At 43.6% G+C, this 144179-nt stretch overlaps 2 protein-coding genes and 2 long non-coding RNA genes across 8 annotated transcripts; 3 read left to right on the top strand and 1 right to left on the bottom strand.

Moving 5' to 3' along the window:
• Positions 1 to 3607: 3607 nt before the first annotated feature.
• On the bottom strand, positions 3608 to 66775 carry MASP1 (MBL associated serine protease 1). Of its 3 annotated transcripts, XM_024560952.4 has the most exons (16): positions 66519 to 66772; positions 59381 to 59612; positions 40821 to 40998; positions 39895 to 40026; positions 37327 to 37523; positions 35804 to 35951; positions 34416 to 34534; positions 33350 to 33428; positions 26137 to 26274; positions 25214 to 25288; positions 15252 to 15389; positions 11848 to 11961; positions 10784 to 10969; positions 8898 to 8965; positions 7599 to 7698; positions 3608 to 7149 (listed from the first exon to the last, which is right to left on the bottom strand). In XM_024560952.4, exons 1-16 carry the CDS (start codon positions 66521 to 66523, stop codon positions 6959 to 6961), a joined length of 2100 nt encoding a protein of 699 aa, XP_024416720.3. In that variant the 5' UTR covers positions 66524 to 66772; the 3' UTR covers positions 3608 to 6958. The 3 variants fall into 3 exon arrangements, with proteins under 3 accessions (XP_024416720.3, XP_024416714.2, XP_024416745.2); XM_024560946.4 differs by lacking the exons at positions 3608 to 7149; positions 7599 to 7698; positions 8898 to 8965; ... (1 more) ...; positions 11848 to 11961; positions 15252 to 15389 and adding an exon at positions 18730 to 21202 and having other exon boundaries at positions 66519 to 66775; XM_024560977.4 differs by lacking the exons at positions 3608 to 7149; positions 7599 to 7698; positions 8898 to 8965; ... (3 more) ...; positions 25214 to 25288; positions 26137 to 26274 and adding an exon at positions 30599 to 30904.
• LOC123480227 (uncharacterized) lies at positions 66196 to 82650 on the top strand. Of its 3 annotated transcripts, none has more exons than XR_006656139.2 (3): positions 66196 to 66423; positions 67058 to 67207; positions 81922 to 82650. It is a non-coding gene; the product is annotated as an uncharacterized lncRNA (long non-coding RNA). The 3 variants fall into 3 exon arrangements; XR_006656138.2 differs by lacking the exon at positions 81922 to 82650 and adding an exon at positions 68423 to 75535; XR_011650861.1 differs by lacking the exons at positions 66196 to 66423; positions 81922 to 82650 and adding exons at positions 66812 to 66949; positions 68423 to 75535.
• A 2271-nt stretch (positions 82651 to 84921) lies between these two features.
• Positions 84922 to 93729, top strand: LOC128780209 (uncharacterized). The gene is made up of 3 exons (XR_008426132.2): positions 84922 to 85407; positions 92067 to 92191; positions 93450 to 93729. It is a non-coding gene; the product is annotated as an uncharacterized lncRNA (long non-coding RNA).
• Positions 93730 to 123800: 30071 nt separating this feature from the next.
• On the top strand, positions 123801 to 128950 carry RTP4 (receptor transporter protein 4). The gene is given in 3 exon segments (XM_024565700.3): positions 123801 to 124065; positions 127610 to 128227; positions 128229 to 128950. Coding segments are annotated over 3 exon segments (1362 nt in total). The 5' UTR covers positions 123801 to 123805; the 3' UTR covers positions 128713 to 128950.
• Positions 128951 to 144179: the final 15229 nt, after the last annotated feature.

The raw sequence follows: 144179 nt of genomic DNA on the forward strand, positions 1-144179 counted from the left end.
CATGCAAACTTAGACCAAAGGGAGATGTTGTCGGTGTTGTTTAAAGGAAAGATTCTGTTGTCTTGGATCCCGGTGACAAGCCTGGGACACATGTGAGTGTTTAATAAGCCAGCCAGTCCCAGTAGAAGGGAAAGATGGAGTCATGTCATAGGATAAACAGCTCAAAGGGAGATGAGAGGCCTCACTTCCAAAGTACATCAACGTCCTCTGAAACTTGGGCCTGGACTGTATCTACACATACCCCTCAGGTCCCCTGAGCTTGCCCTGGTTGGTGCTGACCTGTTGGTATGGATTGGGGATCACAACCTGTTACTTTGCAGAGGCCTCCACTGGAACTGGCAGATGTTGCTGGGGGAGATATGTTTCCACACACACTGATCTGTTCACCATTCCACATGCTCGCCCTGGGCACTGTCCAGTCTTGGCATACCTTCTTGTCATAACACTGTCTTGTCTTCACACCCCATTCCTCACAGGGAACTCCCTTGGCATCTTCGTGAGCTGCCTAAGCGTTGAAAGGGTCCTGGCTTCTTTTCCTGTGATCAGAAGCTCATTGCTGGGAATTGAGCCTGTGTTTTTCATCCAAATGATAGTTTCCTTATCTTCTTGGGAAAAAAAAAGGCTAACACATACCAGATGCAGGGGATGGTTGTAAAGGCCTTGTTTGTGTCCTTCCCTCGAGTTCAGGGAACGCTGTTCCGTCCTTTCTGGAGACGAGCACTGACACCAGCGGCCACAGAAAGAGCAGGGGCCTCGAAGCCATTACTGTTTTGGGGTTTTGGTCCCCGCCCTGTTTCCTCTCTGCTTCTCTACTAGTTCACCCTGGAGTGTTAACAGAGACTGGGAATCTGTTAACACTGGCTTTTTTTTTTTTTAGGGCACAGCCCCAGGTTCTCAGAGGCTCAGGAAGCAGATTCCTGTCCTCCTTCTCCACGGGCTTGCCCTAATTCAGGGCTGGCGGGGTCCCTTGCCTGATGTTCATAAGTCATCTTAAGTTTTCCTGTCTTTTGCCCCTTCTCCCTCAGCTGACTCTGCACTAATGCTTCATTTGATCATCTCATCTCTCTCTCCCTGGTCCCAAAACTTCAAATGTCTCCCCATTCCCCAAACCAAGCTGAGCATCCCAGAAGACTCTTCAGATCTTCCTTGTGGTGTACTTTCTTTCTCCCAATTTGTCTGGCTCTCCAGGGACACCAAGTCATTCATTTTCCCGTAAGCCCACCGCCTTTTCATCTCCCTGCTGTCACAAATGCTATCCCCCGTGCCTGGAATGCCTTCCTCGTCTTCAGTTTACCACTGCAAAGTAAAAGAGACTGTTCTTTCCAGGAAAACACCGGTGCAGCAGAAATTTCTGAGTGGGGGTATTGCTGGGAATCACAGGAAAGTTCTGGATCCTGGCCTGGAGCAGCGGGGCTCCCCCATTATCTCTGTTTCTCACCAACCATGTGACCTAACTCCAACACCCAAGCGTGGGTAATTGAGGCTGCCAACATTCTTTAGGGGCCACACAGCAGCAGGATAGCCTAGAAACATGGTTCTCAAAGCGTATGCACCTTAGAATTATCTGCAGAACTTTAAGCCCCCCGGCCCCAATGCTCAGGCCTTACTCCTGACTGATTGTATTTGAATCCCTGGGGGCAGGATTCAGACATCAGTATTTTTGTAAGCTTCCCAGGTGACTCCCGTGTGCAGCCCACTTTGGGAAGCCTGGGTGTGGAAGCAGTGCTGTGAGGGCCTGGGCTCCAGAGTCTATCAGAACTGGTTTCTGATCCCAGCCCCCTCGTCTCCCAACTGAGAGATCTTGGACCATACTTTTTAAATAGAAGCATTTAATTTTAGAATGGTTTTAGGTTAACAGAAAAATTATAAAGATGGTACATAAAGTTCCCATATGACCTTCACCAGTGTCTTGTATCATTCACATCTTACATTAATATGGTTCATTTATTATTCTTAACTAATATCCACACTGTTGCCACATGATGATCTCCCTCTTGTTTCTGTGTCTCGTGTCTTGTCTCCTTATGGGGTCACCAGTCATATTGGATTAAGAACCTCCCTTACTCCAGTATGACCTTCTCTTAACTAATTATATCTGCAATGACCCTATTTCTGAATAAGGACACATTTGGGTGCACTGAGCGTTAGGACTTCCATATATCTTTTTTTGGGATGCAGTCCAACCTATTGTAGGCTCCTCTGGGCTATGACAGTTTTTCCAACTTTTCTTATTGTTGATGACCTTACATCTGAGGAATATTGGTCAAGTATTTTTAGAATATCCCTCGAATGGGATTTTTCTGATAATGTTTCTCACGATTAGACTGGGGTTATGAGATCTGGGGAGGAAGGAACAGCCCAAAGGTTCAGTGCCACTTTCATCACAGCATATCAAGGCCACATTCTATCAACGTGACTTATCACTGTTCATATTAACTGTGATCTCCTGGCTGAAGTAGTGTTTTGTCAGGTTTCTACACCGTGAAGTCCCTCCCCCATTTGCATACTGCATTCTTTGGAAGGAAGTCGCTCTGTGCAGCCCTCACTTAAGGGATAGAGAATTATTTCATCTCCTTTAGAGCAAAGTATTTATATCAATTATTTGGCATTCTCCATGGGAGACTTATCTATTCTTCCCCACTTATTTATTTATCATATTAGTAATTCATTCATATAAGTATGTGATCACAGATATTTACTTTATACTTTGGGTTATAATCCAATACTATTAATTTGTTTTCTTGTTCATATTATTCCAGCTTTGGCCACCGGAGCTCTTCCAGTAGCTCCTGTGTCCTTTTGGCATACTTTCAACATGGTGTGACTTCCTGACTTTCTAAAACAAGATGCTTTAGGCTCATCTTGTACCAGAAGTTTACCCATAATAGGGCAGGGTGTACTTCCTGCCCTGGTCCCAGAATCAGCTATTTCATCAAGGAGTTTCTTTTATTGGAAAATAGTATTAGAACCCCAAATTTGAATACCATGTGTGCTTGTTGCTATGGGGTGTTATCTTTTTAGGCTGTGCCACATTTTTAACCTCACTGTGCTTCAGTTTGCTCACCTGTGAAATGGGTATACTAGGATATACTAAAGTACTTTCACCACAGGTCATCATGACAATTAAATTAGAGAATCATGTAAGAGCTTAATGTAGTTTTACCCATATAGTAAGTGCTCAAAAACGTTAGTGACTGTTTCCCATAGAATTTTTTATATGTGAGCTAACTTAGTTGCCAAAGTTCTTTTCCATTTGCTAATTTTCTGATACAATAACCCTCAGCAGGGGTAGGGCAAAGATTTTTCTTCCAGTTAGAGATGGAGAAATTAAGTGAATAAGGGATTCAGCTTATGCTGCATTGGAACCTAAGTGTCTTGGTTTCAAGGCCCATTCTAGATCAGACTGGCCGTCCTCTCTGCCACCTAAGTGGGATAGCTTTTCCGTCCCTGATTCTTGCCTAGCTTTTCTTGAAGGACTTCTTGGTGGTGCTGATTCTTAGATCCATGTCACCAGGAAATATTAATTCATAGCAGAAAAAAAGGACTCCAATCCATAACACGTCACTCATAGACATGGTGCCATATTTTCTGAACCAAACAATTGAACATATAACCCCCCCAAATTTTTCTGTTATATATGGATGGCAATCAAGAAATACAATTTGGATGCTGAAAAATTGGCATCCTGATATTTTGATAATTTACAGGAACAGTAGGACAATGTATTTAATCAGAACTGACACGCAAAACTTAAGACATGTTATTGTACTGATAATATGATCTTCTCATCATAGTCTCTCTCTTCACAGTACAGTGGTCCTAATCAGATACAGCAAAATGTTGATGAATGAAAACATAAGTCACCAGAGTCATCAGTGCATGCAAAACAAGCCAAACAGGATGCTTTGACTCAATGCACATGTTTATTGGAACAAATGCGTAGACACTCACAACAACAACAGCTTCTGTTGCTAATGAAATTGGCATGATCATTGTTGACAACAATAACCTTCGTGGTATGAAATCACAGCTTTAGATACAAAAGCTATATTCTAGGGAGGTGGATTTGGTTGCAGAGAAGAGACTTTTGTAAGAGGCAGCACCTGTTGAAGTTGGAATGGGCTGCATTTGGAGGTAGTGGGTTTCCCATCTCCAGAAATGTTCAAGAATGAGGTTGTGAAATTAGGCAAGATGGTCCTAACAGACACACCAACCCTCTGCTTCTATGACTCTGTGAGAGATTTGGGTTTCTTGGATCTTAGCAGCAGCGTAGGGGCTGATATATCTTTATACGGCACATTCAGATGTTTCCTCGGGATAAGAACAAAGTTGCAATTGGGAGAATAGATGGGATAAACTGTGTCCAGCCCAAAGTTAGTACAGACAGATATCCTCTGCTTTTACAAAAAAGTACATTACATTAGTACCTGTTCCACTAACCAAAAGAAATCTGAAGAGGATTTTCAGTTTTAAGAAAAAAAGATGAAAAGCAAAATTAGGGTTCAGAGTTTGTTTCTCAGTAAGCTCTTATAGAAACATCACACACCCTGAGTGGCAATAGTGGCCTGGCCAAGCTCCTTCCCCGGGAGCCAGGCCCAGCATCGCAGTATCAAGGTGCCATAGCTTTGAACCCTTTTTGTGAGCATCTGTGCTTTATCTTGATTTATTTTGTGCATCAGTTAGCAAGATGTGTCCTAAGGTAATTGTTCCTTCACTGTATGCTATTTTGGCTTATGAGAGGCTTGATAGGAAGACTCTCCTTTTGATTAGTGGGGGTGGGGGGACCCGTATTTGTATACGAATCCTGAGGCTGTCTCACTGTTGTCTGACTTTAAGGAGAAAGTCCCCTTAAATGTTGGTTCTGATTCCAGAATCAGAACATGAGTTTACTAGATGTGTCATTTTTGTGAGAGAAGATAGTGTAATCTGAGGAAAGCCTCAGGGACATTTGTTTGCTCTGTTCTCCTTCCAGCTGGAAGGCCTCCTTGTCTTACCTGTGGAATGCCCACCCTCTTCAAAGTTTAGCTCCAGCACCACATTGTCTGGGATGCTTTCCTGATGTTCCCTCCTCCAGTGCCTCTGCGCTGGTCCAGCACATCACAGTGATGGGGCAGGGCGGGGGTTCATTCTGTTCAAGGTGGGCACTTGTGTACATGTCAGTTCTCCCCACTTGGAGCGTCTGGAAGGTAGGAACCATGTTTCCCTCATCTCAGCAGTCTCTGGAGCAGTTAGCACAGCTGGTACATGAGGACTCCCGGGCAGTGCTGAGGATCAGGAAGGTATGGTGTTGTGGAATGCTCTAGGACAATTCCAAAGCTTTGCATCATCACACTTCTTCTTTGGTGCATGAAAAGGATCCCGAGCTTGCTTGACAAATGTCTGATGGAGTTGGGTCCCACTGTCATCTTCCCTTTCCAGAGTAAATTGCAGGGCACCGAGAGGTAGAATGAAGGCACAGAGAGGTAGCCCATAGAACCAGAAGCAGGCTGTGGCCTGCTATCCCTGAGCATTCAGCCTTAGGCTTAGTGTCCATAAGCCTCATTCAGTCTCATTCTTTGTGCTTTCTTTCAGCAAGAGACCCTGAATGATTCCAGCAGCTCCAGTGCAAGTCAAGAACTGAAGTCTCCTCTGAAGTCCAATTTTCGTAGAACCAGATAGGGACTTGGGGATTCTGATCCCTGGATGGGCTTAAATCTCAGAGTTCTGGAGGGGGTGAGTTCTCTGGGAACTTCCTGAGACAGGAGCTGGCTCTCTGAGGGAATTCTGCATGGGAAACAGTTATCGCTGTGTGAGGCTAGGGTGTTCAGGGTAAGGAACAGGGGTGAGGAATTGGAAGAATGGCTGTGTGGGGTCAGCTGTGCACACAGGGAGGGAGGATTCGGGGGCCTGAGTCTAGCCTATCAGGGCTGACCTTGTCCAGCTCAGATTCTCAGAAAGGGAAGGGGGTTGGGGCCTAGGGCTGATGCTCTGCGTAGGAATAAGGGAAGATTCCTTGACTAGCACTTTGCCTGGGCTATGTCTTTGGGAACCAGGGTGTGGTGAATGAGGGTGGAAGTTGCTGCAGCAGCAGTATTTTCTCTGCATCAAAACTCTATTAAACCCTAAGGTAGTTTTTGCCTTTTGCTTATTTGGCTTTAACTCATCTCATCAAGAAAAAATGGCTTCTTCGGATCTTAGATAGTCAGAGCTGGAGGGTCCTTTGGGATGAGGGGGAATCCTGCTTAGAGTCACACAGAGAGCTGGGGGCAGCACTAGTTCTAGAACCTGGCGTCTGGTTTCCCAGCCAACTATTCCCAGTCTCCCTCCCTGCCCTGGTTCTTGCAAGGCTCTCTCACAATTTGGTGTCTAGCTCATGCATTGCTGTGGGACATACTATAGGACTTTTCTGTTTTTCTTTTATTATGGGGGGCAGGCATTGGGGTTGGGAAAGGTGTGTGGTAGCACAGAAGCACAGAGCACAGAAAGAGGTGGTCAAAGTTGAGGGGAAGGGTACACACTGATCATCCTTAAGACCCAGCCAGGATTTGTAAGAGAACTTTGCCTGCCTGGAAGACACACTGACGGCCAAGTCACATATATTGGGCACTTAGTTTATGCCTTCACTGTGCTAAGTGCTGTGTGTATATTAAGTAATTCAATCCTCATCAAACTTTTTTGAGGTAGGTAGGGTGCATACCATTTGTCCATGTCCAGAATATGGACAAAGAAACTGGGGTTCAAAGGGGTAAAGTCACCTGCCTGGTGTTACAAGCCTATTGAGTGACAGAGGCTGGATTCAGCCCTGTGTTCTGATCATTTAGCTACTCTGCTGCTTTAAAAAAGGAGAAAACGGGACTGAGATGGCCCCGTTATTGGCCAGTAATGGGCTGAATGAGGTGGGTGAAGGGCGAGGGTGTCTTGCATCAGATAATTATCCTCTGCTGCTGACTGACCATGGACAGGTGGTGAAAAACTGAATTCAACTCCTCATACTGGTGACTCTCTGGATCCAGTTCTTGTTGCTATAGACATAGGAATATACTCCGTAGCGGTCCTTCTTTCCACAGTCATCGCCCCAGGACACCGTGCCCACCAAGTACCAATGGCCTCTCTCTCTATCCAGGGTCACCATGGGACCTCCAGAGTCACCCGCACAGGAGTCTTTCCCCCCTAGATGAAAAAACGAAAAAGATACGCAGGTTGAAATGACCTGTCCCCTTCCCTAATCCCAAATCCAAAGGAGTCTCCTTCTCCCCTCCGCTGACTTGTAGTTCAGAGAATTGGGCACGAGGGGGCGCAAGAAGATCATTTGACTCAAACCTGGGCTCAGAAGTTCTAGGTCAGGCCTCCTCAGAGCCCAGTGATTTTAGGAAGGGCAGGTTAAGAACTCTCCTGTTTCATAGGTGAAAAGTTGAACTTGGAGAAGGGAATAATGGAAATTTTTTTAGCACTCTTCTCTCTGACGCAGCATCTCCAGCAGAATCTTTCCTTTCATGACCTTCCTTCCTCTCTCTCACTGTTCAGCCTAGCAGACTCCAAGGTCTCCAGCCCTTCCATGGCTGGGCTCTGCACCCTTCCTGGCTGGTGGTGCCCTATTATATGCCAACCTCTTGACTCACCTTCCTTATCCCCAGCACAGATCATGTCCCTGGTCACGTTCCTCTTCACTGGGGCATAGGCTTTCTGGCAAGTTTGGTGATCAACAATTGGGATTTCAATCTGAAACACAAATCCATTGTTGGTCCCCACTCCAGGACAAGGAGTTCCTGTTGTCCTGATGCCCCTGTAGCTGGCTTCTCCCCATCCCCATCCTGGACGAGCCTGGGACTCCCTGAGACGTGGTCTCAGAAACTGCCCTGTGGTACAGGTGAAGAAACACTGAATGGAGAATCAGGAGATGCATGATCAGGTACAGTCTCAGTCATGAACTTGCTGTGTGACCTTGGGCAAGTCATTGGACCTCTTTGAATTCCAGTTTTGTCATGTGTAAACTGGTGATAATAATACTTGTCTGGCTATTCTGGAGCGTTCTACATCTCTCCATCATCACATTTATCACATCGAAAACTACCTTGTGTACCTCACACCTGACTATCAGCCCCAAGAGGCCAGGGACCAGGGCTGCCCTTTTGTCCCCCAGTGTACCTGGTAGCTAGCACAATGTCTAGTACCCAGGAGGCACCATGAACACCTGGGAGTTAATGAATGAAGGATGGATGGTTATTGCAAATTTGAAAATTTTAAAGTACATTAAAATAACATATGTTGAAGGATTTAGAAACTAGCTGTGGCAGTCATAGGACCCGGTCACATCAGAGCCAGGCAGCTCTTGCAGAATGTCTAGTGTTGCCCCCGACTTGGCAACTTGAGATGCTCTTCTATGGTGTAGAGAGGCAAATGACTTGTTTAAGATCATCCAGGCAGTCAGTAGCAGCCAGGATTTGGAACCATGGCTCCTTATTTCTAGTTCAGTGTTCTTTTATGTAATGATATGAATGTGAAGTTCTAAATGTAACAGTCAAGTGGATACTGCAAGAACTGCAGCTCTCAAGAGCCTCTTCTTTGGCCCATTCTTGTTTAATCTGCTATACGAGTCTTTATCATATACAGATGGACCATCCTTTTGGATCTTCAAGTCTGCTGTTTTCTGCAAGAATTTCCATGAGCTAAGCCTTTAATAAGCTATGGAAACAGCCAACAATGTTTAGAGACTGGAGACCCATGCTATGCAGAACAAACAGATCAAGCTTGTTGGGATTCACAGTCCCAGTGAACTTTTTGAGATGAGTGTGAGCCCATGGTGCCTTCCCCAGCCACCCTCTGCTCAAGCCTCCAAGTCCCTGAGTGGCAACATGGAGCAGGAAGGTCCCATGCAGGGCAGAGGTATCACACTCTGTAAGACATAAGTTGAACATCACCTCCATCAGGGTCTCTGGGAACCTTTGCAAGAACTGCTTTCCCCAGCCACTGACGATGACCATGGCCCCTGGAGGAGAGAAGACACAGTGGGAGCAGAGAGGCTGTCTGTGGGGTTTTCAGAAGGTTGCACCTTGCAGCCCCATCATCCTCTGTCTGAGGAGGAAGGGCTGCATTTGCAGCCTCAGAGAAAGGCAGCTTGGTGAGGAGGAAGACTGCTGGGTTGGAGGTTACCTGCAACAGTGGTCTAGGAATTTGTTTCTATGAATCATTAGCTGGTTTGTTTAGTTGTCTATTCTCCCAACTGCCAGCTGGCATGGACCCTGGGCTCCACGAAGCCAGTCATCTCCTCTGTCTTGTTCACTGCTGTATCCCTATGCCTGCAACAGTGCTGGCACATAGTAGGTGCTCAATCAATAATTGTGAAAAAATAAAAAGTCTGGCTTAGTCCACAATATACTGTGCTACCTTTAGCAAGCCCTTACTCCTCCCTCCCGTTCTGAGCCTCAGTTTCCCTATCCATAAAAAGAAGAGGCCGGGCTTAGGATCCTCTTACTTCCCCACCTGCCAGCTCTGATAGTCTAGAAGTCTATAAAGTTGGCAAATCTCAGAGTGTTGTGGAAATGGGTTGAGCACTGAGAGAGAACTTATTTCTTTATTTGAAGAAAAAGAAAAAGCCTGGATCCTGAAAACAGCAGTGGACTTTAAGTTGAAAAACCTGAATTCTAGCTCCTCAATCTGCTCTTACAAGCTGTATCTTGGGTAAGTCACTTCACCTTGCTGACCCTGTTTTCTCACCTGGAAAATGGGACTACAGAACCACCTCACAAGGCTTTATAAGTGGTAAATAAGTTAATGAATGTAAAGCAACTGCACAGGGTAGGCATCTGATGAGTCAGAGCCACGCCTGTGTCTTTGCTGTTGGCTTGTTCCACATAAATACTTCTCAAATTCTACTCAGCAATTTTTTATAACTTCCTTGAACTAAAAGAGTTTGGCTGTGCTATGGCACCACTGAACTTCTAGTAGAATAAAAGGTAAGCCAACTGTCCTGGGTTGGACTCTCTCTCTATATTGGATATATTTGAATATAGTATTTCATTTGAATATCTCAACCACCCCCTGAGGTATTATCCTCAGTGTAGAGGTAAGGGACCTGAGGTTCGGCAGCTTCCTCAAGGTCAGCCAACTAGGAAATGGTGGCATGAGGATTTGAGTCTATGCTGGTGATTAAGATGGTGTTCCTCAGCTCCAAACTTAGTCATCTATACTAGACTGCTTTGTGATGCAAGGAATGAGACTCTAAAACGGCACTTCTGCCTTGACACAGGGGATTCTGCAAAAAGGGAGCATTTCCAGGAAGGGCGCTTGCCATTACTGTTGGCATAACCCCACCAATGGTCCCTTACCCAAGCAGTGGTGGCTGGTTCCAGCTCTTTTCCCTGCCACTATCAGCACAGGGGTCTGAGTTTTCGCTCCACAGGCTCCCTGTCCAAGCTTCTAGGTTCTATAACTCCATCCTCTTCCACTTGTTCCCCCAGCCCCAGGAGTGGTGGTTTCTTCCTGCAAGTACTATCCCCAGTACGCAGCATCCCCCTTTACCCTATGTCCTCCAACACCCTATGTTAGAGTCTCTCTGTTACAATAATTAGTCTGGTTTCTGTTCTTCCATCTGGATTCTGACTGATATAGTACTTACAGCACTGAACAAGCCTGCCTGTTTACTACGTGCTACCTTGGAACCAGTTCTGACTTAGCTGTTTTAGGGGAGGCAACTGGGGAATCACGCAGATGCTGTCAGCTGGCTTTGTTCGCACCTGAGCCTCACCGACGCTGACACCAGAAAAGAAGTCTCTATGGAGGCAAGATCAGGGGTGGGGAGAGGTACCTTCCTCTGGGGGCCTGTCCGGCAGACAGATGGGCATCACGAAGTCATTCAGCACCGGGCCCTTTGACAGCTCCACCAGAGCCACGTCATTCTCAAATGTGTTGGGGTCATACAGGGGATGGAGGAAGATGTGTTTGACCACAAGATGCTGTTCGGTCTCATCTGACCGGGACCTCCAATGCTTACCTAGGCAAGAATAAGGCACATGAGGCATAGAGATAATGGAGGCACAGAAAATAAAGTCTCATCTTCTCCCTGTCAGCTCCCTGTCCCATCCAGCCTGTGTTTCCAGCCTTAACTCTTTTAATACTTTCCTTCACACCTTTCCCAGCCATCCTGCCCTACCTGTTCTTCCCCACATATCCTCATGGGCTTCCATCTCTGTCTTGCTTCGTGAGCTGATCTCATTGCCTTAAAATACTCATTCCAGTGCTCATTGCCACATGTTCAAATCATATAATCACCCTTCAGTGCCTGCATCCTGTGTTGCCACCTCCATGAAGCCTTTTCAATTCTTGAGTTGGATTCTTCAGTTAGAAGTCTTTTCCCTCTGGACTCCCATGGTACTTTATCTGTTTCTCTCCCACAGAACTTACTGCTTTTTTTTTCTTATACCAGAGGTCTTCCTGCTCATATTTTATTCCTTTATTAGGCTCTAAGCTCCTTGTGGGCAGGAATTAGATCTTAAGAATAATTGTGTCCTTAGATTAGCATAGTGTCAGTAGGGAACTAAGTTGAATCAGCTGCTGATCTTGGGGACGGGAAGCTTGGATTGTATGTGTATGGTCCACTTGAAACCATGGATTCATAGAAGCCTGAAGCATCTTTGGAAACTAGACTGGGCCTTCTATTTTCCCACTATAAAACTGAGGCCTAGGCTTCACAAACTTGCTCATGGTCCCCACACCTGGAAATCATTGCCTTGAGCTTGGACTCAGGTCCCTGGACCCCAGTCTCAGCTGGTTCTTCATCCCAGGTGTCTTGCCCTGATGAATGAGTTAGTGGACATACCTGCTTTCCCAGAACCACAACTGACTTCAGGAATCAGTTTGCCCCTCACTCACCAACGATGACTTTGAAGTCAGAAGGGGTGAGCTTATAAAAGCTGTGGAAGACTGGGTCCTCTGGATCCAGTGAATGGTGGAGGCAGTGAGCCGCAGTCAAAATCCAGTTGGAGCCTGAGAAGAGAATTGCACACACCGCCCTGCACTGCCCCAACCTGTCCAGCTGAGGGCCTTCAGACTACTCTAGGGTACCCTTCTCCACTGCATTTCAAAGCCCCTAGTCAGACACTCATATCCTAAACAAAGGGGAGGAGTTAAATCTGTGATTTTATCTGCCTAATACAACCAAAGCCAAGGCTGAACATCTTGAGTTGGGTTTTAGGACTCCCTTAAACCCAAAGGGTTGATGAGCTCCTGACAGCCCAAGATGGGCCCACACAGAACCATGTGCTCACGGCCCACCTCTCCTGCCTTGTGGTTCCTGGACCAGCATCAACAGCCTCATCTGGAAACTTCTTAGAAATGTAGACTCTCGGCCTCCCACCTCAGATCTATTGAATCAGAATCTGCATTCAGTAGGAAAATCTGGGAATTTTAACCAGATCCTCAAGTAATTCCTATGCTCACTAAAGTTTGAAAAGCACTGCGTTAGCATGGTGCTTCTCAACTGTGGATGCATATTAGAATCTCCTGGGGAACTAAAAAGACAAAAACCAAACCAAACCAAAAGTAGTGCCTGGACCTGGAACCAGACCAGCTAAATCGTGGGAATATGTCCCAGGCACAGGTATGTTTTTAAAAGTTCCCCAGGTGACCCTAATGCCATCACTGCTCTGATCCTAACCTCTCATTTTGTAGAAATGGACCCTGAGGCCTGGAGCAAAGCAGGGATGTCTAGGGTCACCCAGGAGGTTAGTGACAGGCCAGGGCCAGACCCTGGGTCTCCTGACCATCAGCCTAGAGCATGGCTCCTATCTTGGCTGTCTCTTCCCCTCAGTGGACAGGTTTCTGCCCTTTGTTTAACATAGGGTCAGGTTTTGGTTCATCCTTCAGGTGAAGCAGATGATAAACCCATAAATAAATAAACCTAGAAGCATAACCAGGATGAACCAAAGAGAAAAAAGGCACCAGGGCTTGGGGGTGGGGGCATCAGGTTAGAGTTCAGAGTCTCAGGCAGAGGCATTTTCTGGCAGCAGGTCCCCGGCCCTACTTGGCTCTCTTGGGACCCATTCTGTGCTCTGGCTACTGGGTTCTGAGGAGAGCTCCATGTAGGCCACCCTCTTTCACTGGGGCATTTTTGATCTCTGTCCATAGCCAGGGACTGTTGGCCAAATTTTCCAGGTGGATAAAGTGGGACAAGGTAGCCAGGTAGGAGAGCCTGTTTCAGAGCAGGGCTCTGGGCCATTTAGACAAGCCCAGGGGTGTGTCATGGTGAGTCCAGAGCTGTGACATTACCTCACAGCTCTGCAAATACTCTTAGAGTCCCTGGGCCAGGCTCCCTCTCCCCAGCTTTCAGTGAGGGCACCGAAAGGGTGGTGCTTTCCCTCCTTCCTCCATCCCTTGACCCCTTTCCTGACTCTCTGCCTCCTCTGTCCTCTCCCACCCCACACTCCCTCTACAACACTGGGTACCAGGAGGAGGAGAGAGATTCTAGATAGGAGAGCTGGGCAGGGTGGAGCATGAGAGAACTTGCACCTCGGCCGAGGATAGAAAAGCAGACTTCTAACATCTTCAAAACAAAATAGGAATTAACATGCAGTAGATACAAATTAGCATTCAACATTATTGAACTTAAAAATTCAAGGCTTAAGAAAACTAACTTAATTCTTAAAACCGTTGGCACATAATCCATCTCTTTCACTCCCATTCTAACGACATCGGCAATGGCTGAAGAAGCAGTCTTGACCCCCACTCGCCCCTCTGCTCCCCCTCAGCATCTCTCTGCTTCTCTTCTGACCTCTTCCTCACATCTGGTTCTTCCAAGCTTTTCTGTCTTTCCTGATGTTTCTGTCACTTGGATATCTTGTGCCCTACCTGTCTCTCTTCCTTTCATCACATTTGTTTACTTTTATCTTGTCCTTTACCTCTCTCAAGTTCCCTCTCTCTTATTTTCCAGGCCTCTCTCCTGTTCTCCATGTCTCTCTGTCCTCTCTATCTCTGTCTCTCTGTCCCTCTCTCCCCTTCAATTCCTTGGTCCTCTCCCCTGCCCAGTCCCTACAGGGCTGCCCCTGTCACCTGTATCACTCTCTGTGCCCCTTTGGGAGGCTCCATAGAGTGGGAACACTCAGCTTGGTGTGTGGGACTGCAAAGATCACCCCCTCCTCGGGGAGCACTCACTCCTGGTTGCAGTTCCACATCTCCCAGCATGGCCGGTGCCTCCCCTTAGGGATGGACCCCTGATGGGAGCTGTCCTCACCTGACCGAACGCTGGAGGAGGTGGGTCAGTGAGGGGCGAGGCCTGCAGCCCAGGGAGCTGTCCAGGCACACATGGACCCATCCAGACCTTTGTCCTCTGTGATGGGATCAAACCAGCAACTGGCTGTGGGCTCCGGAGTGCTATTAATTTTTCTATGATGTCAGAGATGGAATTGACCTTAGATCAAAAATTGCAGCAGGAAGCCGCTGCCAACCATTCCTTTCCTGCCCTTACTCCTACTCCCACACCTTTAATCCATTACAAAATTCTGATGCTTTTGCCCTGGACAGGTGGCTCAACCAATTGATGTTTTTCTCTCCACTCTCTGTCTCTCTCTTTGTCGCTGTCTCTCTCTCTCCAAAATCAAGAAACATAACCTACATGAGGACTTAAAAAATCCTGATGATTCCACTTCCCAGTGCTTTTCAGTCTGCCTCATTTCCATCCCTCGTCCCCTTATTCTGAAGCTAATGACTTCCCTCCCCACTATCGCAATAGCCACCTCACTGAACATCTGGGCTCCTAAGTCACCCTCCTTTTTAATCCACATTGGAGAGAACTTTCCCCGGAGAGTCCCTGGAGGGAACTTTCCAAAGAACATGCTTATAAACCTGCCTTAGTGTTCAGGATAAAATTTAAATTCCTAAGGAGGGCATTCAAGGCCTTTTGTACATCTCCCTTCCCTAACTTTTCCAGGGTGGATTTCCCGGTTCTCCCTGATCCCGCAGCCCTGGTACACCCTTCCTTTGAGCCATGTGTTGTTATCCATGTTTGAGGGGCTGACTCTATGACCCTTCCAAGTGCCAGAGACTGGCCAAGACTCAGTAGGTGTTTGTTGACTAAAGGAGGCAGCTAGAATAGGAACACATGTCTCCTGGATCCAGCTAAGGGCTCTTTCTACAACACTGTACTTCTGGGCCCTGCTACTAGTATAGACAGTGTTTCTTTATGAAGAAATGTTGATCTGTCTACAGGAAGAGGGTTGAGTACTTTTGCTTCCACCCTAGCGCCCAACCTGGGTCCCCCACCCCTTCCACCTTCTCCTTACCTATAAGGGAGCCTCCACAGAACGGCTGCCCACTTGGGTGCGTCAGCATGGCAATCCACGGGGTGGTGCCTTTCTCAGCTGGGCGTCCATTGATGATCCTGGCTATCAGCTTCCTGGAGAACTTGGGGAGCCCACACACTGCAGCCAAGGGAGGGAGGGACATGTCACACTCTTGGCTCCACCTTGCCCTTTGTCAGAGCTACCAGCTCATTTCTCTCTGTTAGGAACATTTGTTACTTTTTGATCTCCCAGTATCCATTGCCCCATTCAGAGGCAGCATGCCAATTTTCCTCTGGGATCCACCCTTCCTCCATTCCCAGTCTATATATCCTGAGTTGGAATGACTTTACCTTTGGTTTTAGGGGTAGGGGTGTGACCCAGACCTGACTAATTAATGCTTCTCATCCTCTGGACACAGCAATTGCTCAGAGATAGGAATGTAACTCTGGCCAGGCCAATGAAAGCCTGACTTGGGAGTTTTGCTAAACATAGAGAGAGAGAGAAGGCCTTTCTCTGTTAGGATTGCTAAGCTACTGGCTATAAGCCCAGACCTTCACAGAGAGTCTGCTGAGAATAATGTTGCTAACAGTAAAAAGTGGATCTAGAAGGTGAGGAGTGAAGTAAGGGAGAGATTGTGTCCTGATAGTTGAGATCCTTGACCTAACCATACCTGAAACCTTTTGGCGTAGACTCTTCAGTTTTGCGAGCCTCTAATTCTCTCTTTCCCAGCAGATACTCGGTGGGAAGCGATCCAACCATTCCCCTTTCCATCTGTTCCCTCTGTAAACCTTCTTCTCTTCAGAACTAATTCCTGGCTTTGGATCTCTTCACTTCCAAACTCTTGGGGATCTGGCTTTGGGAATTCTTATTCGTTTCCTGTATTTTTAATCTCTCCTTCTACTCTGCCTCCAAAACATGGTCAGGCCTTCTCATCCTAAAATCAAACTTCTACCCTCTCTGCTTCTTATTCATTTCAAAGTCTCTCCTCCGCCCTTCCCTAGTCAAGCCTCTGGAAAGAAGAGTTGACAGTCTCCACATCCTTCCCTCTCCCTTGAATCTGGAAGAAGTACTATGCTTTGCACAGACCTGGAAGTAGAGTGGCCATTTGAATATTTAATAGACCCACAACCATAAGTGGAGATGGAATGGCTCTGGGCCCATAAACAGAACTTCAACAGTGATATCTACCTGTATAGGAAGATACTGTTTGAAATCTTATCTCATGTATTCTTCATCACTAGGAAGTCTCCTTGCTCTGTGACTCCTTATTATTGAAGCTGCTTATTATTGGAGCAACCTTGTTTTAGGTGAGGCTGGATACAGCTTTGACTTTTGAAAGAGTACAGCACAAACCAAAGTCTGGAAATATAGACTGTCATTTGAAGAGTCAAGGGTTGCAGTAAAAAATTTGTAGGTTTCAAGGAATCACAACAATAAGAACTGAGCATATAATTTTTACTATAAGCTGTAGAGAAGGGAGAATGTAAAGGCAGTGTCCTGCCTTAGGAAGGAGATAAAAACCTAGGAGAAGCCTGGAGAGAGAGAAAGAGAGCGGGGAGGAGGCAGGAAGAGATAGACAGAGAGGGGAGGGGTGGGCAGAGAGGAAGAAAAATAAGAAGCAGAAGAAGAAGGAGAAGAAGAAAGGGGAAGGGGGAGGAGAATGAAGGAGGGCCAGAGAGGGAGAGTTGGGGATTTTAAACATCAGAGTAGGGACTGTTCCCTGGCTATTCTTTCAGAGTTGACAGTAGAGACTGGGTCCCTTTCCCTGGGGAATGTCCAGCCTAAGGTGTTCCTCTGAACCATCCTGTGGCATTTGCTCTGTTAAGTACTTTAAGTACTTTTCATTTCTAATGACGCTTTTCCTCCTTGGCTTCTGAAGCACTTCCCTTCCTGTGTTTCTGATCCTTCCTTTTTTTTTTTTTTTTTTTTGTCTTTCTTCTTTCTTTTGTCTCTATGCTTCCCATGCTGGTATTTCCATTGTTCAGTCCTCACACCCTCTCCCTTTTCCCTACAAACTTCCAGTAGATAATACCATTGCTTCCCATGCTATCACACCACTTATACCCTGACGATTTCCGATCAGTGTCTCTAATCTGCTCGCTCCTGTTAAATAGCTTTTCTTTACTTCTCCAGCTGGATTGCTCATAAATTTTTCAAGCACAGCAAAACCAAGCCCTTGTCTCTACCCTTCACCAGCCTTCTCCTCTTTGTTATTCAGATATCTGTTATTGTCTGCACTGGCTTCTCTCCCTTGCCTCCCTTTTCTGCACTCCCATATTCAGTAACTAAGCCAGTTTTAAAAATCACAAGGAGAAGTGGAGAGTAGAGTGCCTCTTCTCCTCCATGTAACCTCGTGACTCCTCAGTGTCTCAATACGTCACAACACACAGTCCAAATATCTAGAGGAAAGTAAAAATCTAAAATGTAATAGAACACAGAACATGATAATCCTTGAGGCCAGCTACATATAAACTGTAAAACATAATTTAGAATTGTTTTAGTTCCCAATGTGTAAACAGCATGACATTGTCATGATAATACAAACTCTAAACAAGGGCACGGCGTGAGTGCATCCCGTGGAGAGCCCTCACCAACAGGCTAGCTCCTGCTGCCCCAACACCTTCCACCCGCACTGTTTCTATGCCTAGACACCAAACCCTGCTGAATACACCACTGAAATGTTTTTAAACTCCCCACCCCCACACCTGGGCCATCATAGACCTAGGTTTGGTGGATTTTCACCATCTCCCTCCAGAATGATTGTGGTAGCTTTCCAGTCTCTCTATCTAGCCCACAAGCCACTTTTCACTCTGTGCTGCCCACCCTCAGCCCTGCTAATTTTAGAATTTCCTGGGGGAGACTCAGGAATCTGCATTTCTGAACTGTATCTCAGGTGATTCTCATATACCCAAGTTAGAGAATCACTAGTTACAGGACAGAGTGCAAACACACTGTGGCTTTCAAGACTATTTCTGCTCTCCCTTGATCCCCACTGCTCCCCCTCTACTCACACACACTTTCCTGCTTCATCTTTGCCCACTCTGCCCCGTCATTTCTGTCTCCCAGTGCAGCCTTTGCAGACCCTCTGCAAAGCTCCCCAGATCCCCTTCAGCTGTATGGACTTCCTGTTCTTTTTAAGTTTCCATAATACTGCGATCTCCACTCCTCTCAAGACACGCACCTCCTTCTGCCTGTGTGAGACCTGGAAGCACAGAACCTTGCCTTGCATGTTAGTTTGAGCTCTTTGAAGTCAAGGACTTAACTAGCAGGCATTGCAATGAAGGAACATACAGGCTCGAGGACACATGTCAGTAACCAACCCCATTCCTCATCACTTTTTCTTGGGTGCTATCTAGGTGACAAAAATTGTGCTTTCTCTGTAATGCAAGAGGTTTTAGCTTTATGAGAGGCAAGTTTCTTTTTATAGAGTCAAAACAAACAAATACCAACAATAACCAAACCCCCAAACGAAGGCTGTTGATTATCCACAGAGGTTTTATTTCCACTTTAGACCCCTGACAGGAGAAAAGGAGTGCAGAGGCACCTTACAGAGTAGTGAGCTTGTGATATAAAATATACAATATATAGCATCTTCTACATGCAATGCTCATAGACAAAGGAGTATGGTTTCATGAACCCACTAGAAAAGTGGACACTCCCCGGCTGTTCTCTTGGAATCCCTCTCGGAGGCTTCTCTGGCTGCCTTTCTCTGGTGGAAAATCCCAGGAAGACCATCATCCCTGCGAGGGCCAAGGAGAGGCTGTTGGTGATTGGCAGCACTGAATGATGGAGCTAGGAGCCTGAAGGAGATCTAATACCTTCTTTTTACAGATGGGGAAACTGAAGCCCCAAAAAGGAAAGTGATTTGTCAAAGGTTCTATAGCTGGTTGGGGGCAGAGCTGGGGCTAGAGCCCAGGACTCTCCGCTCTCTGTCTCTTCTCACTGCCTTTCACAGGCAAGTCTCTGCTGCCCTTTGTAAGGGTCCTGGAAGCTGGAGGAGTGCATGCCTCTGAATGCCTACACTGGGTGGATTCTCCGAAGAGCTCAGACTCCAGGTATGCTGGGCAGCCTGGTGGGACGAGGTCACTCCTAATGTCCTTAGCCCAACCTTCTTCCATTTTCCTGCCCAGAAGCCCAGCGGGGCACAGCAGGGCACATCAGGGGCCTTCTCTTTTTCCAAGCAGTCCAGATGAATCTCCATGCCTGGGGCGGGGCTCAGGTGGACTTTTCAGAGGATACATTTCAAGGCTGGAAGGTTGCTTCATGCTTGTCTGGAGCAGCAGGTATGGATGGATACCCCTTTGCTGTCAGCTGGTATTTTAGAGTGACATATGGTCCCAAATGACATGTTCTGAGTTGACAAAAGGAATTTAACAGGGTGGGGGAGCCTCCAACTGCTATTCTCTGCCCCAAGCCACCCAAACTTTCTCTTTGTCCTTTGAATCCCTTTAACAGGGAACATACAGGGTAGGGCTTGGACTACAGGAAGCTTTTGGGAGAGAAACCTCAGGGATAAGAGTACTGCAGGGGTTACCCTGGGAGAGAGGGACCTTGGGGTATGATCTCCATCTCCCCAGACCTGAATGGTTTTCTCCTAGAGGAGGAACCAGCCTTGTCTGTGCCCAAATGACAAAGCTGGGAAAAATATATGGATTCAGAGTTCACCTTCAACGTAAGGAAACATTTTCTAACAATCAGGCCCAGTTATGTCAACAGTGGGTTTGATAAGTGCATAGGAGTGAATAAGGCCACTGGGTTAAAGCAGTCCTGAGAGGAAGGAGTGCTAGGACTGCCCAGACATCCAGCTCCCTCACATTGCTGAGAACAGTGAGGCCTGGAGAGGGGAAGGGACTTGCCCAGGGCCATGGACCCAGGTCTCCTGTGTAGAGACTTTTCCCCACACCAGTCTGCTGCCTCTCAGGGTCCTGGGGCTGTCTCAGGGCGATGGGAACAGCAGGTTCCATTCCATTTGGTCTGGTGAGTAACACGGAGTGTGCCATCAGAAAAGTGTGGTCAGCCTCACTCGGGCTGGGGCAGGGCGGGCAGGACCCGAGGAGGTCAGTCAGATCACCGCTCTACCTGGAGCTCCCCCAGCCCTTTTGGGGAGCCCATCTGCTCCCACACCCAGTCCACGTAGTTGGAGACCTTTGTGTAGACCCCATAGACCTGCTTGCTGCCACATTCTTCAGGGCCTCCCCAGGACACCAGGCCTTGGGCCACCCAGGTCTGGCTCAAGTCATCAAGGATTACAAAGGCCCCGCCGCTATCTCCAAGGCATGTGTCCTTGCCGCCCTCATAGTAGCCAGCACAGAACATGTTCTCAGTGACGCTGTAGTTGCCCAAGCGGGACTCATAGCTGGTTTTGCACTCAGCGTGTGGCACCACAGGTAACTTGACATACTGTAGGACATCTGACAAGGTCCGTGTGCCACTGCTAATGATCTCATCCACTGTCACATTAGGATTGGAAATACCCCAGCCTGCCACTAGGCCTAGCATGTGGGGCGCTGGGCCTGCGGGTTCGGGCCTTGGCAGGCAGATGGGCATGACGTGGGGTCCCAGTGGCACGGGTTCCTGCAGCTGCACCAGAGCTATGTCATGGTTGTAGTTCTGGATGTTGAAGTCTGGGTGGAGCACCACTCGGGCAGCTGAGCTGTTCACAGCACCTGATTTGTCCCGCATGTCATGCAGGCCCAGGTAGACAGTGATGTGCTCCTTGGAGACTGGGGTCACTGTGTTGTCTCTGCGCTGGGAGCGCAGCACATGGGCCGCTGTGAGGATCCAGGACTCAGAGAGCAGGGCCCCACTCCCAAACCACTTGTCATTTGGTACCCTTGAGGTGTCCTCCACTACTATCAGAGCCTGCCACGGGAAGAGGCCAGGCTCGGCATTCCGGCCCCCGATGATCCGCTTGACCAGGTTTGGTAGGGAGCGGGAGGGCTGCCCACACACTGTAGGGAGAAGGAGGGAGTGGGGACAAGAGACAGAGACTGTTAGGTCAGCCATGTGAGAAGAGCCACTAAGAGAAATTCACATCTCACCCGCTGTAGATTATGCCACCACAGGACCCCACTCTATCTACATCATGGGGCCACACTAGCCTGGGAAAGCTCTGTGCAGGGTCAGGTTTGACCTGTCTTTCTAGTCTGGCCAGCCTGTAGTCTGGAGCTTCTGTAGCCAGGGCCATCCATGGGCCAGACCATTTCATGCATGGACTGTTACCACCTTGAACCATTTCAAGCCAGATCACTTCTGGCCTAGACTTTGAGCCAGGCCTGTTTCTAGACATGGTCACCTCTCTCCTTTTCTCTCGAGAATGGCATCTCATATTCAGAAGTAGTCCATACTGGGGGAACTCAGAAAACTTCTGAAAACTAGGTCATGGGATTTGAGAGATAAAAGGAAACTAAAAGACTGTCTAGCAGGTCACAGCAAACACTGGACTTGGAGCCAAGACACTGGAGGCCTTGACCTGGCTTTTTTCTCCTGTGTCTTGTGTGACTTTGGGTAAGTGAATTGCCCTCTCTAGATTTTAATTTTTGATCTGCTAAATGAGGTAGTTGATCAAGATGATTGCCAAGGATCTTTCAAATTCCTTTCATTTTTAGTTCATTTGCCCTGGCCACCCTCATTTTATAGGTGAGTAAAACTCTACAGAGATTAAGTGATTAGCCCAGGGGCACGTGGCTATTTAGGTAAGTAGCAAGGGCCTAACTAGATTCTAAGATTGATGTACTGGCCTATATCCTACAGTGCCTCATTACATGTAAAGATCACATGGCAGGCCCCTCTAACCTTTTCTTCTCTAGCACAAAAGACTCATGCTGTGAATGGATGCCCAGGGCATCTAAGGATAGGGAAAGGTGGCATAATCTACAAGCAATGATGCATGGGCCATTTTCTGAGCCACACATCATTGCACCCAGGAACCCTGTAGTACCTTCAGGGAAGAAGAAAGGTCTGATCAAACTTCGTTCCACTGAGTTGTACCCCGAGCATGCACATGCACCACCAGTCTCCTGCAGCCAAACACCTTTGGCTCATGAACAGAGGGTCTTCAACATCAGACCCTGCTGGCTAAGAATGAGTTCACATGGGCCCTTCCCAGCCTGGTTCTTAGGCCTGTGAGGTAAACCTGGTGTAAACATTGGCCTCCTCTTAGTTCAAATGGTCAGGCTACACTTCTTGGCCCTGGAAACTATCAACAATCCTTTAAAGACCAAAAAGCATTTGAGTGTTCTTGGCAACTTTGGTAGGTCAGGCTTTCACAAACCTAATGCTTTTCAGATGTTCTTCTTCCTGATGCCAAATGTGTCTTATATGAGGCACCCTGTGTTCATCCCAGGCCAGATGTGAGCTGGCCTTTGCTAATTCTCTGCGGTCTGGCCTTTCACAGTTGAAGACCAGACTCCCAAATACAAGCAGCAGCCTACAAGTTGACACCTCAAGGCAGGTCTGTGATTAGCTCGCAGAATGACTCATCTAGTGCCAAAAGGCCCTCATCTGGTGAAAGACATGCCTGTGGCTTAGTCCGTGAGCATAACAAAGCCAGTGCTGAATGGTGCCTTTTTCCAACCAAGGTGCCAATGGCATAACCCAGGTCACAGAATGTCAGAGTTGGGGAAACATGGAGAACAGAGAATTTACAGATGGAGAAATCAAGGTTCAGAGAAAGTAAGTGACATACTCAAAGTCATTAGTGCCTGAGCCAGAAGTACAGCCCATTTCTTGTGACTCTAGCTTCATTTTCTCTACAAAAGACTGATTTTCTTCTTGATATGCTCTTGTACTTTTGAAAGGTTGAATAATGAAACAAGCTTTTGAGAGAGCTCATTGACATGGGGCTATTCTTTTAGGCTGACACCATTCTACATCCCGTCTTTCCTGAGAGAAAAGAATCTTCTTGACATACTATAGCTTCTGTGCTGAAGTCAGACTTGGGCTCTAGGAGACTGGAGGTGCTGAGGGAGGACTTTTAAAACAAAGATTTGATATTCTAAAATTTTGGGTTCATGAGGATGGCTTAAAATATAATCAGAATCAAGAATGGCTCGGCATTGCTTGTGCTCACATCAAAAGTCTTGGGTTCACCTTCTAGCTCTGCTCCTGACTTTCTTTGGGGATCCTTGCATAAATCATACCTCAATTACTCTTAGTTTTCTCATCTGTAAAATAAGGGACAAATACTATTTGCTTAATAGTTTTCTTGGAAAGGTAGATATTATGATGACCAATGAAACGGTTTTCTCCATTCCGGCTTCCCTCTGGGTTCAATGTCAGTGTTTTAGGAGGAGAGAATTTATAAATCTCTGGCCTGGTCCAATGATACACCATGGTTCTGACCAACACCAAGTGTTAAAATAGTTTTATGACTCATTATATATAAGATGTTTTGTATAAATATAGAGGATATAATGACCACTAAAAGTTATAGAATGTCATGGATCACATGGTTCAGCTCCCTCACTTCTGGGGTACGGAATCCTAGCCCCAGAGAGGTGATATTACTTACCAAAGATCACAGTTAGGAAATAACAGCACCAGGGCTAGGACCCAGGCCCCTGACTCCCAGCTCAGTGCCTCTTCCCCTTCCAGAGGTCACAGCATGGCTGCCCAGGATGGAATCTATCTGCAGAGCTGTTTTATTTGGCCCATATATTACTTTAGCAAAATAGAGATTTGTCCCTCCAGTTTGTCACAGTTCCATCATTCCGCATTTTCTCAGGCTTGACCAATGGTGAAGCCTTGGGTGTCTTTCTGACTAAGCCTCAGTGAGATGATGGGGATCAATAGATGGTGGGTAGCTTGACCTTCCCCTGTTTTACCATCTCAAGAATTCTTTCTTGAGCATAAGTCCTCTTAAATGAAGTCTTCCTAACCAGTCCTCACCCCTCCACTTCCAGACAAGCACATGCCATGACTTCCTTCTTCTCTGGGATCTCATAGCTCCTGTGATGGCCAAAATGGATTCCCAAGTGCCAACACTTTCTTCATTTCTTAAGGATAATGGTAGATGACTCCATAGCCTTTCCATTTTAATGTCTAATCTAACATCTAGAAGCCTACTGAGTGTTATTGAGGGTTACTAAAATGTAGCAAATAACGACATTATCTCATTCCACCTAACACTCAAATTCAGTAAAATACCAGGGCTACCCAATGCTTAACCATACTGTGAAGCTCCTTATAGGAGCAAACAAGCAGACAGAATCAGTGTTGCTCTTCATGCTGTCTTGAATGGTTTTGTCTTTCAATTACTGCTATTCTTGCTTTTTTTTTTTAAAGCATGTATTTCTGTATTGTGAATATTAACTTCAATTTTTGTGGGTTATTTGTTTAAGCTTACAATGTGCATTTAGGACTAGAATTTTCTAATAAGTCGATTGCAATATATACATATGTGTACCGTGATTGTGATACTTTTAATGCTAACATAACTATCTACAAAATATCCCCTAAATCCATATGCATGGTGATATTCTTTGTTACCAAAAGTCTTTTTTTCATTTTAAAGTGGGTCAGTAGGTAAGTTACAGGGAGGCAGCAGTTAGTACAATTTGAACACAATGATCTTTGAAAGAACTTACTCTGTCAGATAGTTGTTACCTGATGTTATTTGTTTCCTCTAAAGCACAGTGAGTGCTTGAGGATGGGGTGCTACTTTCTTGATTTTTCCAACACACAAAAACTGTGTGGGATAAAAACTTGGTGTGCAGGGAGCAGAACTGCAGAGGGAAGAGACAGAAAGTCTCCTGGCCTGATAGAACAGGTGAATATAGAGGCTGGTTGGTTTGAGAAGGTGTGAGGCTGGGCGTCTCTGACCTTTGACCCTCAGAAGGTAGCTTAAAAAACAATCAAAGCATCATGCCCCTCACTCCCCCACTACACTAACAGCCAGAGCACCTGAGGCCCAAAGGCCTTGAATAGGAGACCTTGAGGCAGGGGACTTGCGGGTGAGGTACCTGGCAGGCAGGTGGGCTGGTTTCTCCCAAGAACTTCATTTATCCAGACTCCTTGGGCAGAACAAGTATATATACCTGGGAGAGTAAAGAAAGATTGAAGTAAAGGGAGAAATGGTTGATTTAAAGCATATGAAAAATGGATCTTTGTTCCTAATTCCTCTATTGTGGATCATTGCAAATCTTCAAAATGTCTTTCTAATGCCATTCCCTCTGAGGCAGTCCTCTCTGCAACCTGAAGGCTCTTTCTGAAGGAGATTCTGACCACGTCTTTCCTCTGCTCAGTATCACCAATAGCTCCCCATTGCTCTCAAAAACAAACACCACACACTTTAGCATGGTGTCCAAAGCTTTGTGCAATCTGACTCCCGCTGGCCTGTCTGGGGGCTGCTCCATCCCCTCCTGGCTCTGCCCAGCCTCTGGCAGGCACTTCTCATCATTAGTCATGCAAGCCTTGGTTCACACAGTGCTCTGTGGTACACATGCCCTTCCCTTCCTTCTCCACTTAACAAACTCTTTAATGAACCACACGCATGTCTACCATCTCATCTGAGTGTTACAGTAGCTCTGTGAGCTATGTCACTGCTCCCTTTTTGAAGTGAGGACTTGGAGGCTTTGAGAAATTGGGAGAATTTTCTTAGTGCTAGTCTGTGGCAGAGGCAGAACTGATCAGTGTTCCCGTCTCCCTGAGGGTTCCTTCTCTGTGGGAGGTTGTGGGTGTGTATGTGTGGATGTAGGGTTGGCATATGGCCTAACTCTTGTGGTGTAGGCCTGAGCCATGGAGAGGCAAGGCATGTCTCCAAGTGTTTTTTCCTTCCCATTCCTCCCAAACTGTGGCCAGCTGACTGGCTGTTTTGGCTCCAACCTAACCCTGAGGCCCAGAGGGTGTGAGGTGGGAGGGGGCTGGTTTAGCATGCAGGGCTCACCTGTGATATTGCGGTACATCTTGTAGTAGGGCTCCTGGCAGGAGTATCTGATTTCAGATTTGTATGTGGTAAGGTTGTTCCTTGTGGAGAAGGTGACCAGCCCATGTTCCAGCTCTGCAGGGGCTCCACAGTCGGCAACTGAGAGAGAAGAGAGTGAGATCCCTCAATTACCCTTTGCTCTTCTTCCTGGGGATCTCTGGTAGGTCTGTTTCATACAGGTGTACCGGTTGTGCCCTGCACACAACTTCAGTAAGCCATGTTATAGTCCATGAGAATGATGCTTCATGGATTGTGGAGGGCACAACCTGTGCAATCACGTGGCCTTGCTTTTGGGGTCTCTACCATCTACCGTGTGGTCAACTCACCTGGCCTGATGTCAATTTCAGGGCAAGGGCAGGTCTGCTGAGATTTAGGCAGCTGCATCTTCTCCCCCCCGCCAGGGCCCTTTCCTTGACTTGCAGGTCTATTGTGCAATCATCTTCGCCTCTCCTGCCTAAGCATAAAGCCTATGGCTCAGCCAAAAAATTCTGGCTGGCAAGAACCAAAGAATACTCATTTCTTCCAGATCCAACCACATGCTGAGTAAAAGCTACTAATGTGCTCATATTGGAGCTTAGCAAAAAAAAAAAAAAAAAAAAAAAAGTCGACAGAAAGAAACCCACCACAGTACCACCCTGCTGGCTCTCTGTAGACACAGAAGTCAGGAGGTAGGGTCAGGGTGGACCAGCTTTTAGTCTTCACCTGATTCTTTTCTCCAGTCACTGGTGTTTGGACATTGGGGTTGGCTGTAGGATGAGACCAAAGATGCCTGCTCCTCAGAGGTGGTCTTAGGGGAGATTGCTCATCCAGCCTTGTCTCGGGGGGGTTTCCAGCACTGATAGAGTCCAGTACAAGTCTGCCAGGAGCCAGGTCAGAGGCTGAGGACCCAACTTGTCAGTTTCTTCATGGGGGTGGTGTTTCTCCATTAGGGGGTGGTGTTCATTTCCAAGGAAATCCTGATCTTGGGTCTAACAACCCCTATCAGAGTCGAAGAATCACAGAGGGATCACAGAACTTCACAGTTGCCAAGAAACATTAACACAGGTAATCTGGAATATCATCTTTACTTTAGAGATGAGCTCAGACAGTAGACTTGACTCGTCTAAGGTCATATAGCATGTATGGTCAGGGAACTAAACCTGACCTTACAGTCAGTGGTTTTTAAATAAACCAAAGTGGCCATTCTTAAGGATCTATTTTCTAGTTGAAACTGCCTATAATCGTATTAGCTGGATAATGATGGACATCAGTTGTAATCTTCTGATAATTTCAGAGGACTGCATTCCAAGGCCCTGGTAGTATTTCCAGAGTTTCCCTCTTCCTGAATTTTACCTGCTCATCTTGGAAAGCAGAGAGGGGGCAATTGATTCCTGAAATGCTATATTTAGATATTATGACTTTTAACTTTAGCACTCCAGATTCAACTGTTTGATTGAACAACGAGTTGTCAAACTTAAAATATAGTTAACTTCAATGTCCTCCAGGATGATGCAGTGGGTGAAGGACAGGAGTAGATGTAGGTCCCTCCTACCCACGAGGAAAGCAAAAGCCAGGAGAACTGGGGACTGTTTTGTCCTGGCCTCCAACCTCTCTGGACAAATTGTTCCCATTTGTGTCCATCACCCAGTCTACACTTCTTCTAGTCTGCGAGGAGAGCACGTGAAGGTCAGCACTAGGACAGCAAGAAGTGATCGTATTTATTACTGAAAGTTATCAACAGTTTTAAATGTATTTTCCTGCTGAGTCCCAAATCAGATTTTTCTTCCCTTTTTAGGAAATGCCATTGATTGGTGCCTGGATGTTGCCCTGGTATTAGTCTTGTCAACCTCAACTTTGTTCTAGCAGTTCATTCTGCCTAAGGTAGCCTCAGGACCTGATACCTAATTCCAGGTGGAGAAATTCCAGGGTTGGTCCTAGGCGTGGCAAGATGGTTAGGTAGGCTATGTGATGTGGCCAGCATTGGTGGGGAGAATTTTCTGGGTACAGGGTCTGCTCTGCTTTCACATCGCTCCAGAAAAGTAACTTTGCCTACTGTTAAAGCTGGTCCTATAACGGTATAGAGGAGGCGAACATAGTGGAAAATGGAGGTCACTTCAGCTTGGGTAGAGTGAGCAGGGAAGGGGTGACCATCTTCCCAAGTCTATGTGGCAGGCAAATGTCCATGTCTTTCTGTGGCCTGGCAACAACTTCCCTTTTTGAGAGGCCTGGCACCATCAAAGATGTCATATCCAGACTCTGCTTTCTTAGCTAGTCTACTATCTTCTTGGATTTAGGAAGAGTTTCATCCTTTTCTCTAAAGCTTCCTCTGGCTACTTCCACACTCTGGAAACAAAGTGCCCCTTCCCATTCTCTTGGCCTCACTTTCTCATTATTCTCTGGGATGGGATGCACCACCCTCTGTCTCATCTCCATTGTCACCTTTTGCAGCCATTTATTTTCTTTCAGACACATGTTTCTTGAGCACTCTTTGCCACAATTTGGGGGCTTCCTAAAGAATCACAGTCGTTGGCTCAACCCAGGGATGGCCCAGTCTCCCACCCAGGCTCATCTCTGTCCTTCCCCTTCGTGTATGGATGCTCCAGCATCACAGATCCTGCCTGTACCGACTCTGTGTGTCCATGCTCTGGCCATCCTCCAAGCCTTACAGAATGCTTTTTGTTGAAAGCCTTTTCTCATTCTTCTAATCAGATAGGGCTGCTTCCAGATTTCTCTTTGCTAAGCACTTTATTTATCGACCTCTCTCTGATGGATGCACCTTATGTTGCCTGGTATTACAATTATTTGGGTCTATTTCCAACCTTCTGCCTAAATTATAATTCCCTCTATCACAGCGAGTACAGTATCTGTTACACTTTGTGGGCTTAAAAATACCGATTCAACTGGCGCTTGTATTTAGTAACTATCTCATGCCCTGTCTTAGGGGCACTCCTGCTGTAGGCTGGCTCTGCAGTCTCTGGACTATTCCTTGTCCACCCTTGCAGGATTCTGCCCTCCTCCAGAGGCTATTTCATTACCAAATTGACTAGTAGTCACTGTTGGGAACCGCCCTGCCTGGTTTCAGAAGCTGTAATTCCCCATGGCTAAGGCTGAGTCAGAGACCTTGGGACCATAGGCCATTATGGAGACAAAGCTTATCTCCCTGACAGGGGTGCCACCTCTTCCCGCTTTACTTCACCCTGCTTGGCCTGGAACCTGACCAGTTAGCCAATGATGGGTAAGATTCCTCAAAGGAGGGACGACCTAAGACAGGCATGGTCACAAAGAGGCCCACAGGGAAGGACTTGGGGGCTATAGAAAAAGGGTGTGATGGACCCTTGCCCCTCGGCTTTGACTTAGCATGAGTCCTCATTCTGTCTGCAAGAAGTCTCCTAATCTCCTGGCTACCTTACTTCCCCTGCTCGACTTAAGCCTGAAACAATGCCAGAGGTGGGTTTAGCCCAGTGCTGGAAAGGGTGGATTCCCCAGGGCCATCAGGCCTAAGAAAGAATGCATAAAATCCTGTGAAACCTGCTTTGCTAATACCCTCAATTTAAATGATGAGGGTCCAAGCCTGAAGTGAGTTTGTTTCCCAAAGTCTTATAGCCCTTTACCTAACTGACCCTGACTCAGAATAAGCCCTCAGAGTTCTTTGTATGTTATCTATTGTTAGATTCTTACTGCCTGACAATGATTGATGAGCTTTACCTGTATTCCTGTGCAAATTGAACCCAATAAAAGCCCATTGAGGAAAAGGCTCTTGGCCCTTCTCTTTGAGAGACTGGCCACCTTTCCTCCCCAAGCAGATCATGTCTTTGTAGATTTAGTCTCATCTGTGGGGGTGTCCCTGTGGGCGGAGGCCCCCCCCCCCACCACAAGTCACAATGCAATGCAAAGCTTCTCTGATATGTGTATCCAGATTTTGTTCAGGCTGAAGCAGAGATTTCCAGCATGCTGGCTGCCACTCTGCAGCCCTTGTCACTATTTATGACCAGGGGTGTCCCATGGTTGTAAGCTGAGGACTGCTGATTTTAAGTGTGATGCCTATCTTTTGAAAAACTTTAATCAGTGAATTTTCAGAAATGCAAAATGTGTATGCCCCAGAAGAAAGAACCCCTGATGATGGGCTCTCAGCCCTGTGTTTTGTATAGGTGGAAGGGAAATTTTTAGGCATGAGGATATATCTAGACTCCCTAAAAATCTAGGCTACATGAGTTACTCCTAGTTCTACCTACTTATGTTAAGAAAGTAGCAACAGGTAAAAATAGTAAAATCATAAATCACAGGCATTCTGGCCCATTTAAACTTGGAGTGCAGAGTGGATTGGAAAAACCAGGGCCCACTTTGACCTGGTCAGTCTAAGGCCATTTGATTGTATATTATTAAATCTTGTGTCTCTAGGACCAAAGTTATTTTTCCTTTGAAAAGAATCCAGTCCACTTAGAGATGCTACAAACAATCTCCCATTGTCTTTTCACTATCTTCTAGAGTAATATTTGAATAATGGGTGAACCCTCAAAAGGGATTGTTCTTATACACACAGGAGTTTCAACTGCTTGAGACTATGTTGCCTTATTTAGCATCCTTTCTAATCCACACTGAAATGGGGAATGGAGTGTTGGTGGCGGGGGGAGTAGCTCTGGGACCCCGGGGGTCTTGTGAGTGGTCCATTCCTGGATGTCTGCACTGTGTAGGGGTCCAGTCATTCACTCGGTCACTTGCTCTGACTCGCTCTCCACATCCATTTCGGTATCTGCCACCATGGTGAAGATCAAAGAGGGATCAGTGGGTCCAGAGAAAGAAAGCAGGCAGAGGAAGGGAGAGAGAGAAAGAAGAGAAAGAGAAAAATTAGCAAGCAAAGCAGAAGCAGTTCATGCAGGAAACACAGAAATCACTCCACCAGGATTGATTGAGAGTGCACCATTTAGGCACATCCAATGTGAAGGGCAGTTTGGTATTGTGGAATTTGTGCCATTCAGAGAATTTGCACAGCCGTGAATGCTGGCTCAGGAGGATTATAACATTCTACTGCTGGAGCAAGCTTTGGATTCATCTGGTCCCAACCCTCATTTAACAGATGGCATTCAGAGTGGAGCAGGGCTTGTCTGGGGTCACTGCAGCAAGGTGGTGGCAGGGCCAGGACAACCACTGGTAATTTCTGCTTCCTGTTCTGGTACAGGTTTCCTCACAGCACACACACTTCCTGTGTGTTCCCAACCCCTTTCCCCACAATCCCTATGGACTCACAACTTCTAAGTCTTGTTCATCTTTGCATCTCCCCTAGGACCAGGCACATGCCTGGGACAGAGAGATATTCAATAAATACTGATTCAGTGAATGAGCAGAGGTGCCGGGTTTGTCTAAATAGGGATTCTCATAGTCCTAATCCAAGCTGTGCTGGGAGAACCAGGCCACATTAGGGGAGGGGAATGTTCTCTCCTTTGGTACAGAATGACAGGCTCTTTTGTGTACTAACAAAAGTCACATAAAAGAGTACCATTGGATATAGTAGTGCCTTATTCTATCGACACTTCTGTTACAATAAATAGTGTTTCATCAGGGAAGAAAATTGTTATTAAATTTTCCTATGTTCCAAAAGCATGAATGAGAGAAACCAAAACTCTTCCTAGTGAGGGAGTTGGGTGGGGGGAAAAATAAGCTTTTATTGAGTTTTTATTTATTACTGGTGCTCTTCAGTAATGATATGCACATTAACACAGTCCTCAGAGTAATCAAGAATGTAGAAAACTGAAGCCAGAAGAGTGTGAGTAAATTGCTTAGAGACCTTCAACTGTTTGAATCTGTATTGGAATCTAGAACTTTCTGACTCCAAAAACACATTCTGTCCTCTACACCCCACATCTTCCTTTACCTCCTCCTTCTGAACACCCTCTTGCTTGGGTAGAACTCAGGCACAGCACTACACATGAGCTACACACTGGAGGAGGTGGCAGATGTGTCTGCTGGCATTTGAGTTCCTGCATGTCTGAACCTTGTCTTTTCCATCTGATTTCTCTAGATCTCGGCACAGGCATCCAGTAAATGTTCATATAAACATTTTGTTGAAGCCATAAAATGACCCCCCTTTCCCACACTGGTCTCTGAGTCCATCCACATCATCATACTAAAAAGGAAAATTAAAAACAAACCCGTTCTGTTCCAAAGTTCTGCCTGGGATTTGTCTCAAGGGAGCCCCACCCTGACAGTGTCCCCTTGGGGCAGTGGAAATGGATTGGCCAGCCCAATGGATATGAACCCCTGAGGAGACAGGGGGTAAGGACACCACTCCAAATTTTACAGGAAGTCGTGAACGAGGGGTGGGCAGGACCCATCCTAATTCTTGACTTCTCACCTGTCCGTTCTAAAGCAAATCCTTCCCTCATCCCTCTCTCCCTTTCCTTCCCTTTCTGTCCCTGTGCCTTCTCTTATTACTGTTCCATAGATGAGTTTCCTAAAACTGTGGTCCTTACAAGTCTTGCATCAAAGTCACCTGGGTATAGGGAGAAGAGATAGTTACTAACAATTTGTATTTTTACAAAACTCACTAGGTGATTTATACGGGCTACATTATGGTAGAATCTCCAGGATGCATTCTAGAATATTAAAGCTAGCTTAAACTCTTCTATTTTACAGTTAAGGCAAAGGATCTTGTCCATGGTCACAGGGTGGGTTGGGATCAGAGACAAGACAAGAACTCTGGGGGCCCCAGGAGTCATGAAGAATGGTGTCCCCTGCCTCATACATGTCCACTGTGCTGACACCACAGCCCTAACGCATGAGCTATCCAGAAGACTTAGTGGCTATGGCTGATGGCCACATAGAGACTGGCAAGATCACTTGGCTCTGGGCATGGGGGGCAAAATAGTTTCCTGAATTAGTTATTGCCAGAGCTAGTTTCAAACCTGGAGACATGTTATTCATTTAGGAAGTTTGGCAACCTATCTGCAGGCAGAGGGAAAATTAGTATTTAGAAAGTAAATTGGGACCCACAAGAAGTTTCTTTTGGAATCCTAATGCCTTAATGCTGAAAGGAACATTAATAGCCTTTTCTGTCCCACTCTCATGTGTCTGTTGAATTCCTGGCCCCTTTCTCTTAAAGGGCACCTGCCAAACTGTCCGCCTTGTGTGGTCTCTGCTTGAATCCCACCAGTGCTGGGGAGCTCATAGTCTTTCTAATCAACCAATTTTGTTTTCTTACTTTTACAGGTGGGAATCTTGTTACTCCATGTGCCATCCTTCAGACACTCAATCTGGAATGTGTCCATTTCCACATTATCCTAGGAAGAAACATGAAGAAGGTATGGGGAGAAGGAAGAGAGGTGGGGTTGCTGGTGGTTTCCCAGTAAAACCAGCTCAAACGACAAACCTGGGAGTCCTAAACTGAGATTTTCCAATCAAAAACCTCCAAGGGCAAGCTCGACAATAAGGAAAGGATAGATGCTGAGTTTATAGTTCCCATTCCTACCCTGGAGAGAGTCAAGGGCTGGCTGTGGGAAGGGATTTGGGCAACTCTCTCTGAAGGAAAACCTATACCCTTGACTACTGTTTCAGAGCAGTGGCTGCCACACCTGAGCAAGCAGCAGCATCCCTGAGGGCTTTTGCACAGGTTGCTGGGCCCTGCCCCCACAGTTTTGGATTCACTGGGTCTGGCCTGAGGGCCTAGCATTCACATTTTAACAAGTGAGGTGATGCTGCAGTGGGGACCCCACTTTGAGAGCAGTTCTTTGAGCAGTGGTCCTCTCGCTTGGCTCATGTCAGACTCACCTGGGCAACATACAGAAACACCAATCACTGGTACCGTCCCAGAGATTCTGCTTTCATTGAGCTCAGGTGGGCCTGGGAGGTGGCTCTGCTTTTCAAATTAAGCAGGTGATTCCTAGGAGAACCACTGTTTCATCAGGTTGGGGAATGAGCAGTGCCTCTCTGCCACCTCTAGAATCTCTGGTCTCCATCCCCATTTCCCTCAGCAAGCCTCAAATTTGTTAAAGTTGTTTGTCCTGATGGTAGGGCTGAGCAGATCCAGAATTTTTAAAAGTCAAACAGCCTACGCCCTGACAAAAGACTCCATGCCACTTCCAGAAGTGAGAGCCTCCAACACAAGCTCTAAATTTTCAGAAGGCTGGAATTTCTGGAACGTTTTGGAGATTTATGGGGAAGCTAGAAAAAGTGAGACCATTACAAGCTCTGGAAGCCCGTGTGGTCTGGGGGGCTCTGGAGAATTTCTCTGGCCTGGTGGCTCCCACTCCCTAGGCAGGACCCTGTACCTTCAGCACTTTGTAGCCTGTGTCACAGCTGATGAGCACCTGGTCTTTGAAGAAGTACTTGGCTTGCAAGGGCTCGACTTTCCCGTGGACAGGAGGCTGTAGCCCTGGGCACTCCTTCCCTGGTGGGGAGCAATGGGAGAGCAGCAGGTGAAAAAACAAGCAAAAGTCCGGCAGTGAGCGGACAGTTCCTAGACTGCCAGGCGTGATGGAGGTGAAAAAACCACACACAAAACTAGGTATTAGGGGCCCGGGCCTAATAAGCCATGAAAAATTCTTACTGGAACCTTGAGCAGGTCACTTTTCAACTTGGACCTCTATTTCCTCATTTGTAAAATGAGGTGGTTGGCCAGAAGATTTCATCAAAACTCAGGGTTGGATAGCATATTCAATGTCATTGAGTGCAACCATCGTCTTATGCTTTAAAAAAAAAAAAAAGTCTCCCAAAGTAGCTGTTAAACATATTTGCATTCCTACAATGACAGGGAGCTCAATACCTCCCAAACCTGTACCTTTCATACTGGATTCCTCTGATTAAAGTAAGAGGAGTTTCATATTCAACTGAAATCTATACCATTGTCATTTTTACTCATCAGGTGTAGTTTGCCCTCTTGGGGAACTCAAGATGATGCTGATGACTCTTTCTTCCCAAGACCATTCCTCAGTGATGAACTGTGATCATATGCCTGAGTCCTCTCTTCAAAGGCTAAATTAGATAGGATTCCCAGGCCGGGGGCTATGCCTGACATTTTTTCCTGGACAAACTCTCTTTTGTTAATATTCTCCTCACTTTTGGGCACTGGATTTGATAATGCAGGCCAGGCCGGGATATTGCAGTTTGTGAATTGAATTAGTTGTGCCCAGCTGTGGTCTTGTCACTCATGTCCTAGCTCTTCTTTTCCAAGTTATTGCATACAGCTTAGGTCAAATAGCTCTATCAGCATTTGGGCAGGGACTGGCTGCCTTGGGGAATTGGGAGCTGTGGGCTTTGCCAGTCTGGGGGAAACACAGGAAGTGAACTGCCATAATGGAACATTATGTTGAACTGCAGGCCCACGCCCACATTGCTGCCTCAGACTTGCAAAGGTCTGGAGCTGGAAGGGTCCTCTCCAGGCCCAATGAGTCACAGTATGAGCAGGTGCAATTCAAAAACCAAGTTTTGTTTTTTTAATCCCTATGTGATTCTGAGAAACAGCAAGTCCAAATGCATCATCATTGCTGTCCTTAACCACATTTTATAGATGAGCAACTGAGTCAGAAGAGAGCATGTGCCTTGGTATACTCAGTGGCAGAACTGGGAGTCCTGCCACAATCTCAGAGGAGTCCCAGGCCTGCACCCCCCTGTCCCTCAGCCTCCGCTCCATGAGGGCTGAGCGCGATGACCAAGTTACCTGTCGCCTTGTATGAGAGCTTCCAGCCCCGGTTCTCGCCCGAGTTGTCACTGCGGAATAGGATCATAATGTTGTGGGTCTGGGTATTGATGGGTTCCGGGGCTTTCTCTCCACAGAAGGGGCCCAAAACTTTTGGACCAGCTTTAATCTGCAAGAGGCAAGACAGAGAAAAAGAGGTCAGAACAGAACAGCAGTGGCTGACCCAGGGACCCCCTCTACACTGCACCTGGGGTTTTCTGGAAGCCTTCGTGTGAGCCCTAGTACGTACTCACTCACGTTTCTAGTGGGCATTACTATTCACCAGATCGTTCCACCTCCACTTCCCCATTTACAGTGGACAATGGCCCTGACAGTGGACAAGGCAGGCTGATAATCCTCTGCTCAGAGATGAACATATTATGGCTCAGAAAGATGCATAGTTTTCTCCAGGTGCACAGGATAGAAAAGGCCTCTGCTCTCAAAAAACATGTAGTCTAGTTTGGGGAGTCTAACAATAAATATGTACTATATGTTTATAATTTCTGTAGTAAAATCTATGCCACCTATATAATTCATCATTAATATGATAAATAATAACTTTAAGAAGGCCTCCTTGAGGAGGTGACGTTGGATGTGAGACACATAGGATGAGTAAGAGCTTGTCATTGGAGAAGGAGGGGAGAATACTTTCCAGGCAGAGAAAACAGCATATGTGAAGGTCAAGGCCAAAGGAGGGAAATATCTTGGAAAGTGTTAAGAACAGGAAGGAAGCCAGTATGACTGGAGTAGAGGGAGTGCCATGGCATGCATGAGGTTGAAAGGCAGGCAAGTGCCACAGTGTGTTGAGTTTATGTTTACTTCCAAGAGCAACCTTGATCTAATCTGACTTTCATAAAGATAAGCCTGGATGCTATGGGAGAACAGAAGAAAACTAGCTAGGAAGCTTCACGGTTGACTAGGAGATAATGGGGTTTGGACTAGGATAGAGACAGCAGGATAGAGGAAAGGGAATAGGCACTGTTAGCTGATCCAGATTTCCCAACTCCCAGTCCTGGGTCCTTCCTGTGTCTTTAACTCTTCCTTCCATTTCTACGGATAAGAACTCTTTAACCCATCATTCAGTGACTTCTACAATCCTGGGTGATATCTTCATTTCATCACCCTTATGTAGAGAGAGGAAAAAGTAAAGCCCCAAGTGTTTAAGTACCTGGATAAAGCTCACTGCAGCGCCCCTGGAAATTGTGCATGGTGGGCAGAATTCTGAGGTGGTCCCCATGACTTTTACCCCTGGTATTACTTCATGACAATCTTATGTTACATGATAAAAAAGATTTTGTGGGTGGCCAAGCAGCTAGTTTTGGATTAAGGAAGATCCCTAGACTGGATCTGACTAAGCTGGTAGATGTTATTTTAAATAATTACTCTTTGGGAAGTGAGCTGCTTGGTCCCCTATCCTGGGAGAAAGTGGAGGGTAAGAACATCAGTTTTCCTAATTCAGCAAGATTTTCTAGCATTCCCAGGGCAAAGTTCCACTGCAGGCTTACCTTGATGTAGTCATAGGGGCAGGGCACCTCTGGATGGTCCTCAATGTCAAAAATGTCCTCAAACTGCAGGTTGATCATGAAACCTTCCTCCAGTCCGATCACATAGAAGCATTCGGAGCTCTTAGGGTAAGGGTTAGGGAAGTCAGGGCTGGTGATGACTCCAGTTCTCTGGGTAAAGAGGTTGTCACTGCACTCCACTGTGGGAAACACACCCGAGCAAAGTGACACACTACACCATGGCCATAGACACTCCTTTCTTATCTGTTACTGCATGATTTCCCAGTGGTCCCAAGAGGCAAGCAGAAACAGAAATCATTATCCCCATTTCACAGATGGGGAAGCTGAAGTTCAGTGAAGTCACATACCTAGTAATTTGCAGAATCAAGACTCAAAGGCAGTGAGTGTGATAAGCTTTCTCGTCAGATACTCTGACATTGGTGGGGGGGACCTAAGATGGGAAGATTTTGAGATGGATTGGTTGGTGAGGACATGTCTGGACTGCTTTTGTCTTGCTCTCCCCTCAGCTCAGAACTCCATTAGGTTTCTGCTTAAAGCCTGCCTTGATCTCCCCCACACACTCTCACTCTCCTGCCCCTGGCCTTGCTTTGTTTCCCTTCATGTTGCTGACCACTACTTGCCATTATGTGATATACTTGCTTGTGGACTCTTTCCCCCACTAGAGTGTAGGTCCTCTGAGCTCAGGGATTCTGCTCTCTCCCCACTGCATTTGCTGCACCAGAGAGCCAGTATCCTGGGATCCTGGCCATGGCTTAGCGCTGCTGAAGTTTATTTGCTTGTTTTTTTGTTTGTTTGTTTTAATCCTTACCTGAGGATATGTTTATTGATTTGAGAGAGAGAGAGTGAGGGAGAGAGAGACACACACATCAATGTGAGAGAGAAACATTGATTGGTTGCCTCCTGTATGTGACTTGACTGGAGATTGAACCTGCAAGCTAGCTATGTGCCCTGACTAGGACTCAACCTTGCCACCGTTTGGGGTATGCAATGATACTCCAACCAACTGAGCCGCCCAGTCAGGGCATCTACTAAAGTCCTTTTATTTGCTACTGAACCTTTGTCCTTGGGCTGACCCATCCTGGATCTAGGATGTCAGTCCTTTGTAAGCACTTGTTTATCCTGCTCATTTGCAAAAGAATAAACTATGGACCAGAAAAGGAGGCATGACTGACTTGAAGTTCCACCACTCTGAGCTGTAGAACAAGGTTTAGGTTGAGGTCGCCTGAATTCCCATCTGCTTTTATTTTCTGCCCCAGGCATTGTCATGGCAATGACATTGCCACAATGGTGGTTAAAATTGGTCCTTGGTTGGGGGGCAAGTCTCACTCTTTATGAATGTGCATAGATAGGTATATAGTATATAAATAATACATACAGCATATCTGTTGTATTAAAATTTCATGGGTAGGGGCATATATTAGGGAGATTAGAAAGACAATGTTTTAAAAAGCTCCTGGAGGCACAGGTAAAAATAAAAAAAAAAAGGTCAAGAAACCATGCTATTTTTTAGCCATCACTGTACTTAGCACATAGTAGATACTCAATAAAAGCTTACTGAATGGAAACCATAGAAAATATAACTCCTCTATGTGTCTGCTCTCTATTGATGAGTCATACAGAGGTTTTATTCAGAAGAAGGTAGAAGCTTTTGAAGGAGAAAGGAAAAGAATTTTTGTTTCAAACCTTGTCTTCTTCCAGTGATCTGTTACTCAGCTTCCAAGGGATTTTTCCAAAACACAGATCCTTATCCTGCACTGACACTAATCTACTGGTAATTCCCCAAATATTCCAAATTCTATCAGGCCTTGGAAGGTTTGCAGAAGCTGTTCTCCCTGCCTGAAATGCTCTCTTTTCCTTATTCTTTCATGTCCATCAGTATCACCATTTCTGGGAAGTGTTTGCCCACTCCCCAGGCAGACTCAGTTCTGATCCTGCTGTGGCCACATTTCTGGTACAGCACTTACTATTTTCACCATTTGCTTGTGTCACCCACTTGCCAGGATGGTCCTCCTGGAAAGTAGCTGAACCCTTTTGTGTGCCCAGCTCTGCCCAGGCAGAGACTACGGCAGAATGGGCATGTTGAGGAGCAATGCAAACGGATAGCAAGAATGAGATGTTTTCTTCTTCTCTCCGTCTTTGCTTCCCTCCTCCCTCTTCTTTCCTTTGGATCAAGGTTCTCTTTGTCACCGGGCTACTTAGGGACCATGGAATAGAAGAGGAAAAAACGACTTCTGATGAGGCATAGTTTCTGGCTCAGAGTGAGGGGACTGGGAAACATTTTTGCATTAACTTGACCTGACTGATGACCTGCAGTAGGAGAGGAGGGAGGGAGAAAAGGGCAGAGACTCCTGCTGCTCAGGAAGAAAGATGGCCTAGCGGCTAGGGCTGCTGGGAGTTTCATCAGCATCTTCCACATAGTACCTGGAGGCACAGCTCTCTGACTTCATTTTTAATTGTTCCTACTTCATATCTGTCCTTCCTGCAGGCCTCCCTCATCTGACTGGAAAGTGGCACATAGTGGTGATGAGCAGGATCACCCCTAGGCCCCACCTCGGCAGGTCCTGTTGTCCGTGTGAAGGATGTAGCCAAAGCGGCAGGAGCAGTAGTAGCCACCGATGTAGTTATGGCAGTAGTGGTCGCAGGACAGCTCCTCGTCCTCACGCTCGGTGCACTCGTCCACATCTGCGGGACAGGCAGAGCCTCTCAGTGAGTCCATCCATGTGGGATGATGAAGACAACAGCCAACATACACAGAGCACTTAGCATGGACTATTCACTATGCTGGGAGATACAAGCATTTTGTCACTTACTCCTTACATGAAGCCTAGAAGTAGCCATTGTGTCTGTTTACATGAGGAAACTGGAACTCGGAGAAGTGAGAAGCTTACACAAGATTACAGAGAGCCAGGTTTAAACCCAAGCAACCTGATTCCTGATAGTATTCCTATCCTCTAAGAATTTTGATAATAGCAAGCAGGACTCTTACTATACCCACTCTATAGATGATAAAACTGAGACTTAGAGGCATTAAATAACTGGCTCCCAGGCACACAGATAAAAGTGGTGGAGAGGACAGGCATTCAAATCCAGGTGGGCTGGCTCCTGAATGTAGGCCCTTAACTTCTACTCCGTGCCATTTCTCCCTCCTTTTCTATGTTGCTTATAGGGGTCAAGCCCTGTTGTAAACATTGGAAATATAAAGATAAAAAGGATGTTTGTTTTCAATCCAGTTTAAAAATTTGAACATGCATTTCCCCCCAAAGGATATATAAATGACCAGGAAGCACATGAAAAGATGCTCCATGTGACTAATTACCAGATGGATAGATATGTAATAGAGCAAATGCAGTAAGACATTCATGGTAGAATCTGTGTGTCAAGCATACATGTGTTCATTGAGAAAAAGAGAGCACACGGCAGTTAAAATCCTCAGTGAGAAAGGGAGACCTGGGGATGAGCACTGACTTCTCACTTACCCACAGCCACGTAGTGGGCTTCAAAGCCCGTGAATCGCTCCTCATCAGAGAAATCTGACTGGAAAGTGATGGACATGAAGGAACCAGGGGAGAGGACCACTTCCTGGCCAGGGGTATGCTCAGTGTCTGTGTTCTCACTGCCACAGAAGATTGCCAGCAACTGGTCTTCAGTTTCTACCTTTGAGGTCAAAGAGAAACAGAACAAAATGAATGGCTTCCCAAATTAGATTCTCTGCTGGTCTCCTGCAGAAAAGAGGGAGGGGCTGCCCATGAATAGGCCAGGCAGCCTGGGGAACCCAAAGAGTAGAGATTAGGGATTCTGGGATTTAAGGAAAGACACATTACAGGTTAAATCAGAGTGGCCATTCAATCACTGTTTCATTCATTTTGTTTAGATCCATAAGGAGTAGCTTGACCTTTGTCATTCCCGCTGAGAACCAAGTGGCTACATCATTCCTGTTGACAACCAAATGGCTTATTTGTTGAAAATAACTCCATGTTAAAATTCAAAAGAGTTAGATAATCTCACAGATGGATTCTATATGCAACAGAAACTTACCACATTTCCAAAGAAAAGAAACTATATACAATATGGCATTCACTGAGCATTCAGAGTGTGTCTGACACTGGGCAAAGCAGATGACGGGGATAATAAGGATGAGACATAGAGCTGTGCATGGGGAGATGGCGTTCAGACTGATGAAGACACACAGAGCTATTATACAGTGTACAGGAGGTTTAGTGGAAAACAAGCTCCAGGAGTGCACTCGGAAGGTGAACTATCCCTATCAAAATGTAAGCTGCAGGACAAGAAGATTTTTCTTTACAGATGTGTCTTCAGTGCATGGAACAGGGCCTGGCACATAGCAGTTATTTGTTGTCAAGAACTCAAAGTACACGACCCATTATGAAAACAATGAGAAGCCAGGTAGTCTGTGGGGATTGTAGGAGATGCACTTAGAAGGACAAGCTGAAATTAGATACGGTTGACCTTGAATGCCATAATGATAAGTGACTCTTCCTTCTGTGAGTAAAGGGAAGACATCGACAACTTTTAAACAGGAAAGTCATGTCATCAGAACTATATTTAATAGGTAGTTTAAAAAATACCAAAACTACTGGAATCATCCAAAAATAGTGCATTTTTGTATATGTTTGTGGTAAGACTCAAGAGTAAAAATTGCCTGTTTGCTGAAAGAATTCACTACATTGGAAGAGCCAGAGGCCCTGTGTAAATTCAGAGACCCAAGCAGAGATCTTAAACTAGTTGTCTAAGCTGATTGTGTGTGTTGGTTTGGGAAGCACAATATGGCATCTGGTTTGTATTATTTATTTGACCACGAATACTTGGCTTACTCAGGACTCCATCATTTACACCTATCGCAATTCTTTTAGGCTTGTATTTGTGTTTGCAACTTCTAGACTGATGTTTTAGCCAAGATGCATAAGAAAATCTCTCACCAAGAATGGCTTCTGCTGCATTCCAAAGTCATTAAAGGAAAGTTCTCAGAGGCTGCCGATCTCTAGTAGATTCTAATGAATTCATTGTTTTGTTCTTTAGTTTAGTATGCCAGATTATCTTGACATTTGACACTTCTGTTTTGAAACTAACGATTTATTTATTTAAAATAAGTGGATGTTTTAAAGAAAAACAATTTGCCCTGGCAACAAAACACAAGGACAATTAATCACTAACTTTGAGAATTGAAGTGTAAACAGAAGATGAGATCATGGCTTTGCTATTTATTTCTTTTCTCTGCAGATACTAGCCAAACTCGCACCAGACTTTTTACTGTAGAATGTGCCTATCTGCACGCAGCCGAGATGTCACTTCCTTGCACATCGCAGCTGGCTTTTTCATTTTTGTTATCTGAGTTTTCCAGACAGCTAAAGTTTTACTTAGCTATAATTAAACATTTTTTAAACATTTTTTTGCTGTAATACTATTTAAAGTGCTTTATACAAATCTGCGTGCTTAGGTAAACATACTAACCCTTTCTTACAGATTCGGGATACTGTTATGAACATCAGCCATCCTGGGGATATTGCGTTGCATGATGTTGCCTGCCCTACATTGAACATCCCCAGACAATAATAATGCTTTTGCAATTCTTATATCTTTTTACGTGCTGTTTTATTTCCTGTATTTTTATGAGTTTATTAGCTGAAATATGTCATAAAAGAGGAAACAGTTGAACTGCTCTCCTCAGAACTTAATAAAAATAAGACTAAGGAGGTTTAGGCTGCAGGCCTCGGAAAGCGTTTCTGCTACGAGTGACTGTGTGGGCTGGAGTGCACGGTCACGGTGGTGGCCACTGATTTGGAATAATGGAAGGTGTGGTCGGAGGTCCTGAACCCTATTCCTGATCTGCAATTAACTATTGTACGGCCATCTCCTCTTGAGTTCTCATTTATTTACCTAACAAAACAGGGGTTAGAAATAGTTGAGCTCTATGTTCTCTCCCAATTCTGACATACTAGTATTCTAACAAGTCATCACTATATTCACACGTACAGGTCCATCCATACATACTAGAAGATGGTGAGCAGGAGTTTCGACACACAAACTGCTTCCTGCTGAAGGGTCTGATGAGCTTGAACTTGCTTGTAGTCTATAACCATATAATCCAAAATCAATTACTAATGAATATTGATGTCCTGAGTGTTAACGCTTCCAGACACAACAGCCTTCTTCCTGTAATTTGGGGTCCTCAATGTCTTTTGGGTTCTATAATGCCTTTAACATGGACACTTCCAAGTGAAACCGATCAGAGATGGTTTGGATTAGGGAGAGACCTTATATCTCCCAGGTTTAGGGAAATTTTCAAGTGGGCAGATAAACTGTCATCACCTGCAGAGTAACATTATTTTAGACACCAGGTAAGCATACCGCAGCTGAGACCCATGGGAAAATCTGAGCTTTGTACACCTTTAGCAGAAGGAAAGAGAAGGCCCTGGGACTCTGTGAATTCAGCCTGCAGCTTATAACAGAGTCCTGGAATATCAGAGCTGGGAGGGAGGGATATTTAAGAGCTATTTCGTATGCCCTTGTAGAGGAAACTGAGGTCTGGAGAGAGGAAGTGGGAAAGTGACTTGCTTAAGAGTAGAGAGATAACTTCAAGCATTTTCTGATATCAGTTGTGCTTTGGGAACAGTTCTGACCCTGGAGAAAGAAACCCACCAACCCAGGGAACCCGTGACAAAAGACATAAACACTTTGACAAACAGCTTGTCTGGCTCAAGGGCTTCTTGAAACCTTATCTTGGGTGCACAAACTATCTCCCAGAGAGGATGTGGCTCAGTGACAGTTCCAGCCGTAACCTAAACAGGCGGGGGTCACTGGCCCTAGTTAAAATTTGCAGCTGCTGCTATGAATTGTAAAATTTTGTAAAAATCATTTACCTCCAAGTACAGGTGGAAGATTGAGCCCTGGCTTCTGTTTGGATTGTTCCATTTCTAGGGTCTTCATGTTACCATGATGGAGGGAAATACCTTACCACATGAAGACATAAAATGCATGATAATAGAGAACCAAGAAGCATTCAGTTAGGGAACCACAGACTCTTCGTTTTTTATACCTTATACGGGCAACTGTTTCCTTTTAGGATATTGTTATTTAGGGTACTGACATATGGATGCATGTCCTCAATTTGATTTCTTTCAACTTATTTCAGCTATTATTTATACACCAAGTTCTGTCTGGACTATACTGTGGAGAATGCCAGAAAATACTTATTTGTTGCATGAGCTTAATATGTAAGTCCCTGCTTCTTGGAATGTGAAATTTAGTAGGAGAATAAGATACGCACTCAAATGTATGTGTGTTAGGGCATGTCAGGGTATAGTTATTGCAGTGAAAGATAGGAAGACCCAGGGGTTTAAGAAAGGGAACAAAATAGCACCCAGCTGAAAGGAATCAGGAAACATGTAGGAAAAAGAAAAAGTTCTTTGAGCTGGAGACTGGAAAGCGAGTGGGATTTAGGCTGGTAGAAATAGTAGGTGGAGAGAGTTGAGGGATCACAGGGAGGGTATCCAGGCAGAGGGAACCGATGGTCTGTAGGTTTTCAGAGCCTCAGCCCCCCCTCCCTTCCCACCACCACCTGATGTAGGAAAGGGCTTCCGTTGAGGACAGAAAGCTGGAAAGAGAGATCTAAGGGGGAAAAGCCTGAGTCTGTTTTCTATGAATTTTCTACTTCAGTAGAATCAGCACAAAACCCCTACAAAACTAAGGCAGGGCAGCAGAAACGTTGGCCAAATTTCTGTGGGAGGACAGCTACCGCTACTTTCCACATGTCCATAAAGTCATCAGAATTTAACAAATATACTGACGGCTACCCGTTAGTTCCTTGGAGCAATGGATAAAGAAGGTAGCTTAGGAGTGATTGTTCTTATTTTGTAAATGAAAAACCCGAAGCCTAGATGATGCTTAAATGAATCAGACAGGGTCATTATTTAGTGAGTGAAGGCTCCAGGTCCACAACTGCAGCATTTGATTCCATAGACAATGACACTCGTGTTCCTTTAAGGCAGAGGCCCACTAACAAAGGCTGTCCCACAGATCCAGTGGCTCAAGGCTTTGTTGGTCATTGTTCAAAAGCTACGTCCTGGAGCCCCTTTGATATCTCCTCTGGGCCCTTGAAGAGGTTTTCAGAGTTAATTTAGGCAGACATTCAGAGAGTGTGGGGCATTGTCCTGTTGTCTGTTAATTAATCTGGGACCTACATTCCCAGAGTCTCCTTCACTGTATAGTTCCAGGGTAGGGCTGGCCAAAAGAGGAACTTGTGTGAGTTGAGAACACAACAGTTTTTTACTCTCTGAAGATTCTTACGTGATCAGATACAGACATGAGCAGATGTGGATGTACCAAATAGGTTATAACTTGTGCTCGCTCTCTTTGATCTGCATCCAGCTCTCCTTTTCAACTACTGTCTCTGATGATAAGCGGTGGCCAAGACCTACCACCAGATGCTTGCAGATGGACCCACAGTGGTGGCAGCTGCTCAGAGCCAACAGCTTCTCATAGACCTCCCCCCATTACTCCCCTTTCACAGCCTCACTTTAGTTCCTTAGATGGGCTTAATTCTTGGATTGCTCTGCATATACCATCATTCCCACCCATGCCAGGGGTTCAGTACAACTGATTAGGAGCCTTTCTGTGGTCTTCGAACTCTCTGTCATGAGAAGCTAGGACCCTCACTTTCCCAGCTCCTCCTATAATTATATATGAGTTCTAATGCCCATCCATAGCCATTATCTCAATACTTATAGAGGCTCTGTTTTCCTGACTGTACTCTGACAGACACCTTTGTTGACATCGGAAGTAGGATGCCAATAAAAGTGTCAAAACCTGGTGTCTGGTAACGAAAACTAGAACACACGGCTTCAATTTGGTTAGCAGTGAGGAAACTGCTATAGAAAGCTTCACAAAAGGTGACTTGAGTCACATAGTGGTGAAACAAGTGGCAAAACTTGCCTGTGACCACTTAGAAGGTAAAAAATATACAGTAATGAACTTGTGGACCTGGCTGAGGAGATCTCTATGTAGAATGCTGCCAGTGTCAGTGTGTGCTTCTAGCTGTGGATGGCAAGGCACTTCGGGAAGAAGTTAAGTGTTTGGTGTACAAGCAGACGTTAGAGGAAATACAAGGGCCCAGGACTAGCTGGGTTGGAAAATTAAGATTATTTCTCATGTCTAGTCTCTATACCAACAAAACATTTTAAAGGCAAAAATGACCTCGGGATAAAAATCATGTCAAAGCTCTGACTGTAAGATCCCTCATTAAAATGTAGAAGATTTAAGACAGTGCTAGAGCTCCCTATCAGCTAGACAAAGGGGTATTGAAGAATCTTAAAAGCACTGTCCCATTGCACCCAAACATGCTCTTCAAAGTAGGGAGAGAGGCCTATTTTGAAAAGAACTGTGAGTATTGTTTTTGTTTAGTGGAGTGGACTATGGTCTGATATATGAGATGCCAAAAATTTTTAAAGAGAGATGTACCAACCAGCTTGGACTAGAAATAACTGAGACAATTCAAAATAAGAAGAGGTCTGTAGATTCCCAGTTTCAAAGCACAAGAAATAGATGGAAAGATCTACTCAGCTGCAAATGGGCCATTTCTTATGGAAAAGGAAGGCTGTCTCAGCAGGTGAAGCTGAGAAGCCAGAAGGCAGAGCCAAGAAACACAGAGAGCAATAGACGGGGGAACTGCTCTCAGGGAGCAGAACTGGGCTCTAATCCAGAACTGGTCTCTGGAGCAGGCAACACGTGCCTGGCTGGATTCCAGATTACTATGGATCAGGAACTGTGTGTGATATGCCTCCCTCTCCTCCCAGTTTTCAATGGGAGTTCTATTATGGTCATCTTGTGCTTGTGTCACCAAGACAAGGAGATTAATGGGTGGGTGTAAGTGGACAGATGAGGGGAGGAAGAGGAATTCCTTGCTATGGAGTTCATGAAGACTTTTGGGGGTAGGAAGAGTTGAGAGAGAGAGACAGATGGAGAGAGAGATCAGTGGGGGAGGGATTGAACATTTAAGAATGTGGTAAGAACACCTCTCCCCCCTTTTTTTTTGTTTGTTTCTCAAGAGAGTGGCTTGAATTGTGCATTGCTTTCAGTATTTTACATTTCCTGTTTTTTGGATGTAACTCCTTACTGAGACCGAGTCATGTGGGACATTATCATCTTTATTTGAGTTGAACGTCTTCACCAGTTATTAGATGTCTGGGAAATAAATTCTCTTTGTAGGTTGAAGTGTATTCCTCAAAAAGATATCTTCAAGTCGTAACCCTTGGACTTGACTTGACCTTATGTGGAAATAGATCTTTGCCTATGTAATTAAGATGATAGCACACGGATTCTCTTGGATCCTATTCCAGGAACTCCTGCCCTTATAAGAAGAAGGAAACTTGAACACAAAGACACACAGAGGAAAGTATAAAGACAGAGGCAGAGACTGGAGATGTGCTGCACACCTAGGGAATGTCAAAGAGTGCCAAAGCTAGAAGGGGCAAGGAAGGATTCTTTCCTAGAGACTTCAGTGGAAGCAGGGTCCTGCAAACACCCTGATTTCAGACTCTGGCCTCCAAAACTATGAGAGAATAAACTTTTATTGTGATAAGCCACCTGGTTTATGGTAGTTTGTTACACCAGCCCTAGGAAACTAATAAACTCTGAATACAGGTTTTTTGATCTGTCAAATAGTGAAAGTAAGAGTATTCGTATCACAGGAATGTTGTAAACACAACATGAGTTAATATATGTGAAACATTTAGAAAGGTACCTGGAATATAGTCAGCACTCAGTAAATTAGTGAGAACGGGACTGCTGAGATCCAGCCAACTGAAATGATAGCTTCCTGAACTTGCAGCTGTCCCAGTAGGATGTGGGTAATTTCACACATTTAAAGAATCAAGAGACTGGAACTGGCCCGGGATATATCTTTTTGTTTCTAGGTTCTACTCCATTCCTGACCTCACTGAAGCCATAAGCACCAACTTCCCTTTTTATGAGACTCCCAGGTCCCAGTCTGACGGAACAGAAAGGGAACCCAGAGGTCCCTCTCAGCCCAGCCTCCTTATTTGACAGGTGGCCTCTTAGGTCCCTTTGGCTCTCTGTACTTTACAAGCTTCCTCACAGTCCTGAGAGGTGGGCGACACAGTAAGGATCTTACCCTTATTTCATGAGAGAGGATGAGAGTAATGCGAGGGATCTCTAAAAGCTTCCACCCACAAGAAAACAGTGTTCAGTCCAGGAATCTCTTCATTTTCTTGTGTTTCAAAGAGTTTTGCTAGATATGTGGATTTAGGCCAACGACGTGGTGACAGCCCTGGGCCCGGGACTCCTGACTCACACGTGAGTGCTCGGTGCTCCTGAAGTCACCCCCACCGCAAGTCCACCACTTCCAGGGACTGTGCCAGGGGTTAACAGCCCAATGTTGCTATTTTACACAGTTCAAATTACAGGCAAAGATGATGAAAAGGAGCAAATTAAAGGTACTGGATGCCAGACAAGAACCTGGGACTAGAAAAAAAGATGTGTGTGTGTGTGTGTGTGTGTGTGTGTTTTGTATTTCCGAAGCTCTTGAAAGCCATGTAAGTAAAGAAAAAAAAAAATAAGTCTAAGATCCAAGGTGGCCTCAGTTGATGCTTCCTAAGTTCTGGCCCAAGTCAGTTAGCCATAAAAACAATGCAAATAATAACAACAACAGTTGTATTGGGTTGGCAAAAAGTCTGTTTAGTTTTTTGTGTAAAATAAAAGACACATTTTTCATTTTCACCTATAACTTGATTTCGATATTTTGAGTATGTCAACCATCTCCTGCTATTGGCTTCTTGTGGGGAGAGGGCAGGGGTGCTGCTAAACATCTTCCAATGCATAAGACAGCCCCACAACAAAGAATTATTCAGCCAAAATGTCAGTAATACAAGAGACTTTGCAAACTACTTTTGACACATTTGATCAGTCATAGCACCTTCTCCATACACTGCACAAATCTGTTTTTGTGTTTTGGTTGCATTTTACCTTTCTTAAAGTAATAAAGCATAACATGCCCCCAAAGTTGCATATTTTCTTCCATCTTCAATATTAAACTGGCTGCACAAAAATTCACCAATTTTGATAAGTTTTTTTAATACACGCTGATATGACAGCTGTCACAATGCAATCTAACAAAATTGTTTCAAATGAAGTTAAAGACACCTAAGCACTACTAGAGCCGTCGTACTGAAAAACAAACATTTTGGCCAGCCCATTGGTAGTAATACTCCCCAGTTCTGTGTGAAACTGTCCACTTAGCAGGATATTTTCACGTTCTTTTGATGGCAGTCTTGTAATGAATGTACTTCAGGTAGTTGTGATTCTGGGCCCAGAGAGGTGACATGAGTCCCCAAGGCCATATATCCTAGGAGTAGTAGACCTGAGACAAACTTCAGATGTCTTGTCTTCCAGCCCTGGTCAATAACTGGAATCAGACAACCACAGAATGTCTGATATAGAAAAGACATCAAAGGCTATCAAGTCTATCTCTTTCCTTTCTTAGGTGGGGAAGGTGAGGCCCAGAGAAGTGAAGCAAACTGGTTCAAAGTCACAGGGCCAGATAACAGCAGACCAGGATCAGGGCCAAGGTATATTGACTGTCCCAGTACAGTGTTCTTATTTATTTGTTAGTCAGAGTAAACACCTGCAATGGGGAGCCCCTAAGAAGCTACTGTGTACAGGCACATGCTGACAACTTTAACACTCTGGGGGTCTGAGACACAGCTCCCTCCCCAGTCCTTAGAGTATGAGATGCCCACTGCTAAGGCAAGGATTGCCCTCCATTTGAAGGGAGGGCTCTGGTCAGAAAAGGGCATGGTCTCCAGGCAGCATGAGCAGGGAGAAGAAAGAGCTGGCTGGGGAGGAGTTGCTGGGAGCCTGGGAAGCAGGCTTCCTGCAGGTGGGAAGCTGGCAGTGCCCACTGTCTCAGCATCTCAGCGGGACCAGGGTTGGAGGTGGGGCACAGGGGAGAGTGTGGGAATGAGGCTGGGAAGGCGGGCCAGGAAGGATTCATACCCTTGTGGGTCTGTGAATGGTTCAGACTCCCCACCTGACCCCTTGGTGACTTCAGGCCCATTCACATGCAAATTCTCTCAGGGACTGGAGGCCTAGCCCTAAACAGTTGGAGACAGGAAAATTGCTGGAGCACAGCTGAAAACAAAGCCTTGCTGTCTCCTTCCACACCAGAGGCAGCCAGGCTCAAGGTATGTCACGGTCTGGACTGGAGTGAAAGTACTGATTAAGTGTCCAGTGGAGAGAAGGGACCCGCCAGGGGCTGGTGTCAGCCAGTAGTTTCCAGGAATGTGTGAGCTGGTGTGTCCCTCTGCCACCTCCCAGGACCGTGCCGCACCCTAGCCCAAATGTACCTCCTCAAATTTTCCCATGGAAATCCTCCCAGAGAGCTTCAATAGGGGCCAAACAACCTGGATTCTGGTCACTGCTGAGCCATTCCTGTGTCATGTGTCACTTTAACCTCCCCAGTCGCTGGTGCACTGGAGCTGGCTTGTACCAGCTTACAGGAACCCGTTGGCAACTTTTCAGGGCTTTCTGTGACCCTGTTGTTAAATACAGCCTTCATTAAAAAAATTAAGTTCAATAAGCTTACATGTAAAGAATATATATTAAAAGCAAACTATATAAAAACTCATCACCTCCTAACTAGTTTAGCATCTTACTATTATCTATGCTCTTGAGATAGCAATGTCTAGTATATGAGTGCTGAGTGGTGTGCCCTTCTCCCCAGCTTCCAGGCCGTCCCCCTTGCCTGCCCATCCAGATCCAGTTGTTAATCATTGACAAGCACACAATTGTGTTCAGGCTGAATTTTCATAAACGTACACTATGGACATTAATTCATTCCTCTAAGAGCCAGGAGGTCAAATGAAAGAAACATTGGTGTGAATACAGCTTGTACCGTCTGCCACTGCCTGTCAGCATTTAGCAGAAACCCTATTGCCCAGCCAGCCGCATGGTCGGACTCGCCATCCCTGCTCCCCATCACACCTCTGTCTCTTCCTTTCCCTCCTGCCCCAGCCACACCGCCACCCCTGCTGTTGTTCAAACACACCAGGCACTTGGCCACCTTGGTGCCTTTGTCCCAGCTGTTCTCTCTGGTAGAAATGCTTTTCCCCAGAAAGTCACACATCTTTGCTCAGAAGTCACCTTCCCAATGAGGACTACAGTGACCAACATATCTGAGTCATAACCCCCACCCCGACTCAACGGGCCTCTCTTTGCCCTGCTTTATTTCATTTATTATCCTATCACCTTATGACTCACTATGTGATTTATTTATGAGTTATGTTTAATGTCATTGTCCCCCAGTGCAATGTAAGCATCCTACAGGCAATGAATTTTTGTTTTAATTAGTGTTATATCCCAAGCTCTGATCAATAGGAAGCATTCGATAAATAAATTTGTTGAGTGAATGAATACCTCCTATTCCCTAACTTTTTCCTCTATGAATGAGCACAGCAGAGTAAATCCAAGTTCTGCTTGGGGTGTCTGAGGTGCATCTGAGAGCAGCCTGCGTACCCACAAGCACACAGATTTGCATGCCAGGCGCATCCATACCCCCAAGCACTCCCACCTCACACTCCCTCACACTTGAGCACATTCTCTGCCCCAGCACTCTGACCGTCCTTCTGTTTTTCATCACGCCCTAGCTTGTACTGTTTGCACTTCCTGCATAAAATAAGCTCCCCCCCCCACCCCGCATTTTCTGAAGCTCATTTTCACTTCTTGATTCTTCTGAATCAGCTAGAATTGGTGTTTGGGCCCTGGTATCACCGGAGTGAAAGAATTCCACCAGGGAATACAATTAACATTCATGGGAAACATTTACCCATTTCTCATTTCTCTTTGCTTTCAGGGTTCAAGGCCTCCTGTCCACTCCCATAGAATTAGCAGAACTACTGCAGTAGATGGGGTCAGCCACAGCCTGAAGGTCGAGGGCATGTGCTGAGCAAACACAGAGCTCTGCACAGAAATCAGGGGTGGGGCCAGAGGAGTCAGTTTAGAGCAGGGACTCAGCTCGCAGTTAAGTATGCAGCAGGATGCAGATTGACCAATTAGGCCTGAGGCAGGGGGTGGTGGCCTGGGAGGTGCAGACCTCAGGACTGGAAGGGCTTGCAGAGGCCAGTCAGTCCAGTGTTCTCACTGGGAAGGTGGGGAAGCTGAGGACCAAAGCATCGAGGTGACTTGCCCAATGTATCAGCAGAAGTCAGTGGCTAATTTCTAGACCAGAGTCCTTTCTTTTATGCTCACTACAAGGAGACATGCCTTTTTCTGCTCTGCCCAAGGACTGTGCTCACTGCTGGGGAAAAAAACACAGACAGGGGCTCTGAACTCATGAGGCTGAGAGTCTGGGAGAATGACCTTGAGTTCACCATGAGAACTTCTGTACCACAAACAGATAAATTTGGCATTCCCCATCCTTCATAGCTCAGACTCCATTTCCATCTTTTTTGTAAAATATTTTTCTCTCAAAATCAGAATAAAAGAGTTCTTTAACAAAATATAGACAACAGAGGACAACCAAAGACCTTCTGTTTTACTAAATTTTAGTAAATTACCCTCTTTACTAAATTGCCTTGGGAAAAAATGCATAGCCAGGAAGCATATCAAGGTCTCTTCCATGATAAAAGCCTGTTCTGAGAGGGGCCAAGTGGTGATAAAAATCATGACTCGGGAGTAAGAAGACCAGGAACTGAGACCTGGTTTTCTGTGGAGACTGGGATAAATCCATTTAAGTTTTTCTGTGTTCAGTTTTCTTTTCTTTAAATTAAGTGTAATAATCCCTGCTCTTCCTGTTCCATGAGAATGAAGAGCAGCAGCAGATAAGAAACTGTCATAAATTTGTGTTACTACAAGGTCACACACAGGAGAAATAACCTCTTGGATTTGGATAGTCCTTTCAAAGTACCTTTCTACGAACTGCCTGACAAGAGTGAGGTCATGGGTAGTCAGTTGGTGGTAGAGTCAGAGCAGATGAGAAAACGGACATTTATTGAGCATCCACTGATACCAGCAGGCCCTCTATTACTCACACCATTGCCGTCATCACCACTATAACAGTATTGATGGAGCTAATCACACGTGTCTTGGACATATATCATCAAAGCATCTATCCCATTTGGCATTCACAAGAAGCTCATGAGATAGGCATTATTATTACCCCCATTTTAGTCTAAGACGTGGAGGCAGGACCCGCCCCCAGGTCTGACTGGCTCTAGAGCCTGACTCGTGAACCACTGAGCATGACTGCCTTTTGCAGTGTTAATTCCACTTACAGCCATTATCTCATTTCAACCTTCCCACAACCTTTGAGAAAAGTACCGTATCATTATAAACTTTTTTTTCTGTACTGTTGACAAAACCAATGCTTAGGGAAATCGAGAAGCTTACAGAATTTCACTGTTGAGTTCCTAGTTACCCCTCAAGACTTTTCTCAAACATTAACTGTTTCCAGAGCCTTTCCTGAACACACAGAAATGATCACTCCTCAACTTATACACTGCTTTATACCCCTTGTGTTAATTGCCCAGCTTTAATTTATTAATTATGCACTTGTCTTATAAAACACTACAACAGTGGGAATTCCTTGAGGACAGGCACTATTTTACATCTTCGTGGGCCCTGTCTTTGGTGCAGTGTCCAGATTATGGTAGGTTTTAAATAGGATTCTTGGACTTCACTCCATTGATGGTGTGGAGACATGGAAAGATTTTGAGAGTGGCATAGTCAAAGCAATATTTTTTCTTTGGACACATACAGAGGGTGGACTGGCTGGGGAGAGACTGACAGTTGGTAGAAATTTAGGAGGCTATTGCAACGGACTAGGTGAGAAGAAGAATTGCAACTATGGTGCTGACAGTGGAAAGAATGGAAGAAATGTTGAATACACCAAGGATAGAGTTAACAGGAAAACAGTGGTGTTACATCATGAGCATTTAATAGACGCCAACTGAGCTATATGAACTCAATGAGTAAAAGAGAGAAGAGAATAAAAACAGTGCAGGTGTTCATCGTCTCCCTTTCCAATGAACAGATGTCATGGAGTAAACTTGGAAATAGGATGAATGCACACGCTGTCCCCTTGGTGGTTCTGTATGTACTTCAGTAACTACAGCTCCAGGGCTCCTGTCTAAGCACAACTTGACCACTTCATCTGATGCTCAACCAAAGGAACTGTAATTTGTCACATTTCTGAGAAGAAAGTCCCCTCTGGGAGGTTGAGTAAATTTGACTATAGATAATATTTGCTTTCCATTATTCTTATATTATATTACACTTTAAAAAACCTAAGTATCCACAAAATGGGACTCCACTGTCATTTAATTTTTTTTCAAAGAAAGAAACTGAGAATCTTGAGATAACAATTTTGGTGCCAGTGTGACCTTGGCCAATGCAATGCGCTTCCCTAGGCTTTGATCATAATGATGAGAGAGTGGAACTATGACTTTTGTGGTCTTAGAGGCATATATGAGGTCTAGATTGGCCTTAGAGACCATCTTGTTCAGCTCCCTGTGTTTGAGAGGAGGAAACAGAGTCCCCTCTAGAAGTAGTCACTTGCCCATGGTTTACGTAGTTAGCAGAGAATGGCCACGAGAATCCAGGCCTACTGACTCCCTGGCCAGCGTTTGTGCTCTGCCCCTCACCTGCAGCATTAACCAGCTATGATCTGTATGCCTCGTCTGTGTGCTACAGGATCCACACTCTGTAGCTGTATTCCGAGGAATCAGGTGCTGTCATGCGGAGACTGCATGCACCTAAAGACCAAGGATTGTGGGAAATCGGGCCAGAGAGAGGGAGTTTCACAAAATGAGAGCATTTGGACCACAGCTTTGGGGTCCTGCTCTTCTTTAAGCTACGGCTATACAGTGTCACTAGTGTGGTCATCGGTACCCACACGGGCCAGCGTGAAAGGGCAGTCTGTGGGTTTGGGCTAGGCTAGGTTCCTGTGAACTGGAGGGTTCTTTAAACCCACTTTAAAGCTGCCAAGGGAATTAAGTCACAGAATGATAAAGCCTCAAAACAGGGGTTATTATCCCATCAAATGGAAATCAGTGATATCTGAAACTGCTTGGAAAAGGACAGCAGTAGCATAATGTGTTTACAGGTTTCCTTTAAATGGCCTGCCACTAAAGTGCTCCCAGCAGACTGCAGGCTCTTAGTGGAGTGCTTCCGGCCATGGAACTTTGGGAAGTGGCTGTTGCGACATACTATACTACTGTCAGTTTCTGGCATTATCCTAACTAGGAGAATGAGAGTTTGGTGGGGTCATCTGGAAAGTCCTGGCAAGGAAGATTAGGATTAGAATTCTGGAATTCAAGGGACTTTAAAGATCATTCTATCTACCACCCACCACCACCCCCGCCATGGAACAGATGAAAAAACAGAATTTGGAGAGGAGTGTTCACTTACTAGGTGTGGTGTGGCATACTCATACATAATGCAGATGGAAAGGGAAGAGCTTCCCTCTCATTTGTAGCAGGAAAGACATATATTCTGGGGATGAAGTGTGGGGGCACATTAGAAAAAGTGAATGAGTTTCAACCATATGTAGAAGGTTCTGGGTTTGGCAGTACAGAAGCCAGAGTGCTAATCTTGTTCCTGAATTCTGAGCTTCTGTCTCCTTTTCTGTCCGATGGTAACTTAAGCAATAGTCAAGCTGTAATTCCTGAAAGGTGTGACCTTCAGGGTGACCAAGGAGGATGAGTGAGCAGAGTGAGCTTCAGAGCCCCTGGGGAAATAATATTTGAAAAACAACAATAACAAGCAGCAACATGGGACTAGAGGAGTCTCCAGAGGGCCCCAGCAGCCTGCCATTCTCTGAGTTCTCAACTCCAGGAGAGGGACTCTGCTGGGCATGGGGCAGGTGTGGCCAAGGACACAGGGCCCACCTCCATGTAAGCTCCACTCATCAGCTGACCAGAGCACAGTGTCCTGCAAAGGAAGGCCCTCTCAGGCCCCATGGCTGCTGGAGCCCCTGCAGGGAGGCCAATGCTGATGCTGGGATGGCATCTAGAAGGCAGTCAGCTGGGCAAGCACAAGCAGAGAAATGCATCTTGCCCTTGTTAATCCCTTCCTTCAAAGGTTTTGGAAAAGTGTGTCTGGATCAGATATACAAGGACTGTAGGGCACTTTACCTAGGCAACTCAGTCTCTGCATTGCTGGTTGCTCTTTTGGTTACAGGTCTAATTTTGGAGCAGAGAAAGTGCTACAAGATTTTTCTGTCCATTTCCAATCACTGGGGAATTAATGGCAGACGTGGGACTACAACAGGCATTTCTGAAACCCAGGCAAGAACCCATGCTACCCGTCCAGAAGGTCTAGCTCCATCTCCTTGGGCTTTCATGAAGATGTTTCACCTTTGTGGTTAGAAACCATCAATCAATTTCCAAAATAGTCTCTAGTCAGAAAGGTCAAGCTTTGGGTAGAAATATATTCCAGTGTTGTTAATTCAGTGTCAGAAAAGTTCTTCAGATTTTGTTGTTGCCCTTGAAAATTACCTTGTCATTTTTTCCACTACCAAATGCAGCTGATGTCAGCTCCTTAATCTGCTTTGCCAGGAGACTGCATTTATTTGGGGCAAAGGAATAAGTTAAATCCTCTACTGTGTGTTTATCATCTTTATAAAGGAGACCTAACAAAGTCAAACCTGGCATCTGTCTGAATAAGAGAAAACTTGTGAGAAATGATTGCTCAGTGCATATGAAATGAGAGTCAATTCTAGGGATGGAGAAGGGGGAATAAAAAAATAAGCCATTGTGACAGCTAAAGAAAAAAATTCTGTAATTTTCATGGTCGTGAGCCTGCAGCTACCAATAAAAGCAAGTGTTTTCACTGATACAACTTCTAGATGGTTGACATGTTTGAAAGTAGAGGGGGAAAAAGCAGTTAGAAAGTTCACATCTAGCCGTGCCCAAATCTATGGAATGTACTATCTTATTACGCCAATGCTTGGTCATTTTTCTGCTGGTTAAGTCTACTTTCCAACCCAAATATTTAAGAATGTCTTGGTTTTATGACCAGCATTAGTTAGGGACATGGGCTGGGGGATTCTGCCAACCTAATGCTCCCACTCATAATCCTTCTTCTTTTGGAGTTTGGTTCTGGCAGAGGCTAGATTATTTCCTGAAAGACAGAAATGACTTGTTTGTCAGAAATTTAAATTTAGGATGATGAACCCTTACTTGGAGAGGTGCCCCTGCCCTGTCCTTGTGACACAAGAGCTTGGTTCCATTTCTTCAGTCTTTTATTGTCACCACTCTTTTCCACCTTGTACAAGGGCTATTTTTCTGGGCTCATCTCTCTTTGTAAGGGACCAGATCTTTTGTACCTATAATTTCTCATAGTCCCCAGCACAGAACATTCAGAGAAGGGCAGCATCCCACAGAGCAGAGGATCTCAGATGGGGAGATTTTGTCTCTCTGGAATACTGGCAATGTCTGGAGACATTTTTTGGTTGTTAGAACTGGAAGGGAAAGTACTATGGGCATCTAGTGAGTAGAAGCCAAGAATGATGTAAAAAACCCTATAATTCTCAAAACAGCTTTCCTCAGCAAAGAATTATCTGGCTCAAAATGTCTATAGCACTGAAATTGAGAAACTTTGCCATGAAGTACCAATTTTGGAAGGTTTTGAAGTCACAGAAACCTCATTTCAGGTGATATTTTTGATGCAGACCCAACATAAATAACAAGTAACATCCAGCAATTAAAATGAGTTTAAGCAGGGTAGGCGTTCACAGCCCTGCTTACCAGGCCTGCCCCGCCCCTCGTGGCCCTGGTAAGCCTCTGTAGTATCCTGGGGCTCAGTGGAGCACAGCTTGTGGAGCCAGCAAAGCATGGGATTGGCAGTCACAAGACATAGGTTTAGAACATGATTCACCACTTTCTAGCCATACAACGTTGGGTGAGTTGCGTCACCTTCTTGGCTTTGTTTCTTGGCCTGTTAAATGAGATAGTAGTACCTATCTCACAGGATCATTTTAGAGGTTGTATAAGATTATAAGTGTAAAAGCACCTTGTAAAATCTCTGCTTTACTGTTGTTCAAACATCCTGGTTAATACAAAGGTAACTCTTGCTGAATTTCTGGCTGAGGAAAATGAGACGAAATAACAATATGCAAAGTCTACTCTGGTGTGGTTTGGTGAGAACTTCTTCCAGGAAGTCAGAGAAAGTATAGAAAGTAGGTACTCATTTTTATGAATCAGATACAACCTTAGTAAATTTGATCTCTCAAAAGTATTCCAACCATATTTTTTCATTACAAAAAAAAAAAAGAACTCCAACCTTTCTCAGCACCAGTTTTAAAGAACAGTTTCCCGCCCATGGCCTTGTTTCTGGGGTTTCTCTAAATTCCAGGGAACCATTGTGTTGATTATTTTCTGCCCCTCTTCCATGTTTTTTATTAACTTCACCTCTGATAGTGATCCCCCACCCTTGCCTATACCCTTTGCTGATAAAATACAAACTCCTTAGCATTACATTCAAGGCCTTTCAGAATCTCTCCCCAATCCAACCTTCCAATCTCACCTCCCACTGTCTACCACTACATACCCTACACTTCCCAAACCCTTGATCATTACTTAGGGAACTGGGCAATGCTTTCTGAAGCCTCAGTTTGGATGTGCTTCAGTCTGATTAATGTTTACTCTGGGGTCTCTGCCCTTTTCTGCTTTTTTTTTTTAAATTAAAGGTGTCCTTGGAGCAGAGATTAGTGAAAACATTAAAGACTTTGAGAACAGAAATAAAAAGGAGAAGCTGTGCTTGGCTGGGTTACACTTTGCCAGCCTCAGTTTCCCTTGTGGTCCTTTCTAGGTTTATGTACTCAGCCTGTACCTAGTGTGCCACCCACACCTTCGTTCATCAGGTGTAACCTTGTATATCCCCCTCATTGGGCTCCACCGTGGGAGGGTAAGCACAGCATCTAATTCACCTGGGCTTCCCTAGAATCGCTAACTCCCAGCGATTCTCTAGTAGAGATCCTGGCCCAGTCAGGGAACATCGGGGGTCTCACCTTCACATAGTCATATTCACAAAGGTAGGAGGATTCCAAGTTGAAGTGCATGAAGTAAAGCTTGATCCGAAATCCCTCTGGGACAGTGATATTCCAAGTCACTTTTAAATCACTCGGGTAGGAGTCTGGATAGCCAGGAGACTGGATCTGGCCAAACATGTTGTTAAGTTCCACAGTGTGGGCCAAAGCCTTCAACAAGGAGAAGCACAGAGCATGATAAAGAGGGAGCCACCTGAAAGACATAAAGGGATATGCTTACACTCATGGACACAGGTACCTCACCATTTAACTGAATCAGCAGCCCGGAGACCAAGTTCTCAGCATGTGTCTGCCACTGACAGAAGGTAGTGGCCTTCTGTCACTACTTTCCCCCATAGGCTGTGCATGCCTGGTCTAAAACACAGGAAGGTGGTAACTCAGTGATTCCTAAGGTTTCTTCCAGTTGTGTTCTTTTCAAGATTTGCTTATAGTATTAAAGTTTCCCAGCAAGTACCACATTTGGGACTCTGACACATATCATATTCCTGTTAAAAATGTAGATTTCATAATTAGGTGAAGGTTATCATTTTTTCAACTCAGCTTCATTTAAGAATCATAAATCCTTCCATTTTCTAAAAAGTAAGTAATAGTACCATAGTAATATTGGGATGAGATTTATACTCAGTGATGGGATCTGCAGTACCTTAAACAAAGTTAACAAAATTAAGGTATGCAAGAAAAAAATTTTTTTCAATGAGAGAGGTCTTTTCTGACCAGACGGAAACTCTGCCGGCTTTCAGGACACTGCCGGGAAAGCCCTGGGAACGGGTGGTAAAGAATCCTTACAATTGCTGGTCCCTGTGCCACATGTCATAACAGTCAAGACCAGGGGTCAGGCTTAAACGTTTGGTGGGAAATGTCCCTGGGCTCTTGGCTCTCCCCAGGCAAAACTGTGTTTCTCGAAGTTCCTGGAAGTTTCTGAGAAGTGGTCTGAATTCCTGCCACTGAGGAGACAGATCACAGTGACTTATGATGACAGAGTTTTTAGTTGTTCAGCAAATCCTTATTGAGGGCCTCTCTCAGCACATCCTTTGTCTAGGGACTTAGCTGCTGTCGTGCAGGGTTCTGGTCTTTTCATATGAATAATATGACTGAAGAGCTCTACTGTCTAATACACCAGCCACTAGACACATGGAACTATTTAAACTTAAATTTAGATGAACAAAAATGAAAGGGAGCTACACATTCATCTCAGTTTCATTAGTCACATCTCAAATTCTCAACAGCCACATGTGGCTGGCGGTTGCACGTTGGATGGCGCAAGTCTAGAGTATTTTTGTCATTGTGGAAAGTTCTTTTGGGATAATGCGACTAGGCTGTCTGACTCACCTGGGACATCACTGGATTATACCTATTGATCTGGTATAATCATTAATAGCACCTTCTTTCACTCTTATCATGTCTTGGCTGGGAAGTATAACTTAATAATGAAGATGAACTTGGCTACCTTCCCCACACCACCCCCTGAGCCACCAGTATTTGCCAGGACTTCTCTGAGACACAAAACCTTTTGTCCTGGTGAAAAAGTTAGTGGTGTCAACAAAGCCCCTGTCATTTTTTCCTGATTCTTTCCTGCCTGTCAAATCTAACAGTATTAGTAATAGAAAGAAAAAAAAATCCAGGTGAAGGAATTGTCCGTTCTGCCAAAATGTAGGATGTATTTGTGAGCAGTTTCAGTTTCATTTTTTATTTCTCCTAGCCTCAAAGAGTTTAGATGGACCCTTTCGCCCTGAAAGATGCCCATGGGTCATGAAAGAAGGGGACAGACCCAACTGTGGCTTTTCTTCTGAGGTCCCAGGCACAGTGTAGATTCCAGGACACCTTAGCTCATGGCCACCGGCCACCAGCTCCATCCTTCGCAGGCCTGGGCATATGAGTTTTTTCTTTTTTAAATTTAATCTTTTTTAATTAATAAAGAATAAGTAGCCCTGACCTGTGCGGCTCAGTTGGTTGGGCATCAACCTGCAAAGTGAAAGGTGTCCGGTTTGATTCCTGGTCAGGACACATGGCGGGGTTTCAGGTTTGGTTCCTGGTTGGGGCACGCATGAGAGACAACAGGTAAATGTTTCTCTCCCTTTCTTTCTCCCTCCATTCCTCCTTCTCTAAAAATAAATAACTAAAGTCCTTTTTTAAATAAAAAAAGAATGGATAAAACAAGTTTTTTTCTCTCTTGGTACATGTTGTTATAAAAGGACCGGAATCTTACCATTTATTTTTAGCTGTAGGAATCAAAGATAATGGACTGTTACAAGAGTTGCATAAGGGATGAGGAAACTCAATAAAACTCACAGAACATGCCTAAAGTGGCTGATGCAATAAAGAGGCAGAATGTCCAAGGCTGGTCAAAGCCCTAATGGTCAATATACACCATACCAGGGATCTAATAAATTGACCTCCTTTCTCCTGCAGCGAGACCTAAGGACCTTGAACTCAAACATCCCAAACCTGGCTCATCAGCTTCTCCTGTTAGTCCTATTTATTCTGCTTCCCATGGTCAATTAATTTAAATGTTCTAAGGTGGACTAGTGCTATTGCATCCTCAGTGATTACCCTGCCCCCACTTATTACCATTCAGCAATCTTCCACCAAAGTTGATTTTCTAAAACACAGATGTGACCACGCTGATCCACTGTGCCTGCAAAGTAAAACATCTGCTCCCGGGATGGCTGATGAGCCTTTATTGATCTAGTGCTGATCTGCCCGACTAGCTTCATCTTGGTGCCAGCCATGCTCTGGCATGTCATTCTGAGAGCACGCCATGCCCATCCGTACCTCCATCCCATTGCACATGCTGATCATTCCTCACTTGATTGTCTTATTTGTCGTCCACCATTGAGCTCAGAGCTTCCCAGGCTGTGGATTATCCTTCACTCCACAGCTCTTGGTAGTGCATGCTTCCACTAGAGCATGTATCAAACTGTACTGCTTCAGAGACACAGCCCCTGCAGTTAGATGTATTTGGGTTTAAATCCCAATTCTACTACTTACAGGCAATGAAATCTTGGGTAACTAGTGTCTCTGAGCTTCAGTTTACTCATAGATGAAATGAGAATTATAATCTCTAATGATAGGACTCACATGAGCATTCAAGATTTTATATATATACCTATATACTGTACAGTCTGACATATAATAGATGATGACTGAATGACTAAGCGGATGGATGAATGAATGAATGAAAGGGGAGGCACAGTTTTATATAACCAAAAAAGTCAATGCTGGGAAATGATACAAGCATTTTAGGATTAATAGTTACATCTTTGCTAATCAAGAAGCTGTTTCTCCCCAACCCTCTGTACCAAGTGTCCAGATGGATACACATGAATTTTTGAGTGTGTAAACCCAAGATAACTACATATATATGTATATATGTATACATACACACACACACATATACTATCTAGTTTTTCATATAATATTTACTTAAAAGGTAAATAGGTAAGTGTAAAAACACCCAAAGGGATATTAGTAGGGTGTTAACAATGGTTATCACTGAAGTGGGAATGAGTATTTTTAAGTTTATTTTTGTGTATACAAAATATTAAAATCTGTTTAGAAGGACCTGTACTATTTCTTCAATAAAAAGAAAACAATAAAGTTATTTAAATGTTTTCCAAGGCCCCTACAATAGCAACATGTGAGATGCAAACTAAAGAAACAAAACGTTTAATCCAGTTGCCAGGGTCAATATTTTTTTAAAGCACTCTGTTGGAGGAAGGGTCTGAGAGGCAGAGAGAAGGGAAGGCATGAGTCCAAGTCTCCCGTGAATTCGTAGGAAAGCTGAGTCTCAAAACTCTCACTTTCAGGGCCCAGGCAGCCCCATTTTCAAGGGAGGAAATGTACCAATGACAGCAGGGGAGGGAGCTCTTGGTCAGTGCTGCCTGGGGTGGGGGTGGGGGTGGGAGGGAGGTGGGGGAGAGTGCTGGGTCCTGGGTCAGAAGAACCAGGTTCAAGTCCAGGCTTTGACTTCATTTATCTGACCCATCTTGGGGAGGTCATGCAAGGTTTCAGTTTCTTTATCCATTTGGTGATAATAATGACTTCCCACTAGGACTGCTTCAGAGTAAAGGAGGGTTAGAAAGTACTTTGTTAACTGTGCAGCCCTGGGCAAACATTAGTTATGATTACTCTATCATGCTGCTTCCCGAAAAGCAAGGGGTAGGAGTTAGCATTGGCTCCCAAAGCGGATTTCCCTGCAATGGCGACATCCAGATTATGCAAGGCTGAAAGGTCAGCTTTCTTCATGTCTGCTTTTCCAGACCATGTGGAGGAGACTCTGAGCCTCCTAATGCAGGTCCGTCAAGGGCAGGCTGCTGACAGTCCCGGAGGCCCAGGACCGTGCTGTGTAGACAACTAGTTAGCTTGGGATGAAGGCCTGTGAATCTTTCTGTTCTATTTTGTTTGCATCTCGAAACAGTTGAACATATGAAACAAATATCTCCTTGCACATAATGGGCTTGAACATATGCTGCCTTGCTGTAGGGTCTGCAAATCAAAGAGTGTAAGTGGCGGCTTTCATTCCCCATCCCACTCTCGGAGAGTTTTTGGCTTCTTATACACCAGGCACCGGCTGTACAATTTCTGACACCTGCTATCTATTCTCTCGCTAATCAAAAAAGTTTAGCTACATTTGCTCAAAATGTCAAGAGTAACGTCTAAAGCTGAGATTGCATTGGCTCCACTGCAGGAGCAGGCTATTGGGAATGCACAAAAATGCCTGCATAGATCAGTGATTGTGCAACGCATGGTAGTTTCTATCCTCTCCATTCAGTGCCCTCATTTCAACCTACACTACACCCAGACTGTGTCTGAATCGAAGACTTGAAAGAGACTGTATAGATCCCTTTGACAACACCCTTACTTGACAGACGATGAAAGGATACCCCAAGAGGTGACATGTCATACCCAATACCATATGGTGAATTAGCTTCAACAGAAGAAGGGAATAACCGAAGCTCACAGAGGAAGCTGGGTCCATGCCCATATACCCAGGCATCTGGCCAAAGCAATTAATCCTGTGAAAAATAACTCAAAAACCCATGGCTTTATGTGAAAAAATTTTTTTTTAAGATACCAGTACCAAAGCCCCTGCCCAACAGATTCTAGTTTAATTGGTCTGAAGTGAGGTCTAGTCCTTGGTACTTTAAAGCACTACAGATGATTCTAATGTGCAGCTAGGAGTGAGAGCTGCCAGTATAGAATGTTACACTTAGTTGAGAGTTTGATAGAATATAGTAGAAAAAATCCTGGACTGAGAGCCCAAAGATCCAAGTTTAGGTCTGAGCCTTTCAAAAACTATCCGTGTGGCTTTGGGTAAATTGTTACCTGCTTTTATCCTCACTTTTCCATAAATCCTTACCTTATCCAAAATCTGAATACCAGAGGAGACAGTGTCTATAAAAAAAAAGTTTTGTAAACTCTGAAGTGCCTTTCTATGTGAGGCAAGACTCCTGGAAAACTTCTAGTGGAGCACTTTTTCAACAGTACTTTTACTAGTTAACAACCGAATTCAATTCAGCCAGTATTTATTGAATGTCTAATAGAAAACAGATATTATGCTAGGTACTGGGCATACAAATATGAACAAGACATAGACTCTGTACCTTAAGAAACACTCAGTCTTGGAAGGGATGGCAGACTTTTAAACAAGGAAATGTTACAAAGACAGGAAGAGATGTAGCCCCAACGGGGAGGGACAGCACAAAGGAAGGGATGCATCCTCTGGGGATGTGGGCTAGGAAAGAGGAGGTGATGTCTGACTTAACTGGGACAATCTGGCCCCCTAGGTAGAAAACAAGGGGAAGGGATGTTCAGGGTTAAGGAATGAGTAAACACTTAGACACAGAACCGCTAATCAGCACTGTAGTTTGGTATGACTGGGGCACTGGGCGGTAGGGTGGGACTCAAACAGTGACAGATCAATCAAATTGTCATTCCATGTAGATGGCATAAATTTCATCTCTTTTAGGAGAAAGGAAAATGAAGTAAGATGGCAGATCTAAAATTATAATGGATTTAAAAAGAACAGAATGATTGGATTAACCTTAAAGACCTAATTACCCCTCTGAACCATGGGTAACCTGAGTTCACAGAGCTCACAGTCTGAAGGCCCACCCGACCCCAGACCCAGGAAAGCTGCTAGGTTACTTTGCAAAAGAGATACAAGTAGAACCCCTGTTTCAATTGAGAGGAAAATTAATGGCAAAAGAGATGTTTAGGGACCTAACAAACCTGAAGTGTTTTTCTTTTCTTTTTTTGGTATTTTTAACAGCATTAACACTTATAAGTAGTAAAAAATAATTACAGTGTTAGGGTTTTGAGACTTGCAGAGGAAAACTTATAAAAAATGTCTAGTAGAAAGGATCCAGTAACTCTAAGTATAGGCTGAGGAATAGGAAATGTTGAAGAGCATAAAAACAGTTAGAATTTAAAGTCCTAGGTTCAGAACTCCAAAGGCTTCTTAAAAAAAAAAAATTGTGGTATCCCTTTAAGAGCCATTTGGTGCAATTGGTAGCCTGATTCATGCCACCAGCTGCCTCTGATTTCAGTAAGAAATTTAGAAATTCATAGGAAACTGTAAAATGGGGACAGGGTTTTAGTTTTTTTAATTGAGGCTTTAACTAGCCAAGTCCTGCAGGTTTAAGAAACCACAGAGCTGAGCTGTGGGAAACTGGTTTCTTTTCCGGTCAGAACAAATAAACATACAAACACATACCTAACTCACAAAGTGTTGGGAGAGATAAACCAATGCTCTTTACAGAGGAGGAAAACAAAAAATGAGCCTTGTGGGCAACAGGAGGAAAACCACATTCGCCAGCAGGCAGCACCCTACGCTGGCAGGGCGAGAAATCTGAGCCTCAGCAGCCCCGGGCAGCATTTGCACAAAGTCTCCCGTTTCAAGTTGCCTGTCTCCGGAGTCCCGGGGAAGGCGCCCAGCCCACGTTTGCCTCTCAGAGCCCCAAGGATTGATAAGAAACCCTTTGTACCACCCATAGGACATGAAGGTGAGTCAGCCCAGAGACAAGGTCAGACCCTGCAGGGCTACCTGACACCAGGTCCCTGAAGGGACACCCATGCCCACTCCTGCCCTGGCACTCACCTCATTTTCCTGCCTTGGGTGCTTCTGGCTGCCTGGCCCTGGTCCCCCCCGACCTGAGCTGTCTGTGAGCTCGTCCCCGATGTGTCAGCGATGCCTTATCTTTGTTCTGAGGTCCTTGTGTGTCTCTGGAATTGGCTGGCATTCTCCATTCAGGTCACGCCTTCCCCTGCCTGCAACAGATCCCCTCTCCCCCTCTCTCACTCTGCCTTTCTCTCTCTCTCTCTCTCCTTCTCTCTCTCTCTCTCTCTCAATCTCTCTCTCTCTCTCCCCACCCCACCCCCTCTCTGCTCTGACTCCCTCTTACACACACTCAGAAGAACCTGACAGAACAGAATCTGTCTTCCTTAAGAGATCTGTTCCTCCAATTCCCTCCTTTATCCTGTGTGGCTGGCTCCAGTCCCTGGGAGAAAATAACTGAGACACTCAAATAGGTATTTTTGTCACTCTGTGTGTGTGTGTGTGTAGGGTGGAGGGGGACAAAGTCTAATTTCTCTTCAGTCTCCGTTTCCAGATGGCTATAGCTTTCTGCTCTTTTTCAGGACACCGGCAAAAGGACATCAATTAAACAGAAATAACCAACTAACAAGGCACTTCTAAAGTCTACACTGGGAAAGAAAACAGATCCCAATCCCCAGGTCTGTGAACAAACACCACAGGTTTTCATGTGAGCCGAGCCACTGGTCCAGAATGTGAGTGAGCATGGGTCTTCTACTGGGCTCCTTGTTCTTCCCACTTAAACACAGAGCTCGTGCTGTTTACCAAATAAGACTGTGTGAGGTCTACTACAGCCAGAGAGGGGCCTCCACAGCACGGACGCCCCACATCCCAGGGTGCAGGGAGAGCCAGGCCTGTGCACAGGTCTATGTGCAGGTTTGTGGGAAAATCAGCACCAGATCTGCGCTGAGCTGAATAATAAGAAAAGCACTCCCTGCACAGCAATAACATCAAATGGGTGTAAAAACCAGATTTTACTGAGCAGCTTTTCTACGTTAGGCACAGAGCAATGTGCAAATGTCATCTCAATTACTCCCACAAACTTGTGAGGGTCATACCATCACGCTTATTTTACAAATGAGGAAACTGAGGCTCAGAGTTTACATGACAAGATTACCCGGCTCTTTGTTACTCCTTACTGCTATTTCCACTAATAGTTAACATTTATTAAGCACTATGTGTTAGGCACTATTCTGGCAATGTGTTAATTCCCTCTGATTATCTTTATACCTCATATAGGAGGGTAGTAATAGCGTCCCCATTTTATAGATAATGAAACTGCTCAGAGAGGTTAAGTAACTCACCTAAGGTCACACAGCTAGAAAACAATGAGGGAAAAATCTGAGCTCTGACTGATTATATTGTACTGCTGCTCACTATTATAATGCATATGACATTTCAAGTACTTACAACATTCACAGACAAACTCAGTTTAAGGCATTTTGAAAACAGTGTTAGACTCAGAGTGAGAATTTAGTTGTGATCTATCCTTTCTATCTATGCCAGCTGTGCACTTTAGGCCCAATGCTGACATCTTTAATTCTGTTTTCTTATCTAGAAAATGGGAGCTGCTATGGGGCTTAAGTGAGATTACACTTGTGACGTGCTTTTTTAGCTTTCCAGCGGTGTACCCGCGAAATGGCTACCACCTGTTCTAACCAAGACTTCATACGCATGCCCTCTCCACCCTGCTCTGGACATGTTAGGGAACAGTTGCTTGAATCTGGCTGAAATTCTCCTTGCTGCATTTTCTCTCCAGTTTCTCTGTTTTAACACTTTCAAATGCCATCATTGCCAAGCCTGGCATTATTAAGAGACCGTGGATGATAATGTGGGTGTAAGTACATGGGATGAGAGAATAGGCTTGTCCTCAGGCACTGTTTCAACGGAATGTTGCTTTTGTGTTTCAGGCGGAAAAAAAAAAAAAACATTTAAAAGTCCCATTAAGAAGACTCACAGGCTCCTTGGACATCAAACAACTTTCACAAAACAACATTTTAATGATTTAAGTGTAAATGAATCAGAAACACATGGACTACATTTCTCTCGGAATACACAAGGGTTTTAAAGCTGAAGGAGAAACAACTTGGCGCAAGGCACACTGCGCGCTGTGCAGAGGGCTCTGCCCGTTAAAGACATTCCCTGCATTCACGCTGCAGCTCAGCTGGCCTCTCCTAATTTAGGGCACATCCTGGGAATGCAGTCGTGTACCCGGGGCAGAGGGGGAAGAGCCTGGGAGGGAAAGCCATCAGCTTCTCCTTGTAAAGTGTCACGGAGCAATTGGGGCTCCTGGAATAATTTCCTGGTCATGTTTTTTCAAGGCTTCAAATGTTCAATGGGAGGCATTTGAAATATGTTCTAAGCCAAAGTTCTGCCAATATACAGCAGATCTGATATGTGCTTTCTTGGGCGACAGCCAAGGCTCTGATGGAACCTGCATGAAAACAAGAATGATGTGGTTCAGGAAGTTTCCCGTTGGGTTGGACTACATTAGTGATACTGCCCTGTGGTTTTGATAAAAACTCCCTGTGGTGTCATTAATAGATGTGGGAGTGGGAGGAATGGAAGCGCAGTGGTCTGAACATAGGCTCAATATTGGTCGGCTAACTTGAACGAAACCTTGGGCAGGTCACCTAGGTTCTCAGTGCTGGAAGGGGGAGGCGAGGCATCACTTTGCCCCACTGTGAAATCGGGATTGAACTCTGTTGAAATCATGGACGCATATAACTGTGGGCTGGCGGGCTGTGGGATGCTAGTGCAGTGAAGGTGGCCAGGTGGATTGCTAATGACCTACAAAGCAATCAAAGAGTCTAGAGTGGCCCTCTAATCTTGACACTGGCTTTAACTCTTGTCATAATAGCATCCTATTAATCAGCGTTCAAATGCAGGTATTCAAAACAATACTTTTTAAGAATTTTTTTTAAAGTTTCACCAAGAAGTTTAAAATATGCATAGAAGTGACTAAGGAGTAACTAACAGTATGTTGTTTAGGATCATAAAAGCATAGAATGGCAGATGTGGGCTCAACGCCCCCGGGTTACAGTCAGGGTGAGGGATCAGAAGGCTACTACGAAGAGAGGCAATGCCGCAGCATTTCCACTACCAGAAAACACTTAGTTTACATGTTCTACTGAAGTATTTATCCAATGTATCTCCCGAGACTGGACCTTCTGGAATTACGTGAATGTGTTAGAAAATGTAAGGAATCTGGGCAATGGGTTTTTGTTGGCAAAGTCTGAAATCCAAGTTTCCGATAGAATATCCAAGAAACTGATAAATAGCCCAAAGATCACAGTTTAGAATTAAAATTGAGGTTGTTCAACACATTGACTGACCTATGCTGAAAGCCATTGCTTTGGAGCCTATCAGGTTGTCAGAATCATCTGGGGAATTTAAAAAACACCAATTCCTGAACTTCATCCCAGATTCATGTTTCGGAATCTGCGGTGGGGCTCCTTAGTCTATAATTTAAAAGACTTCCATGACTCCCACGGCACAATCTTGCCATTTGGGGTACCTATAACATAAATGGTGCATCTATAAGATGGCACTTTGGATTTGATGGAATATCCTTAGTATGTGCCAGGTACTTCCATGTACATTATTACATGTAATTTTCCCATCTCTTTACGGATCATGACACCAGGGTTCTGAGACACTAAGAGTGTCAGCAAGAGGATGACCAGTATTTAGAGCCCAGTCTTCCTGACCCCAAATTAAAGACTCTTTCTTCTCATCTGCAAATTCCTGATCTTGCCTGTGGATTTTGAACATTCCTGAGCCAAGTTATGTGACTACAAGTTTTCAGGGAAGAAAAAAAAACAGGTCTTATTTAAAAAGTCAACTCTTAGGCTCTTTTATAGGCTGAATTGTATCCCTCCAAAATTCATGTGTTACTCCCTGTACCTTGGAATATGACTATTTTGAAAGAGGGTCTTTAAAGAGGTGATTACATTAAAACAGGGCTGTTAGTGTGGGACCTAGTTTTAACTGGTGTCCTTAAAAAAGGGGGGAGATTAAGACACAGACAACACAGGAAAAACAAAACAAACAGGTGAGGAGACAGCAAGAACGCAGCAATCTGTAAGCCAAAAAGAGATGCCTCAAAAGAACACCTTGATCTTGAACTTCTAGTCTCCAAAACCATAAGAAAGTAAATTATGCTGTTTAAGCTGCCCAATCTGCAGTATTTTGTTACAGCAGCTTTAGCAAACCAATACAGGCTCTCTTACAGAAGGGTCTCCCAAAGCATGAAAGACATACCACCAGTAGGGTCAAGCTGTTTTGGGGTGCCATATACATGGAATTAATAAACATTAGATCAGTTAAGAATCTGTTTGGTAAGTAACAAGAGAAACCTTGACTAATGTTGAAATAGATATAATTTGTTTTCTTTACATTGTAAGAAGTGAGGAGGTAGGTAGTTCTGGGACAGCTATTCAACACTGCTTTCTTTCTTTCTGCTCTACCAGGCTTAGAATTTGGGCTTTTATGGTCATACTTGTCACCTCATGCTTACAAAATGGCTGCAGTGACTCCAGATGTCATGTCAGTGTCTAAGCAGAGAAAAAAAAGGAAGAGGGAAAGGTAGCATTGGGATACTTTTCTTTACATCTCACAGGCCATAGCTAAATTCTATAGCCACTGCTAACTTCAAGAGTTTGATAGTTTGTATAGCAGAGGCAGGCAGTAAAGACAGGGGCTGGGAACGGGAATTATATGGGTCAACCCTCAATGTCCATCTCCATCATATGCCAACAAAGTCCTGCCTTTTAAACTTCTCCTTCACTCCTGATGTTGTAAGGAAGAAAGTCTCAAGGTGGTGCCATTATGCCATGCCTGCTATTTCCCCTTTTTACTTGGGAAAGACAGGTATCAGTTTCAGAGTCTAGAATTCAACAATTTTTTATTATTTTTACATTTGTGGCAGTACCATGTTTTCAAGTATGTGGATTTTAGTTAAAAAATAAATCCAAATTCAGTTTAAATAAAAAACTAAAAATAATAATACAGGTGGTATTTATGTTTATGAAACAAATTGTAAAGGAAAATGACTATGTGTTGGAAGCATCAGTCCAGAGGGTGGACTCACGGGGGAAGAGGACTGGCTAGTGAGTCCAGGTGCCGGGTACGGAGGCCACATTTTGTTTCAACTCAGTGTGAAGCCTTGAGCTTTTCATCTGTCCTCCTGGGTTTTGAGTTTCTAATTCACACTGATAATGTTGGACTAAGTGTTTTGTTTTATTTTTTTTTAAGTACATTCCTACTCAAACACTTTATGGCATCTTTGTCTCAGTGTGTGGAATGATGTCTATTGCACTACTGTTAAGACCAGATGAAGGCTTAGAAGATCCTAAAGTAGTTTTAAAAAGAGGGTGACCTCTAAGACAAAATAGAAAAAGATATCCCAAGAAGAATGCTTCTCTGTTATGATTCATTTTATTCTCAAAATAGCCAGTAAAGGCCATAAATTATCATCTCTGTTTTATATGCATGATTAATAATATTGAGAACAGGTAATTTAGTCCCTGAGGAGAGATATGCATTGCCCAGGGTTGCATAGAAATTACATGGTGAGGCTGAGACGGTGAACTCAGATTTCTATAGCCCTCACTCTTTTTTTTTCATTTTTAAAATTTTGTTTTTATTGTTGCTCAATTACAGTTGTTCCCATTTTCTCCTCATTACTCTCCTCTGCCCTTCCCCCTGCCACCTCCCAAGTTTAATCCTTCCCCCCTGTTGTCTTTGCCCAGGGGTCCTTTATACTTGTTCTTGACTTGACCCTTGGTTATAGGCTACTCTGCTTGAGACTAAGTATTATAAACAGAATCCTCTTTTTTGAAGATCCCTGCCTGGCCAACACAGCCTGGCTCTCTACCATACAGTATTGTCAAGTAAAGAGGTGCACTAAGGTGGTCTGACTTCTCTTGAGGAGCAAAATCTTCATGCATTCTGCCCTGGCTGGTGTGGCTCAGTGGATTGTGTGCCAACCTGGGAACCAAAGGGTCACTGGTTCTATTCCCAGTGAGGGCACATGCCTGGGTTGCAGGCCAAGTCCCAAGTAGGGAGTGTGTGAAAGGCAACAACACATTGAAGTTTCTCTCCCTCTCTCTCAAAATAAATAAATAAAAACCTTAAAAAAAATCTTCATGCATTCTTAGCTGCCGTTTGGCTATGGGCTATAGAACCTCCTTCAGTCTCTATATAAGAGGGAATTCCTCTCTCCTTTTCCCACCTCTCAGCCTAACTTGATTTCTAATGTCTTCCTCCTTCTTCTGCAAACTAGAGTCTAATTTTACTAGTGAACAGTGAAAGTGAATCAACCAGGCACACACATCTGCCTGATTTCATTCAGTGAAAAAACAACTTGGAACCAGCTCCTTTTAGGTAATTCTGGCTTTCTCTTTGACTGTTTCTCATGGGCCTGGCCAAAGGATGGGAGGAGGGAAGATTAAGATTTAAACTAGCAGGTGGTAGGGATGCTCTACTTGAACTGACCAAAGGGACCCTTGTTATCTAACCAACCTTTACTGAAGAGCTTGATTCTGTGAACCTGGTACTAGCCTAGCTGGTAACACAGGGTACCTGGTTTCTTGTTGGATTGTCTCTCCTCATAGCAATGCTGGGGAAGATGATGTATAAGAGAGAATCCCGGGGTTCTTAAGAACTTGAAACACATCATTTGCCAGGGGCTGAATTATGTCCTGCCCAATTCATATATTAAAGTTCTAACCCCTAGTACCTCAGAATATGACTGTATTTGGACATAGGGCCTTTAAAAATATGATTACATTAAGAGGGGATCCTTAGAGTGGGACCTCATCCAGTATGACTGATGTTCTCATAGGAAGGAGATTAAGACACAGACATCACATAAGGATGACCTTGTGAGGACACAGCAAGGAGGCAGCCATCTGTGAGCCCAGGAGAGAGGTCTCTAAAAAAACCAAACCTGCCAACACCTTGATCTTAGACTTTTAGCCTCCAGAACTGTGAGAAAATAAATTCCTGCAATTTCAGTGACCTAGTTTATGGCATTTTGTTATGGAGGTCCTAGGAAAGTAATACACCCCATGCACATCCTTTACCTTTGCTTACCTGAATCCGTCGTGTGTCAATCACGGTTGCTCTCCATTCACAGTCAGCATCCTCTCTCTCAGAGGTTCCTCAGCTGCTAAGGTCCCATGGTTCAAGTGGATCAAACCACAGGGTGGGTTGACTAGGCCATAAAGAACAAATGTAGAACTGAGGTGAGACAGTGCAGGGGACAGGACTCAGATCACAGAGAAGTCAGGGCTCTCACTTTCCTAACTCCCTGTGGCTGTTTCTTGACCATTACTTTTCCACCTTCCTTCCAAATTCCCCTGCTCTTTTATCACTCTGGTATACCCTACTCACCTCTGTGAATGACCTTCCAACCTCTTAGTCCTATCTTTTGTTCTTTTCATTAAGACCTTAGGTACAGGGCACCATTGCTTACCTTTCCTTTCCAATTTCTCCTGAGGTCCTGAGTGATGTCGATCCTTGACCACCTCATCCTCAATGACAACTTTTCCTATTTCACCTTAGCCATATGCTATACCCATGGCCACATCCACCTCTGAAATCTTAAACTCATAACACCCTATTCTTTGACCACCATCTTCTATCTTTCTAAGTCTTTGGCTCCTTCAATAACCCTATAGTTAGACTTCAACCTTACCAACTCATCCAGTCATTTGACCCCACTCTATTTTCTTCCAGTCAATCAGATCCTTTTGGCCTTACATCTTTTCTGAATCCCACAACCAATCACCAGCATTCCTTACTAGATTATTTTTTTGTTACCTGTTTCTTAGCTCTCTTCTTACTTTAGAGGAGTAATTTTTCATCTTTCTGGTGAATCACTGAGAATCTAATGAAAGCTAGATTCTCTCTGTCTGGAATACCCCCAAAAAGCCACAGAGTTCACTCCCTCATCTCCTTCAGTTCTTTCTAAATATGTCACTTTTTCAGTGAGGTCCTATCCAAACACAGTTCTACTAATTCTAGTCCCTCCCACAGTTGCTATACCCATATCCTGTTTCATTTTTCTTTATGGCACTAATCACCACCTAAGATAGTATTTATTTTAATTATTTATTTATTTGTTGCTTGCTTTCCACCCATTAGAATAACTCAGTCTCTAAGTGGACACATATTTTTGTATTTTTTGTTTACTGCTCTATTCCTTGTACCAAGAATAGTGTCTTTGACTTGCACATATTAATATCTTAATAATCATTTGTGAAATGGGCCTTCTTCTAAGAAAAATTTAAATCTTCACATATTCTTAAAGCTTGGCATATAATTTCTGGGGTTTAATAGCCCCTGTGAGGTGAGGAAACTCAGAAACTCATTTTTAATCATTCTTTCTGAATATTTCTCATGTACTCTACCACTATAGTTTTAAATATTGTTACATAGTGATCACTTAGAAATTTATTTTTTATACCAAAATCTCCCCATGATTTCTCGCCCGCAAATCAAATGTCTATTCCCACCTTCATCTGAAGGTTACAGTGGACAGAGGTTGTTATCTTTTCATTCCCAGCCTGCTCATTCTCCGGTACCAACTGTGTTCATGAATCACCATCAACTCAAACCAAAGCCAGATATTTGACTGTCATCCTGATTTATGCTTCTCTTTCTTCTCATATGCTATCAATCAATGCCCTATTGTTTACATATAAGTATCTGTCAAATCCATCATCATGCATGTCTTCCATTCCCCATGCCCTTGCATTTGTGAAAGGCTTCATTCGGTCTCACTGGATTATTTCAACAACCTCCTAAATTGGTTTCTCTGCTTTCAGTCCCACTCTAATAAAAATACAAGTTTTATTTGTTCTCTTTCTCTGCCAGACTTTCCAGAGTGTTCCTTTGTTTACAGAATAAAATAAAAATGTCTTAGAATAGCATTTGAACCTGACTCATGTTGACATGAGGTGTCATGAGATTGAAGTAGCCTGCAGTGCTGAGCCAACATGTGGAGAACAGCTGCCCTGAAGAGTAGCCTTGGACCATGGCAGACTTCGTATAAGTTAGAAAGAATTGTTATTGGAAGCTACAAGCTTCTGGTATTCTTTGTTACTGCAGACAATCTAGCCTATCCTGACTGACACAATTCTGTTATATGGGACTGCTCTTTTAGCTCTATATTATCCCCTGCAATCGGCACACTGTGACATGCATGTTAATGTCTAGAACTGGTACCAAAGTAGTTGTGTATTCCAGATGCCATCATGGTCTTTCATGCCTGCATGCACTCACATACCTGGTTCTCTTGGTCTTTAACGGTATGCTTTTCCTCATCTGTCTGTAGAACTTCCTTATTTAACCTTTGAAATCTTGTTTACATGTCAGCTTCCCTGGGAAATCTTCCCTGATCAACCAACAAAGAAGTAAACACTACCTTGCTCCTTACACATACTTTATTGCATGTGTCAAATTATACAGCAGATATTTGTCTACTTGCGTTATTTTTTCACTACAGTAATTTAAGGATCTGAACAATATTTTTGCACCTTTGAACAAATAAATGTTTTTTTAAATACATAACAGGTTTAACTAATTTTTTAAAATCCATGTCATCCTCAAGACAGGTAAACATACAATTGCATCTATAATTGCAAATTGTGGTGAGTGCTATGTAGGAGGAGAACAAAGTTCTACGAGAGAGACTAGTAGAAGGGCCTAATTTATACAAGCAGTCTGCAAGTCATGGTGATGTATTTAAGTTGAATAGAGTGAGTACAAGTAAGCTAGTGAAGAGTTGGTGTTTTCAAATGATGGACTATGTTACCTGGATTTCAACACGTGGAAATTCCCCATTCCTATACCCAATTCATAGAAATAATAACAAAAACATAGAAGTGAGATTAATAAAGGAAGAGCTGCACTCAGAATGAAGAAAAGGAATTATCTGTGGATGAGAAAATGGGAAGGTCTGTAAAAGGAGGGCATGAGAGGAGAAGCTGCCTGTAACAGTGAGCTGAGGCTGCAGCGGAAAGCCATCCTGACCAAGCAGAAACCTTCACGGTCTCACTGGAAAGCTGGAAGCTGACTAGGCTGTAGCATAAAGTTACTAGGGAAGGAGTAGGAACCACCTACAGAAAGGCTGTCAAGCAAGAATTAACAAATATTTTTTTAAAAACCTCTATATGGGAAAGACATAGTAAATTCAATAAGAGAAGAATTTCATGGGAGGCAATAGAGTTAGTAGAACCATAAGAACAGGAGTTTAAAGTAAGCTATCTCCAGAAAGCTAAAGGAGGAATATCATCTATGAAACAAGAAGAGGAGGAAGATTGGAAACAAGAACAGGTTAAAGTGTAAAAAGAAGCAATTGAATAATTTGTGAAGTTGAAATTATTCACTTATAAAATACAGTTTAGTAAATATGATTATGTTAAATATAATTATTAAAATTAAGAATAAAATGCAAACATAAGCATGAATAGCAAAATGGTCCCAATGAAGGATTAATTAATTGTTTGGAAAATTAGGCTGAAGAAATTCCCCAGATAAAGTGATGAGAAGTATAAAAAAATAAAGTATAGATTCAGAAGTTCTTACATATGTTTAATAGCATTTTTACTAAAAACTAAAGAAAGAGAAGGGAAAGGAAGTGATCTTGGAAAAAAATCTGGTATTGGTTTTTCCAGAATTGAGAAAAGACACAAATTCTCAGACTACAAGGATCTACCAAGCCCTAAGTGGGGAGCATGCATAAAATTACACTTAGATTCCTTATAGTGAAATTTCAGCATATTAAGGATAAAATTAAAATCTTAAAAATTACCAACAGAAAAAGAATGAAAATTAGATTAACATTCAGATTTCTCACCCTCCACCCGGAAAGAAGAGAGGCATAGAGAATATATTATGTGTGAAAGGAAAATCCCTTGAACCCCTCATCCTACACTCAATCAAAGGATTGTGTAAGTGAAGTTGGAGTAAAGACATATTCAGACTCTAAAAGCTTACTATTTGCGGACCCTTTCAGGGAGAGTTACTGGAGGATGTAAGAGATGGTTAGTGTTGATGAAATTGTGAAGAAATGGGCACACTCATGCGAGGCATGTGGGAGTGTAAAGTGGCATGAACACCTGAAGGGCAAACTGGAGGATTAGCACATTAAAAGTGTACACATCTTGTAAATCAAGAATCTTACTTGAAGATATATGTTTTAGAGAAACATGTGCAAGCATGTTCATTGTAGTATTATTTATCAAGGTGAAAAATGTAGAGTAATGGCTAAATATAACACATTCATACTACAGTATATGGAGACTCAGCAGAAATGAGAAAGATCTGTAAGTATCAGCATAGATTTACCTCCAAGATTTAGTATTGAGTGAAAAGAGCTTGTTGAAGAATGATATGAACCTTAGCATGTCATTTCTTTAATGAAAACAACAGTAGGCTCTCCCAACAGTGCATATTTAGTATATATCAAAAACTTTTGTATATATTTTCCATGTATCATAGAATAAAGTAAGGAAGGAGAAGTATGAGACATAACACTTAGTTATCTGGAGGGTGTCGTGGAGAAAAGCTTGATTTGCATCTGTAACGATGCAAAGCCCTCAGTGCCCAGCCTTGTAGGCCATCGTCAGGGGTGCTTAGTCAGCGGAGCAGCACGATCCCACTCACAATGGTAAAAGTTCTCTCTGGGTACTGTGGGGAGAATGGATTTGAGGAGGCTGGGCTCCCATAGTTAGGACCAGTGCCCATTCAGCACCCATCACAGGTCCTGGGGCCCATGAAAATGTTTACTTTTAATTTCTTTTAAAATCAGAGAAAAACCCACAAAATAATAATAAATATATAACATGAATCCAGCCTGGATCATGTTTGCTTCTATACCGATGAAACACTAAAATATAATTTTGTTTTATCTTTTATGGATGAAGGGTCCATAAAGGCAAAAGTGCCAGGAACCCATGAAAGTCATAAAACAGCCCCGATTAGGAGCGAGGACGCTTGGAGGGATCAGAGTGGTGTCAGCGGACATGGAGCCGAGTGGACAAAGGCAAAATATAATTTTGTGAGAAAAAAAGCCTGAACCTGGGCACAAATTCAGAGTGAGGAACGAGGGAAAGGGAGATGGCAGAGCAAACCCCCAGAATTCTGACTTAAGATGGTGTTGGCATCATTGACTGAGATGGGGAGAGAGCTGGAAGGCAAGCCGCAGCCAGGATGTAAGGATGCTCAGGAGCCGGGCTAGATGAGGAAAGTTTACCACTGATCCAGAATCTTGAAAGGATGGAGGACCCCTGAATTTTTAGGCAAAGGGTACATGGAAAGGGTTTAAAATGGAGGTTAACATGATCAGATAGTGTTTTAAAAAGTTTATGTTTGATAGCAGTGTGGGAGGTGGAGCCGAGTTGGTGAGAGGCTGGAGAATAACCAGGGAGCTAATGACATCTAAATGCCCAGGCTTCCTGGTTCTCACACCACCCCCAGGCCCGGGAAAAATATGATGCAACTGAAGCAGTGGGAAAAGAGCAGGAAGGACCTCCTGGCAGACCCCGCCCAGAGCTGGTCTTGGCTGAGGCATGTGGAGCACGTGGGCCTTGGGGCGGGGGCAGCACTCTCAGGCCAAACCGCAGACAGACTCAAACACTTCAGTTGTCACAACACAGCAACCTGTGTGACAACAACTTTTTCAAAAGCAGGGTTTTAAAAATAAAAATACTTCTTCACACACATATACACACTACTCTCAGGATAGCTGGCTACGCTTCAGGAAAATTTATTTTTTTTACTTATTTACTCTTTATTTATTAAAAATTTTAGTTTTCAATTACAGTTTACATTCAGTATTGCTTTGGATTAGTTTCAGGTGCACAGCGTGGTGGTCAGATACTTATTTAACTTGTGAAGTAATCCCCTGATAAGCCTAGTACCCATCTGTCACCATAAATGCTTATTACAATATTATCAACTATACTTCCTACACTGTACTTTACATCCCCATGACTGTTCTGGTGCTGCCAATTTGTACTTCTCGCTCCCTTCACCTTTTTCACCCAGCCCCCAACCTCTCTCCCATCTGGCAACCAGCAGTCTGTTCTCTGCATCTATGAGTCTGTTTCTGTTTTGTTTGCTCATTTATTTTGTTTTTTAGATTCCACATATGAGTGAAATCATATGGTATTTGTCTTCTCTGTCTGACTTATTTCACTTAGCATAATACCCTCTAGGTGCATCCATGTTGTTGCAAACAGTAAGGTTTTATGGCTGAGTAGTATTCCATTGTATATTTGTACCACTTCTTCTTAATCCATTCATCTCTTGATGGATTCTTAGGTTGCTTTCATATCTTGGCTATTGTAAATAATGCTAAATTATTTATAATATAAATGATATAAATAATTAAATTGTATTATAATGATACGAATAATTATATTATAAACGATACAAATAATTTAATTATATTATAAATTATTTATAATAAAATATAATATAAATTATAATGCTAAATTATTATAAATAATGCTTATTATAAACAGTAAACAAAGGGATACACATATTTTTTCAAATTAGTGTTTTGGGTTTCTTTAGAGAAATACTCAGAAGTGGAATCTCTGGGTCATAAGGTAGTTCTATCTTTAAATTTTTGAGGAAAGTCCATACTGTTTTTCATAGAGGCTTTACCAGGAAATTATTCTTATTCATCAATTAAGAAATACTTCTCTTTCACCTGTTCTACTTTCTCAGTAGTTCATGTTATTTTATTTTTCAGACTTGTTTTTCTGAGGTGTATTTGATATCAAATAAGCTACACAAGTTTAAAGTGTACCATCTGATAAGCTTTAAATATCTATACAGCTGTGAAACCATCACTGCAATCAAAATAATGAACATATTCACCATCCCTCAGAGTTTCTTGTATCTCTTTGTAATCTTTCCTTCTCCCTCCACCTTGTGCCTGCTTCCCTAGAAAAGAACTGGTCTTGCTTCTGTCAGCTTATATGAGTTCGCACTTTCTAAAATTTTATGCAAATAGAATCATACAATATGTACTAATTTTTGCTTGGCTTCTTTCACTCAGCATCATTACTTTGAGATTTACCCATACTGCATGTATCGTATGCTGTAATTTACTTATCCATTTATCTGTTAATAAGCATATGAGTTGTTCCCATATCCTTATTAACAGATAAATGGATAAGTAAAGGATGTTCACAGCAGCTGTTGCAGATAAAGCTGCTGTGAACATTCACATACATATTTGGGTTTGGAATTAGGCTTTTATTTTCTTGGGCCCATCTCTAGGAGTGAAATGGCTGGATCATAGGGGAGATATATGTCAAATGTTTGAAGACATTGTCAACCAGTTTACCAAAGTGATTGTGTCAATTTTGCATTCCCACCAATCGTGAATGAATGTTCTAGTTGTACCATTTTCTTGGCAATACTCAATCAGGTCTGTTTTTAAAAAAAAATTAGCCAATTATATGTATATAGGGGTATCTCATTGGGTTTTAATTGCATTCCCCTAATGATTAATAAGTTTGAGCATTTTATGTGTCTATTTGTTACCCTTATATCCTTTCTTGTAAAGTGTTTATTCAAATCTTTTGTCTATTTTAAAGATTGTATTAGTTGTTTTCTAATAAAGTTAGCTATGTATACTGAGTCCATTATGTACACAAGTCCATCATCAGAGGGATGATTTGTAAATATTTCATCCTACTCTATGGCTTGTCTTTTTGTTATCTTAATGATTTTTGCAGAGAAAATAATTTTAATTTTAATGAAGTACAATTTATCCATTTTTCTTTTATAGAGCATGTTTTGGTGATATATCAAGAAAATCTTTGCCTAACCTAAGTGTCTGCCATACTAAAATACCAACTACTGTGAAAAAAAATCAAGTCATTTGAGTCATTCCAGACTCTTCCTAGGACAATGGTCTTAACAGGAAACTCTCAAAACCCTGTGTATCCTTACAAGTCCCCGGAGACATACTTATAGCTCCACAATCAACAAGCTCCACAACACAGCTAGTCCGTCACCGCCAGCCCAAAGTCACTCCCAGCCCCTGAGAAAAGGCCTATAAAATCAGCCACTGGGGGGGTGGGATGGGGACTTATGGCATATAAAGGAGCCTTTCCCACATGTCCTCAGGGACATGGCTGAACCGTTAGTGAGACGGGGAACCAAGGATCTGGGTTTAGTCCAGCCTTCACCACTCTTTCTGGTGGTGTGAACCACAAATAAGTTTTCTTCCCTGAGCCTCAGCTCCCTTCTCTGCAATACAGTGATAATAATAATACCTTTCCAGGTCACTCTTTTGGGCTTTCCTGGACAATCAGGGAGATATAGGGCAAACATACTTGAAAAACTCTCTAAATCTCTCATTTGTTATCTCTTCCAGGAAGCCTCCCAGCATCCTCTCCTTGCAGGAGTTCTGGGACTGGTTCAATGAACATCTTCTCTTCAGATTCCTGTGTACTGAGGATGACGGGATGAGGCTCCCAATCCCTCTGGCAGGGCGATCTTAATCTTTTCTCTTGACTTCTCAGAACATCTATGCCTTGTATTAATCTGGAGACAATCTCCAAGGCCCCTTCCAACTCTGACATAGTCTTGCTTCTAGGGGACATTTCCCAGTGCATGGCTAGTACGCACTCATATGAAAAGAGACCTGGTTGATTTGGGGTGGGACTGGGTGGGTGGTATTGGGTGGGCTGTTATGCTCTTTCCTCAAGTGTTCAATGTAAGCATTATGGTACAACACAAAGAGCACTGGATCTGCACCCAGGCTGCCTGAGTGGGTGGGTGGAGCTCTAACAACTTGAGCATCCCTTGTAAGTTGCCCGGGCCCATTTCCTCATCTATAATGAAGAGACAAGAGTTGCTGTTCAGCCTACCATTTGGTGCTGTAAAACTGAAAAGGATTATTATTATTGTCATTGTTTTTCTGAATATTTCAGGATTCCGTACAGAGATACAATGAAAACATTGTATATCACACACTAAAAAAATGAAATATGCCAAAAAATACATTTGGTACCAAGTTAGAACTTGAAGCAGAAATTACTTATCAAACAAACATTGCTACTGGGCCTGTTTTGGCTTTCAATTAAATTCTTTGTTAACTCTGGCTCCATGGCATAATGGTTTTGGAATTAGTAATATTAAAATATCAGTCACACTGATGAGTAAAGGTTTTATTTAAAACAGGACGAAAGTGTTAACCCAGTGGTGCCCAGACCAAACGTGAGACCGCTAGGTGGCTACCTTGAGGGAGTCGAAGGCCTTGTTCGTTACTATTAACCTTTAGGTGGGTGGTGGAGACTCACCCAGCAACCTGTGTTTCACCCAACAGTTCCACCTCACTGTGTTGTCTGTTTCTTAAAACTTTTTGGGGAATATTTGCTATCAACTTTTATTACTGGCAGAGAAACTGTGGCTCTGCAAAATTCATTTGGTCAAAGTCACACAGCTTGTTGGGAGGTGACAGAACCTTCCAACCAGTGGAGAGAACAGGGGTGGAAGTCGGGCGTCAGCAGGTGTGGGTACCTGTGCAACCTAGGAACACTTACTGTGTGTGAATGGGGATAGTGCCTGCTTCATGGAGATAAAATGTAAACAGTGCTTAGCCCAGGGCTGGGCACTAATCTGAATCCTTAATGAAAGTTAGCTCTTCTTCTCCATCTTCCCCTCACTGTCTACTGGAGCACATGGCTGTTGACAAACACAGCCATAGCAACCTCCTACTTCAACGCAGCTCCCCCAAACCACCCAGGAACATTTTCCCAACCGTCCACTCTAGAATTGACTGTTTCCAACTCCCTCCCAGATTCTGCATCCTGGGCTTTGGAAAATTTTCTGCTCTCCTGTGTTTCTTTCCCTCAGTCCTCACAGCCAGCACCTCAGCCTGAGCACGGGCCTCACCTGGTCTACAGCCTTCCCAGGGGTGGGAGAAAGGGGGTTGCAGGGCTTCATTTCTGGTGGGAAGGGAGGAAAGAAGAGGAAAAGCTGGAGCAGCAACTCCTCCCTCTACCCATCCTGAGAGGAGACCCTGATCTGATTTCCAGACCCCCTCCTTGCGGTCACCCTCCCCCAGGTCTTTATTTCCTTCTCCTTGGCTCCAGCCCTGAGAGCCCAACTCCCAGGCAAGTCTGCTTTTCCTTTAGAATGTGGAGCATGTAGTTGTCCTCTAGGCTTGCAGAGAACCTGGGAACCTGCTAGAGGGTACATCTTTGAAGTCCTGCCCCAGACTAACTGAATGAGAGCTCTGGAGGAGGGGCCAGCAACCTGTGATTGAACCAGCTCCCCAGGTAACTGAATGCACCCAGCATGTGGAAACCACCATTCTGGGAAACAACTGAGGACCTGACCTTTCCATTTAGCTTCTTGCCCAGCTAAGTTAGAAACTCCCAAGTTGCTGTTGAGAGCTTGTGTCTGCTCAGGGGTCAGGGGATGAGGAGGGGGAGGGGGCGGGGTGGTGGAACTCCGGTTTAGCTCACTTGGCATCCACCGGGTCCTTTCATAATTAATTTCCCAATTTTTTAAAGTTAATTTTGTTTTCTCCTACATTATAGACAGAATCTGAGGCACTGGGCTGGGGAAAAAGTGAAGAGAAGAGGGTGGGAGTCACGCAGGTACAGGACCACAGACTGGACCACAGGTGGGGTGGGACATATCCATGAAGATGGTCTTGTTCAACACCCTCATTTTACAGATAAGGAAACTGAGGGCCAGAGAGGACAAAGGACTTGCCTAAGGTTACGTAGAAAGTCAGCGTCTACTAATTCCTCACCCAGCACTCTGTCCCTGCTTTTAAACTTTTTGTTTTGAAGTAATTTCAGATTTACAGAAAAGTTCCCTCACGCCCATCATTATCTTTCCACTAAACGTAACAAATTGCACATTCATAGTCTAATTATCAAGAATTTTTAGGGAATTTAATTAAACTTTTTTTATTTTGAGGTAGTCGTAGATTTGCATTTGGTTATAAGAAATAATACAACACATACCCAGCACCACCAAAGGAGTAGAATTATGAATAACATTTCTTTTCCTTTTTTGCTTTACTGTACCCTGCACATTCACACACGAATATAATGTTCACAACGTAGAAAGAGAAACAATACAGAGTTCCCGCGTATCCTTTATGCAGTTTTCCCAATAGGAACTTTTTATCCAGGATTTCAACGCTTGTTTAAGTATTTTTGTTTTATTCTTCAGGTTTATCCTAATTCAGGAGAAAGTTCTCAGACCTCTTCTGAGGGGACAAAGGCAGAAAATAAAATGAATAAGAATGATACTGGTTTTCTCCACAGGAAAGATGGGCACCTGCCATTTCTGGACACCCACTGTGGCTTCTCCAGGGACCGCCCTTGCTTTCCAACAAAGACCTCTGGTTCTAAGCTCCTGCAGGCACGTTCCACAGGGAATGGGGCTGACAGGGGGCGGAGAGGAACAGTGGCCGTGTTCTAGGAACTTACAACCTCATGAAACGTAGTACTTGGCAGAGATCTGGGAGGTCAGCCGCCCATTCTCCTGGAGTCTCTATCAACTTCTGCCTGAACACTGCCAGTGCTGAGAACTCACCCCTATTCAAAAGGCTTGATAACTTGGAGGCTAGAAAGTTCTTTCACAAGGTAGGAGAGCAGGACTGTGCTGTCTTGTTCATTGTTATGTTTCCACCCCTACTCCCACAGGGCTCAATAAACACTAGTTAAATGAGTGGAAGAATGAATGAAGTAATGAGCAGACATCCTGCCCAGCTTGTGAGGTTGGAAGCACAGTGTTCCTCTGAAGGAAGACGGCAGGGAGCTGCCTGGGATGCTGCCATCACCACCAGGCCCAGCTTGGTGGGGAGAGAGCCCAGCGTGCCTGTGCCTGGCTGAGGGTAGGAGCCCTTGGAACTTGAGAGGGATGGGACAGTCCAGGGAAAGAAGCCCTTGGGGAGTTGTGGCGGGGGGATGGCTCTTTCAAGTGGTCTGAGTGCTACCACTGAGTGGCAGCCCTCCTCCACCACCCTGACTTACTGCATTCCTGGGTAAGTTGAGGGAAATTCAATCCATATGTTTCTGAGTTCTTTACACGATTCTCGGCAAGACGCTGCCGTTATGTAAGAGCCACTTGACGTCGATGGTGCTGCTTTCTTTTTTCCATTCTGAGAAGTGTCCCTGAAGAAAAGCCAGCTCCACCGTCCCTGAAAAGGGAGGGGCAGGACCACAGGGAACAGTCATCTGGGGGCAATGAAGGGCCTGAGAAGATTGTTTCCAGGGAGTCTCCAATGGGAGGCTGAGGAGAAGAAGGCAGACAGGGCACCTGGGCACCCTGCCCAGCTGCACACCCATGTGTGTTCCCAGCTGTTGCCGGCAGGACCTCAGTGGAGGGAGGAGAGGTGGAAACAGCTTAAGGAATTGCCCAGGAGCAGGGAGGGACAGCTGGCACAGTGAGAAGATGGGGTTTCCAGGAAGGGCACCTGGGTTTGCATTTGGGCATAACTTTAGGTAACTTACTTCCTCCCCATGGGCTTCAGTGTCCCCTTCTGCAAAGAATGACGCTGCATTCTGCTCCAGGATCTTTGGGGTCCTAATAGCCTCTTCTAGAACCCCCTTTTTGGTGTCTTATTATGAATATTATGTGGCACTGCCTAGACAAATATTTTTCAAGAAAATATTTTTACCACTATCCTCAGTAAGAAACACACATTACCAGTAACCTAGTATATATAACTGAAACAAAGCTTTCACAAATCCATGCTTACTCTTTCTACAAAGATAGACATGTAGACCACTGGAATAGAAGAGAGTCAAAAAAAAGAAAAAAGAAAAACAAAACAAAAACCTCTGCACATTTACAGTCAGTTGATTTCCTATGAAGGTGCCAGGGCAGTTCAGTAGGGGAAAGACAGCCTTTTAAAGTGGTGGAAGCACAATTGAATATCCACATGCATACATACATAAGTAAATACATAAACTTAGACACATGATACACAAAAATGAATTACAAACGGCTTATAGACTAAAATGTAAGAGTTAACATAAGGAGTCAACTCTGTGTCCATATAACATAAAGGATGGTCTTCACAAATACGCTAAGTGAAAGAAGGCAAACATCAAAGACAATATTTTGTGTTCCCATTTACACGAGATTTCTAGGAGAGGCAAAACATTAGAAACGGAAGTAGATCAGAGGCTTCTGTGGGCTGCAGGGCTACTAACAGGTGTGAGGGGGACTTTGTGGGGTGATGGCCGTGTTTAGAAACTGGGGTTATGATTGATTGCACAGCCATAGCCATTTACTAAAAATAATCAAATGACACTTACAATGGACCAACTCTATGGCAGGTACATTAGTGACACAAAAACTAACAAACTTAAACCTAAAGAGGAAAGATGATAAATGGTTTGCTCAATTGCGCTGTGTTTTTTACGCACGATGAGTTCGTTCCAAACCACTTCTTCAGGGCATGCACGGCATAATTACACAGAGTTTTGCTCACGAAAGACTAGTCATTTGAAAAGATTAGAAAAGAATAAATATATAGCGATTGATTTATATAGAAAACCAAACTTTTTTTAAGACAAAGATTGTATAAATCTAAGCAAGTCTTCCCACATTTTGTATGCCATCCCAACCAATGCCCGTAACCAGCCCTAGTGTGAAGCATGTAAGTTTGCCCACCAAAGCAAGTCTAATGGTTCTCAATGCTTGTGAAGCACAAGGAAGAATGTTGTCTTTCCTTAGGATGGGAACCAGGTACCTCCAAAGATTTCCCCACTAGTTCAGTGGTGTCCACACGTAACTGGTCATCAGATGATTCATGGCCAACCCCTCTCCACCGAGACCTACACGATCAGAGTCTCCGAGGGGGGGAGGCAGGTTTTAGGACTCTTTGTTCTTGCAAAGTTTCTCTGTTGTCAGAGAGACTTGTGAGTTTCATTTGGTGAAAGCAGTGTAATCAGTTTTGAGATAGATCTCAAAGAACTAGTTTTTAATATAGTTAAATATCAAGGTGTGCAAAGGAGTGACTTTTAAAAAAATTATAAAGCCAAGTATAGACAAAGTTGTTTCAACAGGCATGCCACCCAGTCTTCCTCACCTTCATACCTTTAGGAAAGAAGGGGTGGAGTAACGAAGAGTTGGTAGGCTAGAATTCTGCAAACCCCTGGGATTGATGGACCACTTCAGAGTCTCAGCTTTGAAATGCCTCATAATTCCTTTTAGTCAAATGGAGAATATCACCAATTAATTTTTTAACTATTGGCTGCTGTTAGGTCAAGTGCCCTCCTGTGTTTGGGGAGGCTCATTTTAAAGCCAAGTGAAGAGTTTACATTTGCACTATTGCAGTTAGAGTTTAGCTCTTCCCTCTAGACTCTTAATGTCTTTTGACTCTTTCAGTTCTTTAACATCCAGTTATTTAACAAACTCACTATTTCTCCCAGATTTATATGAACTCTCATTTTGACAAAGTGAGTCTATGTGGTATTTGTTTTCTTTGTCTCTTACTTTAATCATCCTGCAAACCTATTTTTCACCACTCTCTCCTTTTCTCTCTCTTCTTGCCTCAGGAAAGGAGGGACCTCCCTCTAGCTGTGGGGGGCTTGGCACATCTCCCTAACTCCTGCTTGCTCCCCAGGAGCCTCTCTTCCTTAGCTACCTCTATCATAAACCCTCTGCTAGAGATCTTGGTCCTCTCCTCCTCCCCAGCTTGGAAAGATAGTCAAGTCTTTCCACTCTAGAAACCAAAATCCTTCTCCAGCATGGTAGTCCCCTTCCCATCCAGCCTCCACCCCCTTCTCATTTCTGTCCCAGCCAAGCTTCTGGAGGGAAGAATATCTCCTGGTGCAAGTGTTCTTCAGCTCCAGTTACTGCCTACTCCACCGCTCTCTGGCTTCGCTCCCCACTTTTCCAGTAAAACCACTGCTGGCTAGAGTCATTAAGGACCGTGTGGTTGCCCAAATCTAATAACCCATTTTCAGTTCATACTTAATTTAACCTTCCTGTTGAGTTTGCTCTGGGAGCCATTCTCTCTTTAAAACAGTATTCCTTTGGTTTTTCTGGCATCAATTATTCCTTCTTTCTTCACCACCTCCCAGCTGTTCCTCCTTGGTGACCACTGCAAGTGTCTCTCTCACTTCCTATCCCTCCCTTGTCGCCTTCTGCCCTTGGTTCTCCCTTCTTATTCTCTAGTGGTTCTTCAAGTGTGGCCTTTGAGCTGTTTTGTATTTTTTTTTTCCAGAACACTCAAAAAGCTTGCTTCTGGCTGAAAATTCAGATTCCTAGGGCCCTAGCCCAGACCTACCAAACCAGAACCTGTGGAGGGGGCCTGGGGATCTGCATTATAAGCTCTGTCTCCTGGAGATTCTAAAGTGCAGTAAAGATTGAGGACAACTTCTAAAGGCTTTCCCTGGGCCACATTCATTTTTCTGTTTCCCAATTCACTGTCCCCACTGTGGCCCAGACCCTGTGTCATAGTTCTCCTTAAAATCTTTTGTGGGGATCTCACTCCCAGACACAGAGGCTAAGCTCCCGCATCCCAGTATTAAAGGTCTTTGTCACTTGGCCCCTGCGCACCTGCTGGGTTGGGCTCCCGTCTTCCCCCAAGTCTCCAGTGCACTCGATGCTCTAGGTGTACCCTTAACACACCTGCGTGCTCATGCCTCTGGGCCCGGCTGTTCCTGTTGCTCCAGTGCCCTCCAGCAAGGTTCACCTGAATCCACCTTCAAGTTTCAGAAATGACCTTGAATGTTCCACTCTGAAACTACCTTGAGCTTCACAGCCTCACACCAGTGTTCTGTCTTGGCCCTTAGGGCACCCACGTGTAAGACTCGCTGCACAGTGTTGTGGCAGTGACTGACCTCCCCAGGCCTGACTGGAGCTGTGCACAATAGGGACCATGTCTTGTCCCTTCCAGGACCCAGAAGTGTAGAGGCTCTAAGACACTGAACAGGAAGATAGTGCATGGTGACAGGCACAGCAAGGGTGCTCCTGGCTCAGACATTTGTCATGTCCCTTGCCTGGGTGACGGCTGACTTCACTCATCTGTTCATATGTTCCAGGCTCCAGGATGAACCCTGGGGCCCCAGACATGAGCAGTCTCTGCTCTCATGTGACTCTCGTTGAGTGAAGGGTATAGAAAAACCAGTTAGGAGAACCTGGGGAGAGGATAGTGTTGCAGAGGGAAATGCAGAGGACTGCGGGAGCTCAGAGAAAGACAGTTAGCCCACATCTTGTCTCAAGATGGAAAGTTCCTGTCCAGGGAAGGAGCAAAATGGTAGGAAACCATTTTCCTCCTATGGAGTTTAAGCAAGCAGCATTGCACAGGGTGAGAGAGCCTAGAAGGAAAGTATGAAGGTCTAAACCTCCATCTGGACTCTGCTGAAGATAAACTGTATGACACATTGTTTATACTATCACTGAGCCAGCCACAATTTGTAAATAAATAAAGGGGAGAGTTTGAACTGAGTTTAATTTCCAAAACCTTGAAGAGATCAGAAATAGGCACTGGGTACAAAAACTGTTGTGAAAGGTGCATTAATAATAACAGCCACTAGGTGGCTCTAGAGGATATCTTTCCGCAGAAACATGGGGGTTTTGTTGTTGTTTTGTTGTTTTTTCCCTCTATTACTGAAGCTTCCTCCTGGGGGTGGTTCACCATAATTTGGGGCTGATGGGTGCCACCAGCTCCAGGTATGGCCTCTGTATGTGAGGGTCTTCTGAGATATATGAGCAGAAATTCTCATGAAAAAAATCTCACTTTGGGGAATTATTTAATAAAAAAAATACACAAATTTAAAAAACAACCCCTTTGCTATTTTGGAGGTTATCTTGACATTTCTATGCTACAACTTTGGTTCTGACCACATAGGCTGGACATGTGGAAAGAGACATTTTGTCCAGGTCCTAGTGGGAAAACCTGCCCTCATCTCTGTGGCGGGGGTGAGGTAGGGAGTTGGGGGGGGTGGGCACTGATCACATAAACTTGCAAAGGGCCAGTGGTCCATTTCCGTAGCTTTGAGCACAGCTAGGTAATTGGGGTTATTCTAGTTCTTCGTGTGGCTGGATTTGAATCGGATACCCCTGTGAGGATCTGATGAAAGGCATGGACCCTGTCTTCTAGAATATTTATTATATGCATGTTATTTCAGCATCTTCTCAGACCTCCTCTCTGGGAACCCAGGCCCTGGACCAGCCAGAGTTCCTCTCGGCTGTAAGAACTGAAGGTCATGTGGTCACTCTGACGGTCAGCTATACACATCAGCTTCCCATTTCGTAGAAAGACTAAACTCTTGGTTATTTTATTTGGAAAAGAAATAGTGGAATGGTGAGTCCCGAGTCTTTCCATGGCTAATTCCTACACAGTGGACCAAGCAAGGAGCGTGAATTACTCTGATGTGTTTAGGTTTCGGTTTCTCAGCGAGTTCAGCCCCGCAGAGAGGCTGCATTCTGAAACTCTGCTGCAGGGGGCGCTGGAGAGCTACACATGGTCCCGCCAGTACCTGTCTCCTGCTGAGACCCAGCTTTCACTGCACAGGAAAGACTGGAGCTTCCTGCCAGCTAGCTCCATGCTCACATTTCTGTCCTGAGCTTTCTTTGCCACTCTGTCTTTGTGCTAGAAAATGCCAAAGATACTGCCTGCTTTTCTGTGCACTGTACAGCTGCTTCACACACTTCTGCCTCTGGGCTTCTTTGTTTCCTGAGGTTAGCGACCTAGAATCACAACAGGACAAAATAAATAGCAATGATCTTGGATTGGGAATCTCAGTCTGGCCCTGGCTCTGCCATTTATTAACAGTGAGGCTGCTGCCCTCAATTATAAAATGGGAATAATGACTTTTCATCGAGTTCATTTATTCAACAAATACACATTGAGTGCCTGTTAACTGCCACTCACTGCTTCAAGCACTGTGGATACGCGAAGGAGACAGACAAAATTTCTGTCTTGAAGCTGATAGTCCAGGTTAGCTAGTGTAAGAATCAAATCAGAAAACATATTGAACACCTTCTGTTAAGTAGGGCATGCCCTGCAGACACACACTCATCCTACTGTTTCTGTTTGCATGGCTTTGCAGCCCATTTTAGCAAGAAAACAGCCTCAGGGTTATAAACAATCCAAGCAGAGTGGAGGACCTCACCCCTGGAGGGTGGGAAATTGTCATGGGGCTGGCTGCTCCTGTCCTTGGTTTCTCTTTTGTAGTCCCTCTCCTAGAAGACAAACTGGTCAGGCTGGCACCTCCACTATCCAGACAGAACACAAAATTCACTGAGGTTTGGGCAGACAAAAATGGTCTTTCAGGGAGTATAGGCAGGACATCGTCCCCTTGGGCATCCTCCAAGCCTGTGTCCCTCAAGGGTTTTTCTCTGTCTGACCCAGCTCCCCTCACTCTATCTTGGGCTGGGTGCTCAGCTTCATACCCTCCCGCATCCTAAGCCCTCACCTCATGAATTTTTTTTAAGTTTATTTTCAGCACAATTAATTCAGTATAGTATTGGGAAAGAACTTTGTTAAAAATGAGGGAAAATGAAGTAAATATCATCTTGTCCCTTTCACAGGTGAGGAAACTGAGGCCTGGATCTGCAAAGTGACTCCTTCACATCACAGAGACTCAGTGGCAGCCCCAGTCAGCCCCCAGACTAGAAGCAGCATCTCCAGACGCTGTGTGTGAGGCTCCTTCCCTGTACGGAAAGCCTGCCACTTGCTGAAAGTGCTATTGTTGACCTTCCTAGGGTTGTAACACACCCAGCATGAAGCTTTAATTCTACTTCTTTTTGCTCCTTAAAGAAGGCAAATAGGAAGGGGATGAGGGTAATATCACTCAAGGAACAGCCTTGATGGCACCTTGATTCGGAAAGCAAGGAATCACTGGAAAACTGTTTTTAACACAGCTCCCCTCTGAGCATGGCCTTGTCACCGCCCTGAGCCCCACGCTGCGTGCGGGCTATTGTGGGGGTTCAGGGCAGAGCCAAGGCTCTCTCTTGGCCATGACTGAACCCTTTTGGGGTGTCCTGAGCACGGGTCACAGCCATGTGTCTTATGCACCCTTCCCCACAACTCTGAGCCTCCTAGGCAAATTGATTCCTAAAACAATCAGCTTCTATTTCATGCTACAGCTTTAGGGGGTCCTCAATTCTCACAGCCTTCGGTTATATATGTATATATAAAGTAAATTAATAGTAGTAGTAAGGAGCTGGGAGACCTTGGATCCCCATTTTCTACTCTGTCCCCTTTTCATCTCCAATGAGGGCCTCCCCCCCCCCCCCGCCCCACCCAGGGCTCTGCCTTGGGGCGAGGAGCTGTCTGTGGAAAAGATAATGCTGAACAGCTGTAGAGTCCACAGTCCAGAAGACTCTGGACCAGAAAATGGGGTTCCTCCTCACCCCTAGTCTTTCAAAATGCAAAATAATCCCTCTGCTCTTCCTGGTCCACCTCCCAGTCATCCGAATAGCCCCCTGTCTTATTGGTTGGGCTCCAAATCCACACTGGATCCTTCAGAGAAGACCTGCTGGTTCAGGGTCTGAGTCCACTCAGGACGGTGTGGACAGGTGGTGCCACGAAAATCTGCATTTTCATGGGGGGATATGTTAGACCTGAGATATTTTGTTCTGTGAAAATTCAGAAAATGAATTTTCCTGGACAGAGTAAAAAAGCAGGGGAAAGAGGAATTACTGGTTAAGAATTCTGAAGATGAACTCTTTGTTTCTTCTAAGAAAATTGAAAAACATTTGTTTGTTCTACTTTAAAGAAGACGTGTGTGTGATGTTTGGGTGCAAAAGAACTTATTTAACGCAACCCTTCCTCTGCCCCTCCTCCTCAGTCTCTGAATATAAGGGCGCCCTGCGGGTCTTGTTGGGTGCTGGGAAGGCTCCCATCCTTGCTGGAGCCCGTCCTGAAACTGTGTTGTCGTCTTTGACCCCTTTCTTTCTCTCATGCAACAGATCCAACTGGTCAGGAAATCCTATTGACTCTGCTTTCAAAATGTGTCTGGACCCCAGCCATTTTCCACGTCTCCGCTGCTACCCCTGTGACCTGAGCCATCAGCATCTCTCACCAGGATTATCACAATTGCCTCCTAAGTGGTCTTCCTGCTTCTGCCCTTGCTCTCTGCCCTCTATTTGCAAAATTATAACCAGGGTGTCCTGGAAAACAACAGCCACATTAAGAAGATTCCCTTGTAAACCATTTCATCAAAAAAATTAAAACCATTTCTATTCTCAACTGATCATCAAAGTATCCTAATAATCAGAGCAGAATCTACCTGTCCTTTGTTCAACCGCATTAACTACAGTGACTCCTGGGTGGGGGACTAATTCTTTTATTTCCTCTTAAAGGCTAAGAATTCCTGGAGATGAAGAAACAGCAGACACAGGCTGTGATTTCTTTGAGGTTATTAATTTTTATTTCCCACAAGCTAAATTAGGCCTGGGGCTCTCCTGAGGAGCAAAGAAAAGTGATTTTTAGCAGAGCCCTGCCAGGGTAGGTCCGAGGGAGCCATCCAAAGCTGGCACAAGGGAGCTGTTGCAGGAAAAAGAAAGAGCCCATGAAAATCAACTGGAAACAAATGAGCCCTGGATACGCTTCATTAACCTGCAAGATCCCCCTCTCACCCAGTGTCTTTCCTTCAAGGGGCACTGTGCCAGCCAAGTTCCTAGATCTTCGTGCTGCAAAAGCTGATCTGAATAATGGGAGGTAATATAGATAATGGCTAACAATTACTAAGCACCAATTTTGTGCCAGATACCACTTTAAACATCTTATATTCATTCAGTCAACAAATACGGGGTGGGACAAAAGTAAGTTTACAGTTGTTTTGATGGAAAATAATATAATAATAAATAATAGTACAAGAACAAACTCTGTAAACCTACTTTTGCCCCACCCTGCATTTATTGAGCACTTATTACACATGTAAATAAATAAAATAGAAAAATAAATTCCCTCCTTTCAGAGCTTACATTCTGGTACAGAGAGACAGAAAAATATATAAACATAATGAATAAATAAATTATATTATATACTAGGAAGTGACGGGGCAGGGGAAGGTCTTCTGAGACTTATCTGAGAGCAGGTACATGGTCCAGGGAGGCCTCACTGAAGAAGTGACATCTGAGCAGCGATGGAGGTGGTAAGAACATTATCTGTGTGATAACCTAGGGACCAGTATTCTGGGCAGAGGGACCAGCCACTGCAGACTCTGGGGTCAGGGCAACCTGGATGCTATAGGACCAGCAGGGAGCCCATGGAGAGAGGATGAGGGAGGATAGAAGTGATGAGGTCAAAGATGTAAGAATGGACAGAAGCCATGAAGGGCTTAGAGGGTCACTGTAAGGGCTCAACTTTCTCTCAATCAAGTCGGGAGCCACTGGAGGACTTGACTTAATGTGGCTTATGTTTTACAGAATTTTTCTGACTACTGATAGAAAGGAGGACCAAGGATAGGGCCCTGGGGTCTTCCACATCCTGAGTGTGGGAGATGAGTAACCACCCAAGGAAAATGAGAAGGAATAGTCAGAGAGGAAGGACAAAGTGAAGAGGATGTTGTCCCAGAAACCAAAGAAGTGCTTTGATGAGGTGGAAATGATCTCTCAGATAAGAGCAAAGCTGAGGATTGACCATTGGGTTTAGCAATGTGGACGTTGCTGGTGACCTTTTGTGGGCTAATGGGCATAAAAACCTAGTTTGAGTTTGTTTAAGAAAAAAAATAGGGGGAGAGAAATGGGAGACAGTGAGTATATCAACACTAGGATTTCTGTTGCAAATGTTGCAAGAGGAAAGAGGTGGTGGGAGGCAGGAGAAGTGGGGCCAAGAGAAATTTAAATATATATATATATATATTTTAAGATGGGACAAATAACAGCTTGTGTGGATGCTGATAAGGATGGTACAGTGAAGGAAAAACTAACTCTGTTGGAGAAGACAAGAGCTGCTGGAACAGTATCTTTGGATTGTCCAAACAGGGCAGAAGTTAGTCACTTTTGATGATCAAGGATGGGTTTTGTTGTAGTTTCTAAGGCTACCATAACAAAATATCACTAACTGGGTGGATTCAACAATGGAGATTCACTGTTTCACAGTGCTGGAGGCTACAAGTCCAAGGTCAAGGCATCATCAGGGTTGGTTTCTTCTGAGGTCTGAGAGGGAGAATCTGGTCCCAAACTCTCCCCTAACTTCTGGTGGTTTGTAGGAAATCTTGATCATTTCTTGTCTTTTAGGGCTTCGCCCTGGCCTTGCCTCCTTGTTCACATGACATTCTTCCCGTGCGCCTGTCTGTGAACAAGGTTTCCCTTTGTGTCAGGACACCAGTCGTATTGAATTAGGAGCCCAACTTAATCCACTCTGACCTCATTTAAACCAGTTACATCTGTAATGACCCTAATTTTAAATCAGGTTGCATTCTGAGGTGCTGGGGGTTAAGATTTCAACATATAAATTTTCGGAGGGCACAGTTCAACCCATAATAGCTGTAGATGGGAGATGGACAATTTATATTTAGCAACAAGAGGGGAGGTAGAGCACATGTTTGAAAATGATGGCGTATTTATAAATATATTTGAGGAGATTGGTGGAAATGCTCTTCTGATTGCTTCAGAGATGTGGAAAGCAAGGTCATTAGCCGAGAGCATAAGAGAAGGAGGAATGAGGAGGGGGAAGTTGCAAAGCAGTTTCTAGCAGAGTGAGAGCGTGAGTTAAGAAAACACAATACGGCAGCTGGGCAGTCTCAAGGACACACCTGTGGGCCTTGGTCCTGTATCTAAAGCAAGACAATGAGTGTTGGTGTGAGTTTTTCTCAAGCTCCCCTCAGCCGCATGAGGGCAGGCAGAGAGTGTGGGGAGAGTTGTGATTCACTAGGGTTGTGGGTTTGCCAAGTGAGTACAGCGTGCAGAGAGGTAGGAGGGGCCAGGGAGTTGAGAGTAAATGCAAGGAAATTATGATACACAGTGGAAATAAAATTCAGTAAGAGGGATGAGAGGACCCTACCTGGAGATAGTAGGATTACTCTGATTGTAAGAATGAGAAAGTGATGGATAGAGAAGTGAAGCACTTTTGGGGGCTCAATCATTTCTCAGAATCAAAACTCAAACACAGGCTGTGCAACTCAGGGCCCATGTGCTTTGACATAGGACCAGAAAAGTGGGCAGAAAGGGGAAAAAGGATGAAGCATCAGATGAGAGTAATGAGACTGTTCTGCCCGCCGACCTGCCTTGTAATTATAAGCAAGGCATTCCTGTTCCCGTAACACAATGTTCTATGATCCCAATTATTTCCTTCTCTTTGGAGGAGGATTTTCTTCTCTTTTATTCTGGCAGATAATTCTCTTTTATTTAGAACACCGATCCATTTCTCTACTAATCTCTCATCTTCCCATCCTTTTCTCCCTCTAATATATAGAACATTTTGTTGTTCACAAAGCACTCTTATATTCATTTGTACCCTTTGTGTCCACAGCCGTCCTGCTCTGGCGGTTGTTATTTCTATTTTCAAGATAAGATTGTGAGCCTTAGGAAAATAAAACAATACACCCCACAGCCACTTAATAGTAGAGCTGGGCTTCAAATCTAAACATTTAAATTTAAGTTCAATTCTCTTTCACTCTCCTAAGATACTTTCTTTTAAAAATATTGTTTTTCTGAATTTGAAATAAGGTGAATTGGAGAGCAGGCATATCTCTGACACTGGAGAAGTTCAGAAACCTAGATTAGCACTCTTCTGGGATTCTGTAGAATAAATTCAAGCAGTAATTTTGGTGTTATAGTAGAAGATCCCTCACATGCTGTCCACCCTTGACTCTGGGGTAAGTCAGGGAATAAATGTCTAAGTTAATGGAAGAAAGGCTATTTAAAAGGTAGTTACGGTGTTCTCTATTGTTTATATCATGTTTCATATGGTAAGTGAAGTTAAGCTTCCTTCAAACATTCACTCACTCATTCATCAAACTTTCATTGAGCCATCCTATGTTCCTGGATAATGCTAGGTGTTGGATCCATGTGTTTAGGAAGTTCATAATCCACCAGGTGATACAGATCGTAAACGCAATACCCTATGCGTGCTGTAGAAAGAAATGTGCCTGAGCAAAGGAGGGAAGACTTCAAGTTGGAGGTGATATTTACGCTTCTTAGAAAAGCTTCCCGGGTAGTACAGGGGAATAATTGCACAGCACCACAGCCCCTCCCCACGACTGGTCTTAGTGTGGCCCCCACACCTGTAATGACAAAACATGTGCCATACTGACACCGCCAGACAAGTGAAGAGCACAGTGATTTCCAAAGCTCTAACAGGCCGTGGAATTCAAGAGACAGTCATCGCAGGACCAACGTGATTACGGGCAGGAAGAACCGAGCATTCATCTGGGCTTCCTGTGTGAGAGAGCAACTTTACCAGGTGTGTGTTCCTCTAGCCAACAGGAAGAAAACAAAGATCTTTCTGTTTCAGAGGGAAGTACAAGAGGACGGGTATGGAGAAGACTCCGCCAATGGCCTGCTGACAACTTCTCCTCTCTGGGCCACAGTTCATAAATTATACAGCTGATATTGTTAGTTGTGATGGGACTATGGATAAATGTTTTCATTTATACTTTTTTGCTCCTTCTGTACTTTTCATACTTTTTACAATGAAAATATTTTAATTACCTTAAAAATTAAAAATGAAGGGACTGAAGTAAATGGTTGTTGAGATTCCAACTCAAAATCTGATTTTAAAGAAAGAGTAGCAACAGAGAAAATGAGCAAACTATTTATGACTTCTGGTGACAGTAATACATGCTGTTAACAATTTTTCTTCATAGTAGCTCCCATTTATTGAATACTGAGTCTTGTGTAAAAACACTTTACATATTTAAATATATATTATGTATAGTATAAATATTTAGATGGATAGATAGTATATATATATATATAGATAGATAACCTAGAATAAGGGGAGGCAATATAGTTAAGTGATTAAGGTCCATTTGACTTTGAATTAAATTCTGTCTGAGTCTATATATTCGTCATCTGTCTGTGGGCCCAGTGTTCATAACATTCAAAGAGCGGCACACTTCCTCTTTACGTGAGCATCAGCAGTGTGCTTACCCAGATTCAATGGTCTCAAGACCCACTGCTAGTACTGTGTATTCTCTCTTCCTCCCTTCACTGAGCCAAGCAGCAAGCTGCATGGGAGAGTGCCCTTAGAACAGGATGGGGCTGGAAGGCAGGGAGAACTGTGACATCCTGGAGTAACTGGGAGTCCCCACACCCAGAAGTCTGGTGTAGGCACAACTCATTGCCTAGAGCAAATCCCCCCCCTCCACCACATGACTGGTATCAGATTTCGGTAAAAAACAAACAAATTAAAAAAAAAAACCACCTCCACTCTCAAGCAGCCTCCAAATCAATCTCTAATACAAAGTCAAGCATTTTAACAAGAATTGCCAAAGATTTAAGAAAAACAAACATTACATAAGAAAGGGACAAAACCCAACAAGCAAAAATTAGTACCCTAGTAAAGAGAAAATGGAATAAATAAAAAGGAAAAAGTTAATTAACATTTACATTTATAAAACAGGAACAGGATGTTAAGAAAAAGTACCAATTAAGGATGTTACAAATAAAGAAAAGTTTGTTAAAAAGAAAAAGTCAATAAATGAGGTACAGAGAACACGGGACATAACTGAAGAGAAAATAAGTATGTTGTAAGACAGAGCTGAGTAATTCTGCCAGTTCTTAGAACAGAAGGACCAAGAGATAAAACATAGAGAGAAAGTAAAGATTCTTAGAGGACAGAGTCAAGAGGCCAAACATGTATATAATAAGGGTTCAAGATGGAGAGAATATAGACAAAATGAATGAGAGAAAAATACACAATATAATAGAAGAAAATATCACAGTGCTGGAGAAAGATGTTTTAGATTGAAAGGGCCCACTAGGCTTCTGAAAAAAATAAATGCGCTAGTCCAGAAAAGTGAAAAAGGAATGCAGAAAAAAATCATTACAGAGAGAAACATTCTGGAGTAAAGAAACAGAGATAGTTTTTAAATCAAATCTTAATGGACATTGACTATAAAAAAAAAATCAATGTTATGTTAGACCCCAAATCCAAAATGATCCTTATGTTTAATGTGGGGAAGAGGAGGTTATCATTTTTGTTACTATAAGTAGGGGAAAATATAGATACAGTGTAAGTTTAGATTATAGAAAATTATTTATTGTGTTGTTTGAACTGCAGTAATAGTGTGAATTGCTCTTAAAGTTTGAAAGGAGACTCAGCAAAATATGTATAGAAGAAAAAAAAGAATCCTTCATTAAAATGGGAATAGCATTCTTAGCTAACACCTCAGTTACTGAATAACTCCTTAATTTCCTTCTAATACCTGTTGGTTGACTCTTTAGCTAAGATTAAGAATGCAGCTGTGTCTCTATTTAGTTGGCGCCAAGCCATGGGCATCTCTCTGGACAACTGGTGCACCAGCACCGCCAGACTGGGGGCAAGAGAAAGCCCAATCACAAGAAGCAGAAATATGAGCTGGGATGCCCAGGTGCCAACACTAAGATTGGCCCTGCCACACACACATAGGCTGTGTGCAGGGAGGCAACAAGAAGTGCTGAGCCTTGAGGCTGGACGTGGGCAACTTCTCCTGGGGTTTAGAGTGTCATACACGCAAAAAAAAGGATTACTGATGTTGTCTACAATGCATGCAAGAACGAACTGGTCTGCACCAAGACACTAGTAAGGAACTGCATCGTGCTCATTGACAGCACACCTTGCCAACGGTGGTTCAAGTGCCACTATGCACTGCCCCTGGGCTGAAAGAAGGGGGCCAAGCTGACTCCTGAGGAGAGATTTGAAACAAAAAATGATCAAAGAAAATTCAAAAGAAATAATGAAACTAAAAAGAATGCCCAAATCAGCAGTCTTCTAGGGGAGTGGTTTCAGCAGGCAAGATTCTCATGTGTTTCAGTCCAAGATCAGGCCAGTGTGGCCAAGCAGATGGCCATGTGCTGGAGGGCACGGGGCTCTACCTGAGGAAACTCAACGTGTGGAAAGACAAATAATCCTCTTCTCTCCTATCTTAGCTCCTGTAATAAAGGTGTTTATCCTTGGTACTTAGGTAGTATTTGTCTTTCAATACCCAAGCCTCACTACATATTAATTAAGTCAGAATCTGTGGGGTTGGGACCCAGACATCAGTAGTTTTTAAAACTCCTCAGGTGATTCCAATATGCGGCAGAGTTTACAAACCAGGGGGCTAGAGGACAGGTACTTCAAGGGAAAAAGTCACATTCAGGTGGGATTAGGGGGAAGAGTAACTGTGGGAGGGTCCTTGCACCCTCAGACACTCGTTTAGTCCGTCTCTGAGCTGAAAGTGTTGCTATGGAGGAGCTCTCTGGGCCCTGCCAGAGCTGAGAAACTCTGTAAGGTCAGTTTCAGAAAGAAGAGAATTTATTTACTCCCTCCTAGAAGGTACCACATGGGACCAGCACGAGTACAGAGCTCACCCCTTCTTGGTTGTCAGAGCTGGTGCCCACACTGTTTGTGCTGTTATATCCAAACATGACCCCCTTCTCATTAGGAGCTTGTTAGGTGGCTGCCCACAACAATAGGTAAAAAGGCCTCTATTGAGGCCTTCTTGGCCTATGATGATGGTTAGCAGCCTTGCTGAGCACTGCTGACGGGTGCCGTGCCAAGCCTACAATCCCTTCTTTTCTCCCCACCAATTCAGGACACACTGACTTCTCTAGGAGATAGTGCTTCTTTCTCTCAGCTCCTGGTGAAAACTGTCTAGATGTCAGCCTTCCAGTTATCATTTCTTTTTAAAATCAAAATCATTGTTTGATTCTAAATCTAGTATGATGAAGAGATATTTAAACCGGCAGCCTCTCAGTCCATTCCTGCTCTAACCTGCCAAGGTTCAGGTTAGTCTCCTGAATCTCTTTTCCTCATTTACGATGAAATCCACTTGCTTTTGCGTGACATCCATGCTTTTCACAATGCAGTGCTCATCAGCTTAACAAAACACTGCTCTCTCTGCCTTCCAGTAAATCCATCTCTAGCTGTGCCTCCAAGGCTCTATACCTTCACTGCTGGGAGAACATGTGACTCACACAAGTTCTCCATTCATCTGCTCTGTGAAGCTCCTGGACTCCCCATTCACAGTTGAGTTTGTGCTCCCATAATATTATTTTCCTCCCTCTGTGATAATCTCTATGTATTATAATTGCCTTTATAATGTGTTAGTTTCTCTTGCTAGACCAAGAGGTACCATAAAACAGCCTACCAGTCTCTATATTCACCTATGACTAACACAATACTTAATGATTAATACTTATCAGACAAATGAATGAATCAATGAATGGCATGATTTAAGACCCTAGCTGACCTGGCACAACAAAGATCTTGAGCTTGGCTAAAAATCAGAATTAACATGAGAGTTTGTTAAAATGCTTACTCCCGAACGTCAGTCCAAAAAAAGATTAGATTTAGTAGGACCAGGGAGAGGCTTGGCAATCTGCATTTTAAAAAGCCTTCCCAGTTCAGTCATATTTTATAGAGCTGAGGACCCCCCAGGGCGTTGAGGTTTCTTCCTTGGGAAGTAATGTGTTTTTGCCATTTATCCAGTGCTCTCAGCCCAGAATGACATGGACGAGCCTGGGTCTGCTTGGCCTCTCTGCCTTTCCAAGAGGGTCAAAGAGAAGAGTTGCCCCTGCAGCATCCTGACCTTGCATTAAGAAACCTTTACATCTTTAACTGGTGTGGCTCCATTGATTGAGTGCAGACCTATGAGCCAAAAGGTCGCCCTGGGTTTGATCCCTGGCCAGGGCACATGCCTGGTTGCAGGCCAGGTCCCCAGTTGGGAGTGCGCGAGAGGCAGCAGATCCATGTAGGTCTTGCACAACAATGTTTCTCTCCCTCTCTCTCCCCCTCATTTCCCCTATGTCTAAAAATAAATAAATAAAATAAAATAAAATAAAATTTTAAAAGCCTTTACAGCTTAAAGTTTTCTGAGAGCTGAGCCCTGAGCAAGGCAGAGACATGCACAGTCATGGGGCTCAACCTGGCAGCAGATTTGCATTTTGACTGCTTTCTATATCCAAGAGGGTTTGAGGAAAATAGAGCAGCATTTTGCTATCGGGTTCCTATCATCCTGTTATTTTTCTGATGTGATTGACAACCTTGGTATGAGCAGTCTGCTTTTTAGCCTCCATCTTCCTCTAAATGAATATTGATGCTATGTTTACCTTCAATTAATATTCATTGTGGTAAAGAAATTACACTCATTCAATTTTAATTATATCCTTCTTGCACAAACAGGCTTTTAATAACAGATTTTCTAGGGTGGAAAAAACAAGCTCTCTGCCCCCAGCCTGGTCTGATGCCAGGAGAGCCGCCTCTGTGATTGGTAAATGGGATTTCAATTTGTTACTTGGTGCAGTGGGAAGAGCTGTGGGTGGACATCTAAGCTGTGAGTCCTTGGGTTAATTCCTTTCCCTCCTGTGTTTCATCTTCATAACTGAAAAGTGGTCATTGGACCAGATCAATCATTCTCACATTGAGGCTGCATATTGAGGTCACCTGGGGGAATTATTGAACGATAGCAAAGCCCAGGCCCCACTCCAGAGAATTAAAACAGTCTCTGTGGGTTGGATACGGGCGCTGGTATTTTTAAAGAGCTCCTCAAATGGGATTCCTTTAATGTTGATAACTGCTGATAGGGGCATCATTGCCACACTTTCAGTTGCTTGTGGCTTTTGCCAGGGTTGTAGATTGCACAGGACCCAGAAGGAAGGCCAGCATGGACCTCGAGAACCAGCTCAGCTCTGCTCTCGTGCTCCCCTGTGCTGGCAGCTCACATCCTGGGATGGGCTGCACAGTGTTCTATAGGAGCAGAGAGGAGGGAATAATATTCACTGAGGACCTATTATGTGTGTGCCAGACACACCCAACATCTCATTTGTCAGTCATCAGACACACACCTCACATCTACTATGCTCTAGGCATGGGGATTCAATGTTGGTGAGCAAGGCAGTTTCTGCCCTCGGGGACCTGATGGACTAGGAGAAGAGAAAGACTTTCAGCTGGTAATTCACAATTAACTACATGAGTCGAAAGAGTTGCAAAGGAAAAGTACAGGTTGCTATCACAGCACATAGCAGCGGTGGAGGAATGTTGGTAAGGAAACCTGGTTTATGAAGCAGTGTGTAAGACCTGAGGCCGGAGGACAAGTAGGACTAGTTCGGTTTATAGATGGGTAGAAGTGTTTGAGTCAGAGATAATGCTTTTACAAGGCAGATAGATGTTGACATTCCTGTTTTGTGGATGAGCAAGCTGAGCCCAGAGAGAACCGGTGCTTTTCTGGAGACCCAAAGCAACCAGCCTGGTTGTGACTTTTCAGTTGGGAGGAGTTTTAGAAACCACTGAAACTGCATGGTGGGGCAGAACTGGTCAAAATGACCTTCACTGTGGCTGGACAGAGTTAAGAGTCAAGTTGGAGTGGGGAAGGAATGAAGCGGTAGGCTGAAGGCCCACCTGCTCGGGCAGGCAACAGGCCATGTGCAGTCTTGGGGAGGAAGCTGAATCATGATGTCAAGCATGAATGTTGGATGGGAGTGGGGGGTTCTCTGTGAGGCAGACAGATATGTAATGTGACAAAAGGAGGGGTCCAACAGCAGCAGGTATTTGGATGATCCAAGCAGGTGGTCCAGAGCAAGGCAATCTTTCAGTCAATCACAGGCCTCTTCCCATTAGTCTCAAGTTCAAGGACAAAACTCCAGACTCAGTGAAAAGCAAGGCAATGCCCGGCCAGTCAGGACTGGATGAGCCTGCAATGCAGCTCCTTTAGAGGACAAGGTGAGGCCGCATCTTGATGGCTGGCCAGAGCTCAGAGGCCAGACTAAAACAGGAGGTCTGAGCCAGCTTAGCACCTGGGGGGGGGGGGCGGGGGCACGTGGCATGGTGGGGGGCATGGGGAGGGGCTTGAAGCTGAGCTCCAGAGCTTTGGCCTGAGGACAGGATCAGTGGTGGAGGCTGTGGTCAGGGTTACCTTGAGGCTGGAGATCAAATGGCTCCAGCCATGGAGGGGAGCAGGTGTACAGAGGTGAGAAGCAGGTGGGGCCTGACTGTTTATTTCAATGGTTTTTCAGTGATCTCGGGATTCTAATATCCCCTAAGAATCTATTTCAATATGAAGAGGACCCCCAAAACAGAATTATCTTCTGCAGGGTGGCCCCTTGTAGTAAAGGCTCCCCCCAGTAGGTGAATGTTTTAGGAACCCATCCGTATCAGTGTACCAGTTGGCAGTGTAGTGAGAGGCTGCGTTTGGCTTGAGAGAATTTTTTTGGAAGACTCACCATGTTTGCCCATTTCTTGATGGGTGATTGATGAGTGCACCTGCACACACCCTGCTGAGTGTTCAGCAGTTTTTGACCAAAAATGGCATGACCCCTGTGCCCCACCTTCCCTATTCACCTCATCCCAAACTTTTTTTTGTTTCCCTGGATGAAAAAAAGCCTCAAAGGGAAACGTTTTTCTGATGTGGAAGAGGTGAAACAAAAAACAGCAGAAGTACTAAAAGGAATCAAAATTAACAAGTTCAAAAACTGTTCTGAGCAGTGGAAAAAATGTCTTGATAGGTGTTTTGCATCAAGTGGAGAGTACTTTGAAGGTGACTGAAGTTTAAACATGTAAGAATAAATACACAACTTTTTATGAATCATTGTTTTTTGGGGTCCCTCCTTGTATAGTATCTGGACTGGAGTGTGGGCTACTGCATTTTTAAGATGCTCCACAGGAAATTCTAGTGTACATTTCTGGTTAAGAATCACTGATCTAGACCAATCCCTTTGGTTTTCAGATGAAGAAACAGGCCTAGAGAGAAGTGACTTGCCCATTCCAAAATGTCCAGGTTAGCAGTTAACATCAACAGCAGTAACAACAGCTCCTTCAATGCATACTCCCCTGCCTCTGATATCATCTAATCTTCCCAGTAGGAATCATTTGTGCCCACATAACAGAGAAACAAAAGAAAGCTGTGTGAGATGCAACAGTGTGCTTGCTCAAGGCCATCTGGGTAGGCTGAGATGAGAAAGTATTTATTCCTTCTTCCTAGTCCTGAGATATTTCTCATGCTTCAAACACCAGATTACAAAGCTACAGTTTAGGCTTTTCTCCCAGGAGGCAAGACCTGACCTTTCTCCACCTGGACAGTCTAATGGCCTCCAATCCATTTCCTGTGCGTGTCTCCAACAAGTCCCTAATGGAGAGTAGCAATAAAGCTAAAGGGGACCAGTAATTAGTGGCCTAGAGGCATAAATGACGTTTGGACAACTGGCTGGCTGACTACAGTGCATTTGGCCCCCCAAGGGCTCCAGAAACTAGAGCCAAAGTGACCAGCACATTAAATTCAAGTGTCACCAAGGTCTGAGCTCAGCTGCTCCCTTAGCATTTGCGAAATGTCCTGCCCATACTTTTCCCTCATATCATCCCTTGGCCATTTTCAGGAGCAGATGAGCTGAGGTTATATGCAGCTGATCCCAGACCTGCTGGTTAATTATCTTGGCCTGTAACTAGTGTTTTCTATCCCTCTTGCCAACTCCCACAGCTAATGTATCATTTCTTTCTCCGCAGAGACTCCGCTGGGAAGGCTCCGAGGCTGCAGAATGAAAATTTCTGGCAGTGGCAGCTTCTTGGAGACATTTCATCCACTGACATTGCCATCACCCGTTGGTGTCATCCCTGATCTCTCTCTGCACCTCAAAAGTTTACCTAAGTCACCAACTCTCCGGTTCTCTCCCGAAGATTTCTTGAACACATCTTTGTCTCTCCGTCTTTACGCCCTCTGCTTTGCTTGGGCCTCATTCGCTCTCATTGGGACTCCTTCCTGTCCTGGTGCTACAAAGATCTCCTCTACAATATAGGCAGAAACATCTTTCTAAACTGCCAACCAGGCTATGTTACTCTCCTATCTAAAGCCCAACCTTTCCATATAATACAATGGCATGTGCAGTATGGCCTGCCTGGTTTTCAACCCCCTCTTTCACATGGCTTTTATACTTCACTAACTCAGAACTGCTGTAATTCTCTCTTCTCCCTCCCCTACACATCCCAACATATATGTGCATGTGGATGCACACACATGCACACCATCCATGCATGATGCTTCATGATAAGAAAAACAGAACATCAAGCAGGAAGTGATCTGACTGACTGGGGCAAGCACCCTAAAACCCACCATGAGGAAAGAGACAAGAGACTCATTCCATGTGAGTTCGGGAGATAGGACTAGAAGCTATGAAGTTAATTTTAATATACTTAACAATTATTCAACATTTGAAGCTGACTGAGCACAAAGCGGGCTTCCCCAGGAATTAGTGAGTGTGTCACCTGGAGCATTCAGGCAGAAGCCATCTGTGCAAGATGCTGCAGGTGCATTTCCTGCACTGGGCACCATCTGGGAGCCAATGGCCCTCAAATGACATTCTAATTCCAGGATTCTGTAAATCTCTAATACAAAATCCACAGTAAGTTTTGCTAGTTCCACAAAGACTTTCCTGTTTGGGAAAAATCTCACCTCTCTGTTCCTTTATGTCTGAGTCCCCTACACACATCCACACACACTCCATGCACACCCGACACAGACAGCCTCTACTAGGCACAGAGAACTTGACCACTCTGCCTCAAATTCTCTCACTTACGTGGTGCAGGCACATCTTACACCCACTGAGCTACTTAAGCTTGAGGATGAAGAAGAGCAGGAAGATAATTTGAATAATATGGGGAGGCCATTCTATAAACAGAGGCCCTAGGACAAGCCGAGTGTGTGATGGGAGGTGAGAGCCTGCCACATCCTCAACGTGGCTCGTTTCCTATGTGCCATTCAAAGTTGTACGGCATCTTGAATTATAGGACTGCTAAACACACCCCACCTACTTTATGCAAGACACCACCAAGAAGCAGAAATCAGTTCCAGCTCTGCAGGACCAACAGGTGGTGTTGGATTCAATGAAAGACATTAAGTCAGCTTCTGTTGTGTGGGCTCCCTGAAGGAGTTTAAAGGGAAATTTTGGTGCAGTTTAGTTTTCTCTCATTTGCCTACATTAGAGGATGTTAGGGTACAACTCCATGGCAGGAGGCATACCACCACTTTTAGTGTAGACCACATGATGGGGAAGGTACCAAGTCTCCCCTATTGTCACCCCCTCAGCACTCTGAGAAAGCATGGTGCTGGGCACTGTGGTTCAGGAATTTGCTACTGAGTAATTGTTTGGAAAACAAGTGACCTTAGTCTTTCAGAATTGATGTCGTAGAAGGAACATGCATGTAATTGTTAGTGACCCTAATTATGGTCCCTTACCAGTTTTGTGAGTTTAGGTACACCTCTTTCTCTCCCTGGACCTCAGTCTCTTTATCTGTGTGTGTGTGCGTGTGACTCGCGGGTGGGGTAGGAGGAGAGGGGACTGTGGGGAGGGGAGAAGAGTATGGACTAAATGAGCTCCATTCTTCCAATGTGAATGTTAGAATTCTTTTATTTTTCTATTTCAACGGTCAGTAGACTTTTTCTGTAAAGAGCCAGACCTTTCAGGGTCCGCGTACCACACAGCCTGTAGCAACTGCTCAGCATTGCCATCGTTGCAGGAAAGCAGCAATAAATGGTGAATGAGCATGCTTTGTTTCAATAAGACTGCTTACAGAAATAGGGGGCACGCTAAATTTGATTTGTTGACCTTGACTTGTTGGCCTTTGTTCTAGTCTATTCTATCTATTCTCTGCATAATAAATAAAACTTTCTCATTCAGTCTGAAGTGAGTGGTGGAATTCCATTCTACACCAGCCTGTCTCATGAAGGGACTACCCCAAGACTCCTGAACCTTCCTCTCCACAGTCAAGGTGTTCCAATGTACAATAAGCTTTTCTTTAGGTCATCTCAGAGTTCTGCTGAATGCGGAGCTGAGCTCTGTGTGCTGAGGTAAGTAATAGCAGTTGACCATTGTCACCTCTGTCAAAGAAGTCTAGATTTTCATAATTTCCTAAACCACTGTGATTGGTGGAAATTCAGTCGCTGAGAAGCTGGTTAAATCTTTTCAACAACAAGATATCTAGAGTCAATGTCTCAACAACTGGAATACTGGTCTCCTAAGCTTGGCACCTAGTGCCTCTTGATCTAATATTAGTGGCTTTTACACAACCTCCTTTATCACCTCCAGTCATTGTATCAATTCTATCACTGCTAAACTGTGCAACTTTAAAGAAGCAACTCAAATTCTCTGTGCCTCAGTTTTCTCAACTGAATGAAATAATTTGTTTAAAGAGCTTTGCACATCACCTGGCATACAGTAAGCACTTGATAAATGCCACGCATTAGCTCCTTGTCCCATGAATGTACCTGCCTCTGGGCCTTGGCTCACCTTTATCCTAGCATATCTGTATACTTCTCTTTCCTCAAGATTGAGCTCAAATACTGATCGGCCAGGAAAAGTTCTCTGATTCTCTTGGTAAAAAATAAACTTTCCATGTCTCACTCACCTCTTAACTGAACGTCTTGCTTCTACTCATTATGGTCATTTTTTATTTTGTCATATTTTGTTGGTACCTATTACCATAGATATCTGAGGGACAGACCTTGTCACCCATTCTCTCCTGGATCCCCAACATGGTCCCGAGTCAAGTGCTTCTGCACTTAAAGGATTCTTGGTGACTGTTGGTTGAGTGAGTGAATCAAGTAAACCAAGCAAAGCCTTAACAGCCAGATGGGTTGTCACTTTCCTTTTGCATTCTGACACTTTGGTTTCATGGAGATGGGGCTCTACTGACAGTTTCCAGCATAAGTATAGACAGACTCATTAGTTTCAAAATACTTTGGATATAAAAACTGACAGAGATACAGGTTTTACTCAGTTTTCATTTGAGCATGGGTGGATGGTTTTTCTTGGTAACTTGTAGTCTGTGAACTCATCCATTTATACCACATCTAGGCCCAGACTGGAGCCTTGGAGTTCTGAGCCTAGGAGGAAGAAGGAGCAGGTGGGTTTAGAGTGCAGGGCTCGAGAGAGAGGCTTTGTCAAATTTTGCTAATGATGTCTGGGATCCCTCTCTCCCTCAGCCTACCAAGGTGATGTAAATGGGCGGCAGCAAGATATTTTACTAGAGAATTCCCATTATAATTTGTTTTCTGTTATCAGTGAAAGAGAAGTCTGTGTGCATTAGCCACATATCAAAGCCACACTTTACCCCAATTTGGAATATAACATATACTCCCACCTGATTTAAATTCACGGAGTTGAGTTTAACATCAGGGAAATCGTGGTTCCCAGGCCTATGACATTTCCAAGTGCCGGAGAAATCAGACTTGTAGAAAATTAAAAAGGGACTCAGAGATTAATATTCTAATGTCTGATGCATTTGTCTCCCCAAACATCTCTAAGAGAGAGGGGTGTGCAACTTCCTTATGAATGCTTCCAATGACAGGGAGTTCTATTGCTACAGTGAGGCAGCCCATTTCTATTCTATCATAACTCTAATACTTACTGGTATTAGTAGTAACATCGGTAGTAACATTAGCAGTAAAACATTCTCATGATTTACTTCCAGGAAGGTATCTTCATATCTGTAATGTCTGATTTTCACAAGGTTGTTGGGAAGAGGCCCCAGGCTCACTCCACTACCCCTACTTCACCCACGAGGAACAACGGCCTGGCTGGTTCCAAGCTATACATCTTGTGCAGGGTCTCTGACCCCACACAGGAGGTGATTCCCACTATGCTGTAAGTGCCCTTCTTAAAAATAACAGCTACTTTTACCTTCAATTTGGGGGGAGTAAAAACCATCCTAAATGTGGTAAAAATTGTCTCTCAGATGCTAACACCAAAATCCATATTAAATATTGATGCACTAAAGACATTTTTATTCTAGAGTTTTTATTTGATTTATCTTTTCAGAGCATAATTTTAATAAGATGTTTGGGAAGTGCAGATACATGTACTGAGTTCTTACTTTTTAAGAATATCTTTTCCCCCTGGCAAGTGAAAATAACTTGACTAGATAGATTTTTCAGCCTTGAATCTTTTTCGCTTTAAACTCTATACAACAGTGTACCAGCCAGCAAATGTTCCTGTGCATAGGGGAGATGATAGCAAAGTTTTACATATGTGAAAATGTTATAGTAGAAATACCATCTGCCTTGGAAGCACATAGGATTGGCACTAAATCCAGCCATGGGGAATCAGTAAAAGATTATTTATCACAGAAAAGACATCTTAACTAAGACTTAAGGGATGGGTAGGGTTTTCCAGGTTAAGGAGGTGATGAAGGAGCCTTCTAGCCAGAGAAAGCAGTATGTGGAAAGGCCCAGAAATGAGTGAGCCCCCAGAGCTAGATTCTAGAGCTACAGCACCAGGTTTTAAATCCTGTCTCAGCCACTTAGCAGCTATATGATAGTAAACAAATTATTTAAACCCTTTGTGTTTCCATTGGTGAAACAGGGATAAGAATGGAGCTATCTCTAATAGGCTTTAAAGTCATCTCTTCAAGCTGACCTTGGATGAGGAACCATTCAATATCCTCACAGTAGGGTCACCCCAACCAGTCACAGCAACCCATTCCTGGAAGAGCTTGAATTCCAATCCAGGTCTTTACTTCTTAGTCTGGCCCTCTTTATGTTGCACCAGAGTTCCCAAGAGAGGCAGCTGGTAGCTTGGAATGATGGTTTGGTTCAGTTACCCTTTATGTTGAATGAAATGCTCTCCTGATATCCTATCTCTCCTGCATGTAGTTCAGCTCTTTGGAGTTATCTGGGATAACCTTGCATCCTCTTGAACTTGAGAGGTCTTTGGTAATTCCAGGTAGCCATCTGTCTAGTGCATCTTCCCTTTCCCACAATAATTAGTCCCATTTACTTCACTACTCTTACATGCTGACTTATACATACCATCTTCCTCCTTTCCCAGCAGGTGCATTGTAGATCTGCTCCTCAGCTTTACCTACTCCCCAGTTTTCACTGAGGGGAAAGTAAGCTCTACCAGGAGGTAGGCTTCTGATCTTCTGGGGAACTGTACTCCAGTTCGCTACTGTTCTACACACTTGGGACAACCTGACGCTGTCAAGAGCACTAACAGGGAGGCAGGAGGACTCACTTACATCCCTTAACCTAGGTCCAGAGCCCTGATCAACCACAGACGTCAGAACAGGAGCTGAACTTGGAGACCATCTACTCCAATACTTTATTCTGCAGAAAGGGACCCTAAGGCAGGGAGGTGAACCAACTTGTCCAGACCATGGAGATCTGCCAGTGGCACAGCCAGAATTCAAGGCCAGATCTTCTCACCCCAAATCTGATCCTCATTGTGTTTATCAAATTCCCTGGGACAGTATTTTCTTTTCCCTGAATATCTGTGCCAGAATAGTTTTCAGCTCAGTTCCACATATTAGCACTTGCGATATTTATTTCCCAAACCTCAGGAGCTTATTAAGAACCAAGAGTAAATACCAAAATCAATCCATTATTGGGTGACATGGATTATAACAAGTACAAAGTAGGAGACAGCGCATAGAAAAGTAAAACCTGGGAGTGTTTACAGCCTTGTGACATCCATCAGGCCGCGACTGAAATTGGACACGACAGGGCATGACAAATCATGGGCCTGCGAGGGGAAAGCGCAAGGAGAGAAAATAGTGCAATAGTGCTGACGCCTCAAGTAGCATTTATCACCTGTAATCTCCAGCGTCTCCACCTCCGGAGTGTGTTGTATGCACAGTCGGTTTCGTTTCAAAGCTGGAGCCCTCACTCATCCCTCTCTGCATACCTGACACATGTGACTGATACCCAATACTGAAAGAGGCTCTTGGGACCAGCCAAGCCCCTCCTCATTGAAACAGGGTTATAATGGATCTGGACTTTAAAAAATAAAATGAAAAAAATATCTCTGCAGAGTCATCAAGGAGAGAGAGCAAGTTGACCTCTTTTTCCCCAACAACGAAAAACTTAATCTTCATTCTCATGGCTGAGGATGGAGAATGCCCCACAGAGATACACAAAATAGGCCGTGAGAATGACCTGTTGGAATGAACTCAGGAGAAATCAATAGCTTCAGTGGAAACTATTTCAGACTGAATTTTGTGAACTCTCCTTGGGAGGACAATTCTAAATCTTTACAACATAGCTACAATGAGGTCAAGATCAAGAGGCCTTGAAAACACTCAGCATACCACCCTTAGGAGGGCCTGTAGCTTTGAGCCTGTTTGAATCTTGCTCCTAGCTTGAGGTCTTGGCTGCTATTTGCACTGGTTTAAAATTCTCACTGACATTTTGGGGGGCTGTGGGGGTCTCATCAAAACTTGGGCTGCACTCTCATGGCCAGACTGAAACAACACAGACACAAAGTCAAGTTCTGCTGATGGGTATGACCATCAGCAGGCTGCACAGCATCTTCCCAGCTTTGCGTTGCAATGGCCCTGAGTGATCTGTCTCCATTTCTTGTAGCTTTCTTCCCTGGATCAATGTGCACTGTTGTTAATTAAATTCGTACATTAACACTGTGGCTGTCTCCCGGGCTCCAACCACCAGAGAGCAAGCAGCTTTCTGGTGCCAGGTCAACTCAACCATTATGATTAGACTAATGAAGGCTGATCTTGCCTCCCAGAATCACAGGGTAGAGAAAAGAACACAAATGAGACTTAAAGCACCTGGCTGCACCTCCTACCTCTGCCATGCCTATGTTAAATCTTAGCAAGTTGCTCAAGCTTCCTGAGCCTCCCATTGTTAATTTATAGTGATCTTTGCAGAAGTGTATTTCGGTATTCTTGGAGCTTTTAAATAAAATACATACTCTCCCCAGTCCAAGACGTGTTGAATCAGAATTTCTAGAGGTGAGCTTGGACAACTCTATTTTACAAAGCTCCATTAGATGCCTCTATTGTGAAACATTCTTTATTGAGAATCATAAGCCATTGGGTTATTGTAGAGATCAAATAGATATGGGGATAAAGGTACAATCTAAGAAGGAAAGTGCTCTAAAATTTAGTTATTTATTTTATGTGCTGCTTTTCTTCTCCACAACACACAGACACAAACACTTTCTAGGTTCTTGGTTTTAATATCTCTCTGCTTTCCATATGTGGGGACTTATGTCTTCTTTACTCTTTGAATATTAAGTTCAAGTACTCTATTTTATTCAAGTGCTACTCTTTTTTTTTTCAAGTGCTACTCTTTCAAGCCTCTACTTATTCTTTTTTATGAAATAATGCTATCTGAAATTTTGTAGTTATGGTTTATGTATATATCATGTTGGTGTATGTATCATGAAGTCTAATGGAATGGGCATTCTTATTTCTATTTTACAGATGAGGACATTAAGGTCGAAAGAGCTTAAGTAACTCAGCAAGTGTTGCAGGTGAAACATAAACCTTTGTTTTCTAAGTCCAGTCCTCTCTGAGTCACTCTAAAGACACTATCTGAATTTTTATTTATAATTTAAGTGTTAACCATTACCAAGCATGCAAGTAAGGAACAGAATTTAGAGAACCTTTAAAATCCCTCCCAAGGCTTGGTGGTTAAATAATTCTGGTTGTCTCTTGAGAACAAGACAACCAGAATTCACGGATGATTGAATTCTTTATTTCTCCCCTAGATATGATGAGATAAAGATAATTAGTCTGAACCGTGTTCTTCCAGAGAAGAACACAGGCGTGGGCCTGCCTCTTTGAGATATGCCCTGCTTTCCTCTCTCTTCACTGCAAGCGTGAGGAGCTTTGTTCTCATTACCAGGCAGAAAGGGAAGCACACACAGGAAGGAGTAAGGTAGTTCCTAGGCCCCACAGTGAAGGCTAGAAGGGGTTGGCATTGGGTATTTCCTCCCGCCCCCAAGGTCAGTTATGGTTTTGTAATACCCAAGTGTTATGCTGAAGTGAAAAAGTTTCCCTTGAGGGAAGATCATGTTATAAACAGAGTTATGAGTATTTTTAAAACATTGTTAGTTTCTTCTCCTCTGGCCAGAAGCACAGGGAAATTTTTTCTCCATCTTGATAGTGAAAACCTGGTGATACTCCTGGAGATCAAACTAACGGAAGAATGGGAACCCTCTTAAGGTTGGACCCCCTGGAGTTTCTAATTCTCAAGCTTTGCCTCAATGAGCCTCTAGCAATTGGCCAAAGACAATGTAAAAATTTTCCTTCCATAACTGGTTCCAGTGCTGGCTTGTGCTCCTAGGCCTTTGGTTCCAATAAGCTGTGATTTTCTATGTCCACCATCCAACTCTCCAGTTTTCAGGGCAGCAGCTGGCCCTGTGACCCGAATTCTCTGATGGATCTCAGGAAAGTTGTTGATTTTCAGTTTGTTGAGCTTTTTCCTCTTTTGGTCTTTGTGCTGGTTGGGATTCTTCTAAAAGCACAGCCTGAGACAAGAACTTGCTGCTGTTAGTTACAGTGAGAGGTAATTCCTGGGGGAAGGAGCAAGGGATTGGGTGAAGTGAGTCAGAGATGGGAGAAAAGTGAATTCCAGGTGTAACTTCAGCCCGCTTGTATGGGTAGTGTGTTGGGGTGGGTAAAGTCACTGCTTTAACACGTCTTCACCACAGCCTTGGAACGCTATCTAGAGAGTTCTGACTGATTTTCAGACCACCTGTGCTCAAAGAAGTGACTGTCAAGGATGGGAGTCAGAGGCTCTGTTTGCAAGTGGCCATGATGAGCTGGGCAGCCTGGGGTTGGTCACACTTCTTTCTGGGGCTCGGCTTTCTTTAAGCTCATTGAAATTCTTTCTGCCCCTCAATATCCAAATGGTTGTGTATGGAGGCAAACGGCAGCCTCCCAGATGGACAGTGGGAAGCCTGAAACCAAGAAGGTCTTCAGAGAAATTGTGAGACAAACTGCCCCTTTGAAAACTTGTGAAGTTTTACTTTAGTTCTTTTGACTTCACACATTTCTTCTGGTTCTTTCTAAGGGGTTCATTTTATTATCCTTTTAGTGTGATGTTTGCTCTCTTGAAAGGTGTCCTCAGCAGGCCAGCCTTTGTTCTGAGTAGTACCCACTCTGGATACTACTTTATTTCACTACGTACAGGATAGCTGGCTATCAAGACAAAGGTGGTATGTGAGTCCCCGGGAAGAGCTGGCCCCTCCCAGGGAGGTGCATAGAGTGGGGTTGAGAGTTAGATAACAAGGAGTGATAGAAATGTATATCTCTGTCTAGGACAGATTCTGTTCTGCTCTCTGAGTTCCTATATATACATATGTGTGTGAGTATATGCTTATTTGTAGGTTTTTTTCCTGTGCTATAATTTTAAAAAATACTTATTTGTAATTATATTTTGCTGTATATCAAACATGTTTTAAAAAGACTTTACAGTAAATTAGGAAGAACCATGCAACATAGCAACAACAACAAAAACAAGCCAACACTTCTATTTGCTTACTAAGTGCCAACAACCATTTTTAAACTCACTCAGGCCTCACAATGGCCCTGTGAGGTAGGCGATATTATTATCCTCACTTGGAGAAATCAAGAAACAGATAAGTGAAGGGACTTGCCCAAGGCTAATAAGAGGATAACTGATGGGCCTAGAACTCTACCAGGGCAGGCTGACTCCAAATCTATGTTCCCAAGTAAAAGGATAAGCTGAGGAAGGTGAGATGTGGGGAGATGAAGGTAGATGCTCTTTACGTACCTGTCTGTTCTGCTAGACTGTGCCCTGCCTGAGAATAAGGACCAGCAGATTATAGGTATTTGATAAATGTGTTCTTTTTCTTTTTTTTACAGGAGGGATTGTAATTTCATTTTATTTTTATTTTATGTTAGTTTCAGGTGTATAGAATAGTGGTTAGACAATTACATAATTTATGAGGTGATCCCCTGGTAATTCTGTTACCCACCTGGCACCATGCGTAGTTATGACAATATTATTCGTTATATTCTCTATGCTGTACTTTACACCCCGGTGACTGTTTTGTAACTTCTTACTCCTTTCACCTTTTTCACCCATCACCCCACCCCCTCCTAGTTGGCAACCCTTAGTGAGCTCACTGTATCTCAGAGCCTGTTTCTGTTGTGTTTGTTCATTTATTTTGTCCCTTAGATTCTATATGTCAGTAAAACCATATGGTATTTTTCTCTTCTGTCTGACTTACTTTACTTAGCAGAATATTCTCTATGTCCATCCATGTTGTAGCAAATGGTAAGATTTCATATTTTTTATAGCTGAGTAATACTTCATTGTATATATGTTCCACTTCTTCTTTATCCAATTGCCTATTAATGGGCACTTGGGTTGCTTCCATATCTTGGTTACTGTAAATAACATTGAAATAAACAAAGGGGTTTATGTATCTTTTCAAACTAGTGTTTTGGACTTCTTTTGGATATATTTCCAGAAATGGAATCGCTAGGTTATAAGGTCATTCAATTTTATTTCTTTGAGGAAACTCTACACTTTTTACTATGGGGGCTGCACCAGTTTGTAATCCCAGCAACAGCACATGAGGGTTCTTTTCTCCACACCTTCGCCAACATTTCTTTGCTGATTTCTTGATGATGGCCATTCTAACAGATGTGAGATGACATCTTATTGTGGCTTTGATTTGTATTTCTCTGATCTTTTTAATGTCTATGGGCCATCTGTACATTCTCTTGGGAGAAATGTCTATTCTGGTCTTCTGCCCATTTTTTTCTTTTTACTTTATTTTTGTTGTTAACACTAATACAGATGTCCCTGTTTCCTCCACTTTTGCCTACCTCCACCTAGCTTTTGGCATCCCTTCTCTCTGGCCATCATCACCCTGTTTTCCATGTCTATGGATTATGCATATATGTTATTTAATTAGATTGGGGTTTTTTTGAGGTGGCAGTGTTAAATTGTATGAGTTTTAAGTAAATTTTGGATAGTAACCTTATATCAGATACATCGTTAGCAAGTATCTTCTCACATTCAGAAGGCTGTTTCCTTATTTTGTTCATGTTGTTTTTGCTGTGCATAAACTTTTTAGTTTGATGTAGTCCCATTTGCTTATTTTTTCTTTATTTCCTTTGTTCTAGGAAATATATAGAAAAAATATTGCTAAGAGAAATGTCAGAGATTTTACTGCTGATGTTTTGTCCTAAGAGTTTTATGGTTTCAGGTCTTGCATTTAAGTCTTCAATTCATTTTGAGTTTAGTCTTGTATATGGTATAAGAAGTTGGTCTAGTTTTTTTTTTTTTGCATGTATCTGCCCAATTTTCCCAACACCATTTATTAAATAGATTATCTTTACTGTATATTCTTGTCTCCTTTTTTGTATATTACTTGACCATATAGGTGTGAGTTTATTTCTGGGCTCTTTATTCTGTTTCATTGGTCTATGTGTCTGTTTTTATGCCAATACCATGATGTTTTGGTTACTATAGCCTTATGGTATAGTTTGATATCATGTAGCATGATTCCTCCAACTTTGTCCTTCTTTCTCAAGATTGCTATGGTTATTTGGGGTCTTTTGTGGTTCCATATAAATTTTAGGAGTATTTGTTCTAGTTCTGTGAAAAATGCCATTGGTATTTTGATCAGGATTGCATTGAACCTCTATAGATTGCTTTGGGTAGTATGGACTTTTTTATGATGTTAATTCTTCCTATCCATGAGCATGGTATATGGTTCCATTTATTTGTATCTTCTTCAGTTTATTTCTTCAGTGTCATAATTTTTCGAGCATAGGTCTTTTATCTCCTTGGTTAAGTTTATTCCTAGGATATCTTATTGTTTTTGATGAAATTGTAAAAGAGTTCATTTTATTAATTTTTCTTCTGATAGTTTATTATTGGTATATAAAAATGCAACTAATTTATGAATGTTCATTTCATTTCCTGCTACTTCGCTGAATTCATTTGTCAGTCTAGTAGTTTTTTGGTGGAATCTTTAGTGTTCTCTCTATATAGCATCATGTTATCTGCAAATAATGACACTTTTACTTCTTCCTTTTCAATTTGGATGCCTTTTATTTCTTCTTCTCTGATTGCTGTAGCTAGAGCTTCCAACATTATGTTGAATACAAGGGATGAAAATGAACAATCTTGTCTTGTTCCTGATCTTAAGGAAAATGTTTTCAGCTCTTCCCCATTGACTATAATGTTAACTGTAGGTTTGTCATATATGGGCTGTATTAGGTTGAGCTGTGTGTCCTCTACTTAAACTTTGCTGAGAGTTTTTATCATAAATGGATATTGGATTTTGTTAAATGCTTTTTACGCATCTACTGATATGATCATATGCCTTTTATCCTTCATTTCACTAATGTAATATATCACATTAATTGGTTTGTCAATATTGAACCAAACTTGTATCCTAGGAATAAACCCAACTTGATTGTGGTGTATGATCTCTTTAATATATTGATGAATGTGGTTTGCTAATATTTTGTTGAGGGTTTTTGCATCTATGCTCAGCAGGGATATTGGCCTATAATTTTTTTTTATTTTTGTAATGTCTTTGTCTGGTTTTGGAGTTGAAAAAACACTGGCTTCTTAAAATGAGCTTGAAAATCTTCCTTCCTCTTGAATTTTTTGGAATAATTTGAGAAAGATAGGTGTTAATTCCTCTTTGAATGTTTGGCAAAATTCACTGTGAAGCCACCCAGTCCAGGACTTTTGTTTGTTGAAAATATTTTGATTTTGTTGGTAGTAATTGGTCTGTTCAGATTTTCTGGTTCCTCTTTATTCAGCTTTGGAAGATTCCACATTTCTATGAATTTGTCCATTTCTTCCATATTCTCCAATTGTTGGCATATAGTTGTTCATAATATTTTCTTACCATCTTTTGTATTTCTATGGTGTCAGTTGCCATTTATTCTCTTTCATTTCTGATTTTATTTACTCGGGTCCTCTCTTTTTTTTCTTGATGAGTCTGGTTAAGGAGTTACCAAACTGGTTTATCTTTTCAAAGAAGCAGCTCTTTGTTTCATGGATCTTTTGCATTGTTTTTTCTTAGATCAGTGGGTTCTGGTGCCTACTGAAACCTTCCGTTCGGTGTGCCACTTGCGGAGCTAATGGAGTGGTGCTGTGTTGTGGTCTGAAGCTGGCCGCCCAGTGGGCTGGCTCTGGGGCCTCTTGGGTGGGATTCTGGTGCACGTCCATGTCAGATGCTGCCTAAGACTGCCCCGGGGCTACCTGTGAGGAGCTGCAAAGCAATTCTCAGTTGGTAGCTGCCTGTGTTGGGCTTAGATGCGTGTGGGAAGGGTTACACTGAGAACTGACGCTGGCTGCCCTGGAGCAAGTCAGACCCATCCATCTCTGTCACACAGTTACCCATAAGGCTCAGCCACTGAAAGAGCCTCAGGTGGAACACAACTTGGGTGAGTCAGGGTCTCGAGTCATCATTTTGGAGCTAATGGAGTTCACCAGGCAAATGCAGAATTAGGTTAGGCTGTGTAGTGGGAGGTCTCAAAGGAGGGACAATGGCAGCTGTCTTGTTAGCCCTCTCACTGCAGCCACACAGTTCAGTTTCAACCTATTTGCCTGGCATACACAAAGCTTGACTGGAGTTTTTTAAGAAAAACTTTAATGTGGGCCCAGGCTGGTTGCCACTGAAAGAACCTTGGCCATGGACAAGTGGATGGGGTAGGGTCTCAGGGAGCTAATAGAGATCACCAGGCTCACGCAGGTTCATATTTGGCTGTGTATGGAGAGGGCTCAACACAGCAAAGATGGCTCCAGTCAGCTATGTGGGAGGTTTCAACATAGGGACAGTGGCAGCTATCCCTCCAGCCCTTGCATCAAAGTCACACAACTCAGTCTCTCCCCATATGTCTCTGTCACACCTCCCCCCAATGGCCACCATCTCTCCTCCGGAACCTAAGGTGAGTGCCTGCAAGCAAGAGTTTGTGTGCTGGCCCTTTAAGAGAAAGCTTGGGTTTCCAGCAGCCTTCTGCCTCAGCCTCTCACTATCTCAACAGGAAGGAAGAGGAATCCCTGCTGATTTTCACAGCCAGATGTTATGTGGGATCCTCTTCCCAGCTCTGGTGTATCAGACTGGGGAGCTCTGTGTGGAGCTGAGACCCCTCGATTCTCAGGGGACCTCTGCAGCTGAGATATCCATTCAGATACTCAACTGCCACACGTGGTTATGAGGTCAGTCCCTTTTGCATCTCTGCTCCTTCTGTTAATCTCAACATGACTTCTTCTTTATATCCTTCATTATAGGACTGCTGTCCAGCTAGTCTTTATTTAGATGGTTATCCAGGTTGATTGACCTATAATTTAGTTGTTGTTTTGGTATGTTTTATGGGAGGAGGTGAGTGCAGTGTCTACCATCTTGACCAGACCCCACTGTTCTTTGATATTTGTAAGACAACTGTAAAACAATTGCTTTTCCTTAAACTTCACTGCTCCTTGTTGTAATTAGTTGTGATTATCCATACTGTGCAGTGTAGGGGAACCAGCCCCTTCTATTACATTCTAGAATGTTGTGATTCTAATTCCTCCCTTCTCCTCCAGACTGACCTTATGCTGAGAGGTAGTCCTAACAGGAGCAGTGGTTCTTCTGATGTTCTCAGGGGCCTCAGCCCAGAAACAAAAACTAGAGGAGCAGCATGAAGACCCCACTCAGATTACCCAAAATAGCTCCCTGTGCCTCCTGACTGTTCTTCTACCATTTGCGATCCACTCCTTCTTTAGACATGTGCATGCTTTCATGGGATTTAGTGTGGTATCAGCAATTTGAGTCCTTGCTCAGTTATCTATTAGAAAGGTCACCTCAGGGTCCAGGAGTTGAAGATGTATCTGACTTCAGCAACATAGCAGGGACTCTGAGTCCAGAATTCATTTCTCCCTATTCTGAAGCCTTGATTGAAGTGGGAAAGATGGACTTGGGTTAGGAATCACCTTGCCTCCTTGTTCCCCAGATCAATCACCATGAAATTTTCTGTATCTGTTCTACATAACCTCCAGAGCTTATGCTAACTGGTTGAAGAGATGTTTAAAATATAAGCAAAATTCTTGCTACATTAAGGACTACATTCCTGTTTCTTGTTTTTCTCCTTCAATCAAATCAAGTCCCTCCATTTCCTATCACCTCCAAGCTAACGTAACCATAGAAATAAGTTAACAAGTGGATGATGACCAACGGCAAAGCCTCTACCTCCTCTTTCAGTCTCACACCCTCAATCCCTCTCATTCACGCCTACCCTCCTTTATTCCCAAGCCTAAAATATCCCCAAGAAAAGAACATCTGTTTGTGGTAAGCTTTGTGCTAGCCTTATCTGTGAAAGATCATGTGATATTGTGAAAATGGGTGCATATAGGATTACAAAACTGATTTAGTTATTGCAAATCTATCTTGGCTTTGGTTTCTGCAACTTATAAAATAAGGGAGCTGGGCTATTGCAGAAGTGGCAAAAAAAAAAAAAAAATCTTGTTTACCAATTGCTTGGTAGTGGCTATCCAGAACTGAGATAAAAGGGATTCTGAAGTAACACCCAGACCCAAAGAGGATTCAAGCATTGATTAGCAAGGTTGGTCTCAGGCAAGAATGGGAGAGAAACATCACTTATCATCCCAGGATTAGATTATCCTGTAGATTTATTCCAGCTTTGAACTGCTGAAAATTTAAATTTTCCCTTGGTCTCCCTTCACAGAATTGACCCGTGCTTTGTTGTCTTTGGGGATCTTTCCTCTATTCCCACTGTCTTTTTAGGAACTCTTTGACCAACCCATGATAAGGCACCAACCATTGGTGAGAGCCTAGAGGTCACCTCCATCACACTGTGTGACTTGGGTAAGTCACTTCTACACCTTGTTTCTCAGTGACATGGGAGGAGGGGTCACAAGATGCTCTCTCAGGTCTCTTCCATAAAAAGCAAACCCATGATTCTATTATACTGGAGTCATAATTCCTTGGTACAAAGAAACAAGTGGCTTACAGTAGATCCATGGGGTTTTAGAAGGGCCACAATTTTCTTCTCTTCTTCTTTTTCTTTGTAGTAATGGGGAAGGTAATGGGCCTCTTTCAGCCCTCAAATCTCATATCATACTCATAGTCTCCCTGCTTCCCTATGCATTGGATCAGGCTGGCCTGGAGCTGTTGTGCATGTTGAAAGAAACACACAAAGCAGAGGCAGAGGGCAATGGGCGGGGAGTCCAGTGGGTGAGTCAAGGCTACATTTTGGGAAAAATGACTATTGGAGGAGTCAGGAGGCAGGGTATGTGGTCATGCTCTGAAGATAACTAATAAAAAGAATGGTTCTTAGATTCCCCAGGAAGTAGAAGAAAAGGGTGGGGAAAGGACCTATGCATGGTTGGTGCAGATGAGCAGAACTCAGAGGTGGGACATGGGATGTCTGGGCTCTGATGCAGTATTGGCACTAATTTTCTGTGTGACCTTGGGCCAGAGACCTCTTTCCTCTGGGTCTCAGTTTTCTTTACACATACTAATCAAGGGGAAAATAGAACAAGTTGATTCCTAAGGACTTTTCAGTTCTCATATTCTGTGGGTCCAATTCCAAGCTCCTATAATTGTCTGTATAGACATAGGTGCCCTCAATGTGCACAGTTATGAAAGCAGTGAGAATTTGTGTAGAACAAACTATCCCGAGAGGGAGGGGAGAAGGGGACAGTTCTTCTGCCTCCCAAACAGAGCATGTTAAAGTCTAAAATGCCTGAGAACACAGGCCAATCATATCTGGGATGCAGTAACTGTAATGGGGCTTCCAAGGACATAAGTGGCCTATTGTCTTATCTTCCCCCATTTGAATTTAAACTTCAGAGGGACAGAGCTTATTTCCTAGAAACTCAGTCTCTTTGAGTTAGAACTGACTTTAAAGCACATCTAATCTCAATCCTTCACTTCATGAACAAGAATTCTCTCTATCTTGCCACCGAAATCTGGCTCCCACATGTGATTGTATACTGCCCCCAAGATAATTTACATAGTGAAAGGCAGGGTTAAATAATCCTTTCATTCAAACTGGTGTCCTGCCCTTGGACCCCAGAGATTTCACAAGACCAAACCACTAGCTAAGAATTTCAACAGTGGTGAACACTGGTGAGAGTTCACTGGGTGCATGAGACAAGTGTGGGACACATGTCCCCCCACCCGTCGCCTGGGTCTGCATAAGGGTTTGAGCATCACTGGGGGTAGGAACTGTGTCTTAGTCAGTGGTACTTGCCCCAGTGCTGAGCATAGTGCTTTGCATGATGTGAAATAAGAGAAAAATGAAATAAAAGCTAACATTGGTGCCCCCCAGAAACTAGAGCAGAGCTCTGTACTCAGATGTCTCTCAGATGTTTGCCTGTTTACAAACTAGCAGAACTCTGCTGCCCCCTGTCCTCAGAAAGAAGACTTGTCCTGTGTACTCAGACAGTCTAGAATGAAACTTAGTGATGTATGTCGTGGTCGGGGAAACCGAAACTGCTTTTATTTCCTGTTGCACATCGAGTAAAAGAGAGAGCTACTCACTAAACATGAACTCCAAACCTCAAGAGAGAATAATTTTGGATGTTGGGACATGGGAAAAGACATTTCAAGAATTGATCCAGCAGGTAAAATCCCGGGCCAGATGGACCCTGAAGTTGGATGAGACTCTTCAGCCAGACTGTGTGGGCCAAGGGTGGAAGCAATACCAGCAAAGAGCGTTTGGCAGGTAGGTGAGAGTTTGCTTGGCAGTGAGCCTTCCTAGGCAAAGGGGCTCAGCTTGGCATCAATTGATTCCTTTGAGAGCTTGTTAAAAGGACAATGTCATGCCCTGGCTGGGCGGCACAGTTGGTTGGAGTATTGTCCCATACACCAAAAGGTTGTGGGTTTGATACTCACTCAGGGCACATATGGAGGTTGTGGGTTCAATCCCTGGTTGGGGCACATACGGAAGGCAATCGATTGATGTCTCTCTCTCTCTCTTTCTCCTTCTACCTTCCCCTCTCTCTAAAAATCAATAAAAATATCTTCTGATGAGGTTTTTTTTTTAAAAAAAAAAAAGAAGCAGAAGAACAAATACCACTAGGCTTTTCATCCTTTTGTGGTCACAGTGTTCTTTAGAATCTAAATTAGACTTTCAAGCCTCCATTTTTGCTTACCTGAGGAAGTTTTTTATTTTATTAGGTTTCCTCCCTACATATTTCTTGAAATCTGGAGGAATATTTCCATATTTCATAAACCTGTCCTCCTATTTCCACACCACCTCCTTTGTTCCAGACTACCTCTATCTAGTGCCTTCTGCTAACTCCCCTGTCAGTTCTGACTGGCTTTCCCAGGCTGGAGCAGCCCTGCTAGGCTTGTTCGGGAACAGCCCTGGGCTGGGACCTTCCATTAAAGTCCCAGGAATTGATGAATGCCAAGCAGTCACTTTGAATATTGCTTTACTAAAAACCTGGGGATAATATAAGCAAATAATGCTATAAGAAGGAAATCTAAACCCTAGTGCCAGGATTCCCTAACTAATGCCTCTCTCTTACTGGCCATCTTTCTCTTCAGCCTGCAGTGAGCCTCCAGGTGGCAGGAACCAGCTTCCTCACCCTTGTCAGGAGGGTGAGAATTGCTGACCTGGACAATCAAGTCTTTTCTTTTCTTATGGTACTCAGGGACCTTCCCTCTACTTCCCAGCTCACCTACTTCCCTGCCTGCCCCTATCCTGCCTCAGGTATACTCTGCTCCATTCCTTAAGAATTATTAGCCATGCCATGCATTTTCAGGCTTCTATTCCCTTGTCCATGATTTCTGCTCATTTGGAAGACCCTTCCCTTTCTCCCCTTTATTCATCTTTTAAGAACCAATTCAGGTGCCACCTGCTCCTTAAAGCATTTTCTGCTCTTCCTAAAGCAGAGAAAGGGTTCCTTCTCCATTCCCATATGACAATGCATATATATACTTAATTTATTTATAATAAATGTATCGATAACATATACCGTATTTTTCAGACTATAAGACACACTCTCCCCCCCAAATTTGGGAAGAAAATAAGGGTGTGTCTTATAGTCCGAATGTAGCTTATTTACATGGGCGAAGTATTATGTTATTTATGTTATTAAATATTTTACCACAGTTTTTGCTTCAAAAATTTTTTTCCTATTTTCCTCCTATAAAACCTAGGTGTGTCTTATGGTTCTGAAAAATACAGTATGTATATGTCACGCATTATAGAGCATATATATATAAAATATAGAAAACGTATATAATATTTTTAATGGCAGAATCCATTATTGCAATGAAGCCTCTGGGGCTCTGCAGAACAGTTTTCAAGGCACTGGCCTGAGCCCATGCAGCAGTCCTTCTGCTCTGCTTTTTAAGCCAGTGAGTGATGGAAGGGTTTCTAACCAGCTGGGGTTGCTTGAGGCACTTCCCCCAACAGGAAGGTGCTTCTCTTGTTCAGATGAATTGATTTGATAGTCATTCTGAGATAGGATAAGCAACTTACCAATGTACCATTGAAAAATATCAACACGTTTTTGAAAAGCATTTGGTGGTTTACAAAGTGCTTTCACATGTGCCATCTCCTTTAATGATGCCAATACAATCCTTGAATATTTTTCACTTGATGGTTATAAAAATTGAGGCTTTGAGTAGGGAAACCTCTCCAAGGTTCCCTGATGTAAACTATGGACTAGGGTGTCCAACCCAAGTATTATGACCCCAGGTCCTAAGTCGGTTTTTCTAGGTGCAAAAGTAGCCATGTTGCTCATTAGAGGTGATGCTGTATAGCAGGTAAATAAACAAGGTTGACTTCAAAATGTCTGGGGACTAAAACATCACTGTACTATTACTTACCTTGTAGGTTCTTGAGCAAGCTTCATCACCCTTATGACTCAATTTCCTCATCTAGATATTGGGCTCAATCATGCCTTTGTTGGAGGAGGGCTTTAAAGATGAAATCGTATAACACTGTGAAGCACCAGTTACAGTGCCTGCTTCAAAATAGGCACAGTAGTTCGCCCTTATGCATGGTTTCACTTTCTGTGGTTTGAGTTAATCACAGCCAACTGTGGTCCAAAATATTAAATGTTAAATTCCAGAAATAAATAATTCAAAAGCTTTAAATCATATGCTGTTCTGAGTGGCCTGATAAAATCTCGTGAAGTCCCACTCCAACCTGCCCAGGATGTGAGTTATCCCTTTGTCCTGTGTCTTCACACGGGATATGCTCCCCACCCGTCAGTCATTTAGTAGCCTTCTCGGTTATCAGATCTATTGTCCTGGTATCACACGGCTTGTGTTCAAGAGCCCCTTATTTTAGTTAATCATGGCCCCAAAGTGCAAGAGTAGTGATGCTGGCGATTTGGAAATGCCAAAGTGCTTCCTTTAAGTCAAATGGTGAAAGTTCTTGACTTAATAAGAAAAAAGTTATATGCTGAGGTTGCTATGACTTACAGTGAGAATGAATCTTCTATTCACGAAATTGTAAGGAAGGAAAAAGAAATTTATGCTAGTTTTGCTGTCACATCTCCAACTGCAAAACTTACAGCCACAGTGCATGATAAGTGCTAAGTTAATATGGAAAAGGTATTACATTTGTGGCTAAGAGACATAAACAAAATTAAATCACAATTGACTGCAACGTATTGTGCCAGAAAGCTTTGAGACTGGAGGAAGACTCCAGCAACAGACCCCTGAAACAGTGGACGTTTACTGCAAGTAAGGGATGGTCATACAGATTCAGGAATAGGTTTGGGCTAAACAATATAAAAATTGCTGAAGAGTATTAGTTAAAATTGTTCTATTTTAGTACTAGTTATTGTTGTTAACCTCTTACTGTGTCAAACTTATAAATTAAACTTTATCATAGGTATGTATATACAGGAAAAAAGTATATTCATGGCTTGGTACCATCCACAGTTTCAGGCACCCCCTGTGAAGGGTCACATATGCCTGCGGATAAGTGAGGACCACCGTACTGCATAAGAGTTTTCTTTGACCATTATGAGGACAAAATTTTGCTGGTAGGTGGCAGAAATGTTTATCCCAGAGATGTCTTACTAGCAAAGAGGCAGACTTAGAGTCATGTATAGGTGGAAGCTCAACAGGTCACAGAATAAAAAACTGTATTGGAAACACAGTTTCTCTTATTTTCATTGGCCAATTTGTCAATATCACATACACTTTTTCAAATTGAGAAGGATCTTAGAGACCAAGGCAGGACATTTCCCTAGGTCAACAATCAACTGAGGGAACAACGGGCTTCTTCCTTCCATCTGCAGGTTCCGGTGTTCCTCATGCAAGCGAAACTGGGCTTCTGCCCAAGTGCAGATCCTATGTCACATGCACCTGGAGACCCGGAAGTCCCAGGGTCAGGTGCTTATGCGGATCTTCAGTCAGAGATGCCGGAGGTGTTCCCGGTCTCGATTTGAGAAGCCTGAGTTCTCCTCAGATAGCACCATGAGGATTTTGAACAACCTGGTGCGGCGTATTCGGGAGAGATACTACGGAGACGGCATAAAGAAGTATTCAGAGATACCGGTGATCCTGGAGGTGCCTTTGGAAGGGTCCCATGACACGACCAATTGTGAGGCATGTGTTCTGGGCTTCTGTGTTCAGAGCTCACAAAACTGCATGACAAAACCATCCAAATCCTCTGTCTCTTACGTGGAGATTAGGAGCTCTCTGCCTCACACTGGTGATGTATATGGACAAAACCAAGCTAAGAACCAGTCAGCTGGAGCAAAGAAAGCTCAGGGGAGTGGGTGTCCCTTTGAGCATAAGATGTCAGGGCCCAGCCATGCCACTGCTAGAACCCAAGTGCCTGGGGCAGGCCCTCAGCCCAAACGGGAGACAGGCCGACAACCCACACCAGGGGTAGACCGGCAGGCTGCTCGTAGGGTCTCAGCCCATCCAAGTAGCAGGATCACTTCCCCCAGGGTGGGTAGGCCTACAGCCCACACGAGCAGTAGGCCCATTACCGTCAGTGGGGGCAGATTCACAATCCACCCTGGGGACAGGACCACAGACCCCTCAGAGGACATACTCTCAGGCTCTAAGGAGGGCTGACCAACAGTCCAAACAGGAGACAACTTCACAAGCCAAACCAGGGGCAGGTCTTCAGGCTACAAAGGGAAAAGACCCACAGCCCACACGGAGAACAAGTCCCACAGCTACACATGGATCTGGGAGCTTCAGGAGAACTTAAACTGCCTGGGGAAGCCAGGACAGGTATTCACCCAGAGCGCCTATTCCAGACAGCTCTTCCAGATCCTTTACCTTAATGGCACCACATAACTCCCACGGCCAGGATAACTTAATGAAGTTGGGCTGTGTTTGTGTTGCTGTTCTTTGGGCCTTTGTTGTAGGCAGATACTTTAAATAGAATGATGAAAATAAGCTTGTCTTTTCCTCTTGTCTTAATTTCATGGTAATCAATGAGCAAATATGACAAAGAATTTGCTTTGAGACCAAGCAGCATCAAGTTTGTAGATTAATCCCTGGTTTCTTGGACTTCCTTTGCAGGTAGCCTAAAACATGACCTCACAGATAATAAGCCCAATAATAAATATTTGTGGAATAACTAAAAGGTATTTGTTCATTTATTCACTCATTCATTCACTAGCATCAATATATATAGACTGTATTTTCACAAGAATTTGGGGTCATGAGTGTTATTAGAAAGTTATTGTGTAGGTTGAATAATGGTTCCCCAAAGATGTTCACATCCTAATCTCCAGAACCTGTAAATGTGTTACTTTGTATAGCAAAAGGAACTTTGCAGATGTGATTAATTTAAGGATCCTAAAACTGGGAAATTATTCTACATTATCATGATGGGCCCAATATAACCACAAAGGACCTTATAGGAAGGAGGCAAGAGGAGCAAAGTTAGGAAAAAGAGATATAATGATGGAACAAGAGGTCGAAATGATGTGCTTTGAAGATGGAGGAAGAATCCCTGAGCCAAGGAATGCAGGCAGCCTCTAGAAGCTCATAAACTCAAAGGCACAGATTCTCCCTTAGAATCTCCAGAAGGAGCCAGCTATGCTGAGACGTGACTTTAGTCCAGTGCGACTGATTTTAAACTTCTGACCTCCAGAATTATAAGATAGTAAATTTGTGTTGTTGTAAAACATTAAATTTGTGGTAATCCATTACAATAATAGAAAAGAAATACAGTTATCAACAGCACTGCAGGGATCAGGCTATTATGTTTTAAATATGCTCCAGTTTTAACAATAAAAAGAGCATTTTATAAATGAATATTTCCTTGGCTGGGTGGCTCAGTTACCTGGAACTTGGAGCATCATCCTACAAACCAAAAGGTTGCAGGTTCAATTCCCATCATGGCATACACCTAGGTTGTGAGTTCAATCCCCAGTCAGGGAGTGTATAGGAGGCAACCAATTGATGTTTCTCTCTCACACTGATGTCTCTCTCTCTTCCTCCCTAAAAAAAAAAATAATAAAATAAAATAAATAAAATTTATATACCCATCTCCCTGTTCTTCTTTCTCTTCTACTTAAAGCTATCCAATATCTCCACGCTAAAGAGATTACCTTTGATTTTTGATCTTGGAGCTATCATAGGCTCTCACTTCTTTCAGCATTGGATTGGGAAGAATGTAATAACTTGCCAATCCTGAGATCTTGAGATGCATGGAGATATCTTTCACTCCTTATTTCCATCTGTCTGCTAGGCATTTTTCTACAAGGCTCTCTTTTCCTTTTCTCTTAGATCACTCTCACCAGCTCTCCCCTTTTTAAAATGTCACTCTGCCCAAACCACTCTACTGAATTTCTACATCCTTCCAGTTTTCATACTTTTTGGTTCTTTCACAAAGAATACTGGCCTGGAAACTAGACACTTTACTTCTAGCCTGGTTATGCTGTATGACCTGGGACAAGTCATTATCCCTTCCTGGGCCAAGTCATTATCCCTTCCTGGGCCTCAGTTTTTCCATCTGTAAAACAAAGTAACATCTTCCAATTAAATATAGAGGATTAAACACATGTATTTCCCACTGATCTTTCCTGAAACCCCACTGCCAATAAAAGGGGAAAAAGGCATCAATACACAAGGTCAAAGACAATGGGTCGAAGTTAGGAAGCTGATGGACTAATGATAGGCAAGTGACTTAGCAGAATAGAGAGATCTGAAAGAGAAGTTAGGTAAGGGAAAACTGAGGCACAAGGCAATTCATGTGGCACAGTTTCAGAAGGGCTTAAAAACAGTAGGCAATAAGAAGCTCTGAGGTGGGACCTAGGAAGGCTGAAGTAGGAGGACTGGCTGAACGCCTATATGCCAAGTTTCTTTCCCCCATTTCTAAGTGGCCTAGTAATCACTCTAAACTTACTCTAGGGAGATTTGGGGGTTATACTCTGAAGACATTGACACAGAGGGATTCTGGGCTCAGGGACCCAGGCATGGCTCAGGAATCAGAAACATTGTGAAGGTCTACATGCTGACTAGTGGGACTCCTCTGGCCCACTACCAAACCTAGGAGACAACCTTGTGTCCTACCCACCCAACCCTTAAACACACCGGAGAATGAATGGTACCCCTTTGGGAAAACTGATCAGTTGAAGAGAAAAAAAAATACATATAGTGAAATGGGAGATCACAGGGAGATTCCTCCAGTGGACTGACCAACCCAGATAGTCCCAGAGTAAACTCATCAGATGCTAAGACCCCACAGAGTCTCCAGCCAGCTTTTTAGTGTCTCACAATTGCATTTGGACAAATAGCCAAGGAAGTATCAAATATTTGATAAATTCCCTAATGTGAAGGTAAAGAAGAAGAAATAAAGGTTAAAAATGGGAAATCAAAAGAAAAAGAGATAATTCAAGGATAAAAAGACAAAAAAATATTTAAAAAGTAAAACTAGTATTTATACCTCAGAAAGATAAGAGAAAGTATAATATTTATGAAAAATTAATTGGACATGAGCCTCAGGTGGGACATCTCCCTGTGGCTGAAGGCAAGTCCTTGGGAGGGTGTCAGCTGCAAGCCTGCAGCAGGCTATGCTCCCAGAAGCTGGGGAGATGAGTGCTCTAGTCCTGAAAGAGGGATCTGGGGAGCACACCACAGCCTCCATCCACTGCAACCCAGGCCTTGGACCACTTGAATCTATTCCCTAGGTATAAAAATTTCTGCATCTGGGAAAAGATTCTCCAGTACTTTTATTTTTCCTGAAAAAAACAAGGGAGAGGGAAATTTAGTGGGCAAATGAAGCCCCACACCCCACCACTACATCTGGTCTTGGGATGGCAACTGGATACTCCTGATCTCCCTTTACTACCCATTCTTGATTCTCCTTACCTTGGCACCTCTGCTGTGTAGGTGGGTTAACTAATGGGGTTGTCCAGACCTTTATCAGTGAAGAGTTTGAGCCCTTGGTCACAAGGCTTTTCTCAGTTTGTGGCATCTGTGTTTGTCCATCTGCTGTCAAAACTGGATAGGAAAGTACCAAGAGATGCCCTAGTGGAACACTTGGTGTCAAATATATTCTTCCTACCCACCCTGTGTAACAGCAGTCTATTTCCCTTTGATGATCAGGAGAGTGACTCTTTTTCTTGCCTGTTGATCTCTTGGCAAAAGACCAGTCCTAGCTGGTCATGGGATTCTTACTGAGTTCCTTAGTGGAAGCATTCCCCATTTAGGATCTCTAGACCTGCTGAACTTTGAGTTCTGACTATGGCACACACAAAAATGACAATGGATTTAATATGGGTAATGGTAAACAAACTCACTCCTACTTTCACCTCTTGATTTCCAGGCCTATATATTTCACCTACGATGGGTGACACATCATATAATGGTCATTGATTCAGGATGTACGACATCCTGGTGGATGGTGACTCATTTCACAAGATAGCATCTCTGAGCTCTACCACAACTGCATCTTTAAGAGGCTATATCATTAATTTCCCAGGCTGGCAGCTTCTGGGTGATGCTGTGTTTGATAAAAATAGGAAATCCCCTGGCCTATCACCTCTGCTGTAACATTTTTGCTACAAATTTGATCATTTATCTAATGTGATATTATGTGATGTAACTGTTAAGGCTGTGAGAGAATCTGTTCCATGCCTCTCACCTAGCTTCTGGTAGTTTGCTGGCAATCTTTGGACTTCCTTGGCTTGTAGAAGCACTCTCCTTTGCCCATCAAAGGTCATTCTTCACGTGTGTATGTCTGTGTTCCAAATTTTGCCCTTTTATAAGAATACCAGTCAAATTGGATTAGGAGCCTACCCTACTCCAGTAAGACCTCATCTTAACTCATTACATCTTCAACAATCCTATTTCCAAATATGGTCACATTCTGAGATACTAGTGGGTAGCACTTCAATAGATGAGTTTTGAGGGTACACAATTTGATCATAACATGTGGGATCCTGGGTTTGTAGATCAAATACTCCATAAGCCCTTGGAGACTCATGCTGGCTGAAGTCCTACCAGCAAGAAATGCAAGCCCATATCAGAATATGTACCAATTCTAGTAAAGATGAATTACTATCCCTTTAAGAATAGAAGGAATATAATGCATATATCATCCTTCTCTGAGGCTGTAATGCAGCCACCGTCTGTTTTCAGCTTTCACCAAAAAACCATTGGGAACCAACATTGACCTTCTCCTTCCCCTTTTGGCTTGTGTTAGGTGATGGAAGCCCACCCTCACCTCTGCCCCACCACTGTGCAATCAGGTGTGAGCTGAAGGAGAGGCACTAATGCACTAGTGGTGGTCAACATGGGGGCTGGGCCACCAGTTCACCCAGTTCACTTGTATTCTCTAGCTTTGACTTGTGGTCGTTTTGGTGACTACACTTCCATATTCTGATGAATTGTCCTGGGCCTGCTCAAACTTTTAACTCAACGGGCCTTTCAGAACCTAGAGCATGATGGGCATCTCTGGCCACATCATCTTTTGATATCTCATGACAGGAGTTTTACCTCTACTACCACCAAGTAGCATGTAGGAGTTGTGTTTTAAATGGCATATAATTCTCTGATGCAAATGACATGGCCTTGCTTCAGAACACAAATGTTATAAATTGTGTTTCTCCAATTTGGTATTGCCATAAATACCACATGGCACCATTTCCCACCACAGACAACTGTAATATCAAAGTGTTTGCTGGGTCATAAATACCACACGGCCCGTATGACAGAAATGCTTGCATAGCATTGTGGACTGCTTCAAAGCCCTTTCCTATTCAGACCACTCCAAATTGGCAGCTTGCTCTATCATTTAGTAAACGAATCCAAGTGTGGACTACTGGGTACTGTGCTTCATTTTAGTGATGGGAAGGTGAACATGCAATAACCGACTTTACTTTGGAGGTGTTATCCTGGCATGTTGCAAATTAATGTACCCCTAAAACTTTCAGGATGTGGCAGGGGATCATTTTCGGGTTTATTTTCCACCCTCTGGAGTACATGTGTCTTACCAAGGTCTTTGATGCATTTGCCACTTCTTACTGGTCTGCTCTGATTGACATGTCATTGATACGGTGGACCAATGTGATGTTCTGCAGAATGTCCAGATGGCTCAGATTCTGCAGATTATATTTTGATGCAGGATGAGAGAGTTAACATGGCTCTGGGACAAAAGTATAAATGCAAGCTACTATCCGCTCTATGTGAATACAAAGTACTTCTGATTATCCTTGATAGGGTTAAAAAAGAATACATTCATCAGATTAATCTCCATATACCATGTATCTGGAGCAATGTGCATTTACTCTAGCAAAAATATCACTCTGGCACAGCAGTTATAATTGGGACCTCTTCTTGGTTGAGTTTGAGATAGTCCATTGTCATTCTACAGGATTTGATTGGTTTCTGAGGGGCCAGACTGGTAAATTAAACAAGGATGTGCTGGAGATCACCACCTCTGTATCTTTTAGGTTTTAAGGGTGGCTCTAATTTTGTCATTATCATATTAAGGGGCTGGGCTCCAGGGATGTTGAAGTCTGGATTCACTAGGATGGCAGGTCCAGAGGGGACAAAGGGGAATGGCCAGGCAGGGCCCCCCACATCCCTGTCCCCTGCTCCTTCTCCTGCATCTCCTATTTCCCTGCTGTGGAGTGAAGCAGGAGTGTTCACCCTGGCTCTTCCTTTGGCTCTTTTTCTTGCCTGGGATGTGAACCTGGGGAGAACCGTGTCCCCAAGATTCAAGGGTTTTATAAAGAGGTATGTGACCCATTTGGACTTGGCCTTCCTTCTCAGGGATTCAGATGTCCTTGCCCCCAAAGGTTCTTGGAGAAATTTGTCTTTAACACAAATTTCTGGAGCAGAGGATCCCCAGACTCTTTGCTATGTAAAGGAGGAAGGCATTTAAAAGAACAGACCCACTCCAGGTGTCAAATAGGTACATTGCTGATTGACTTAAAATTACATTTCCAGGATAACCACATCCAAATATTTGATGATTTTGTTTCTATGGCACCTTGTCAGCACCAAATAAATATTATTTAATTTGTTGAGCCCAAATTACAACCACCCACCCCCCAACATCCCCTCTCTGGCAGCTTCCACAAGCTATATATTTGAGGAGTAGGGAGTGCCCGGATGTGGCTGGGGGCCTGGGAATCATGACTTCATTACCCTGCTAAGAATTAGCCTAAATCCTGATATAAAAGACTAGAATGTTACTGAAAACAAGAAAGGAGTGGAGAGAAGTACGGCCGTACTTCACCAAACCATGAGTGAGTATTATCAGTCAGGCCGCGCAGGCAAGCTGGGATCAGAAAAGAACCACATTTATTTTATGAACACTGTAAGCACTGAGCTGATTCTCAGGCAAATGATGATCTGACCTGGGAAGACTCAGAAAAAAAAAAACCAAAAAAACCCCTCCTGTTAACAAAGCCATCATCCTCTAAAATGAAAAGTTTTTCTATGAGTTGATCATTAATTGTAGGTCAAGACCAAACGCTATGGATTTCAAGAAATGCTAAATGCATCCAGTGGACTGTTGTGACTTGCCTTTCACGTGCTCTGCCTCCATCTACCCTTCACTTCCTCAGCCCTGGTGAATTCAAGGTACTTCCAGTTGGAGTATAATGGCTGAACATCCTCAGGCCAAGGAGGCAGAGGAAGAGAAGCCTCTGCAGGTTTGGAAGGGCAGATTTCTCAGATGTCAGAGCCAGAAGTGGGTTTAGAGCCCTGGGAGTGAGGAGAGAAGCAATTTGACCCCTGCTGCCTCAGCGGAGGCCAAAAGGCACCGATTTCCATTTAGAATGTCAAGGAGGTGAGCACTCAGCGGGGATGCCTTACCCTCCAGATTAAACTAAAAGCCTGGGGATGCAGAGCTTGAAATTTTTGATGTTTGTAGTGGGGAGCAGACAGTAGTTGTGGAAGGGAGAGGCAGGGGAATGGAAGTAAATCAGGCAAAACAATGTAGTCTGGTTCCTAGGAACTTCTAAACAATCTTAGACCTGCTGTAGGTAAGCAGAGCAGTGTTCTAGTGTGATCTGACCACATTTGTGGGGGCTGGGTGGCAGGGAGTGGTACTGTCAGCACCAATTCTCTGCAGCAAAGAGTTAGAGTGGCCCTTTCTCTGGAGACCCTGGGAAGCTGGGAAGGAAGCAGCTTCATTAGTGGTTCAGACACCTTAGACTGGGCCTTTAGAGACCTGCTAGTCCTAATGTATTTTTTAACAAATACAGAAACCAGACCCTTGGAGGCAGGAGTGAGTTAGTTGCCTGTTAAAGATTCATTTTCAGAAAAGTAAAATCATGTCTCTCATACAGATGTTAAATGAACAGGTTCCAAAGTTTTTACTGAGCTCATTAATTAATGAGGAAAGTAGTAAGATTTAAGACTGGCCCAAAGAGCATATGAAAAGCTTTGTATAAATAGGCAATTGAACGACTTGCTAGGTTATAAGCTATTCAAAAACTGGGTTATGTTTAACAGGATCATAAACTGTAAACTTTGAAGTTATTAGTTTCATCAGGAAGAAATTATTTGCATTTCTACTGAACAAAATTCTCCAAATGAGCCTCTGCCTTAGGGTGAAGTAAAATGGTCCAAAAAGTCCAGCATTGAAAGAACACCCAATAATCTCTTTCACCTATTTCTAAGTTTCAGATAATTTTTTGAATGTGTCCAAGATGAACTGGTAATTGCTAGCAGATGTAGGATAGTAACTGAAGTCTCATTATGCCTGACCCAATATTTTTGTCCTTGCAACACAATCCAGAAAGACCAAGATGTACAAGAGCCAAATTGTTACTTAGAGAAAGTGCTGCTTAGGGAAGCGGTTTGTTTCCTCCTCCAGACCTGTCCATTCCAGACACTGCGCTCCCCTTCGCATGCTGCATATGCAGATGCTGACCTGTGAGGAAGCCCACACTGGGTCCTTGTCTCCACATTCTCCAAACCCAATGTGAGGTCTCAATACCCTCTTTCCCTGTAGCAGGATTCCTTAATCACCCCATCACCACCTCCACACACTTAGTCCTCATAACCCAGTCTTTCTGGGCTCCTTCTCTGCATATTCTCTGTTGGAACCTTCATTAGAGGCATTCAAGTGAGGCTATATGACACCTTGGCAGACATTAACTACAGGGATTTAAGTACTGAATGTGCTGGGTTGGCATAGGGATCTGTTAAAGTCCTTCCAGTTCTTAAACTCAAGAATTCTGTAAGAGTTTATTTCCCAAATGGGAGTGAGAACTTGCGTACAGGCACACCTCAGAGACATTGCGGGTTCGGCTCCAGAACACCACAACAAAGCAGGATTGCAATAAATCGAGTCGTAATCTTTTTGCTGGTGGAGGGTCTTGCTTTCAGTTTGTAAAAAACACACCACCGGTGGGGCACAATAAAGTGAAGTGCAATAAAACAAGGTATGCCTACATAGAGCCTAGGAAGCCTTAGGTGGGTTGGCAAAGCTGCCACCGATTTTCGGTTTTAAGTTCTAAGTTCCCAAACTCTAAGTTCTTGGCTCCTCGTGAGAGTGAATACTAATGTCCCGCTTCTGAGAGGGCTCTGAAGTAATGGAGTTTTTCTATTTGCCAAGAGATTTGGGAGCCTGAGGCGAGTGACACTGCGCTGCTCACCGACCGTGACAAGGTATCTGCACAAACGCCCATGCTTTTGTTCTGCCAGACCTTTGTAGGCGGCAGAGTTAGGAATAATTTCATCACCAGAGTCCATCAGACTTGCCAGTGTCTCTAAAATTGTCCTTTTTTTTTGTAATCATTTTGTTTGTTTGTCTGAAATGGTATTCAGGTAGATAAGGAATGAGCGCAGTGCAGGGGTAACTATTAACCGTTCAAAAGATAATGTGATGGGAATGAATCATCTATCTGTATGCCCTGACTCTTAGGCTGGTTTTACATTCCTTGTACCCTCTAAATAAAGAAAGAAATTCTAAGGATAAGTTCCTTATGCCTAGTAAAAGCATCATAATACTTAGACCACAAGTCTGGGACAGAAATGGGAACCTTTTGGAAATGCTGTGCCAAAATTCTAATTTTGTTCTTTGGCTCACAGTATATTAGAGCCAAAGGAATGAGGGATCAGCATTATGTAGGTTGAGAAATGAAGACCCACAGAAAAAACATAATTTCCCCAAATTCACACAGCTGTGTTAAGGCAATTGTTTTTTGTGATTTATAGGAGATGTGGCAGAAGGAACAAAAGCTCTGAGATGTATGGGCTAGTACCGTGTCTACTGAACTGTGCCACTGGTGAGGGATATTTCTCTGAGGCCTGAGCTATAAAATAAAACACATTGCAAGGAGTGATTTCAGCCCTTTTCCTTTCTTCTCAAATCAAATCTTCTTCTCTTCACTCCAAAGATTTTGCCCACAGCCCCCCCAGGACCTGCTGTGGTCTCTTGCTGACCCATTCCCAAGTTTCCCCATGGGCTGTCTCCTCACTTCTGCTCAGAAATAATAATAAAGTAGCCATTTTTATCGAACACCCATGGACATGGCAAGCTCAGAGCATTCCACTTCCGGTATCTCAATTAATCTTCACAAAAACACTGAGACTAGTACTGTTATTCTCACTTAGAAATAGTGAACCTGAGGCTCATTGGGTACTGAGAGTGAGTCTCCAAGATCCCACGGCTGTTGACAGAATAGCTGGGTATCTTATTCCTAAGCTCTGCTCTTAAGTGCTGTGCTTTGCAGTCTCCCACACTCAATACTGTCTTCTCAAGACCATCCCTTCTCTCATCTGGCTTTCCTCCCTAGGGACTGAATTCCACTTCCAATAAGTGGGGACCATTTTCTTTGGATCCAAGTTGGAATCAGAAAAATCTGAAACAGTGTAACCACAGAACCAGTTGAAACTTGTCCTATCCTGTTTAAAGAGATACTAAGTTGCTTTTCAGAGACAACAGAACAAAATTGCAAGTCATGCAGGCCAAGCATGTACAGAGGAGAGAAATTTGATGTCTAGCTGCACCTGGAACCAAAATCTCCCCACCGTCCACCGCCACCCCACGGAAGCAAAGGACCAGAACATAACTGAACTTGAACATCTGACCTCTTTCAGAAGCAAAGTGTTCTTTGTCCAGGAAGATTCTGTGTTGACTTCTTTTATAAATGGCCAAACTCTGAGTTCTCCAATGAAACTTTTCCCGCCTGTTCCCTATACCCTAACCCGTATAGGGGGTTAAAAACTCACCCCAAACCCAAATCAGGAGTATGGGCTTTTGAGCTTTAGCTTCGAGTTCTGGGTGGTGCCATTCATAATAAAATAGCCAGTCTCTCCACTGAAATTCTCTGTGTTCAGTGTTTAGCTGTGCTAGCACTGAGTGGATAACCTCCTTCTGTTCTGTAATAACAGACAAGGGAAGGGAGCGAGTTCAGAGTCAAGAGAGACCTAAACATATGAGTTCGTGGACATTGTGGGTTTCTGCCCAGCATTCATTCTCCACTTTCTCCTTACAGAGCATCGATTTGTTTTAGGCATCCACTTTGTCTCACAAAGCTCACATGCTTCACTTCCAGCTCCCAAGAAAGGCCTGGTTCACCCAAGTGAGATTGCATTCTCCTGCCAATGACTGGTTCATAAACAAGCATCTGGCATACAGTTGGTCACTGAGATGCGGGGAGGATTTTGCAGAGGGCTTCTGGGAAAGTCCTTCCTCACTTCTCAAAGAGAATTTCCATTTCATTGTGGAAAGCCTGCGCCCAGGTTTGAAGTCCGGAATGTCCATATCTATCTCACTGGTAGGCTGCTGATGAAACCTCGGAGGAAGCCAGAGCTGGGGCTAGAGGTCTGTGTGAACCCTAAGCTTGCCTTATGCTGGACTTTGTCATAGCACCCTGTTATGTGTGAAGCCACATAGAATCTAGGGATTAAGACGATGTGTGGTGTCAGGTGGGTGCTGGACTCATGGGGGGAACACTTCATAAGTTATATAAATATCGCAACACTAGGCTGTACACCTGAAACTAATATAATGTTGAATGTCAACTATAATTGAAAAATTAAAAAAAAATTTGTTTTTAGCTCATCCAGGGGAGAAAAAAAGAGTCAAGCAGACAATCCAATGGAAACATCAATCTAAAAGAGCTGAAGAGGGCCCTGGCCAGTGTGGCTCCATGTTGGTTGGATGTCACCTGGAAAAGCGGAAGGTCAGTGGTTTGATTCCCAGTCAGGGCACATGCCTGGGCTGCAGGTTCAGTCCCCAGTCAGAGTGTATTCATGAAGAAACCAATTGTTCTTTCTCTCTCCCACTGATGTTTCTCTTCCTCTCTTTCTCCTTCCCTCTCCTCTCTCTAAAAATAAATAAAATAAAATAAAGTAAAAGTAAAATAAAAGAGATGGGGAGGGAAGCAGAATACTCTGCAAAGCACCAGGAGGGAAACTGAACATACCAATACAAAGGAAGGTGCTGGGAATGGAGAGTCTGAAACACAATCTCCAGAAACGTTGAGAATCTAGTGCACTATTTCTGGGACTGTTTGTTGAGCACCTGATCTGATAAATACTGGCTTATTCTGATTCCTGAAATTCTCTTTTTTCTTGTCTCAGTCCAAATCCCACCCGTCCTTCACACCCTGGCTCAAAGTTGATCCCCCACAGGAAGTCTTTGCATTTGCACTGGGACTTGTTTCTTCCCTCTGCGGACTTCCTGGGGACCTCTCCTCTCCACAGGTCCTCTCATGCCCAGGCTCTATGCATCCTTGCCTTAGAGTCTTATCTTTCAAGGACAAATGAGGTAGTATGTATCCATGTTTCTTCTCTCATGGAACTGATCCCAGAATTATTCCCAGAAATCACAAGAAAGTAAATATGTTTACACATGACAGTGTGCTAAAGTTCACTAGTGAATAAATCTCACTAAGGTGTTCGGAGTGAAATCCTGTCAGCCAGGATTCCAAGTGCTGCCCGCCCCCTCTCCCCCCACCCAGTGCTTTGTCATACTGGGCTGTCACACAGCTCTGTTCAAGGGGAGGACCCCTCTTCCATTCTCAGGCTGTGCTGAGAAAGACTGCAGCCCTGGCTCGTAGAGAAGTTCCTGGAAATGGTGGGAAAGGGTAAGGACAACAGGAACCACTTTACCTTGTCGGGTTTGGAACTGTGGAATATGAGAGCTGAAGAAAGTTAATGGTCACAGAGCCACATTTTCCTTTCCAGCAGGGAAAACCTGGGCAGAGGAAGGGAGGAACCTGTCCAAGGATTTCCTGTCAAAGTGACATTTAAACAATGACCCTTAGATGGATGGGAAAGCCTGAACAACTCGTCCCATTGTTTTCTTAAACGTGCCTCTTATTTATTTCTGATGTCTCTTTATCACTAAAAAGCTGGGTAATTCGATGGTTTCTTCTTTGGTTTCTAAATAAGTGGCCATTTTAAAAGCAATCTTCACTCACATTTCTCTATAGTTTAAAAAACATTTTTATAGCCTGGTCTTCCTTAACATTGTTTTCTGGAAGTAGGGATTGCTGTTTTCACTTTGGAAAGATAGAAACAGTCTAGCCTCTCCAGGGTCACACTTCAGATTCGGGTCTGGAATGCCATCTCCCTTGGCCTGCTCCCACACGCTTCCCTCTCTATTCACTTGGAACTGCGAATCATGAATTTTGCAAACCAGTTTGATGCCTGTGGTGGTTCCACACCTCAATTTCCCTCACAGTGGCCGAGCCCGGGCTTTTTGTCAGCCTAGCTCTAATTCTAGATTTTGGGTCTAGACCCTACTTGTCTTTAGTTGACTGTGAGACCTTTTTAATGAGGTGGCCAGGAAATACTGCCCAGTGTCTTCAGATATTAATAACTTCATTTGTTTCCAAAACTTAGGACGACATGAAAATTAATGAGTGTGCTGATGAAAATCAATTGTCTTTTACAAAAGTTTCTCTGGAACCATTGTGTAGAAAATTATGGGGTTTTTTTTTTTGGCATCTGGGATAACATATTTCTAGCTAAAGGGTATGTTTTGATTATATTTATGATGTAGAAAATGGAGACTTGGTAGAAACCTTCTAATCCTTTGTTTTGAAGAAAGATGAAGATTAGAGAAAAATAATCTCAAAGAATGAAACCCAAAAGAATCAGTTTTTAAATTTATTTTATTTTTTTGTATTTTATTTAATCTTTATTGTATTTTTTCCATTACCTTTAGTCCCCTTATTCCCCACCTCTGCCCCCCACCCCAGCAATCACCATACATTGTCCATGTCCATGAGCCGTTTTTCCTTTTTGCTCAAAGAATCATTTTAACAAAATATTTCTCATTACTAGCTTGAGTATGTGGATTCCTCCTCAGTCCTTGCAATCATATGTGGGCTAAAGTGGATTCTTACTGAGCTGGGGTATAGAGCCAGGCTCAGAGAGGAAAGGAGATTTGCAGTGAGTCTCACTGGTTTGGTTAGCACAGAAAGGTAGCTTACCCTAGCCCATGATTTTTGCTGTACTATATTGCCTGCCTTTTCTGCACTCCTTTAAAAAAGACACCCCCCCCACCACCAAACAAATCAAAACAAAACAAGGTGTGGGAGTAGAAGTTAGCAATGTATTCATTTGTTCTTGTAAATTTTCCAAAGTAATGTATTTTAATTACATTAACTGAAGGTCATAATATTTTCTCACTCTCACTGTGCTTTCATGTCACATTTCCTAGTGCCAGGTGGCAGCAGATAGGCTGGTAGGTTTTGGGGTCCAGCTATGAGGAAATTAAATTGGAAATTTAATCTGTATTGAGGAGGGACATATTTATGTATGTTACATATCTGAAAGTGAATGAAATGCAAAATGTTATGCAAAAAAGTTGGTAACATTTCAGTATACCATTTTAACTGCCACTTGAAAAGACAAATTGATAAAGATTTCAATAAATCAAGTGAGAATGTACTGTTTTGAATATATATAAAAATACCTTGTTTTATGCTTTAAAAATTATTTATTAAAAAACTGAAAAAATTTAATAAATTGGTGGCATTTTTAAAATTTTTTGTATGAAAATTTTTTTCATAATAAAGATTTAGGGACTTTAAAAAATGGAATATAGAACAAGTAATCAAGAAAAGTAAGGAAATTAATAGAAATTTTCTGATATTGAAAGGCAAATTGTACCAAAGGAAGTAATTAATAAGAAGGAAGAGATAACTTTCCAATGAAATTAGTGGGTAAGTTTCTGTATGGTTTGATAATCAATGAAGTAAAGTGAGTCATATAAACACTCTGGAAAATTTTTAAATATTTTGTCTACTTGACATGAAATGATAATATCAGTGAAAGAATATAAAATTAATAATAGAAACTACAACAAGAACACCAATAACAAGCTCGCGGGGTGGCTTGATTCAGAGTATCTAAGATGAGTCACTGTACGAGGAACCTGAAATGCCCTGAAAACTTCCTGCTCACATATTAAAGAAATTTGATAAAAGTTTTTCTTTATTTCACAACAGTTCTAAATTTTTTGTGGCATTATTAATGAGTTCTTAAATTATTAATAATTTTTCAAAAACTTGATTAACCATGTCAGAAGAAAACTATATTATTTTTCTAGTCTTTATGTAGTAAATATTATAAAATCAAATTAAAAATCTGATAAAATCTTAGGGAAAAGTATTAGAGATGTCAGACTATGTCATTTTTCTGGACTTTGTGGTGTCTGTTAACATCTTAAAATTTGTTATTTGCTGTGATTTCATTTTTCATCCTAAATAAATATTTACTTTTGCTCATAATTTTTTATTCTTTTTCTTAAAGAGGACCCAACTATATTTAATAGGCTTCAGGTCCCACCAAACCTGCTGCTCTTTAGCAGTGAGAGAGACAAAGGCTGATGGGGAGTCAGGGAGCGGGGGCAGTATTTACTAGGACTTCAAGTGTAGGGGCAGGTATGGAGTCAATTGAAAAGAGGGAGCACTGGGTGGCTAGTGGTACCAAACTGTGAATGTTGGCTAAGTCAGGTTCCATTTGTAAATAGAAGGGGAGGTGAACATTTGGTGATTTCCAAAAGTTCTTAATAACAGTGACAATAATACCTTATGCTATTACTGAACACTTATTATTTGTCACACGTACGTCAAAAGTCACAAACTATGACCCATGGACCAAATCTGGCCTGCTCCCTGTTTTGTAAATAAAGTTTACTTGGAAAACAGCTTTTATTTAGGTGTTACATATGACTGTCTTTGTGCAACATCAGCAGAGTTGAGTAATCATGACAGAGACCACTTGGTTTGGGGAGTCCAAATATTTACTATCTGGCCCTTACTGTAAAAGTGTGCCTACCCCTGCACTATGTGGTCAGTAACTTCTGTAGAGAGTACTTTCCAAATATTTCCACATAGTATCTCCCAATCCACATGCTGTGGTGAAAATGTGAACTTCTTACCCCACCCCCTTGCTTGTCTCTGGTGGGTGTGC

This window comes from Desmodus rotundus, chromosome 2 (assembly GCF_022682495.2).
Source record: "Desmodus rotundus isolate HL8 chromosome 2, HLdesRot8A.1, whole genome shotgun sequence".
Taxonomy (NCBI): Eukaryota; Metazoa; Chordata; class Mammalia; order Chiroptera; family Phyllostomidae; genus Desmodus; species Desmodus rotundus.

Coding starts and splice junctions, on each gene's coding strand:
- MASP1 (XM_024560946.4), bottom strand. Junction 40,999..59,380: donor GTGAATATGACTATGTGAAG/GTGAGACCCCCG, acceptor TTGACCTCAAAG/GTAGAAACTGAAGACCAGTT. Junction 35,952..37,326: donor GCCCCTATGACTACATCAAG/GTAAGCCTGCAG, acceptor TGCCTCTTGCAG/ATTAAAGCTGGTCCAAAAGT.